Raw genomic sequence first — 144,179 nt, forward strand, 5'->3', positions numbered from 1 at the left:
CACTTATATCTTTTTGAGAGCCTTTTAGAACAGCATGGTATATGCTTTGGTTATAAAATTGGTCCTAGAATGGTAGGCATCCAAGTTGGGTATAATAAAAACTATGATAGGAAGTGAATTGGATGCTATGATCAATTTGATACTTGATAATTGTTTTGAGATATGGAGGTAGTGATATTAAAGTCATGCTAGTTGGGTGATTATGAATTTAAATAATGCTTGTGTTGAAGTTAGCAAGTCCCGTAGCATGCACGTATGGTTAAAGTTGCATAACAAATTTGAGACATGAAGTGTACCTGGCTTGTGCATCCTTATGAGTGGCGGTCGGGGACGAGCGATGGTCTTTCCTACCAATCTATCCCCCTAGGAGCATGCGCGTAGTGCTTGATTTTTGATGACTTCTAAATTTTTGCAATAAGTATATGAGTTCTTTTGACTAATGTTGAGTCCATGGATTATACGCACTTTCACCTTTCCGCCATTGCTAGCCTCTTCGGTACCGTGCATTGCCCTTTCTCACCTTGAGAGTTGGCGCAAACTTCGCCGGTGCATCCAAACCCCATGATACGATATTCTCTATCACACATAAACCTCCTTATATCTTCCTCAAAACAGCCACCATACCTACCTATTATGGCATTTCCATAGCCATTTTGAGATATATTGCCATGCAACTTTCCACCGTTCCGTTCATCATCATCATGACATACTTTACTTTTGTCATATTGCCATTGCATGATCATGTAGCTGACATCATATTTGTGGCAAAGCCACCATGCATAATTTTTCATACATGTCACTCTTGATTCATTGCACCATCCCGGTACACCACCAGAGGCATTCATTTAGAGTCATATCTTTTTCTAGTTTGGAGTTGTAATTCATATGTTGTAATCAATAGAAGTGTGATGATCATCATTATTAGAGCATTGCCCAAAAAGAAAAAAAAATAAAGGCCAAAAGAAAAAAAAGAAAAAAAAGAAAGGCCAAAAGAAAAAAAAAAAAAAAGAAAGGCCAAAAGAAAAAAAAAGAAAAAAAGAAAGGCCAAAGAAAAAAAAAGAAAAAAAATATAAATAAAAAGGGCAATGTTACTATCTCTTTTTCCACACTTGTGCTTCAAAGTAGCACCTTGTTCTTCATGTAGCGAGTCTCATATATTGTGCTTCAAAGTAGCACCATGTTTTTCATATAGTGAGTCTCATACGTTGTCTTTTTCATACTAGTGGGAATTTTTCATTATAGAACTTGGCTTGTATATTCCTACGATGGGCTTCCTCAAATGCCCTAGGTCTTCGTGAGCAAGCAAGTTGGATGCACACCGACTAGTTTTCTTTTGTTAAGCATTCATTTATAGCTCTAGTGCATCTGTTGCATGGCAATCCCTACTCCTCATGTTGACATCAATTGATGGGCATCTCCATAGCCCGTTGATTATCTTCATCACTGTGAGACTTTCTCCTTTTTTGTCTTCTCCACACAATCCCAATCATCATATTCTATTCCACCCATAGTGCTATATCCATGGCTCACGCTCATGTATTGCGTGAAGGTTGAAAAAGTTTGAGATTATTTAAGTATGAAACAATTGCTTGGCTTGTCATCGGGGGTATAGAAGTTGGAAACATCTTTGTCTGACGAAAATGAAGCATAGCCTATCTATATGATTTTGTAGGGACGAACTTTCTTTTGCCATGTTATTTTGAGAAGACATGATTACTTTGATTAGTATGCTTGAAGTGTTAATATTTCTTTTATCAATATGAACTTTTATTTTGAATCATTTGGATCTGAACATTCATGCCACAATAAAGAAAATTACATTGAGAATTATGCTAGGTAGCATTCCACATCAAAAATTTCTTTTTTATCATTTACCCACTCGAGGACGAGCAGGAATTAAGCTTGGAGATGCTTGATACGTCTCCAATGTATCTATAATTTTTGATTGTTCCATGCTATTATATTACCCCTTTTGGATGTTTATGGGCTTTATTTTATACATTTATATCATTTTTGGGACTAACCTACTAACCGGAGGCCCAGTCCGTATTGCTGTTTTTTTGCCTATTTCAGTATTTCGAAGAAAAGGAATATCAAACGGAGTGTCCAAACGGAATGAAACCTTCGAGAGCGTGATTTTTGGAACGAACGTGATCCAGAGGACTTGGAGTGCAAGTCAAGAAGCAGCCGAGGCGGCCATGAGAGGGTAGGGCGTGCCCCCTGTCTCGTGGGCCGCTCGGGCGGCCACCGACGTACTTCTTCCTCCTATATAAGCCTACGTACCATGAAAACATCCAGGGAGCCAACGAAACACAATTTCCACCGCCGTAACCTTCTGTATCCGCGAGATCCCATCTTGGAGCCTTCGTCGGTGTTCTATCGGAGGGGGAATCGACCACGGAGGGCTTCTACATCAACACCATAGCCCCTCCGATGAGTTGTGGTAGTTTACCACAGACCTTCTGGTCCATAGGTATTAGCTAGATGGCTTCTTCTCTCTTTTTGGATCTCAATACAATGTTCTCCTCCTCTCTTGTGGAGATCTATTCGATGTAAACTCTTTTTGCGGTGTGTTTGTCGATGTCCGATGAATTGTGGGTTTATGATCAAGTTTATCTATGAGAAATATTTGAATCTCCTCTGAATTCTTTTATGTATGATTGAGTTATCTTTGCAAGTCTCTTCGAATTATCAGTTTGGTTTGGCCTACTAGATTGATCTTTCTTGCCATGGGAGAAGTTCTTAGCTTTGGGTTCAATCTTGCGGTGTCCTTACCCAGTGACAACAGGGGTTGCAAGGCACGTATTGTATTGTTGCCATTGAGGATAAAAAGATGGGATTTATATCATATTGCATGAGTTTATCCCTCTACATCATGTCATCTTGCTTAATGCGTTACTCTGTTCTTATGAACTTAATACTCTAGATGCAGGCAGGATTCGGTCGATGTGTGGAGTAATAGTAGTAGATGGAGGCAGGAGTCGGTCTACTTGTTGCGGACGTGATGCCTATATACACGATCATGCCTAGATAATCTCATAATTATTTGCTTTTCTATCAATTGCTCGACAGTAATTTGTTCACCCATCGTAATACTTATGCTATCTTGAGAGAAGCCTCGAGTGAAACCTATGGCCCCCGGGTCTATCTCTTATCATATTTGCTTCCAATCTACTTTTATTTGCATCTTTACTTTTTGCATCTACATTATAAAATACCAAAAATATATTTATCTTATCATACTATCTATATCAGATCTCACTTTCGCAAGTGGCCGTGAAGGGATTGACAAGCCCTTTATTGCGTTGGTTGCGAGTTCTTTGTTTGTTTGTGTAGGTGCGTGGGACTTTTGAGGAGCCTCCTACTGGATTGATACCTTGGTTCTCAAAAACTGAGGGAAATACTTACGCTACTATTGCTGCATCACCCTTTCCTCTTCAAGGAAAACCAACGCAAGATCAAGACGTAGCACTTGGTGCTTCAGAAGAGGGCGAGGGAGTACGCTGCCGTGGACCGGTAAGTGCTCCGCCTTGATTTTTGTTCCTATCTTCGCTGCTGTTTCTTGATGCTTCTCCCTTGTACTGTCAGGCCAACGCTGGTGATAAAGAAGAAGAGGGAGATGACCACAACCCCTGTTCCCCAGCAGCCTGCCGTGGGCCGTGCCACCTCTGGTGCGGAAGGACGGTGGTGGTTCCCGCACCTCAGTGTCCGGGTCATCCTCACGAGATTTAGAGGCCCGACCTCTGGAGAAGGTGATCTCCATGGCCAAGCCAGCTCCAGAGGCACCTGCCCCAGCTCGCCTGCTGAGGCTTAGAAGGCTCAGGAGCCCCCGGCCTCTTCTACTGCCGCCAACCTGCAGGCCTTAGCGCTGGTGCTGCCTCCTCCTCTTCCCGTCATGCCGCTGGGCCGTGATCCTTCCGCCTCGCCTGACGCTCTGGAAGAGGCTCTTTCCACGCTCATCCAACTTCGGGATGACCTTCAAGGCGCCGACCGTCGCCTGGCGCAGGGCGCTTGGAGTTGATCTTGGGGTGGTGGCAATCCGACGCGTCTGTCCGGGACGCATTGAGCCAGGCCATAGCAGCCTCCAAGGAAGGTGAGCGGGCCACTGGCCTGGCCGTGGCTGCCCGTGACACGGTGCTGAGATGCCGAGGCTGCCAAAGAGCGCTGCCGGTTGGCGGGGGCCAAACTGGAGACCATGCACAATGAGAGCACCATCGAGGCTCGTCAGCGTGAGGCCTGGGAGGAGAAGATGAAGGCTCAAGAAGATGCGGTCACTGGTCGTGACACCGAGCTGGAGCAGTCGGCGCAGACGCAGGCCGCAGAGTGCAATTACCTAGAGGAACTGGAGATGAAGGTGGAAGCAGAGAAGGTTCAACTGGAATCCAAGGCAAAGGTTCTTGTTAAAGATCGTGCGGCCTTCAAATCCCTTGAGCTGAAGTCCCGCGAGGAACTGTGGGAGCTCTATGGGAAGGGCATGAAGAAGCCGTTGGTGACTGACGAGGAAGGCCCTGCCGAGCTACTCCCTCAGCTTGTCACAGCGCTCGAGGGCATTGTTAATGGGATGGACCCCATGGTGTTGGGGCAAGCCCGCGCGCTCTCTGCCTCGGCTCTGTGGCGCGTCTTCAGCCGTCTTCATCTTCGCGACACCAGCGTCGACCTTGATGCCCTGCTTGATCCTGTGGACGAGGAGCACTGCGCAGCTGCTGCCGACGCCGTGAAGGACCGGGTGGAGGCCCTGCTGGAGAAATTCCTCGCCATCGACCCCACGTCCCTAGTTGATGGTGCTGCCAACCCGGTGAAGGGCACGAGCGATGGCAACATTGTCGATGAAGGGGCACTCCTTGCGGGCGACGGTAGTGCCCAAGGCTGAAGAGAAGGCTTGCTGGTGGCGCTTCCCTCCACTTTTATTTCCTGCAACATGCACCGTGCCTCGTGGAGGCGTTAAAACTTGTGTTTGGTATTTGAAGAACAGTATGTCTTGTAATAATTTGCTAGGATTCAGCGATTTCCTTCCTGTTGCTTCAGTGTTCTGCGTCGGCAGGGCCCAGCCCCGCGCATGCCTCAGCCGCCGTTGGGCCGTCCGGATCACCAGGACGGGACCAAGGGGTGACGGTCCACGTGACCAGTTAGGCTCCTGAAGCGCGATGCTCAGGAGTCCCCCTTAACGTACAAACAGCCTTCAGGAAGGAAGCATGAAACTAGGCCTTAGCGTTCTGTGTCGGCAGGGGCCCGGCCCGCGCATGGCTCAGCCACTGTTGGGTTTTCCGGATCGCCAGGACACGACCAAGGGGTGAGGGGCTACATGACCAGTTAGGCTCCTGAGTCGCGATGCTCGGGAGTCCCCCTTGACGTACGAACGGACGTCCATATCTGTCCTCGCCGAGGTCCTGCTCGGGAGGGGCAACCGACGACCAGGTCCGAGGGACCTGACAGGGTGGTGTACACTAGGCGTGACCTGAGCATAGCCCCCGTGCCCAGCCCCGTCACGCGACTCTCCCGAGGGGAAAGTGTTGCGACGAGGCCGGACACCGAGCCTGGTGGCTCCCTGAGGTTCATACGACCATGGGGCTGTCCCTAGTTGTTTATCACCAGCGCGGAGCATAGCGCTTCCACACTTGCACAGTCATATCCGCTCCTCGACCATGTCGACTGCCAGCACGAAGCATGGTGCTTCCACTGGTGCATGGACGAGGGCTCCCTCTGTGGAGCCCCCGGGGCGTGTATAGCCCCGCCCTGACACGTGGCTTGCACGACAGAGCTAGATGAGGTGTGTCTGGGCACCCATGAGCTAGCGCGGGACTTGTGGGGCCCTACCTCAAGGCGGGTTGCACCTGAACTTGATTCTTGTCAGCTATGGTGGCCCTGCGAGATGGTTAGGCAACCTGCGCCGAATGAATCTCCTGAGGCGATCACATGAGAAGGCCAAACACCAACGACCCCAGGAGGTGACGTGAACGGGGCCAGCCCGCCAGACAGAGCTCAGTCATTGGTTTTATCAATGCTGCAGGGAGGGTCCCGAGCACAGATGTCGTGTCCAGACTTCTCATGCAAAAAATCCCGAAGAAAGACAACCGGCGCAGCTCCCGTGGTGGTGAGGCACCGGGTTGCACGCCCTGGCTCATCCGTCCATGATTAGCTCATGCGAGAACAAGGCACCAAGGGCCATGGGAGGTGATGTACACGAGAGCTGGCTTCGTGAGCCAGAGCTCAGCCTCTTGGGTTTAGCGACGCTGCGGGACAGACCTGAGCACAGATGCCGTGCCAGTTCTTAATCATGAGGCGGTTGTGGGCGGGCTTGCAAGGGCGCACGACCTTCATGGTATCGAAGTACCGGACTGACAAATAATAATCATGAAGCAATGCATGGAAGGGGACAAGCTAGTTCAGGTAAATGCAAGAACAATAGATGCCACAGGGACGAACCCAGCGGCCTGGGGATGATGCAGCCCGAGGGGCGCCCCCAACAGAGTAAGTTAAAGATGCAAAAGGATACATGTCGCAGGGACATGCCCGTGTGACCTGGGGATAATGCGGCCCCAGGGGTACCTGTAACGCCCCGGATTCGATGCGCCAGTTGTCCACCAGCTATTCGCCGTCATTGCCATGGCATCATCTGCATTTCATATCATGTCATCATGTGCATCGCATTTGCATACGTGTTCGTCTCATGCATCCGAGCATTTTCCCCGTTGTCCGTTGTGCAATCCGGCACTCCTATGTCCTCCGGCGTCCCCCTTTTGTCTCTCGTTGTGAGCGGGTGTTACACTTTCTCGGAATGGCCCGAGGTTTGCCAAGCGGCCTTGGTATAGCACCGGTAGACCGCCTGTCAAGTTTCGTGCCATTTGGAGGTCGTTTGATACTCCAACGGTTAACCGGGTAAACGTAAAAGCCTCTGTTGTCTTGCAGCCCAACACGCCTCCAAAATGGCCCAAAACCCAGCAAACTCCCCTCCATGCTCTCGGTCGTTCGATCACGATCGTGTGGGCGAAAACCGCTCCTCATTTGGACTCTCCTAGCTCCCTCTACCTATAAATATGCCTCTCCCCCCGATTTTTCGCGCAGTCCAAACCCTAGCCCACTTCTCCTCGCGCCGCCGGACGAAAACCCCGCCGCCGGACGTGTCCACGCCGCCGCCACGTCGCCTCCGCGCCTCTCCAGCCGCCGCAGCCCACCCGAGCCCGGGGCCGGCCCGCGAAGCCCATCGGGGGCCCGCCCCCGAGCCCGTGCGACCCAACCCTCGGCTTCTGCTCGCCGTCGCCGGAAGCGCGCCTCCGCCGCCGACCTCCGCCGCCTCTGCCGATGACCATTGCCGCCGGGCGCCGCCAGGTCGCCCTCCTCTGCCGCCGCCTTCGCCTCCTCCGCCGACGGGAGTCGCCCCCGCCGCGGGACCGCTCCTCTCGCGCCTCGCCCCGCCTCCCTCACCCACGCCGGCCACCGCGGGTCGCGCCACCCCGCGTCGACCGCGCGCCGCCCGCGCCTCTGCTCCGACCTCGCCGGTGCGCCCCTGCGCCGCCGCCGGTTACCTCCGCTCGCCGGAGCACCGCGTCCTCCACCCTCCGGTCGACCCGTCGTCGACCCCGCCGTCTCCGGCCACCCCTTCATCCAAACGCGCGGCTCTCCCCTGGATCTCCCCATCCCGCACGACCCCGTCCAGATTCCCCGAGGTCCAATTTTTCTCCAAGTCCCTGTTGCTCTACATTCTGGTGCTATGTTCATCCCATCATAACTCCATGCATGCTTCTCCGTTTCGTGCGTGTAATATGTCAAATTGTTCGGCTCAACAAGTACTTCATTCCATTCCATTGCATCATGTTCATTTGAGTCCATCTTGATGCATGAATCATCGTTCCAAGAGTGCATGTTGCTGTTAATCTGCTGAAACTGTTATAACTTGGTGATTTGTCATTTTTGTTGCATTTGATGTGTGCATCTATAAGCATGAGTCCTACATGTGTTTTGAAATATGTCATGCCATGTTTACAGTGGTGCCATCCATGTATTTTTGTGAGTCTTGAACTGAGTGCATCGAGCTTGTTAAGTAGGGTAATTGTTGTTGCTATTTTGCTAGACTGTTTCTGTTATATTTTGATGCTATGTAAACCTGCTGTTACAAGTCATTCTATGCATAATCTGGAGATGTTCACTAAGGATATTTTGTTATACATGTCTTGCTCTATAAATTCATGCCCCTGGTTGAATTTATAGCCTGATGTAGCTTGTTGTAATCTTGCTCCAAAGTTGCTAAATAATGTTGCAGTCAGCCTATTAACATCAAGTTCAATGTTGCCATGATTGTTGTTAGTGATCCATGCACCCTATGAACTTGCGCTCGCCATGCTTAGCTTCACAAACATGTCTTCTTACTGTTGGTTGCCTTGCCATGCCATGTATTGCTCTGTAGTGAGTGGTTCAAGCTCACCAACATGCCTACTTATTGTTGTTCCTGCCATGTTTGAATCTGTCATTTAATTTGCCATGTTTACATGGGTGCCATCATATCTTCTGTGCCTTTTTGGCTCATGATCAGTAAGGCATGTTTGGTCTATGCAGTTAGTAGATTCATTCCATGCCTTTGTTTGCCATGTTAAGTTCCTGGAACATGTTGTTTGATAGCTCTAAACATTGCAACCTGATGTTATTTCTGCAAAGTCTGAAACTGTTAATATATGCCATCTTGCGATATGTTTTTGAGCATGTTCTAGTGATTTCTGGAGATAGCTCAGTGTTGATGTTTTGTCATGCTTTACCTGTACTTCATGCCCATGCCTTTTGTTCTTATGTTGGGGTGCTGTAGCTTGTTGGTTTGATGCTTGCAAGATGACTAGTTGCTGTTATGGACAGATTGTTGTTATAGCTTGTATAGTGTATGTGTTGAACCGTTACTCCGTTTTGGGTGTGCTCTATATGAAACTTGCTTGATTTTGCATGTAGTTTCATATTATCATGTTGCATCCTTGTTTTGAGGTGTTTGCTTGATGTTTGTATGCATTTTGCATCAATGCCATGTTTAACTTGTTTTGCTCATATCTTCTAGGCCGTAGGTCCGAATTAAATGAACTTTATATGTAACTTGACTAGAATCTCGTGTAGATCATCTTGGTGCTCTTTAACTTGCTGTTTAACAACTTCAACTTAATGTCTGTTAAGATCTGGACCAACCTTGAAACTTGCATATGAGGACTTACCGGAATTGTTATATGTTGTTCCCGGCCTCATTTAAACTTGCTTTGATGTGTTGCTCTTGTTTGCATCATCTCTTGCCATGAGTAGCTTCATGTAGCTTTGTCATGCATCATGCTTGTGTGCATCATGTCATGTATGTATGTGGTGTGTTTACCATGTTGTGTGCTTCATCTCGATAGTTCCTGTTTCATTGCGATCGTGAGGATTCATTCGTCTACGCTTGGTTCGTCTTCGTGGCTTCATCTTCTTCATGGACTCGTTCTTCTTTCTAGCGGGATTTCAGGCAAGATGACCGCTACCCTGGATCTCACTACTATCATTGCTATGCTAGTTGCTTCGTTCTATCGCTATGCCGCGTTACCTATCATTTGCTCTTCAAGCCTCCCAAATTGCCATGAACCTCTAACCTTTGACACCCTTCCTAGCAAACCGTTGCTTGGCTATGTTACTGCTTTGCTTAGCCCCTCTTATAGCGTTGTTAGTTGCAGGTGAAGTTGAAGATTACTCCATGGTGGACAGGATTTTGTTGGGATATCACAATATCTCTTATTTAATTAATGCATCTATATATTTGGTAAAGGGTGGAAGGCTCGGCATTATGCCTGGTGTTTTGTTCCACTCTTGCCGCCCTAGTTTCCATCATACCGGTGTTATGTTCCCGGATTTTGCGTTCCTTACGCGGTCGGGTGATTTATGGGACCCCCTTGACAGTTCGCTTTGAATAAAACTCCTCCAGCAAGGCCCAACCTTGGTTTTACCATTTGCCTCACCACCACCTACCTTTCCCTTGGGAGTAATGAACCCAAGGGTCATCTTTATTTTAGCTCCCCCGGGCCAGTGCTTGTCTAAGTGTTGGTCCGAACCGGGCAGACTGCAGGGCCACCTCGAGGCAACTCGAGGTCTGGTTTTACTCATAGGCTGACCTATCCGGTGTTGCCCTGAGAACGAGATATGTGCAGCTCCTATCGGGATTGTCGGCGCATTGGGCGGCTTTGCTGGTCTTGTTTTATCATTGTCGAAATGTCTTGTAAACCGGGATTCCGAGACTGATCGGGTCTTCCTGGGAGAAGGTATATCCTTCGTTGATCGTGAGAGCTTATCATGGGCTAAGTTGGGACACCCCTGTAGGGTATAAACTTTCGAGAGCCGTGCCCACGGTTATGTGGCAGATGGGAATTTGTTAATGTCCGGTTGTAGATAACTTGACACCAGATCCGAATTAAAACGCATCAACCGCGTGTGTAGCCGTGATGGTCTCTTTTTGGCAGAGTCCGGGAAGTGAACACGGTTTATGTCTTATGTTTGATGTAAGTAGGAGTTCAGGATCACCTCTTGATCATTGCTAGTTGACGACCGTTCCTTTGCTTCTCTTCTCGCTCTCATTTGCGTATGTTAGCCACCATATCATGCTTAGTCGCCGCTGCAACCTCACCACTTTACCCCTTCCTTTCCCATTAAGCTTTGCTAGTCTTGATACCCATGGTAATGGGATTGTTGAGTCCTCATGGCTCACAGATTACTACAACAACAGTTGCAGGTACAGGTTATGCGATGATCTTGACGCGAGAGCGATGTTTGCCTGTTTTGGAGTTCTTCTTCTGCTTCTTCTTCGATCAGGGGATAGGTTCCAGGTCGGCAGCCTGGGCTAGCAGGGTGGATGTCGTTTGAGCTTCTGTTTGTGTTTATCCGTAGCCGGATGTTGGTCTTATGTATGATGTATTGTTGTATTCGTGTGGCATTGTATGCCTCTTGTATGTATCCCCATCTATTATGTAATGTTGATGTAATGATATCCACCTTGCAAAAGCGTTTCAATATGCGGTTCTATCCTTGGTGGGACCTTCGAGTCTCTTTAGGATAGTATCGCATATTGGGCGTGACAAGTTGGTATCAGAGCCTCGACCGACCCTAGGAGCCCCCTTGATTGATCGTGTAGTTTGGCCGTTGTCGAGTCTAGAAGAAAACTGTTTTTGGAGTCTAGTTATATTGGAGAGTAGGAATTCTTTTTACTCCTCTGCCCCTTCGTCGCTCTGGTAAGGAATCTTGACGTAGGTGTTTTGAATTACTTCTCTTCCCCTTCAAATTTTTCTTTAGGATCACGCAGTTGGTTTTCCGATCGTTGGTTCTCAGCTCCTTTCATCCGGTGCATTTCTCGTCAAGTTGACTCGAGCCTCTTCTTCTTTGCCAAGTTCAATCCTTAGTTGTTTTATTTTTTCACCCTCCCTCCCCTTCTTCTTCTCAGAACTGGAGTCCGTAATCGAGTATCCATCCTACTCGTGCGAAATCTTTGCTTTCTTTCCTCAATGATTTCAACTGGTGTTTTCTCTTCAAGATATTCGTCGGTTCCCCTTCCAAGTTGTCTTTGTTTTCCCGCCCTCCCACCCTCTTCTTCTCGGAGTCTGACTCTCTCTCGACCATCTATTTCATTCGTGCGGAACCTCTTCAGTCCTTCGTCAATTATTTCAACCGGTGAATTCTCGTCTCGTTCGTCATTCTTCATCCCTTTCTTTTTCCGGTGCACTCGATTCAAGTTTTCTGGGTTTGTCGGGGATATACCCCGCGGAATGACCCGGCCGGAGTCATAAACCGGCCGGGACTTGCTAAACCGGCGGATGTTAAACCGGCGGATAGTTAAGACAGTCAAGACAGATAGCTCAGACAGACGGTAAACCGGTTGATGATAAACCGGCAGGTGGTAAACCGGCAGACAATGTTAAACCGGCAGACAATGTTAAACCGGCAGACAGTGATAACTGGGTTGTCAGGGGTTATGAAGCCCGAGATGTTATGAAGCCCGAGATGTTAAGAAGCCCATGAAGATAAGTTAGAATAGTTAAGTCTTCAGTCCGAGTTGGACTCTACATGTAAGCCCGCCTCTTCAACATATATAAGGAGGGGTAGGGCTCCCCAAAGAGGGACAAGTTACAAGCAAGAAGAAACAATCTTAGGGCTAGACACAAAGAGGAGAGCCGATTTACGGCGACTCCCTCATGATAATGAGACCTAGCCTCAAACAGCATGTAGGGTTTTTACCAGATGATGTTTCCCGGGGCCCAAAGCTGTCTAAATCCTCGTCTTCTGTGTTGCGACTATCGATTCCGCTCAACCCCTCTCAAGCTATCACATAGATGCGTTGGCCTCGCGTTTAAGTCCTTACACTAGGACATCTGACGTGACAAATCCACGACAGTTGGCGCCCACCGTGGGGCACGCACACGGTGGTGATGAGTTCTTGAAGGGATCTCTCCTAGGGTTTTGAGAAGATCGCGACCCGTCGGATCAGCAAGTGCTCGTTTTAAAGGATTCATATCAATTACAAGTTCATATGTCAAGATCAAAGAAGTGTTTAGCGGTAGCATATACAAAATTCAGGTACAAGAGAAGTTAGGGTTCCATCTATGTACATTGCCGTCACGTCATCTTAATCCGCCGAGTCCAAGTATGAGCCGGTCCGGATCAAAGTCGGCAGATGATCAGATTAAAATTGCAAGTTGTGGCACTTTTGCTCACGAGAAGCATTGCCGTGGTTTGGGTTCGCTTGCCCCAAGAAAAAAGAAGGAAAAAAAGGAGCGGCCAAGCTAATCAGATGAGAAACAATTGGGGGCGAAAAGTGTCTTGCCTAGCATCACGGGAAAAGATAAATCTGCACGTGTACCAAGGCTGTCCGATCACATCAATCAACAAAAGATGCTACTCCTAGTACTACACGGAACCAGTATCCGGCATGTTTTCGGCGACCCGGTTACGACCACTATCAGCAAGCCGTAGCTCTGGCATGTTTTCTGCGACCATGTTTCACTGCTGAGCCGCCACCGGCTGCTGCTGTTCCGGTGCACCGTGGCAAGTCACCGCGCCGCTGCCGACCATCTTCAAAACGGACACGCCTGAGCCTGCGAGTCGCCCCGCTGTGACCTTGAACCGCCGCACCTTAACCGCCGTTACTGCTGCTCTGAACTTAGCCTGCCGCCTTCATCGCATGCTTGTCGGCGAGTCTCCGTTAACCAGCCCTGAGCTGCTCTGATCTTAACCCTGCAATCATCCTCGCTCCAAGTCAACATCTATGATTGTACTATAAACCGCCCCGGCGCATGCGGTTTGACCCGGTCCGGGTTGACCCGCCCGTTATTGTCAGCTGCGGGTTCGGTCGGCTTGGCCGCTCCTCCGTCTGCATCTCCACCGGGATCCGAACCGCCGCCAAGCCTCGCCGCGCTGTGCCCCATCCTTTAGCTCTACCGCGCCGGGCTGCCTCACGCGCTGCCGCCTCCCAAACCGTCTCTGGCCGGTGCCATAACCCGGACCCGCCTTCAAATCATCTGCCGCGAGCTGCCGCATCCGCACTTGACCCGACCCTGCACCGCTGGCCTGCCATCTTCTGCTCGAGCGCTTGATGCCTCCGCGACTGGAACAAGCAGCGCCACCGATTTACCGTGGTTTGCTTCAAGTTGGACTCACCTCATCTCGCGGGCCTTCCTCCGCATCGGCCTCGATGAACCGGCCACGGACGTGGCTCTCTAACCCGTCGTGGTTAGCTGCAGCGGCGGCGGGGACACGCTGAATCGCCGCACCTTCGTCACTGATCCGGCCTCCGCTGTCCGGGCTGCCTGGTCGGTTTACCGCCTTGCGATGGGAACATGTTGAATCGCCACACAGCAGGACGAATTTCACCGCGCCATAGCTCATGCTGTTCGCCGAGCCATCCGTGTCGGTGGTGGATGGGCTCCTCGCGCTGGCGGAGGAAGGTCGAGCGCCGTCGCGACTTCACCACCACCATCTCCTGCCTGGACTCGGTGCTCAGCCCGCCCCACGCCGCCTCGGTCCTCCCGCTCGCCGAGGCCTGCGCGAGGATGCGCCTCGCCGGCCTGCTGCTCGCCCGCTCCAGGGGCTCGCCAAATACGGCGTCCTGCGCGCCCGCGCATGCGTAGCGCTGGGCCTGGCTCCCGCGGCACTGCGTGTCCTCTTGGCCCCCGGCCGCGCCCACCTATGTACGCGTCCGCCTTCTCTCCATCGTCCTCGTGCGCTCCGTCCGTGTTACCTCCTCTGTCGAGTCGCTGGTCGCCCCTCAGCCGCGCTCGACCCTAGTGCCCCCGGCATGCCATGTCTGCTCTGCACTGATCGATGCTGTCCACGCCCGCCGCGCCGGGTCCGGCCCCGTCCACTGGCCGGATGCGGGCGAGGCCAGCAGGCAGCCGGGGCGGCTCACCGACTCCTGCTCCCCTGCAGCTTCATGGAGGGCCGCCATGGTTGAGTCGCCTCACTCTGCCCCTCGGCGTCCGCTTTATCTTCGCCCGTCTGGATCTTCCGGGCGCTTCACAGCTCTGCTGGCCTCGACCTTGAGCCGCCGTTGCGGGGTCGTCCCGGTCTCCCGCTGTCGGCCGCGCCGGTCTATCAGCGTCCTCAAACAGCCGCACTGTGAGTCACCGTTTTCACTGCAGGCCTACCGGCGTGCCTTTGTTGACCAGTCCTGAGCTGCTGCAGACCGCCGCCGGGTTATTGCTGCCGCCGCCCGGATTGTCGCCGCCCGAGTTCTCGCCGTCCCGCCCGGGTCAACCCGGCCGCTGCATCGCTTCGTTGTTAAAACCGCCGCCATGACACACTGGCCTTGCATCCTTGCCTCATCGCTCCGTGTTGCGTCGAGCTATCTTGCTCTGTCGCAAGGGCCTCCTTGAACAGCTGTTGACCGTGACCCGGCCTTGCCGTGTCACCTCTACTGCCGCAGAATGGCCTTACCGATGGCCTCCTCAACCGCCGTGATTCAAGTGATTCACGATGGACCGGTTTGCTGGTTCTGTTTCTGCTGGTGTTTAAGTTATCCGTCGCTGGTTATCCGCGGCGCTTGCCCTTGTTGTTCCTTCGCTGGCTCTCCGCGTCCCGTTTCTTTAGGATGCGTTCCGCGAATGAGTTGACTGGCCGACGGGGTGTAAACAATGTGGAAGCAGTAAGGTTCAGATCAGTTGGAAAACCAACGACATACATGACTGGCTCGACGTCCCAGGAAAAGATCAGGTGATATCCATCTACAATTTATTTTATTAAACACATATTATTTTTATCAAAGGATAAATTACTTTGATTTGTATATTTTTATATACAGGTAAAATTATTATCATACTGCGGGTATAGAGCACGCGCTAGCAACATTCTGCACTAGCGTTCGTCTTTGCCTTGCTATTCGATGGACATGTGTAAATGAGCCCCCCCCCCCCCCCCCCCCGCGGTCCAGTCTAAATCGACTCGCCGGGACCGCGCCCGTGGTTGACTCGCCCGTCTGCGTGGCTTACCGCGCCTGCGATTGATCCGCTCGTCCACACCGGTTTACAACGCCGCGGCCGACTCGGCCGTCATTAATTTCAGCTTTACCATGGTGATCATCAACTCCACGGTGAATAACCCCTGGCATGATATATCAGGTGAAATCCATCCAATATATTATATATTGTATATTGCCTTCTTTAAAAAAGCAATTACTTTGGCCTGCAAAGTTGTCTAATGCAGGACCCTAAACCGCCATATTGGTGCAAATTTAAAGGCCGTCAGAAAATTTCCGGCTTAAAAAGAGGGATTGCGGTTTAAAATCCGGTTCAAGGGGAAGATATCTCCCACAAAGCTTTGAAGCTCTCAAATCCGGTTCAAAATCCCGGTTCTAGAAGGATTTATCTCTTGCAAAAAGTTAAAGGGTGCCAAAGAGGACCCGCTGTCATGATGCGCGGTTCAAACATGGGTATCATGCCTTATTGGCTTATCATATTATTGATCACTTGGGGGCTTGGTCGTATCCGAACCATAGCTACACCTCTTGATCGGTGCAATGCCATAATATCACTTGGGGGCTTGGTCGTATCCGAACCAATGCAACACCTTTTGATAGGCGAAAGCCACTAGATCATTTGGGGACATGGTCAAGTCTGAACCAGTCACGCCTCTTGGTCGGCCTAAGGCCACAGAATCACTTGGGGGCTTTGGTCGAACCCGAACCATCGTCACCCCTCTTGATCGGCGTAATGCCAATGCATCACTTGGGGACTTGTGGTCACGTCTGAACCATAGTCACGCCTCTTGATCGGCCTAGTGCCACAGCATCACTTGGGGGCTTTGGTCGAACCCGAACCATCGCTACACCTCTTGATCGGCGTAATGCCAATGCATCATTTGGAACCTGGCTGACTCGAACCATAGCTACGCCTTTTTGGGGGCATGGTCTTGTCTGACCATGGTAATGCCACTTGATCGGCTCAAAGCCTCATTTGCAATGGTTTTATCTTTGCCTTTGCTTCTATTTTTTCTTTTGATAAAATATTTTTTTTCTGTTGCGTTTTCAACCAACATTATTAAATCCGGTTCAACTGTCAGTTACAGGTTGACGGAACATGATTAAATCATAATCCGGAGACTATCAGCCCGGATTGGAATCATGCGCTTATAAATCATTGGATATATTATTCAAATAGCCAACATGGCTGGATTTTTATTATGGTTATCAATAACCAGTATTATGATTAAGGTTTCCAAAGTCGCTTTTGCGCAATGGCTATCATATTATCAATAGATATGATTTTTATTCTACATTAAAGGAATAGTCCCGAGTTGCTACAAACTTACAACCCGGCACTTGGTGGCTACATTATTTAAGTCAAGATTACATCAAATATACAAGTATCATGTCGCTGCAAGCATGCACCATGACACTTGGGGGCTAATGTAAAGTCATTTTTTGCTTATCTTATTGAAGACCCGACTCATCACATTACAATGAGCCGGCCCTTGGGGGCTGCCAATTGCTCCTATCAACAATTCAAGGTACAAAAGCTTTTTATCCATTATATTGAAGGGTACATTGTTCAGTTGGTAAAGCACAAGGCTCTTAACTTTGTGGACGTGGATTCAAGCCCCATGATGGGGGTTATATCATATGATGTTATTTTCATGGAAGTATATATCAAAGTCCCAGCTCAATATTATCTTACTGAGCCGGCACTTGGGGGCTACACCGTTGCTATTCAAAGTTTACATGATTATATTTGGAAAGTCCCTGTTCATTATTGCATAATGACCCGACCCTTGGAGGCTACACTGGTTGAAGTTTTTATGAGCATCAGGAAATTACAACTCCCAGGTTGCTGCAAGCATGACAACCCGGCACTTGGGGGCTACATATGTGGAATACTCAATTCTGACTAGTGATTGAGATGAACAACCTGGATTTCTTCAAGATTGTGATATTTATATTGAAGCAAGTATTAAGCTGTTGCTATGCTACCTTCTTAAGGCTTGAGGGCTACAAGTGATAGTCGTATAAGAGGTATATTTTCAAGCTGGATGTTAACTACAAGTATGACCCAGTGCTATTAATATTTATAAATGACAAAGTTCTACATTCTTAAACCGGCTGAATATCAGATGAGGATTTCAAGGACCATTATTTTTGTTAAGTCATTGGGAGCTGAGTCAAAGAAGTTATTCTTCACAATATTTCTCTTTGACAAACCAATGTCAGCAAATTGATTATGAATCTAGCCTATTAAACCGGATTTTCTAGAAGAAGGAAGTGACAAGGACTTAAGGATGATCAGAGTCAGTTTAACATGGATAAATCCAAATTAAACTGGGGACTAATCTCGTGGATATACCCCGCGGAATGACCCGGTCGGAGTCATAAACCGGCCGGGACTTGGTAAACCGGCGGATGTTAAACCGGCGGACAGTTAAGACAGTCAAGACAGATAGCTCAGACAGACGGTAAACCGGCTGATGGTAAACCGGCAGGTGGTAAACCGGCAGACAATGTTAAACCGGCAGACAATGTTAAACCGGCAGACAATGTTAAACCGGCAAACAGTGATAACTGGGTTGTCAGGGGTTATGAAGCCCGAGATGTTATGAAGCCCAAGATGTTAAGGAGCCCATGAAGATAAGTTAGAATAGTTAAGTCTTAAGTCCGAGTTGGACTCTACATGTAAGCCCGCCTCTTCAACATATATAAGGAGGGGTAGGGCTCCCCAAAGAGGGACAAGTTACAAGCAAGAAGAAACAATCTTAGGGCTAGACACAAAGAGGAGAGCCGGTTTACGGCGACTCCCTCATGATAATGAGACCTAGCCTCAAACAGCATGTAGGGTTTTTATCGGATGATGTTTCCCGGGGCCCGAAGCTGTCTAAATCCTCGTCTTCTGTGTTGTGACTCTCAATTCCGCTCAAACCCTCTCAAGCTACCACATAGATGCGTTGGCCTCGCGACTAAGTCCTTACACTAGGACATCTGACGTGACAAATCCACGACAGGGTTGATCACATTCTTTTCCTTGGATCAAGTGTTCTCCTTACTCGTTTGCCTCTCGTCATTCAATCATTCCGGAGTTCGGAAGACATCTCAGGAGATTCGTCTGTATTCCAATTAATTCGAGGTTGACACCTCATTCAAATATTTCAAGTGTTCTGGTGCTTCTTTTATCTGTTCAACATCCCTTCCCAACGGTGTTTTCTCTTCAATGGGCCCTAACCCACAGGTCTTTTCCCAGGATCTTACCTGACTCTTCTAATTATTCCGGAGCTATTCCCAAATTCTTTTCAAAGTGTGACGTAAGAATGGATTCCATCAGTCACATGCCTTCTCCAAGATCGTTTTCAAACTCTTTTCATTGTTGGCTCAACCTTTTCGGTTTTCATTCTACCGGAGTATCTCAGTAATTTTGGTGGTGTTTCTCGTCATCATTTGAAGATTGAAGAAGAGTTTTTCCTCTAAATCTTGCTCGTTCTCTCGAAGTTTCGTGGTTCTAGCTTCATGTGATGCTCTTATATTATTCCGTTTGTCAGATATGCTTTCTTACCCATCCGGAGTATGTCAGAAGTTGTTTTTCCATTTCTTTTCATCGGAGGCCATCATTCCAGAAGAATTCTTCGTCCTCACAATTCAGCTAACGTTATCCAATTATCCCGGTGCTTTGTTCAAGTGTTCTTTAATCAGCTCATGATCTCTTTGTTCTTTTGCATCTAAATCCCCTCTAGCATAGTGGTTCTTCTAATTCTTCCCGGTGATTCATTCTCTTTCGTTAGTCTTTTCCAAATTTTTACAGTGGTTCAATCAAGATTCTTTCTCCTTGATTATCATATTAATTTATTCGATCTTTCCAATCCTACCGGTGGTTCAAGAAGACTTTCTCAAGTTTTGTGCTATACCCCTCAATTCTTTTTCAACAAGAATAAGTAGTATGCAAATCCATTGCTTGTCATCAATTTAATTTGATGAAGGATAAGCATACAATAAATCTTGTTCTTATTTCAACCAAGTGAGTAATTCCATCCTTCAGAGTTTGTTCTTGATGAATAAATTCTAGTTTCAAGTATTTTCATTTTTCTTTTCCGGAGATAAAATTTCGTCGGTCATTTCGTCGGAACCTCCACCTAAATCATGGCAAGGCTTAATCCTTATTATTTCCGTCCTTCAATTGTATCTCATCATCCTTTTGTTACCGGAGTTCTTCATGGTGGCTCGTCAAAATTTAATTCATTCTTCAAGAGCTCATCAAGATTTTGTTGATGGAGTTCAAGTATCTTTTCTTCTCGCGTCTCGAAGTTCAATTAATTCTCTGTATTTCTTTTGAAGTGGAGTTTTGTATTTCTTCGCTCTTCTCAGCTATTCAATCTTTTCCGATCGTGGTTGGAGATCACCTCATAATTTTGAGATGTTATCTATAAGTCCACAACAAGCTTATTCTTTCGTTGTTGATTATCTCAACAACTCCGTTCAATCTTTTCTTCTAAGGTTGCTTTCTATTTCATTCGTGGCACAAGTTGTCATTTTCTTCTCCGTTCTTTTCATTCAACTCTTTCAATTCTTTCCCGAGGTTTTTGTGTCATGTCTTCATCAAGTATCATTCCATCCTCTCAAGCTCATGTTCAATTCCTTTCATTTTTAGCCGGAGTGCTGCCTAAATCTTTTCAGTCTTATTCATTTCTTATCTCGTTCTAACCGGAGTGGTTTCATAGTCTATCTGATTCTGTGAGCTTTCGATTCTTGTCATTCTCGTCGTTCCTCTCTTCTTCTTGAGTGCTCTCGATTATTAGTTTCTTCTCTCGAGTTCTTGTTTCACCTCATCAATTTTCCCTTCCGTCTCGGTCCTAAGATCTCGGGACGAGATCTCTTGTTAGTGGAGGAGTGTTGTAACGCCCCGGATTTGATGCGCCAGGTGTCCGCCAGCTATTCGCCGTCATTACCATGTCATCATCTGCATTTCATATCATGTCATCATGTGCATCGCATTTGCAAATGTGTTCGTCTCATGCATCCGAGCATTTTCCCGTTGTCCGTTTTGCAATCCGGCACTCCTATGTCCTCCGGTGTCCCCCTTTTGTCTCTCGTTGTGAGCGGGTGTTACACTTTCTTGGAATGGCCCGCGGTTTGCCAAGCGGCCTTGGTATAGCACCAGTAGACCGCTTGTCAAGTTTCGTGCCATTTGGAGGTCGTTTGATACTCCAACGGTTAACCGGGTAACCGTAAAAGCCTTTGTTGTCTTGCAGCCCAACACCCCTCCAAAATGGCCCAAAACCCAGCAAACTCCCCTCCATGCTCTCGGTCGTTCGATCACGATTGTGTGGGCGAAAACCGCTCCTCATTTGGACTCTCCTAGCTCCCTCTACCTATAAATATGCCTCTCCTCCCGATTTTTCGCGCAGTCCAAACCCTAGCCCCCTTCTCCTCGCGCCGCCGGACAAAAACCCCGCCGCCGGACGTGTCCGCGCTGCCGTCCCCGATGAATCCGCCGCCGCCACGTCGCCTCCGCGCCTCTCCAGCCGCCGCAGCCCGCCCGAGCCCGGGGCCGGCCCGCGAAGCCCATCAGGGCCCGCCCCCGAGCCCGTGCGACCCGACCCTCGGCTCCCGCTCGTCGTTGCCGGAAGCGCGCCTCCACCGCCGACCTCCGCCGCCTCTGCCGACGACTATCGCTGCCGGGCGCCGCCAGGCCGCCCTCCTCCGCCGCCGCCTTCGCCTCATCCGCCGACGGGAGCCGCTCCTCCCGCGCCTCGCCCCGCCTCCCTCACCCGCGCCGGCCACCGCGGGTCGCGCCGCCCGCGCCTCTCCTCCGACCTCGCCGGTGCGCCCCTGCGCCGCCGCCGGTTACCTCCGCTCGCCGGAGCACCGCGTCCTCCACCCTCCGGTCGACCCGTCGTCGACCCCGCCGTCTCCGGCCACTGCGCCACTCGCCGGAGCATCTCGCCGCCGTCCTCGCCCGGATCTGGTCAACCGGGACCAGATCCACAGCTCCCTTCATCCAAACACGCGACCCTCCCCTGGATCTCCCCATCCCGCACGACCCCGTCCAGATTCCCTGAGGTCCAATTTTTCTCCAAGTCCCTGTTGCTCTACATTCTGGTGCCATGTTCATCGCATCATAACTCCATGCATGCCGCTCTGTTTCGTGCGTGTAATATGTCAAATTGTTCGTACCAACGAGTACTTCATTTCATTCCATTGCATAATGTTCATTTGAGTCCATCTTGACACCTGGATCATTGTTGCAAGAGTGCATGTTGCTGTTAATCTGCTGAAACTGTTATAAATTGGTGATTTGTCATTTTTGTTGCATTTGATGTGTGCATCCTATAAGCATGAGTCCTACATGTGTTTTGAACTATGTCATGCCATGTTTACAGTGGTGCCATCCATGTATTTTTGTGAGTCTTGTACTGAGTGTATCGAGCTTGTTAAGTAGGGTACTTGCTGTTGCTGTTTTGCTAGACTGTTTCTGTTATATTTTGATGCTATGTAAACCTGCTGCTACAAGTCATTCTATGCATAATCTGGAGATGTTCACTAAGGATATTTTGTTATACATGTCTTTCTCTATCCATTAATGCCCCTGGTTGCATTTATAGCCTGCTGTAGCTTGTTGTAATCTTGCTCCAAAGTTGCTAAATAATATTGCTGTCAGCGTGTTAACATTAAGTTCAATGTTGCCATGATTGTTGTTAGTGATCCATGCACCCTATGAACTTGCTCTTGCCATGCTTAGCTTCACAAACATGTCTTCTTACTGTTGGTTGCCTTGCCATGCCATGTATTACTCTGTAGTGAGTGGTTCAAGCTCATCAACATGCCTACTTATTGTTGTTCCTGCCATGTTTGAATCTGTCATTTAATTTGCCATATTTACATGGGTGCCATCATATCTTCTGTGCCTTTTTGGCTCATGATCTGTAAGGGATGTTTGGTCTATGCAATTAGTAGATTCATTCCATGCCTTTGTTTGCCATGTTAAGTTCCTGGAACATGTTGTTTGATAGCTCTAAACATTGCAACCTGATGTTATTTCTGCAAAGTCTGAAACTGTTAATATATGCCATCTTGCCATATGTTTTTGAGCATGTTCTAGTGATTTCTGGAGATAGCTTAGTGTTCATGTTTTGTCATGCTTTACCTGTACTTCATGCCCATGCCTTTTGTTCTTATGTTGTGGTGCTGTAGCTTGTTGGTTTGATGCTTGCAAGATGCCTAGTTGCTGTTATGGACAGATTGTTGTTATAACTTGTATAGAGTGTATGTGTTGAACCGTTGCTCCGTTTTGGGTGTGCTCTATATGAAACTTGCTTGATTTTGCATGTAGTTTCATGTTATCATGTTGCATCCTTGTTTTGAGGTGTTTGCTTGATGTTTGTATGCATTTTGCATCAATGCCATGTTTAACTTGTTTTGCTCATATCTTCTAGGCCGCAGCTCCGAATTAAATGAACTTTATATGTAACTTGACTAGAATCTCGTGTAGATCATCTTGGTGCTCTTTAAATTGCTGTTTAACAACTTCAACTTAATGTCTGTTAAGATCTGGACCAACCTTGAAACTTGCATATGAGGACTTACCGGAATTGTTATATGTTGTTCCCGGCCTCATTTAAAATTGCTTTGATGTGTTGCTCTTGTTTGCATCGTCTCTTGCCATGAGTAGCTTCATGTAGCTTTGTCATGCATCATGCTTGTGTGCATCACGTCATGTATGTATGTGGTGTGTTTACCATGTTGTGTGCTTCTTCTCGATAGTTCCTGTTTCGTTGCGATCATGAGGATTCGTTCATCTACGCTTGGTTCGTCTTCGTGGCTTCATCTTCTTCATGGACTCGTTCTTCTTCCTAGCGGGATTTCAGGCAAGATGACCGCTACCCTGGATCTCACTACTATCATTGCTATGCTAGTTCCTTCGTTCTATCGCTATGCTGCGTTACCTATCATTTGCTCTTCAAGCCTCCCAAATTGCCATGAACCTCTAACTTTTGACACCCTTCCTAGCAAACCGTTGCTTGGCTATGTTACCGCTTTGCTCAGCCCCTCTTATAGCGTTGTTAGTTGCAGGTGAAGTTGAAGATTGCTCCATGGTGGACAGGATTTTGTTGGGATATCACAATATCTCTTATTTAATTAATGCATCTATATATTTGGTAAAGGGTGAAAGGCTCGGCCTTATGCCTAGTGTTTTGTTCCACTCTTGCCGCCCTAGTTTCCGTCATACCGGTGTTATGTTCCCGGATTTTGCGTTCCTTACCCAGTCGGGTGATTTATGGGACCCCCTTGACAGTTCGCTTTGAATAAAACTCCTCCAGCAAGGCCCAACCTTGGTTTTACCATTTTCCTCACCACCACCTACCTTTCCCTTGGGAGTAATTAACCCAAGGGTCATCTTTATTTTAGCCCCCCCGGGCCAGTGCTTGTCTAAGTGTTGGTCCGAAGCGGGCAGACTGTGGGGCCACCTCGGGGCAACTCGAGGTCTGGTTTTACTCGTAGGCTGACCTATCCGGTGTTGCCCTGAGAACGAGATATGTCCAGCTCCTATCGGGATTGTCGGCGCATCGGGCGGCTTTGCTGGTCTTGTTTTATCATTGTCAAAATGTCTTGTAAACCGGGATTCCGAGACTGATCAGGTCTTCCTGGGAGAAGGTATATCCTTCGTTGATCGCGAGAGCTTATTGTCGGTGTCAAAACCGGCGGATCTCGGGTAGGGGGTCCCGAACTGTGCTCTAGGCGGATGGTAACAGGAGACGACGGACACAATGTTTTACCCAGGTTTGGGCCCTCTCGATGGAGGTAAAACCCTACGTCCTGCTTGATTAGTATTGATGATATGGGTAGTACAAGAGTGGATCTACCACGAGATCAAGGAGGCTAAACCCTAAAGCTAGCCTATGGTATGATTGTATTAATGTATGTTGTGTCCTACGGACTAAAGCCCTCCAGTTTATATAGACACCGGAGAGGGCTAGGGTTACACAGAGTCGGTTACAATGGTAGGAGATCTACATATCCGTATCGCCAAGCTTGCCTTCCACGCCAAGGAAAGTCCCATCCGGACACGGGACGGAGTCTTCAATATTGTATCTTTGTAGTCTTGGAGTCCGGCGGAGGATGATAGTCCGGCTGTCCGGACACCCCCTAGTCCAGGACTCCCTCAGTAGCCCCTGAACCAGGCTTCAATGACGATAAGTCCGGCGCGCATAATGTTCGGCATTGCAAGGCGGGTTCCTCCCTTGAATAATCCAGAGAAGATCATGAACACCAGGATAGTGTCCGGCTCTGCAAAATAAATTCCACATTCCACCGTAGAGAGAATAAAATGCACACAAGTCCAATCTGCTGACGTATTATGCGGCATGGCATCACACCGCTACCAGGCTTTTACTTGAATCGTTTTTTATTATACCACCTCAGCACGTTTAGCGAAGCGGTTTCCTTGGCACGTCTTGTCGAAGCAGAGATCGTGTTCCCCTTATTCCGGGATTCTCATCAATACGTGTGTGGGTAACCCAACCGTGCCCGTCGCCACGCCTCCTCTATCGAAGGTGAATCCCGAACGGTCACGGAGACGACTCTTGGTATTTTTCCCCTTTATAAGAGGGCCAAGGCTCGTTCCTTTTCTTCAATCTCGCATCGAATCTCCTCCTCGCTCCCAGTTCCAACACCCAGAGCCCCATATTCGAGCGCTTCGGATTCTCAACCATGTCCGGCTCCGACCTCCAGGGTCGGTGGATGCCCTCCTCCGTCACGAAGGAGGACGTGTTAAAGCTGCGTGAGGCCAAGTACCTGTCCTACGAGATTTCACACAGGTTGCCTGCCGAAGGGCAGGCCGTGCCCGCCCCCGAGCCCGGTGAGTACGTTGTCTTCGTATCCCACCTCCGTCGGGGTTTAGGCTTCCCGACGGACCCCTTCGTGAGAGGGCTCATGTTCTACTACGGGCTGGATTTTCACGACTTGGCTCCGGAGTCCATCCTCCATATCTCTGCATTCATTATCGTCTGCGAAGCCTTCCTCCGCGTCACTCCCCACTTCGGCCTATGGCTGAAGACCTTTAATGTGGAGCCGAAGATGATCGGGGGGCGTCAAGCGGAGTGCGGCGGGGCGGCGATAAGCAGAAGGGCCGATGCCCCGTGGCCCGAGGGTTCCTTCCAAGAGGAACTCGGACTGTGGCAGCAGGAGTGGTTCTATATCACTGCTCCGAAGGGCAGCAAGCAAAAGCCGCCGCCTTCATTCCGCCCGGGACCTCCACGCCGACTGATGTCGTGGGTCAACTAAGGGCTCAATTGGGGGCCGTCCGAAGACGTGCCCTCATTGCAGGGCCGGATTCGAGACCTCCAGGCGAGGGAGATCAATCTGGTCGTGGTGATGCAGGTTATGCTAATCAGGCGTCTTCTGCCCTACAAACGCCGTCCTCTCCGTCCATGGGAGTTCAATCCGGAGGTACCTCGAATTCTCCAACACTTCATGGGTGCGACACCCGTGGAGATGTACAAGTTGTTCTTCGGACCGCAGGTAGCGTGTCCGGAATTGACCGAGGACGCAGGCCTAAGCTGCAATCGCCCGGATACTCAGGTAAATAGCTCAGAGTCTGGACGTTCTGTTTATCTGCTTTTCTAGAGTTCACCTCCTGACCCATTACTCTTCACAGGAGTGGGTAGCGCGATTGAAGCTGATAAGGTGTCCGGCTCCCCTCCCAGAGACCGCACTGGAGCCCGTGCTGGTCAGAATGTTGGAGGTCGCGCTCCTAGAAGGGAGCGATGGGGAAAATAGAGGAGCTACTATTTCGCCCGAAGGGGCGTCTGAAGAGGGGGGAGTCAAAAACCCCTCCTTCCAGGGGGAGAAGAGGACCGCCTCCGAAGATCCGGAGGCCAAAGCCCCTAAACGGGGGAAGAGATCTTCACCGGGGGGTCCGGTGTCCGGGGAGAATCCGGACGTACAATCGTCGCTAAAGGATCAGCCCTCCAGCGAGCCGTGAGTAGGAAAAGGGGAGTTCATTAGTAAGAAAATACCTTCATTTGTGCTTCTGTGGGTAACCAAAATTTTTATCTTGCAGTTCGGATTTGCAGCCTTCTCAGATGAGTTCGTCTTCGGGGGACCTTCTTCCGGAGATGATGGAGAGCGAAACGCCTCCGTCTGCTGCGCCGTCAGATAGGGCAGACGAGCCTGAAGTATCGTCACGGAGGGTATCCCCGAGTCCGGAGGGGCCGGAGAGTTCGGCGCCCACTAGTATCCGGCCGGGAGAACTGAAGAATCTGCTTGAGAGGGCGTCCATCTCAGAAGATCACCGTGCTTTGATGCGTATGGTGATTGGAAGGATTTCGTCCGCCGAGAGCGGATTGCGTAATGCCGCTACGAGTTTGCTGGCGGGATTTGAGGTACGCAAGAATGACACACCTTTTTTTTGACAGTTTTGCACATAAAAGTGCGCCCTGTATAGATAGTAGCCCCTGAGACTCGGTAGGTTGTCGAAAACGGCAGCGTGGCGAGGATCAAAATCGCAAGTAATGAATGTCGCCGTTCCTATGCAGGTGGCGGATAGTCCGAGGGCTAGCCGGACTAGTGGAGTTGCCGAGTTAATGCGGCAACTTGACGTGGCGGATGCGGACATCGCACTTGTCAACCGGCGACTTGACGAGTCGCAAGGTAAATGAGTTCTCCACAGTCGCTTTATTAAGGGGGTCAAAGCCCTCCTCTGATAAATTATATGCTGTGATACAGACGGTGCTGCTGCTATGGAGAGCCTTCGGGCCGAACTTGCTCAAGCGAAGGAGCAAGCCCGAAGGAGTGAGCGGCTGCCTTGAGGGCGGCCGAGGAGTTGAAAGCCGAAAAGGCTGCACACTGCCTAAGCAGGGAAGAGATGGCCGAATTGGCTGTGAAATTAAAAGATGCTGCCGACCGCAATGAGGCTCTTAAAAAGGAGCGCTTATCGGAGCGGGAAGACCTGGGGAAGGCCACCGCCGAGGCCAAGGATGCCTGTTCTGCAATGCGGGCTATGAAGGAGGAGCTGCGCCAGGCCGGAGATATTGTGGCTGGCAAGCCTTTTCTGTTGCGTCGCCGGTTTACGGATCAAAAGTATGCTCAACTTGGCCAGCTGTGGGGTCCGGAGGATCCGTATATGGACTTAGCGGCAAGTGCGGCTGATGCCGTTGAGCACTTCCAGAGCCAGAAGGATCACAAGACGGAAGAGCTATTTTGGTCTCAATTCCATAGTCCGGATCGTTCACTTCCGTTGACCGATCGGTTGGCCGAATGGGCCGAGCTAAATAGATTGTCCGGACTTGCCATGACTGACATCGTGGCTCATGTCTGGCCAGAGAGGCCCAAGGCGACGAGCTATTTCGGCTTATTGCAGCAATTTCTTGGAGCGGTGCCGCATATCAAGGAGATGAAGCGGTCGGCCTGCATCGAAGGCGCGCGGATGGCTCTTGCCCGTGTGAAGACACATTGGACAGAGATGGATGCCACCGCTATTGCCGCCCAGGGTTCGGATGAAAGCCGGTTACCCGCCGAGCACTATTTTGGGGAAGTTATGCGTGGCGCTCGTGTAATAGAGTCGCAGTGCTCAAAAAATGTCACGTTCAAATGAACGTTTTAGCTTGTAAAACAATGATTATGCTATAACTGCTTTTTATACTTGTGCGTCCCAAGTAGTAAAATTTCTCCTATGCGGCCGTTTACGTATACATTTGTATAACCTGAAAGATTGCAGTCTTCGGCTTCAGCCCCCACGCACAAGGTGCGGGGGTGTTCGCAAAAATAGCGCGTTTTCACACTTAATCCGATGTCTCGATCCTGTTAAGGAGGTGGTAGCGTAGGAAACGAGGCAATCCGGACTATAATGCTTTATCACTTTCACTTAGCCAGTGGAGTTCGAGGGTGGGGCTACGATATAGCCCCTTGGGGCACCGCACTTCTCCGAGTTCGGGGCGCGTGTGTGCCTGACCGGGAAACGGTCCTTCGTCAAAGCGGGGAATTCTAAACATTCCGGTAGTCGATCGAGTGGTTGACCAGTCTCTCGCTATATCATGACAGTCAGTTTTCGGCTTTCTCTACTGAGGTGCTCGCCCAGCCGAACTGGGGCACAATCGCAGTAGTTCTCCTGGTGCCGCGTTAGCCGATGATACGGAACGTAAGGCAGCAAAACACAGGAGCCGGCAAACCCAACATTTGACCAAAGACATGATTCGGAGCTGATGCATATAATGCCTAACTCGAGACGCCGAACACTCCCTAAGGTGTTCGGTCTTTATAATAATGGGCAGAACAATGCCCTAAGCCCCTAGTGTCCAGGTACGGGCATGGTCCTCTGACGCGGCCGATGCCAAAACGTCAGGCTCCGCTTTGGTTATAGGAAGAAACCAAGGAAGAATAACAACAAGAGACAGTAAAAAAGGTTTACGCAGGGTCTTAATCTGAAAAGAATCCTCGCAACGGGTCCCTACTGCACGTCTGCGCCTGTGTCTCCGTTGTGCCGTTATCCTGGACGGGTGTGCACGTTGTTCATCTGTAAAAAGAGAGGAACTTTAGTTTGAAAACAACTCGTGCGAAAAAGGTATGTGTGAAAGAAGAAATATAAATAAGTAAAGCGGGGTTTGTATGAACTCGCGGTTGTTTGTGCGCGCAGCCCCTTGTGAAGGGGTGTGCGGCTAGGGAGCCCCTAGCCTACTGATGCCGGACTCGTCTATCCGTGTCCGGGGTCTTTAAGTGACCCTCGCACTGAAATGATGCCACGTGGACCGGGCATCTTGAGTGTAAGAGACGCGTAATGCGGTATGGCGTTGAAACGGACAAAAGCCTTTCGTCCCAAGAGTGCTTGATATCCACTTTTAAATGGGATGATATGAAAGATTAGTTTTTCACGTCGAAAGTTGTTCGGTGATCCGAACACAACTTCTAGTAATAGGGAGCCTGTGCACTTGGCGTAAGGGCCTGGCGTCACTCCTTTGAAGGAAGTGCGGCTGTATCGAATTTTAGTAGGGTCTATCCCCAACTTGCGGATTGTGTTTGAATACAGCAGGTTTAAGTCGCTGCCTCCGTCCATCAGGACTTTAGTAAATTGTAGTCCGTCGATTATGGGATCCAATATCAGGGCAGTCCGTCCTGCGTTTCAAACGCTTCTGGAATAATCCAGGTGGTCGAAAGTGATTGGTTTTGATATCCAATCTCTATGGTCTGCTGGGTTGGACCGTGCGAGGCTCTTTTTAGAAGGTGCCGCACTATTTTTCCGTATTATCACATGAAGTGAGTTTACTGCTTTGACCTCTTGTGGGAAAGTCTTTTGCTTTCCGGTGCTCTGCTGGTGGGGTTTATCGTCTTCGCTTGACGCGTCGAGCCCCTTGTGTTCGGCGTTTAGTCGGTCGGACTGTTTGAAAACCCAACAATCTCGATGGGTGTGGTTTGCAGGCCTTCCGGGGGTACTGTGGATTTGACATATCCGACCCAAAATCTTGTTTAAGTTGGACAGCTCATCGCTGTCATCCTTAAGAGGCGGTGTTTTGTTGTTTGGCCGCGAGCTTTTGAATCCGGCGTTGACTGCCGTGCTCTTTGGGCTTTTCTCTTTATTCCGGCGCTGCTCTTTTCTGCGCCGTGATTTTCCGTTTCCATCTCTTATCTCGGATGTACTTGGGTCGCTGGTGCTGCATCTTGCTAGCCAGCTATCCTCTCCCGCACAGAAGCGGGTCATGAGGCTTGTTAGCGCGGACATTGTCCTCGGTTTCTCTTGGCCGAGGTGTCTGGCAAGCCATTCGTCTCGGACGTTGTGTTTAAAAGCTGCTAAGGCTTCGGCGTCCGGACAGTCGACTATTTGGTTCTTTTTGGTGAGGAACCTGTTCCAGAACTTGCGCGCTGACTCTCCGGGCTGTTGAGTTATATGACTTAGATCATCTGCATCCGGAGGGCGGACATAAGTCCCTTGAAAATTTGCTCTAAACGCGTCCTCGAGCTCTTCCCAACTTCCCACAGTGTTTTCTGGGAGGCTTTTAAGCCAATGACGGGCTGGCCCTTTGAGCTTGAGGGGTAGGTATTTTATGGCGTGGAGATCATCTCCTCTGGCCATGTGTATATGTAGTATATAATCTTCTATCCAGACTCCAGGGTCTGTTGTTCCATCGTAGGCCTCTATGTTTATGGGTTTAAATCCTGCTGGGAATTCATGGTCCAGCACCTCATTGGTGAAACATAGTGGGTGTGCGGCGCCCCTGTATTTGGGTGTTCCACTATCTTCGGACACTTGACGTGTTGCCTTGCTTCCTGGGGCCTTCTTCTTTGGCCCGTAAATGGACCTGGCTGGGCCATCTGTCTTTCCAGGTTCATTAGTCGGTTTATGTGCGGCGCCGCTTTTAGAATTTGGCCTATCATCTGGCCGTCTATCCAACCAGGCAACTTTTTTATTTTTTGACTATGGGGGCTCTGTGGCCTCCTCGTCAAATTCTGGTAGCAGCTTGCGCTTCGGGTAGCTCTTTGATTTGTGGCCATTGTCGTATTTATCTGCGGTTTTGAGCACTTTGCTCCACCTCATTCTGAGTGTGTCTTCCGCTTATTTGAGCTTTCGCTTTTCCTTCTTCAAGCTTCTTGCAGTGTTGACGAGTCTTTTACGAAGGTTTTTACTCTCCGGCGGCGTGTCCGGCATGAGATCGTCCGGACTGTCGTTTTCGCCGGGCCTGGACTGATTATCTGACTCGTCCTGTTCGGACGGTTGCTTATCTGCATGTTCGTCGTCCACTTGTGTGCCCTGCTGTATTGCGGGGTCCTTAGGAGCGTTGTTGTTGTCGAGGCGGGACTTAGGGCGGCATCTGCGCCGCCGTTTTGGTTGTTTGTCGGCGGGGTTATCTTCTGCCGCGGCCCGTTGGTCCTCGTTATCGCTCTCTTTTGGGGTATCCACCATATATACGTCATATGACGAGGTGGTCCTCCCGTGCCCTGTAGGCGTTGGTTCTTGTTCGTCTCCGGCATCATCGTCTATACCGTCGATGTCTTCGGAGTCATAGTCTAGCATGTTGGTTAGATCGTCGACAGTGGCTACAAAGTGGGTGGTGGGTGGGCGCTGAATTTCTTCGTCGTCCGTATCCCAACCATCCTGGCCATAGTCCGGCCAGGACTCTTCCGATAACGAGAGATGCTTTAGTGAATTTAGGATGTTGCCAAAGGGCGAGTATTGGAAGATGTCCGCGGCGGTGAATTCCATAACCGGCGCCCAATCCGATTCGATTGATAGGGGCGTGGGAGGTCCGGAGTCCGGCAAGGAGTCCGGCACCTCGAAATCATGAGTTTCGCGAGGGACAAGATTAGCGTTTGGCTCCATCTCCGTGGAAGTTGAAGCCCCCGAGGTGGTGTCCATCCACCGATCCTCGATCTGGGCGATCGGCTCCGGACTAAGGGCCGAAGCGGATTCGTGTGCGGCCACCAAGGCACTGTTCGGCGGCAGAGCTAGATCATGCCCATCGTAACAGTGCGGTGCGCTTGGCTGTGGCTCGAGCCCGTCGAAGATCAAGTCTCCGCGGATGTCGGCCGTGAAGTTTAGACTTCCGAATCTGACCTGACGGCCAGGGGCGTAGCTTTCGATCTGCTCCAGATGGCCAAGCGAATTAGCCCGCAGTGCGAAGCCGCCGAATACGAAGATTTGTCCGGGGAGAAAAGTCTCACCCTGGACAGCGTTGTTGACTAAAGATGCCATCGAGCCTATTGTTGACGACACAGAGGAACTCTCAATGAAAGCAACAATGTCGGTGTCAAAACTGGCGGATCTCGGGTAGGGGGTCCCGAACTGTGCGTCTAGGCGGATGGTAACAGGAGACGAGGGACACGATGTTTTACCCAGGTTCGGGCCCTCTCGATGGAGGTAAAACCCTATGTCCTGCTTGATTAATATTGATGATATGGGTAGTACAAGAGTGGATCTACCACGAGATCAAGGAGGCTAAACCCTAAAGCTAGCCTATGGTATGATTGTTGTAATGTATGTTGTGTCCTACGGACTAAAGCCCTCCGGTTTATATAGACACCGGAGAGGGCTAGGGTTACACAGAGTCGGTTACAATGGTAGGAGATCTACATATCCATATCGCCAAGCTTGCCTTCCACGCCAAGGAAAGTCCCATACGGACACGTGACGGAGTCTTCAATCTTGTATCTTCGTAGTCTTGGAGTCCGGCGGACGATGATAGTCCGGCTGTCCGGACACCCCCTAGTCCAGGACTCCCTCACTTATCATGGGCTAAGTTGGGACACCCCTGCAGGGTATAAACTTTCGAGAGCCGTGCCCGCGGTTGCGTGGCAGATGGGAATTTGTTAATGTCCGGTTGTAGATAACTTGACACCAGATCCGAATTAAAACGCATCAACCGCGTGTGTAGCCGTGATGGTCTCTTTTCGGCAGAGTCCGGGAAGTGAACACGGTTTCTGTGTTATGTTTGACGTAAGTAGGAGTTCAGGATCACGTCTTGATCATTGCTAGTTGACGACCGTTCCTTTGCTTCTCTTCTCGCTCTCATTTGCGTATGTTAGCCACCATATCATGCTTAGTCGCCGCTGCAACCTCACCACTTTACCCCTTCCTTTCCCATTAAGCTTTGCTAGTCTTGATACCCATGGTAATGGGATTGCTGAGTCCTCGTGGCTCACAGATTACAACAACAACAGTTGCAGGTACAGGTTATGCGATGATCTTGACGCGAGAGCGATGTTTGCCTGTTTTGGAGTTCTTCTTCTGCTTCTTCTTCGATCAGGGGATAGGTTCCAGGTCGGCAGCCTGGGCTAGCAGGGTGGATGTCGTTTGAGCTTCTGTTTGTGTTTCATCCGTAGTCGGATGTTGTTCTTATGTATGATGTATTGTTGTATTCGTGTGGCATTGTATGCCCCTTGTATGTATCCCCATCTATTATGTAATGTTGATGTAATGATATCCACCTTGCAAAAGCGTTTCAATATGCGGTTCTATCTTTGGTTGGACCTTCGAGTCTCTTTAGGATAGTATCACATATTGGGCGTGACAAGTTGGTATCAGAGCCTCGACCGACCCTAGGAGCCCCCTTGATTGATTGTGTAGTTTGGCCGTTGTCGAGTCTAGAAGAAAACTGTTTTTTGAGTCTAGTTATACCGGAGAGTAGGAATTCTTTTTACTCCTCAGCCCCTTCGTCGCTCTGGTAAGGAATCTTGACGTAGGTGTTTTGAATTACTTCTCTTCCCCTTCAAATTTTTCTTTAGGATCACGCAGTTGGTTTTTCGATCGTTGGTTCTCAGCTCCTTTCATCCGGTGCATTTCTCGTCAGGTTGACTCGAGCCTCTTCTTCTTTGCCAAGTTCAATCCTCAGGTGTTTTATTGTCCCATCCTCCCTCCCCTTCTTCTTCTCAGAACCGGAGTCCGTAATTGAGTATCCATCCTACTCGTGCGAAATCTTTGCTTTCTTTCCTCAATCATTTCAACTGGTGTTTTCTCTTCAAGATATTCGTCGGTTCCCCTTCCAAGTTGCCTTTGTTTTCCCGCCCTCCCACCCTCTTCTTCCCGGAGTCTGACTCTCTCTCGACCATCTATTTCATTCGTGCGGAACCTCTTCAGTCCTTCGTCAATTATTTCAAGCGGTGAATTCTCGTCTCGTTCATCATTCTTCATCCTTTTCTTTTTTCGGTGCACTCGATTCAAGTTTTCTGGGTTGATCACATTCTTTTCCTTGGATCAAGTGTTCTCCTTACTCGTTTGCCTCTCGTCATTCAATCATTCCGGAGTTCGGAAGACATCTTAGGAGATTCGTCTGTATTCCAATTAATTCGAGGTTGACACCTCATTCAAATATTTCAAGTGTTCCGGTGCTTCTTTTATCTGTTCAACATCCCTTCCCAACGGTGTTTTCTCTTCAATGGTCCCTAACCCACGGGTCTTTTCCCAGGATCTTACCCGACTCTTCTAATTATTCCGGAGCTATTCCCAAATTCTTTTCAAAGTGTGACGTAAGAATGGATTCCATCAGTCACATGCCTTCTCCAAGATCGTTTTCAAACTCTTTTCATTGTTGGCTCAACCTTTTCGGTTTTCATTCTACCGGAGTATCTCAGTAATTTTGGTGGTGTTTCTCGTCATCATTTGAAGATTGAAGAAGAGTTTTTCCTCTAAATCTTGCCCGTTCTCTCGAAGTTTCGTGGTTCTAGCTTCATGTTATCCTCTTATATTATTCCGTTTGTTAGATATTCTTTCTTACCCATCCGGAGTATGTCAGGAGTTGTTTTTCCATATCTTTTCATCGGAGGCCATCGTTCTAGAAGAATTCTTCATCCTCACAATTCAGCTAACGTTATCCAATTATCCCGGTGCTTTGTTCAAGTGTTCTTTAATCAGCTCATGATCTCTTTGTTCTTTTGCATCTAAATCCCCTCTAGCATAGTGGTTCTTCTAATTCTTCCCGGCGATTCATTCTCTTTTGTCAGTCTTTTCCAAATTTTTACGGTGGTTCAATCAAGATTCTTTTTCCTTGATTATCATATTAATTTATTCGATCTTTCCAATCCTACCGGTGGTTCAAGAAGACTTTCTCAAGTTTTATGCTATACCCATCAATTCTTTTTCAACAAGAATAAGTAGTATGCAAATCCATTGCTTGTCATCAATTTAATTTGATGAAGGATAAGCATACAATAAATCTTGTTCTTATTTCAACCAAGTGAGTAATTCCATCCTTCGGAGTTTGTTCTTGATGTATAAATTCTAGTTTCAAGTATTTTCATTTTTCTTTTCCAGAGTTCAAATTTCCTCGGTCATTTCGTCGGAACCTCCACCTAAATCATGGCAAGGCTTAATCCTTATTATTTCCATCCTTCAATTGTATCTCATCATCCTTTTGTTACCGGAGTTCTTCACGGTGGCTCGTCAAAATTTAATTCATTCTTCAAGAGCTCATCAAGATTTTGTTGATGGAGTTCAAGTATCTTTTCTTCTCGCGTCTCGAAGTGCAATTAATTCTCCGTATTTCTTTTGAAGTGGAGTTTTGTATTTCTTCGCTCTTCTCAGCTATTCAATCTTTTCCGCTCGTGGTTGGTGATCACCTCATAATTTTGAGATGTTATCTATAAGTCCACAACAAGCTTATTCTTTCATTGTTGATTATCTCAACAACTCCGTTCAATCTTTTCTTCTAAGGTTGCTTTCTATTTCATTCGTGGCACAAGTTGTCATTTTCTTCTCCGTTCTTTTCATTCAACTCTTTCAATTCTTTTCGGAGGTTTTTGTGTCATGTCGTCATCAAGTATCATTCCATCCTCTCAAGCTCATGTTCTATTCCTTTCATTTTTAGCCGGAGTGCTGCCTAAATCTTTTCAGTCTTATTCGTTTCTTATCTCGTTCTAACTGGAGTGGTTTCATAGTCTATCTGATTCCGTAAGCTTTCGATTCTCGTCATTCTCGTCGTTCCTCTCTTCTTCTCGAGTGCTCTCGATTCTTAGTTTCTTCTCTTGAGTTCTTGTTTCACCTCATCAATTTTTCCCTTCCGTCTCGGTCCTAAGATCTCGGGACGAGATCTCTTGTTAGTGGAGGAGTGTTGTAATGCCCCGGATTTGATGCGCCAGGTGTCCACCAGCTATTCACCGTCATTGCCATGTCATCATCTGCATTTCATATCATGTCATCATGTGCATCGCATTTGCATACGTGTTCGTCTCACGCATCCGAGCATTTTCCCCGTTGTCCGTTTTGCAATCCGACACTCCTATGTCCTCCGGCGTCCCCCTTTTGTCTCTCGTTGTGAGCGGGTGTTACACTTTCTCGGAATGGCCTGAGGTTTGCCAAGCGGCCTTGGTATAGCACCGGTAGACCGCCTGTCAAGTTTCGTGCCATTTGGAGGTCGTTTGATACTCCAACGGTTAACCCGGTAACCGTAAAAGCCTCTGTTCTCTTGCAGCCCAACACCCCTCCAAAATGGCCCAAAACTCAGCAAACTCCCCTCCATGCTCTCGGTCGTTCGATCCCGATCGTGTGGGAGAAAACCGCTCCTCATTTGGACTCTCCTAAGCTCCCTCTACCTATAAATATGCCTCTCCCACCGATTTTTCGCGCAGTCCAAACCCTAGCCCCCTTCTCCTCGCGCCGCCGGACGAAAACCCTGGCGCCGGACATGTCCGCGCCACCGTCCCCGACGAATCAGCCGCCGCCACGTCACCTCCGCGCCTCTCCAGCTGCCTCAGCCCGCCCGAGCCCGGGGCCGGCCCGCGAAGCCCATCGGGGCCCGCCCCCGAGCCCGTGCGACCCGACCCTCGGCTCCCACTCGCCGTCGCCGGAAGCGCGCCTCCGCCGCCGACCTCCGCCGCCTCTGCCGACGACTGTCGCTGCCGGGTGCCGCCAGGCCGCCCTCCTCCGCCGCCGCCTTCGCCTCCTCCGCCAACGGGAGCCGCCCCCGCCGCGGGACCGGTCCTCCCGCGCCTCGCCCCGCCTCCATCACCCGCGCCTGCCACCGCGGGTCGCGCCGCCCCGCGTCGACCGTGCGCCGCCCGCGCCTCTCCTCCGACCTTGCCGGCGCGCCCCTGCGCCGCCGCCGGTTACCTCCGCTCGCCGGAGCACCGCGTCCTCCACCCTTCGGTCGACCCGTCGTCGACCCCGTCGTCTCCGGCCACCGTGCCGCTCGCCGGAGCATCTCGCCGCTGTCCTCGCCCGGATCTGGTCAACCGGGACTAGATCCATAGCTCCCTTCATCCAAACGCACGGCTCTCCCCTAGATCTCCCCATCCCGCACGACCCCGTCCAGATTCCCCGAGGTCCAATTTTTCTCTGTCCCTATTGCTCTACATTCTGGTGCCATGCATGCTGCTCCGTTTCGTGCGTGTAATATGTCAAATTGTTCACCTCAACGAGTACTTCATTTCTTTCCATTGCATCATGTTCATTTGGGTCTATATTGATGCCTGAATCATCATTGCAAGAGTGCATGTTGCTGTTAATCTGCTGAAACTGTTATAACTTGGTGATTTGTCATTTTTGTTGCATTTGATGTGTGCATCCTATAAGCATGAGTCCTACAGGTGTTTTGAACTATGTCATGCCATGTTTACAGTGGTTCCATCCATGTATTTTTGTGAGTCTTGTACTGAGTGCATCGAGCTTGTTAAGTAGGGTACTTGCTGTTGCTGTTTTGCTAGACTGTTTCTGTTATATTTTGATGCTATGTAAACCTGCTGCTACAAGTCATTCTATGCATAATCTGGAGATGTTCACTAAGGATATTTTGTTATACATGTCTTACTCTATCCATTCATGCCCCTGGTTGCATTTATAGCCTGCTGTAGCTTGTTGTAATGTTGCTCCAAATTTGCTAAATAATGTTGATGTCAGCCTGTTAACATTAAGTTCAATGTTGCCATGATTGTTGTTAGTGATCCATGCACCCTATGAACTTGCTCTTGCCATGCTTAGATTCACAAACATGTCTTCTTACTGTTGGTTGCCTTGCCATGCCATGTATTTCTCTGTAGTGAGTGGTTCAAGCTCACCAACATGCCTACTTATTGTTGTTCCTGCCATGTTTGAATCTGTCATTTAACTTGCCATGTTTACATGGGTGCCATCATATCTTCTGTGCCTTTTTGGCTCATGATATGTAAGGGACGTTTGGTCTATGCAATTAGTAGATTCATTCCATGCCTTTGTTTGCCATGTTAAGTTCCTGGAACATGTTGTTTGATAGCCCTAAACATTGCAACCTGATGTTATTTCTGCAAAGTCTGAAACTGTTAATATATGCCATCTTGCCATACGTTTTTGAGCATGTTCTAGTGATTTCTGGAGATAGCTCAGTGTTCATGTTTTGTCATGCTTTATCTGTACTTCATGCCCATGCCTTTTTCTTTCACGTTGAGATGCTGTAGCATATTTTTTTGATGCTTGTAATATGCCTAGTTGCTGTTTTGGACAGCTTGCCCTTTAAACTTGTATAGAGTGTATGTGTTGAACCATTGCTCCGTTTTGAGTGTGCTCTATATGAAACTTGCTTAGAATTGCATGAAGTTTCTTATTATCATGTTGCATCCTTGTTTTGAGGTGTTTGCTTCATGTTTGAATGCCTTTTGCATTAATGCCATGTTTAACTCGTTTTGCTCATATCTTCTAGGCCGTAGCTCCGAATTAAATGAACTTTATATGTAACTTGACTAGAATCTCATGTAGATCACCTTGGTGCATCTTAACTTGCTGTTTAACAACTCGAACATAAGGTTTATTCAGTTCTGGACCAATTTTGAAATTTGCATATGAGGAGTTACCGGAATTGTTATATGTTGTTTCCGGCCTCATTTAAACTTGCATCGATGTGTTTTTCTTGTTTGCATCATCTCTTGCCATGAGTAGGTTATGCGATGATCTTGACGCGAGAGGGATGTTTGCCTGTTTTGGAGTTCTTCTTCTGCTTCTTCTTTGATCAGGGGATAGGTTCCAGGTCGGCAGCCTGGGCTAGCAGGGTGGATGTCTTTTGAGCTTCTGTTTGTGTTTCATCCATAGTCGGATGTTGGTCTTATGTATGATATATTGTTGTATTCGTGTGGCATTGTATGCCTCTTGTATGTATCCCCATCTATTATGTAATGTTGATGTAATGATATCCACCTTGCAAAAGCGTTTCAATATGCGGTTCTATCCTTGGTGGGACCTTCAAGTCTCTTTAGGATAGTATCGCATATAGGGCGTGACAGTGCCCCCGACTGAGTAAACCGAAAGGAGTCACCTTGCACTGTTGCTGAAGAGGTGTTGAAGTAGCTGAAGGCGCATGCTGAAGAAGTTGCTCCTCATGTGTCGTCCGGTGGCCGGTTGCCGGGGGACCCCAGAGGTTCTGGCTCCTCCTCCCTCAGGATTTCCTGGCGTCTGGCCTCACGAGCCGCCAGGGCGCCCTGCATGAGCTGATGGAAGGTGACAACCGCGTTCGGTAGGCCAAACGGCATGCAAACATAGCTGTGAGGGGGCCCTCACACCGATCAGTGTGAGACGGCCAGAAGTGCTCCCGGGATGCGGCCCTGTTGAGCACTGGAACATCGATGCAGACGCGCAGCTCATTGTCCTTGCTAGGATGAGGAGTTATGCTAGGTGGTGGGCGGCGGTCGCCTCGCATGGCTCTTGCCTCTTTAAGCTCCTCGGTTGCCTTGGTGATAAACTGCTGAGCACCAGGCACTCCATGCCTTCTGCCCTCATGAGGGAAGCATGCGGTGAAGCATGCCTCCACGTGGTGCCCGAGCGCCTCCCTCGTGACATTGGCTAGGTCGGAGGCCCTCCAGGGGAGAGCCCCCGAGCCCAACCTGAGAGGGGCGTCGGGCACGCCTTCCTATGCTAGAGAGGGAGGCGCCCCCTCCATGGGCGCAGGTCCTGAGGAGGTGCGGCTGGAGATGCCGTTCTCCTAAGGATCTTGGCGGAGCAGCTGCTTCTTCTTCTTGGGGACAGCCCCAGGAGGGTAGATGGCACCTTCGTTGTCTGGGTCCTCGACTGCTGTGGCCTGGTAGGAGCACTCAAGGGAGCACATCACGTCCTTCTCCTCGCTTGCGATAGTGATGATGTCGCGGTTCCCTGGCATCTTGAGGATGTTGTAACCATGATGGGTCACCGCCATGAACTTGGCCAGGGCGGATACCCAAGGATGGCGTTGTATGGAAGGCGAATGTGGGCGACGTCAAAGTCGATGAGCCGGGTGCGATAGTTGTCGCGCTGGCCAAAGGTGACTGGGAGGCAGATCTGCCCTATTGGGGTGGTGGGACTGTCAGTCACTCCTGAGAAAGGCTTGGTGTGCTGCAGCTGATCCTATGGTACTTGGAGGTGGTCAAATGTCTCAACGGAGAGAACATTTAGCCCAGCGCCATCGTCGATGATGGTTTTGGTGACTTGGACATTGCTGATGATGGGCGAGTAGAGCATCGGGAGTGCGCCGACGGTTGCCGTGCACTTGAGCTGGTCCGCCGAGCTGAAGGTGATAGTGCACTTGGACCACCTGAGCGGCTACGTGGCCTCGATCCTGGGGAGAGCCGCGTTCACCTCTAGGGAAAACTGCTTGAAAATGCGCTGAGAGGCTGGGGCTTGCGCACCATCCAAGATGCAGTCAATGGCGCAAGGATCCTGGAAGCCCCCAGCCTCCTCGTCCTGGTGGTGGTCGTCATTCCTTCTTGGTGGTGGTGGCAGCGAAGCGAGGCCGACGTTGCCCTGAGGACAGTCCTCGTGAGGCTGTCCACGCCATGTGCCCTCACGAGGCTGGCCATGCTAGCGGTCCTCACGAGGCTGGTCGCGTCACTCCTGGCGGGGGCCGCGATCGTCCCATCGTCCTCCAGTTCAGCCTCCTCCACGGCCATAGCCTCGATCATTGCGCTCGGGGCGTCGACCATGCCGCCCTTCATGGATGGCCCTGAGCTCATGACAAGCTTTGGTGTTGTGGCTGTGTACGTTGTGGAAGACACAGAACGGACGGTTGCCCTTGGATGACTCTAGGTGGTCGCAGTCGTGCTTCATCTCCGGTTCAGCCGTGAGCACGGCCGCCCCCTTGCGCTTCACGTCATTGGCCTTGGCCTTCTTGTCTTCTGGGTCGGCCGCTGGGAGCTCGACGAGGGAAAGGCGCCCTTCCTCATCTCTCGCGCACCTGGTCGCTATGTTGAATAGCTCCAGGGCCGTGCATAGGTCCTCGTGGATGGCGAGCTCCTCCTTCATCATGACATCATGAATGTCGTCAGAGAATGCTGAGATTATGGCCTTGTCGAAAACCTTGGGGATCTTGAGGCGCACGTTGTTGAAGCGCTGGATGTACTTCTGCAGGGTCTCCCCTGGCTGCTGCTTGATGCGCCATAGGTCACCCATGGCGGGTGGGCGGTCGTGAGTGGCTTAGAAGTTGGTGACGAAATGCTCGCGCATCTCGCCCTAGGAGGAGATCGATCCCGGGGGCAGGTTTAGGAGGCACGAGCGCGCGCCATCCTTGAGGGCCATGGGGAACCAGTTCGCCATGACCTTCTCGTCGCAGCTGGCCACCTCGATGCTCAGCTCGGAATGCAGTAGGAACTCAGCAGGGTCGGGGGTGCCGTCGTATTGTGGAGGCAGGTTGGGCTTGAACTTTTCGGGCCAGACAATGCTGCAAAGCTCGGGAGTGAAGGCGCGGCAGCCTGTGGTGGTCACCGGAGCCCGTCGTGGAGGTGGTGCTTGGTCTTGGAGCTCACGCGCTACCGCAACAGGCAAAGCGCGGTCTTGGCGTGGCAATGCTGGAAGCGCACGTGCCTCCACTTGCGGCCGCTGGATCTCCTGGCAGCTTCCTTCTTCATGCATGGGCACCCTGCACGGCGGGTCACGCCGCGGGGCTGCGCACCTTGGTGCGAGGGGCGATGTCCTGACGAGGCGGCGGTGGTGGAGGCGCTCCGTGAGCTACATCACCCGCTGTGGACGGTGGGCGAGGCAGCGAGAGGGACGGTGCAGGAGAGCCCCCAGCGGCACTGACGAGCTCGGCGGTGCAGTCCAGCCGGTCCTCGTAGAGGTCGTCGACGGGGCGGTAGCGCAGGAACTCGCGTGCCATGAGCAGTGCAACCTGCGCGTCCGCGGGCCCACAGCGAGCGTGGGACGACAAACCAGCCGGAGTCAGCGATGGGGTGGCCGTGCGCCCGTCACGCCGCACAGAGGGGTGCAGCGACGAGGCTTGCTACTCATGCCCTACCGGGACGATGGCGGAAGGTGATGGAGAACAGCGGGAAGGCCCGCCGGCGGGAGCCGTCTGGGAAAATCGGGCGGTGAGGGCGGCCCGTCGCTCAACATGAGCTCGGCGAGCGTCAGCCATGGAAGCGGTGGAGCGGTGGCGAGTCGATCGGCGGAAGAGAAGCTTCGACGCACCCCTACCTGGTGCGCCAAATGTCAGATTACGGGTTTCGCAAACCCTTGAGAGGTTCGAACTCTGGGGTGCATGCAAAGAACTCTCTCTCCTCAGTCTTCCAACCCCACGATTCCACGGCCTAGCTCGACGAACCCAAGAACCAGAGACATAGAGATTTATACTGGTTCGGGCCACCCTGCGGTGTAATACCCTACTCTAGTGTTGTGGTGGATTGCCTCGAGGGGCCGAGGATGAACTAGTACAGTGGATGAACAACCTTAGGAGGTGAGGTGTTCTTGAGCTCTATGAGCTGGTGAGTGAGAGGATGATCTGAGGGATCCGTCCCTTGCTACGGTGGTGGCTAGGTCCTATTTATAGTGGCCTTGGTCCTCTTCCCAAATGTAGGTCGGAAGGGATCCCACAACGGCCAAATTTGAAGGGAGACAACTAGTACAAGCTATCCTGACAAAAGTAGTCTTTGCCTGCCAAAGGCTCTAGTGGTGACGCTGCAATGGGCTCCACGATGACCTCCGTCCTTCCATCCTGCTAGTCTTGGTCTTGTGGCACCGACAAGGAAACCTTTGCCTGATTCCTTAGGACTCCGCGCCTGCGCTTGCACCCTTAGCGCCAAAGGGGAAACTAGTACACTGCGCCCGATGGTGCCTGCCTGGCCTTCGTCGTCATGGCTCACGTCACGTGAACCTCATGAGGTGCACCTTGCATAGATATCTCCGCTCCTCGGGAGCCAGCTTAGTGAGGCTGCCCCCAGGAAGGTGATGTAGGGTAGGACCCTAGAGGCTGATCTTTCACGATTGGAGCAGGATCGCTCGAAGAACACGAAGAACACGGGGAAGAATGGGGAGAAATCACAAGGGGAAACACTCAAGAACAAGTCCAATCACACATCCACTAGACAATCAAACACACAAGATCCACAATGGTACATGGACAACAAAAGGAAAGATACAAGGAAGAGTTCATCTCCAAGAGGAGGTCTTGATGGTATCCTAGACGGATCTTCCCACAAGGGGGTCTTGATTATATCCCGCAGGATCTTCTCACATGGAGGTCTTGAACTCCATGGGAGTGGTTGTTGGAAATATTCCTTAGAGAGGGCTCCGGCTGGAGGACGGAGTCAGCGGCACCAGTTGGGGCGGCGGGCGGCTGGACAGCAGAGTCGGTGGCGTCCGTTGGGGGAACGGGCGGCTGGTCGGTCTCCGCCTGGCTGCCTCCAGCAGCGGTCCGCGCCTTGGAGCGCGGATCATTGCTTGAGGCTCGGTCAGGTTGAGGCTGACCATCCGCTCCAACCTCCGGCACGTCGTCCTCGCTCTCCTCCTCCTCTTCCTCCTCCCCCTCATCGCTGGAGTCGATGACTTCAGCCGAATCCTCGCTGTCCTCCGGGTTCAGCCTGAGCCACTCCAGCGGCACTTCGGCGCCTTCTTCGACCACCTCCGGGATGAAGACGCTGGTGTTGGTGTAGTCGGCGATCGCCGCCGACCTGCTGATGAGTTCGGCTTCCACCGCCACCAGCTCCTCCTGCGCTTCCAGCCGAAACATGGTCAACTGGGCTAGATCTAGCCCAGGGTACGACGCCTTGACGAACTCTAGGGCTCGGCGCGCTCCTGCAGAGCCCTTCCAAGCCTCCAGGCGGCCGGCTGCCACCTCCGGCCACTCGGAGAGTCCGGCTGGGGGTGCACGGAGCTTGCACGCCTGGCCAGAGGGCGGAGATCGCCTGGGCCCCGGCGCGCTGAAGGCGGCGTAGCATCTGATGGGCAGGACGAAGGCGGGCCTCAATGCTAAGGAGCTGCTCGTTGAGGGTCCGGGGGGCATCAGCAGCAATCTGCACGCCTTCTGCCCTCCGCTCCTCGCGCTGGGCCTCGATGATCTGGTTCGCAACAACAAATGGCCCGGGAAGAAGTCTGCTCAGACAGAAGGCAAGAAAAGCCAAAAGTCAGAAACTAGTAGTCGGCCTAGATAAGGCCGATAGCTCAAAACAAGAAAGAAAAGAAAATGAAGCTCACCATCGACCAAGTATTCGATGCTGCTGAAGCAGGTAGTCATCTGCGCCTCCTTGTCGGCCCAGGCGGAGCGCTCGATCTCGAACTCGGCAAGGAGGTAGGTCTCCTTCTCCTTTGCCTCCCTCTGAGCCGTCTTGAGGGCCTCTGCCTGCTCCGCGAGCTGAGTGACCATCCGGTCACGCTCCTCGGCCAGCTTGCTGCACTCCGCCTCCTTGCCGCACAGGGCGGTGTTGGCTTCACCCAGCTGCTGCTGCAAGGCGGCGTTGGCCTCTGTAAAAAGAGAAGAAGGAAAAATGTTAGTCAAACAACAAAGAAGGGATGTAGTTGCCGGGGAGATCCGGCCCGACTGCTCAGCAGTCGGCTCGAATCTCGGGGACTACAGCCCGCGGGTGTGCTATCGCGCCCCCGCAGAGAAGAAGTCATCAACAGATATAAAATCACTGGAAAGATTCGGCCCGACTGCTCACTAGTCGGCCTGAACCTCGGGGACTACAGCCCGCGGGTGCGCCAGCACGCCCCCGCGAAGAAAGGAAGTCAAAACTTACTTCGGCTCTTGGACAAATTAGCGGTCTGCTTCTCCAGCTCCCGAACTCCGGAGTTGAAGGTGACCGCGCGAAGGTTGTGGTAGTCCTGCAAGAGGGATATCAGATGAAGTCAGCATTTGGCACTTGCAAGTTAAAGTTCCGGACCGCCTGCTCAGCAGCCGTCCCAAAACTTGGGGACTACATCCAGTGGGTGCGCTTGCGCGCTCCCATGAAGGAAGCAAGAAGATCAAAATAAAAAGAAATAAAGAAACTTACGCGGATGGCTGCCCGCGACTCCAGGAACGCCTCGTTGCATCGCCTGAGGGCTTCGGCTTCGGCTTCGGCCCGGAGTTTGGCCTGGACCTCAAGAGATGCCTGGGTCAGGGCGCCCGTCCCACCCCCGCGTACCCAGACAGCGAGCGCGGCGCTAGTCGCCTCGGTGTCGGGGACCGATGAGCTCGCAACACCAGCCTCCTGCGGCCACGGTGCCGAGGCCGCCTTCGTAAGACGGCAGCGCTACCTCCGGAGTCAGGTTCATCACCACCACGTCACCGGCTGGTGGCACCGGTGGAGCGGCCGGCTGCTCGTCCTGCGTTCCGCCGGTTGGTGGTGGCGGCGGCACGATGACGTCCAGCATGGCCACGTCGCCGCCCTCCCTCTCCATGACCGGCTACTCGCCACCGGCTCCCCCGGTCATCGCCACAAACTCCGGCGAAGGTGGCGCAGAGTTCAGAGGAGTCACGAGCAGCCGCTCCTAGCGGCGTGCGGCCTCCGTGAGCCGCTCCTTCTCTGCGGCGTCGGCCTCCGCCTGCGCTAGCTTCCTCGCTGCAGATGCGGCGGCCTTGTCCACCTCTGCCTTCGCCAGGCGGTTGACCTCCTGTTCCTCACACGCCTCCCGCGCGTTCCGCTCCTGTGCCTCTCGGAGGTCGGCGGCCGGGTCGATACGCCGGCTGGTGGTGGAGGTCTCCGCCAACCTGATGACCGAGGCAGCGGCCGACTTCTCGAGGGTGAGCGGGGCCCTAAGATAAAAAGGCAAGACAAAAAAGTTTTTAGGCCAGATTGGCAAAGAGGTGGAAGCGTGAGAAGGGTACTTACGCTGACACCATGGGAGGCACTTCGGTTGCCTCTGGAACTTGGCCACCTTGGCCGCGACTTCTTTCCGCCTGGTCGCCACGGCCGGGTTCTTGGGCTTCTTCAGCGCGCTGCCGAACAGGGCGGCGCCCTGCTTCTGCTTGCGCTTGCCACCTCGAGCAGGCGGCCCGGTAGAGGGGCCTGCGCCGGTATTGGCGGTGCTCCGGGAGGGGCGCGGCTCGTATTCGTCGTCATCATCATCGGGCCAGGTCTCCACGCCGTCGCCCTCCTTGGAGCCGCCTGCTCCGTCGCCGCCGCCTGCTACGTCGTCCTCCAAGGTGGCCGCCTCCAAGTCGGGGTCGTCCACATCGCTTACTGCCCGGTCTGGCAGGTAGTCACCACCTGGCCCCATGATGGAGGCCGTCGCCGCAGACATATAAATCTGCAGTCCAGAAAAGGAGTTGCATCACACCATGAACAAGACTAAAAGACAGAACTAAAAGAAGAAATCAAGGGACTTACAGCAGGCGGCGGGTCATTGCAGGAATACAGCCGCTTCCCGAACCGCCAGTCTCCCTCCGACACCTTGAGGTCGGAGATCTCGTTCACAATCCTCGCAACCTCGGTAGTTGACATCTCCCTCGTGCACAACCTGCTCGGGTCGCGGTGCCCGCTCATCCGACAGATCAGATGAGGGTGGCCCTGAACCGGGAGGACCTGGCGCTCGATGAAGGCAATGTGGAGGTCGGAGGCCACGAGGACCTCCGACTCCTGGAGCACCCGGAGTCGGCCGATGGCGGCTACCGCGTCCGCCGACACCGGCTTTGGATTGTAGCCCCAGTTAGGCCGAAGCCCGACAGGGGGGCCGGCCTCGTAGGCCGGCAGGTTGATGAAATCGACAGCCGGGTCGACATTCTCAACATAGAAATAAGACTGCTGCCACAGTTTTACCGACTATGACAGCTTGATGACGGGGAAGGCATTCCTCTTCGCTGGACGGCGCACGGCGACGAATCCGCCGCACTTTGCCGCTGTGTCCTTGGAGGAGGTGCCCTGCTTGCCGTAGAAGAACGCTCCCCACAACTCGAGTGTGGGGAGGATGCTGAGGTAGCCCTCGCACGCCGTGACGAAGGTGGAGAGCAGGGTCATGGTGTTGGGCGTCAGATGATGCGGCTGGAGGTGGTTGAAATCCATGAACGAGTAGAGGAAGCCGCTCGCCGGGAGGCCGAAGCCGCGGAGGAAGTGCAAGCGGAAGACGACCCGCTCGTTCCCCTTCGGCGCCGGTGAAATCTCCTCCGCCGGCGGCACCCGCGCCTTGACGAATGCCGTGTTGGGCATCCGACGCGTGTCCCAGAGGAAGGAGATGTGGTCTTCGATCACCATCGAGCCGTCCGAGTTGCCTCCCTTCTCGCGCGCCATGGCCTTGGGTGGAGCTGTGAGGGGGGAGGAGAACGACAGCAGCGAAGCTGAGGCAGCACCACGGCAAGCGCTAAAGAACCGGCAGCAGCAGTGGCGGAGAGAGCAAGAGGAAGAAGAGAGTGTGGGGAGGAGGGCACGCATACTCTGCCGCTCCCCCTCTTCCCCCTACTTATAGCCCTCAGGCTATGAAGCCGAGGGGGCGGGGCATGGGATCATGGGATTAACTACGCCCACGACCCCCCGGTTACTGCCAAAGTTACTGCGCCTTGAACGCTCGCGGGAATCGCAACCGCCCGCCTCGGCCGCAGCGGATCCGCCCGCGTGCCAAGGCCCGGTAGTGGTGGGCCCGGCCCACTGTCACGTCCCATCAGGAGCATGGGGTGGCAGGCTGGCCGGGCTGACCTGCGCTGCATGGCGTGCTTGTGGCGGGCGGCTGGCCTGGGAAGCTTAGCAGGCACGCCACCTGTTTCCTGCCTTGGTGTTCAAAATTGGCCGACGCTCCCGCCTTGTCAAAGTCAACTCTGGCAATCGACGCACCGCAAGGTGGATCGAACATTCTCCCAGAGCTCGGTGAGGGGGGGGGGGAAGCCATTGAGACTTGGTGACCCCTCGACCGCAACGCCTCATCGGCTTCGGGGACTACTGTCAGAGTAATGGACCATGGGTAGCCTCACCCGACTCCCTGAACTTGTCAAAACTTCGGGCCAGCTTCGCCCTGCAATACCCCAAACTGAAGCTCCGCCCTCCGGAGGCCGGCTGGCTCAACAGTCAGCCACCGGAGGAAGACCAATCACCAGCAGACGGCGCCAATAGCGGCCGACTCCAGTCAGCCGGCCTCTAGAGAGAACGGCATCGTGAAGGCGGCCACGTGGCGCCCTCAGAGTCTGCACCCCCGTCAAGAGGACAAGACCGGGCGTGGCTACAGTGAAGTCCCTCACCCCCGAATCTTGGGCTTGGCGTGGCCACAGTGCCCCGTATAGGCGGAGATCTCCGCACGGCGCGGCACTGTTGCCACTCCCCCCTTGACGTCACTCCGGACAGGCGGAGCCCTATTCCCCATGACGGCTTGTCGGTACGGCCTGCAGGCTGCGGGCCCTATCAGTTAGTGACATCCCGGAACGCGGCGGATGCCGAACCAGTCGGACTTGGGGGAGGCCGACCTCCAGCAGGCGGCCGCTCGTTCCCTCGAAGTAAGCGCGCCATTAACCTGAAGAGACAAGGTGTGGCTACAGTGATCTCCCACTAGGCAGAGGGACTGTAGCCACACTGAGCTGACCAAGCCCGCGTCATTAGCAGCACGGCTACAGTGAACAGCCACCAACCAGACCTCCCAGCGGCGGGAGCGGCCTGTCGGCTCCGTACCGAACCGGTCGGCGCGGCCCACCAGGCGGCGGGCCCTAGTAGTCGGCGGAGAAGCCGGAGGCCGGAGACACTGACAGCCGAGCCCAGCACCTAGCCAGATTACCATTGTAGCCCTGGGGGTTAGGCCTATATAAACCCCCGGGGCACCCATGCAAAGGGTTCCCACTCCATTAGAACTAGCCACCACCCTAGAGCAGGAAGAGAGCTAGCCTTGCCTCCTTCTGCCTCTAGAACACAGCTCAAGGAGCACCATTGTATCACTTGTGCCGTAGTGATCATGCAGAGACTCCGCAGAGCAGGACTAGGGTGTTATCTCCTAGGAGAGCCCCGGACCTAGGTAAAGTACACCGGCATTCGTGTCTATGCCTTATCCCGCTTCCAGGCACCGGCGACGTTCTACTTGCTCCCACCATGATAAGCCATCCTTTGGCGTATGTCGCACCCAACCCCCGACACCCGTGATCAGAATGGTGATGTGTGTGTGTGTGTGTGTGTGTGTATTATGAATTCCATTTTCTATCTGTTTGTGTATACTAATTTGAATCTAGCTGTTATCATCCACATATACAGAATGGAAAGCGTATATACACACATTGAAACAGAACATATAAGAACGGAAAACAGAGTACACACATTGAAAGAGAGGAATAAACAGAGCAATGCTATGATTGCTGTGAATACATAGCTATCCACGTCGAAACGACTCAACAAAATAAAACGCGTCCATGAGACCATGACCAGCAGCCCATGCCTACGGTAGCTCTTGGCTCTGCCTGAACTCGTACAGGTGTTCGTCCAAGCGGTCGACACGCTCGCGGTACATCTAGAGCACGATCTCGATCTCCAAGTTGGCTATTTCATCGGAGATCACCAGCTCGAGGATGCGATAGCCATGTTCCACTACTACGCCCAGGTGGACACCTAGGCCAAGGAGGTGGTCGAGCCTACGGACCAGCGTGTTGGCGTCCAGCGGGCCGCGGACAAGGCGAACGGCGCCACCCATGCGAATGACGCCACCCATGCGAATAGCATGGCGGACGTCTGGTGCAAGTACAGCGCGGACTGCCTCTGGTGCAAGTACGGCGCTGAGGGCCTCTGCCCACTCCTTGCGAGGAATGGGGGTACTGAAGGGACGTGTACCCAGCTGCGACGCCCTGTCGACAGCAGGCAAGCGCCGATGGATCTGCTCTTGCTGTGCGGCGTGCCACGCCTCTCGCTCTGCGGCGATCCAATGGTCTTGCCATGCGACGAGCCGCAACTTATCAGCGTGGACACGCCTAGCTTGCTCTGTGGCGCTCCATCGATCATGTTGTGCGGCGAGCTGCAGCCTATCGGTGCTGACATGCCTATCTTGATCTGCGGCACTCAAGCGCCATGCACCAAAGGTCTGCTCAACCCTAGTGATGATGTGAATCATGGCATAATCCATCGCATTGCCGGGCAGCTCCTCGGCCTCGACGGGCCGTGGCGCCAGCTTGTTTTCCTCGTCGACGAGGTTGATGGCACAGGCAGTGCTTTGGTGGGTTGGCATGCTTGGAAAAGATGGATGTGCTACAGGTGGTGCTTGTCGCCTCCGTGCGTCGCGTGCCACCTAGGTTTATGCGAAATATTGCTAGGTGGCGGGAAACATGTGAGGAAATGCCGGAAAATGGTGGCATGTTCATAAAAGACCATCAATTAATGGAAACTTAGCATAGAAGGAACATCGAGCTAGCACAAGAAGTAGATGATGATCATATGAACACGTACCACACTAGGGAACCCGTCGGTGATGAATTCATCAATCGCAAACGGTTGAATACTAGCAAGCGTTTTGCTATGTTGTAGGACCTTGAAGTATGTCTAGAGGGGGGGTGATTAGACTACTTGACCAATAAAAACTTAACCTTTTCCCAATTTTAGAGTTTGGCAGCTTTTAGCTACTTTAGGACAAGTCAAGCAATCATCACACTATTCAAGCAAGCATGCAAAGAGTATATAGGCAGCGGAAATTAAAGCATGCAACTTGCAAGAAAGTAAAGGGAAGGGTTTGGAGGATTCAAACGCAATTGGAGACACGGATGTTTTTGGCGTGGTTCCGACAGGTGGTGCTATCGTACATCCACGTTGATGGAGACTTCAACCCATGAAGGGTAATGGTTGCGCGAGTCCACGGAGGGCTCCACCCACGAAGGGTCCACGAAGAAGCAACCTTGTCTATCCCACCATGGCCGTCGCCCATGAAGGACTTGCCTCACTAGCGGTAGATCTTCACGAAGTAGGCGATCTCCTTGCCCTTACAAACTCCTTGGTTCAACTCCACAATCTTGTCGGAGGCTCCCAAGTGACACCTAGCCAATCTAGGAGACACCACTCTCCAAGAAGTAACAAATGATGCGTTGATGATGAACTCCTTGCTCTTGTGCTTCAAATGATAGTCTCCACAACACTCAACTCTCTCTCATAGGTTTTGGATCTGGTGGAAAGAAGATTTGAGTGGAAAGCAACTTGGGGAAGGCTAGAGATCAAGATTCATATGGTAGGAATGGAATATCTTGGCCTCAACACATGAGTAGGTGGTTCTCTCTCAGAAATGGTAAGTTGGAAGTGTAGGTTTGTTCTGATGGCTCTCTCCATGAATGAAGAGGAGGTGGAGGGGTATATATAGCCTCCACACAAAATCTGACCGTTACACACAATTTACCAAACTCGGTGGGACCAATTCAACAGACTCGGTCGGACCAATTTAGTAAACCTAGTGACCGTTAGTGATTTTCGGTGGGACTGACATGCATCTCGGTGAGACCGATTCGGTTAGGGTTAGGGCATAATGTAATCTCGGTAAGACCGATTACACAAACTCGGTGAGACCGATTTGGTAATAAGGTTTCCAGAGAGTTGGTCAGGTAAACTCGGTGGGACCGATTTGCTCTTTTCGGTGAGACCGAAATGTTCTAAAATGGAAACAGAGAGTTTACATTGCAATCTCGGTGGGACCGATCGCTCACTTCGGTTAGACCAAAATGTTATGAAGGGAAACAGAGAGATTACAATCCCATCTCGGTGAGACCGAGATCCCTATCGATAAGACCGATTTGCTTAGGGTTTGTGGCAGTGGCTATGACTTTTGGAATCGGTGGCGCCGGATAGGAAGAATCGGTGTGACCGATTTTGGCTTTGGGTTTAGGTCATTTGTGGATGTGGGAAAGTAGCTGAGGGTTTTGGAGCATATCACAAAGCACATGAAGCAAGAGGCTCATTAAGCAACACCTCATCCCTCCTTGATAGTATTGGCTTTTCCTATAGACTCAATGTGATCTTGGATCACTAAAATATAAAATGAAGAGTCTTGAGCTTTTGATCTTGAGCCAATCCTTTGTCCTTAGTATTTTGAGGGATCCACTTTCATCATCCATGCCATGCCATTCATTGAGCTTTCCTGAAATAATAGTCTTGGAATAGCATTAGCTCAATGAGCTATATGTTGTTATGAATTACCAAAACCACCTAGGGATAGTTGCACTTTCATACGTCTTGAGCTTGCGTTGGTTTTCCTCGAAGAGGAGAGGGCGATGCAACAAAGTGTAGCGTAAGTACTTCCCTCTGTTTTCAGAACCAAGGTATCAATCCAGTAGGAGGCTCCTCAAAAGTCCCACGCACCTACACAAACAAACTGAGAACTCGCAACCAACGCAATAAAGGGGTTGTCAATCCCTTCACGGCCACTTACGAAAGTGAGATCTAATAAAGATAGTATGATAAGATAAATATATTTTTGGTATTTTAGGATATAGATGCAAAAAGTAAAGATCCAAATAAAGGTAGATTGAAAGAAAATATGATAAGAGATAGACCCGGGGGCCATAGGTTTCACTAGAGGCTTCTCTCAAGATAGCATAAGAATTACGGTGGGTGAACAAATTACTGTCGAGCAATTGATAGAAAAGCGCATAGTTATGAGATTATCTAGGCATGATCATGTATGTAGGCATCACGTCCATAACAAGTAGACCGACTCCTGCCTGCATCTACTACTATTACTCCACACATCGACCGACTCCTGCCTGCATCTAGAGTATTAAGTTCATAAGAACAGAGTAATGCATTAAGCAAGATGACATGATGTAGAGGGATAAACACATGCAATATGATATAAACCCCATCTTGTTATCCTCGATGGCAACAATACAATACGTGTCTTGCAACCCTTTCCGTCACTGGGTAAGAACACCGCAAGATTGAACCCAAAGCTAAGCACTTCTCCCATGGCAAGAAAGACCAATCTAGTAGGCCAAACCAAACTGATAATTCGAAGAGACTTGCAAAGATAACTCAATCATACGTAAAAGAGTTCAGAGAAGATTCAAATACTTTTCATAGATAAACTTGATCATAAACCCACAATGCACAATGCACAATGAATTAGGCTCATGGGTTACTCTTCCATGTCACATACATCTTGGTGGAGCGCTCAAAATAATAACAATTGAATACATGCACTCATCACCAAGCAAAGTGAATGATCACATAAGATAGATAGGATAATATCATCAAACATGCATACGTGTAGCTTATGATCAAACACATGATCATCAATGTCTCACAAGCATAGTATCACAAGCAATCAAAAGCAAACAAGTTTAACCATCAAATAAAGCAAGAGAGTACAAAATCAACACACTCTCTCTCTCTCTCGAAGCCTATGATCTATACATTTTCTCTCCCTTTGGCAACAAGTTACCAAAAAGTTCATAGAAAATGCATAGTGCTAGATCGACTCTCAGGCTTGATCTTCAGGTGGTGGTGTCCGGATAACTCCAAGGACGAAGGCTTCAGTTGAAGTAGAGGGTGCTGGAGTTGATGCTGGAGCTGGTTGCATTGGAGCTGAAGGGGCAGTAGATGGTGCTGAAGATGTTGTTCTAGTGTCTGTCACAGGCACTGCAACTGACCTCTGGGCTCTGGGCACTCTGGCAAACACATTTGTGGCAGTCTTGCCCTGCCTCTCCTGCATATCATCCTGCAGCTGCTCCACAACTGACTGAATCTCAGTTACTTTGACATCAAGGTCATGGAATTTGAGTTCCATGATTCTTTCCAGGCTCTCCTGATTCTGAGTGAGGGTGGCCAGTCCCTTCTCAATACTCAGTGTTGATGCTATGAAGTAACCAAGCTGCTCCTGCTTGTTCTTCAAGAAATATTCAGATGCCTCCTCTTGAGTTGGCATCCTGGCAGCCTTCTCCTTCTTTGCCTTCTCCTTCTTCTCTTGAGCTTGAGCTGATGATGGGTCATTTTCATTCATGACAACCTCATTGTCCTCAAAGTCTGGATAAAGTGGAAAATGTTCCTTATCCAATTGATATTTTCCTGTGCCCATCTTTGATTTGATCAATTCCTGAATCTGAGGGGCATATCCACAGCTCCTCTTCTGATCTGCTGCAGTCCTCTTAATGGTTTCAATCATAAGGCTCATGACTTTAAACTTTTGTGGCACATCAAACACATGCAACATGTTGATGGCATGCCCTCTGATCATGTTATGGTCACCAGACTTGGGCAACAAAGTGTGCCTCAGAATCCAGTTGATAGTGGGCAGCCCTGACAGCAGAAAATGGACTGATCCAAACTTGTGTGTCTCAACTGCCTTGTCTGGGATCTCCTTGTACATGTAAGCCATGAAATTGTGATCCATCTTCTTCTTTGCATAGATATCCAGGTCATCCTCATTTTCCTTTGGGGCATTTATCAGACTTGCCCATTCTTCAACAGTTGACTGGTACCTTGTACCTTCAGACATCCAAACAATTCTTCCATTTGGATAAAAGTGTGCTGTGGAGTAGAATTGCATGATAAGCTCATCATTCCAGTGGGTGAACTTTTGCCCACCAAAATCAGCAACTCCACAAGCAACAAAGCTGTCTTGCACTCCAGGATAGTGCTCTTCATTGTCCTTGATGTAGGTCCAGTCGACCCACCTCATGTCACAAACTATAGGCTTCTTATCCAACAGAATTGTCTCATGGAAGTCCTGCTGTTCCTTTGTATGGAACCTGTAATCAACATCAGTTCTTCTCCTTGAAGCATATGGATCTTCCATCCTCCACAGCCTCAGCCCTGAATCCTTCCTGATCCTCATGTCCTCAGCCACAGGATGGGCATCATTGTGGTCTGGTATCTTGGGCTTGAGCTTCCTTAGGACCTGTCCTTCTTCATCTTCTTCTTCAACAACATTTGGCACTGGGGCCTTGTTCTTCTTAGCAGTTGGAATACTCCTAGTATTCCTCTTTGGTACTTGCTTGGCCTTGGAGGCAGCTCTGGGTGCTTCCTTGGGCTTAGATGTTGCAGCCCCTGTCCTTATAGCATCACCCATAAGCTTGGGTGCCTTAGGTGCTGGTGCAGCAATCTCTTCCTCTTCTTCAGAATCTCTTCTCGTAGAGGGCTTTCCAAGAACCTGGGCAGTTGTGGTTCTTTCTCTCTTCTTCTTCTTGTCCTGAGCACCTTCATCCTCTGATTCTATGGTGAACTTCATAGTCTATCCAGTGGGAACTTTCTGAGATTTGGAAGATGTGACTTTCTTTGCAGGCGCCTCTTTGGGTTCTGTCTGAGCTGGCACTTGAGTGGACTTTCTGGCCTTGGGCATTGGTGTCCTTTTGGCAGGAACTTTCTTTTTCAGTCCAGGCTTTGTGCTATGTGCAGAGCCATATTCCTTCTTGAGCACCACTTTCTTGGAAGTAGCCTCATCTTCTTCAGCTTTATAGTCCTCATCCTCTGAGTCTGAAGTTCTCTTCCTCCTTTGCCTGGTAGCAGCCTTGGGCAGGTTGCTAGGAGTGCTTCTGCTCCCTTCATCTGTAGAGCTTGAGGGACTAGTGCCCTTGCTCATGTCAGTCTGCTCTTCTGACCTGTTCTGGCTGTCACTCTGGTCTGACATGCTGCTAACACTGACTGCTGACCCTATGAAGAGTTATAGATGAGATAGAATGGATGAGCATCACAAAATGCAGAGATTTTTGCAAAAGAATGATTCAAAAATTCAGTTTTAGTTTTCCACAGCAAGCATTTCGGATCAACCAATTTTCAAACTCGGTGATACCGAAGCAGTTTTGGAACCTAAACTCATGATCTCGGTTGGACCGAGTCACAGTTTGGTGGCACCGAGACTGCTAGGGTTTCACAGAATCCTAAAATTGGTCGCACCGATTAGTAATTCTCGGTCAGACCGAGAGTCACTAGTGCAATGGCATAAGCCAAATCAGTGAGACCGAGTTTTTCAACTCGGTGGGTCCGGGATGGTTTCGGCGGAAACCTAACCCTAAAAATTTGAATCTAATCTAATCTACAGACTACTTTGGCTAGATAGAAGTGTTTCAATCGTGGCAAGAATCAATAAGAATACAATGTGCTAGGAATCAGACGTGGATAGCACAAAGATCGAGTCCATACCCTAGCTTGGCGGTGGACTCACTACGGCGGCAACGGCGGGGGCGAAATCCGTTGACGGCGGCGGAGACCAGCTACAGGAGGCTGTTGGCGATGAGGAGACGATCCGGAGACCTTCGATGGCAGAGCGAGCTATTGCGCGGGCGAAGGGTTTCGGAGAAATTTCCAAAATTTTGCCCGTGACTATATATAGCCCGACCTTGTCGGTGTGACCGAGTGGGACAACTCGGTGGCATCGAGATGCATAACTGTGTACAGTAACAGCAAATCGGTGTGACCGAAAAGTTCAAATCGGTTGCACCGAGATTGAAAACTCAGATCAACTTAATGATCTCAGTAGGACCGAAATGGAGGAATCGGTCAGACCGAGAATCACAAAGAGGTTTTGGAAGTTTAAGTCTATGACGAATCGGGGACTCCGAGTGCTCCTCACACAGAGTGGTTTGAATCTGACTTGATCAAATTTTGTGATGTAGCATGAATAGAGTTTGAGATGAGGAAATCATAGATAGCTAAAGAAGGTTCTTAGGCATTCTTGTCCATCCAGTTGGCAAAAAGAAAAGAACCCAAACAATCAAAACAACAAGTGGATGTCCTCGATTGAATAAAATATGCACCAACATGCTCACACATTAAGATGGCAAATGAAATATGTGGCAAAGCATGCACAACCAATTCTAGCATCTATCAAACAATCGGCGATGACTAGGTCATCTATATATGAGTATATTGACTTAGGAGTCAAATGAGAACATTTGATCATAGGTCATACTCATCGTTTAAGCTCAAGTGGGGTTACCACTTTTACATAATGCATTGATGTGTTCACACCATTAGAGTTGCTTTGACTCAATTCTTAGAGTTAAGCTCCCCCTAGATGTGAGATCCCCCCTTAGAGGGATGAACTAACCTTGGGTTTTGTCGATGATGACTTCATGTAGGTGTTGAAGATGTGGATGCTCAATGTTGATGTAGATCATTTGGAGAAATCCTTTGGAGTGAGTTGCACTTTCAACTTACCTACATGGGTTAGTCCCACAAGGAACAAACAAGGATATCCATAGACATAGAGTGAAGCACACACAAGATGATGTCCATGAAATCATTAGGTTACCTTGTCCCTTGCCTTACCAACATGAGGGTTTGTGATTCCTTGAACTAGTGCAAGATGTGGAAGTTGATTGCACTTGTTCTTTCCATAATGATATGAGTGAAGAATGTTGGCGGAGTCACCCTCAAGAACTCTCTAGTTCTTCTTCTTCGGGATCCACATCATCTTGATGGGAATCCTTGGAGTTGTAGTTGTACTTGATGAAGTAGAACTTGACGTAGTCTTGGGAACCCACTTGAACGAGGCTTTAGGTGCTTCTTCAAATGCATCAATCTCTTCTTGAAGCTTGTCCTTGCCTTTGTTCTTGTGGTCTTGTGGTGGAAGATCTTCTTCCCACTCAACTCCATTGGCATTGAACTTTCGTTCAAAACCAACACCTTGATTCTTCCGGTGCCTTCCTTGCTTGCGTACAATTTCCTCGAATTGCTTACTCCTGACAAGGCTCTTGTAAACACCTTTCTCTATAATTCCCTTCAATAAGATATTTTCTTGCTCAAGTGTAACTTGGCTAAGAGAATCATTAGTGGAATCAAGAGAACTACTAGAAGCAACAATATTGGATTTGACATTATTATTGTTACCACTAGAGGAAGTATCTTTCTTGTACTTGTTACTAGACTTGACTTGAGGCATGTAAGTAGATAAGAGTAAACGCTTGGCAATGTAAGAAGAACTTTTCTTGCAAAGATCATCATTGATTGCCTTTAAGAACTCATGCTCTTGCTCAAGATAGAGCTTTTCAAAGCGTAACTTCTCATGAGCCCTTAAAAGTTCTCGATGATCTTCGAAGATAGTTTCATGAGCCAACTTAAGAGTGTTTAGTTCTTTAGTTAGAAGCTCAATCTTCTCCTTATCATTGTCATTCGTTTTATCTTGATTAGCATGATTAATTGATGTTTCATCATAGTATTCATCACTAGAGTTGTCAACAAGTAAATCATCATCCACAAGCAAGTCATCTTCATCACTATTGAAATCAACATACTCAGGATGTGTTACCTTTGGACCTTTGGCCATGAAGCATCTTCCAATTCCTTCATTTGGTGAATCAAATATGTCGTAGGAGTTGGTTGACACAAGTGCTAGACCGGCAACACCTTCATCTTGAGTATATTCGGAGTCGGAGTGATAGCTTCTCTCGGAGAGATTGTCGGAGTCAGAGCCGGATACCCATTCACCAACATGAGCTTGATGTCTTCGTTTTTTGTAGCTCCTTGATGACTTGTCCTTCCTTTCCAAATCCTTGCTTCTCCGTGAGGGTCTTCATTCATAATGATCATCTCTACTCCTCTCTCTTGGTGGTGATTCTTCTCTTTTGCTTCTTCTTCTTGGAGAATCTTCTCTTCTTTTGTAGGGTGCCGTACACTCATTGGAATAGTGTCCGGGTCTCCCACAATTGTAGCAATTGTGCTCTTGACTAGAAGATCTTTTGTCATTGTAAGACCTTGACTTGGAGCTTCTTTCTTTGCTTCTACTCTTGTAGAATTTGTTGAAGTTCTTCACCATTAAGCTCAATTCTTCATTGAAGGTTTGTTTCTCACTTGATGATGTGGGGGCTTCACTTGAGGCTTTGTAAGCACCACTTAACTTGTTGTGAACTTCCTCCTTATCCTTGAGTGACATCTCATGAGCAACAATTCTTCCAATGACTTCTGTTGGCTTGAGATTTTTGTAGTTTGCCTTCATTTGGATCAATGTGCACACGGTATCATGCTTTCCATCCAATGCTCTTAGGATCTTCTTGATGATGAATTTGTTGGTCATCTCTTCACTCCCTAAGCCGGCAATCTCATTTGTGATAAGTGCAAGCCTAGAGTACATTTCAGCGACACCTTCACCATCCTTCATTTTGAACTTGTCAAGCTGACTTTCGAGCACATCCAACTTGGATTCCTTGATGGATTCAGTACCTTCATGCATATCAATCAAAGTATGCCAAATTTCCTTGGCATTCTCAAGACGGCTGATTTTGTTGAATTCTTTGGGGCACAATCCGTTGAAGATGATATCACAAGCTTGAGCGTTGTATTGCAGCATCTTCAATTCTTCCGCATTAGCTTCACGATTCGGTTCTCTCCCATCAAAGAATTCACCTTGCAAGCCAATACAAATAATTGCCCAAACGGCGGGGTTATGTCTGAGAATATGCATTTTCATCTTATGCTTCCAACTAGCAAAATTAGTACCATCAAAGTAAGGACCTCTACGGTGATAATTTCCCTCGCTAGACACCATACTCTCCTAGGTTGTGAAACCAAGGCTATGACCACCAAAAGCTATGGAAATCAAAGCAAATGGAGACCAAAGCTCTAATACCACTTGTAGGACCTTGAAGTATTTCTAGAGGGGGGTGATTAGACTACTTGACCAATAAAAACTTAACCTTTTCCCAATTTTAGAGTTTGGCAGATTTTAGCTACTTTAGTACAAGTCAAGCAATCATCACACTATTCAAGCAAGCATGCAAAGAGTATATAGGCAGCGGAAATCAAAGCATGCAACTTGCAAGGAAGTAAAGGGAAGGGTTTGGAGGATTCAAACACAATTGGAGACATAGATGTTTTTGGCGTGGTTCCGATAGGTGGTGCTATCGTACATCCACGTTGATGGAGACTTCAACCCACGAAGGGTAACGGTTGTGTGAGTCCACGGAGGGCTCCACCCACGAAGGGTCCATGAAGAAGCAACCTTGTCTATCCCACCATGGCCGTCGCCCATGAAGGACTTGCCTCACTAGCGGTAGATCTTCACGAAGTAGGCGATCTCCTTGCCCTTACAAACTCCTTGGTTCAACTCCACAATCTTGTCGGAGGCTCCCAAGTGACACCTAGCCAATCTAGGAGACACCACTCTCCAAGAAGTAACAAATGGTGCGTTGATGATGAACTCCTTGCTCTTGTGCTTCAAATGATAGTCTCCCCAACACTCAACTCTCTCTCATAGGTTTTGGATCTGGTGGAAAGAAGATTTGAGTGGAAAGCAACTTGGGGAAGGCTAGAGATCAAGATTCATATGGTAGGAATGGAATATCTTGGCCTGAACACATGAGTAGGTGGTTCTCTCTCAGAAATGGTAAGTTGGAAGTGTAGGTTTGTTCTGATGGCTCTCTCCATGAATGAAGAGGAGTTGGAGGGGTATATATAGCCTCCACACATAATCTAACCGTTGCACACAATTTACCAAACTCGGTGGGACCGATTCAACAGACTCGGTCAGACCGATTTAGTAAACCTAGTGACCGTTAGTGATTTTCGGTGGGACTGACATGCATCTCGGTGAGACCGATTCGGTTAGGGTTAGGGCATAACGTAATCTCGATAAGACCGATTACACAAACTCGGTGAGACCGATTTGGTAATAAGCTTTCCAGAGAGTTGGTCAGGTAAACTCGGTGGGACCGATTTGCTCTTTTCGGTGAGACCGAAATGTTACAAAAAGGAAACAGAGAGTTTACATTGCAATCTCGGTGGGACCGATCGCTCACTTCGGTTAGACCAAAACGTTACGAAGGGAAACAGAGAGATTACAATCCCATCTCGGTGAGACCGAGATCCCTATCGGTAAGACCGGTTTGCTTAGGGTTTGTGGCAGTGGCTATGACTTTTGGAATCGGTGGCGCCGGATAGGAAGAATCGGTGTGACCCATTTTGGCTTTGGGTTTAGGTCATTTGTGGATGTGGGAAAGTAGCTGAGGGTTTTGGAGCATATCACAAAGCACATGAAGCAAGAGGGATAAACACATGCAATATGATATAAACCCCATCTTGTTATCCTCGATGGCAACAATACAATACGTGTCTTGCAACCCTTTCCGTCACTGGGTAAGAACACCGCAAGATTGAACCCAAAGCTAAGCACTTCTCCCATGGCAAGAAAGACCAACCTTGTAGGCCAAACCAAACTGATAATTCGAAGAGACTTGGAAAGATAACTCAATCATACGTAAAAGAATTCAGAGAAGATTCAAATACTTTTCATAGATAAACTTGATCATAAACCCACAATTCATCGTGTCTCGACAAACACACCGCAAAAAGAGATTACATCGAATAGATCTCCACAAGAGAGGGGGAGAACATTGTATTGAGATCCAAAAATAGAGAAGAAGCCATCTAGCTAATAACTATGGACCGTAGGTCTGTGGTAAACTATTCACAACTCATCGAAGGGGTAAGGATGTTGATGTAGAGGCCCTCCGTGGTTGCTTCCCCCTCCAGCAGAGTGCCGGCAAGGGCTCCAAGATGGGATCTCGCGGATACATAAGGTTACGGCGGTGGAAATTCTATTTCGTGGTGCTCCTGGATGTTTTCGGGGTACGTAGGTATATATAGGAGGAAGAAGTACGTCGCAGGCCGCCCGAGGGGCCCACGAGACAGGGGGCGCGCCCTATAGGGGGGGCGCCCTCCTATCTCATGGGGCCCTCGGAGGCTTCTTGACTTGCACTCCAAGCTCTCCGGGTCAGATTTATTCCAAAAATAACGCTCCCGAAGGTTTCATTCCGTTTGGACTCCGTTTGATATTCCTTTTTCTTCGAAATACTGAAATAGGCAAAACAACAACAATATGGGCTGGGCCTCCGATTAGTAGGTGAGACCCAAAAATGATATAAATGTGTAAAATAAAGCCCATAAACATCCAAAAGGGGTAATATAATAGCATGGAACAATCAAAAATTATAGATACATTGGAGACGTATCAAGCATCCCCAAGCTTAATTCCTGCTCGTCGTCGAGTAGGTAAATGATAAAAAGAGAATTTTTGATGTGGAATGCTACCTAGCATAATTCATAATGTAATTTTCTTTATTGTGGCATGAATGTTCAGATCCAAATGAATACAAAATAAAAGTTCATATTGACATAAGAAATAGTAATACTTCAAGCATACTAATCAAAGTAATCATGTCTTCTCAAAATAACATGGCTAAAGAAAGTTATCCCTACAAAATCATATAGTCTGGCTATGCTCTATCTTCATCACACAAAGTATTTAATCATGCACAACCCCGATGACAAGCCAAGCAATTGTTTCATACTTTAATAATCTCAAACTTTTTCAACTTTCATGCAATACATGAGCGTGAGCCATGGACATAGCACTATATGTGGAATAGAAGGGTGGTTGTGGAGAAGACAAAAAAGAGAAGATAGTCTCACATCAACTAGGCATATCAACGGGCTATGGAGATGCCCATTAATAGATATCAATGTGAGTGAGTAGGTATTGCCATGCAACGGATGCACTAGAGCTGTAAATATATGAAAGCTCAACAAAAGAAACTAAGTGGGGTGCATCCAACTTGCTTGCTCACGAAGACCTAGGGCACTTTTGAGGAAGCCCATCATTGGAATATACAAGACAAGTTCTATAATGAAAAATTCCCACTAGTATATGAAAGTGACAACATATGAGACTCTCTATCATGAAGATCATGGTGCTATTTTGAAGCACAAGTGTGGAAAAAGAGATAGTAGCATTGTCCCTTCTCTCTTTTTCTCTCATTTTTTTTCTTTTTTTTCTTTTTTCCCCTTTTTTTTCTTTGGCCTTCTTTTTTTCTTTTTGGCCTTTCTCTTTTTTTTTGCTCTTTTTTTTCTTTTTGTAAAGTTCGAAGTCTCATCCCGACTTGTGGGGGAATCATAATCTTCATCATCCTTTCCTCACTAGGACAATGCTCTAATAATGAAGATCATCACACTTTTATGGATTTACAACTCAAAGCTTGAACAAGATATGACTCTATATGAATGCCTCCGGCAGTGTACCGGGATATGCAATGAATCAAGAGCGACATGTATGAAAGTTATGAAAGTAGCCTTGCCACAAATACAATGTCAACTACATGATCATGCAAAAAGCAATATGACAAAAGTAATGTGTGTCATATGAATGGAACCGTGGAAAGTTGCATGGCAATATATCTCAGAATGGCTATGGAAATGCCATAATAGGTAGGTATGGTGGCTGTTTTGAGGAAGGAGTATGCTGGGTGTATGGTACCGGCGGAAATTGCACGGTACAAGAGAGGCTAGCAATGGTGGAAGGGTGAAAGAGTGCGTATAATCCATGGACTCAACATTAATCAAAAGAACTCATATACTTGTTGCAAAAATTTAGAAGTCATCAAAAACCAAAGTACTACGCGCATGCTCCTAGGGGGATAGATTGGTAGGAAAAGACCATTGCTCGTCCCCGACCGCCACTCATAAGGAAGAAAATCAATAAATAAAATTGTGCTCCAACTTCATCACAAAGCGGTTCACCATACGTGCATGCTACGGGAATCACAAGCTTCAACACAAGCATTATTTAAATTCATAATCACCCAACTAGCATGACTTTAATATCACTACCTCCATATCTCAAAACAATTATCAAGCATCAAATTTATCATAGCATCCAATTCACTTTCTATGATAGTTTTTATTATACCCAATTTGGATGCTCATCATTCTAGGACCAACTTTATGATCATAGCAAATACCATGCTGTTCTAAAAGACTCTCAAAATAATATAAGTGAAGCATGAGAGACTAGCAATTTCTTCAAAATTAAGACACCACCGTGCTCTAAAAGATATAAGTGAAGCACTAGAGCAAAAACTATCAAGCTCAAAAGATATAAGTGAAGCACATAGAGTATTCTAGCAAATTGTAATCAAATAGGCTTCTCACAAAAGCTGTGTACAGCAAGGATGATTGTGGTAAACTAAAAAGCAAAGACTAATATAATACACTACGCTCCAAGCAAAACACATATCATGTAGCGAATAAAAATATAGCTCCAAGTAAAGTTACCAATGAACGAAGACGAAAGAGGGGATGCCTTCCCGGGGCATCCCCAAGCTTAGGCTTTTGAATATTCTTGAATATCTTGGGGTTCCATGGGCATCCCCAAGCTTAGGCTATTTCCACTCCTTATTCCATAGTCCATAAAGGCTTTACCCAAAACTTGAAAACTTCACAACACAAAACTCAATAGGAAATCTTATAAGCTCCGTTAGTGAAAGAAAACAAAACCACCAGATAAGGTACTGCAATGAACTCATTATTTATTTAATTTGGTGTTAAACCTACTGTATTCCAATTTCTTTATGGTTTATAAACTAATTTACTAGCCATAGATGCATTGAAATAAGCAAACAACACACGAAAAACAGAATCTGTCAAAAACAGAACAGTCTGTAGCAATCTGTAACTAACGCAAACTTCTTGAACTCTAAAAATCCTACCAAAATAGAAAGTCCTGGAAAATTTGTTTATTGAACAGAAGAAAGAAGAATGAACGCAAAATCACGTTCCTGTGATTTAACAAAATTGTATTCGTGCGCGCAAAGTTTCTGTTTTTCAGCAGAATCAAATCAACTATCATCGTAGGTTATCCTATAGGTTCTACTTGGCACAAACACTAATTAAAAGATAAAAACACATCTAAACAGAAGGTAGATGCAAGATTTATTACTAAACAGGGGCAAAAACTAAAAACATAAAGAAAATTGGATTGCCTCCCAACTAGCGCTATTGTTTAACGCCCTAGCTAGGCATAAAAACAACGATAGATCTAACGAGTGCCATCTTTGGCACTCAACTCATAAGTAGCACCCATGATAGATTCATAAGTTAATTTAACTTTCTTTATTGGAAAGTGCTCCATGCCTTTCTTTAATGGAAATTGGAATCTTATATTCCCTTCCTTAATATCAATAATCGCACCAATCGTTCTAAGGAAAGGTCTACCAAGAATAATAGGGCAAGAAAGATTGCAATCTATATCAAGAACGATAAAATCTACGGGCACCAAATTTCTATTTGCAACAATGAGAACATCATTGATCCTTCCAATAGGATTTTTAATTGTGGAATCCGCAAGGTGCAAATTTAAAGAGCAATCATCAAGATCATGGAAACCTAGAATATCACATAAAGTTTTCGGAATCGTGGAAACACTAGGACCCAAATCACACAAAGCAAAACACTCATAATATTTAATTTTAATATTTATAGTAGGTTCCCAGTCATCATTAAGTTTTCTAGGTATAGAAACTTCCAAACTAAGTTTTTCATCATAAGATTGCATCAAGGCATCAACAATATGTTTGGTAAAAGCTTTGTTTTGACTATAAGCATGAGGAGAATTAATAACAGATTGCAACAAGGAAATACATCCTTTTAAAGAGCAATTATCATAATCAAATTCCTTGAAATCCGAGGTAGTAAGTTCAATATTATTAGAAGTTGAGGATTCTCCAATCTCACTTTTACCAAATTTAGAATCAAGATCTAAAGACTCTGAATTTTTGGGACGCCTTCTAGGCAAAGTTGATTCATCATCAGTCCCATAATTATCAAGATTAATATTGCAAAACATAGATCTAATAGGAGACGCATCAATAACTTTAAGATCCACATCATTATTTTCATGAAGACTAGAAGAACACGCTTTTATAAAGCTTTCTTTTTTAGCACGCAATCTAGCGGTTCTTTCCTTGCACTCATCAATGGAAATTCTCATTACTTTGAGAGACTCATTGATATCATGCTTAGGATAAGAAGATCCAAGTTTAAGAGAATTAACATCAAGCAAAAGTCTATCAACGTTCCTAGCCAAATCATCAACTTTGAGCAATTTTTCTTCAAGCAAGGCATTAAAATTCTTTTGAGAAATCATAAATTATTTCACATTATTCTCAAAATCAGAGGGCATCTTATTAAAATTACCATAAGAATTATTGTAGGAATTTCCATAATTATTAGAGGGATTACTAGGGAACGGTCTAGCATTAAAATTTCCTCTATAAGCATTATTTCCAAAAATATTCCTACCAACAAATTTCACATCCATAGATTGATTATTATTCCCAATCAAGGAAGACAAAGGCATATCATTAGGATCAAGTCGAGTATTTTTAGTAGCAAACATCTTCATAAGTTCATCCATCTTTCCACTCAAAACATTGATTTCTTCTATAGCCTGCACTTTTTTACTAGAAGATCTTTCGGTGTGCCATTGAGAATAATTAGCCATAATATTATCAAGAAATTTAGTAGCATCTCCTAACGTAATTTCCATAAACATGCCTCCCGCGGCCGAATCTAAGAGATTTCTAGAAGCAAAGTTCAAACCGGCATAAATTTTTTGTATGATCATCCATAAATTCTAACCATGAGTAGGGCAATTGTGAAGCATCAATTTCATTCTTTCCCAAGATTGGGCAACATGCTCATGATCAAGTTGTTTAAAATTCATAATATCGTTCCTAAGAGTGATGATCTTAGCGGGAGGAAAATACTTAGAGATAAAAGCATCTTTGCACTTGTTCCAAGAATCAATACTATTTTTAGGCAAAGACGAAAACCAAACTTTAGCACGATCTCTAATTGAAAATGGAAATAACTTCAATTTGACAATATCATTATCCGTATCTTTCTTCTTTTGCATGTCACACAAATCAAGAAAATTGTTTAGATGAGTAGCGGAATCTTCACTAGGAAGGCCGGCGAATTGATCTTTCATAACAAGATTCAACAAAGTGGTATTGATTTCACAAGACTCAACATCATTAAGAGGAGCAATCGGAGTACTAAGGAAATCATTATTATTGGTATTCGAGAAGTCACACAACTTGGTATTATCTTGTGCCATGGCAACAAGTAATCCAACACACAAGCAAACAGAAAAATGGCAAGCGAAAACAGAGGAGGATATTGGGAAAGAGAGGGCGAATAAAACGGCAAGGGTGAAGTGGGGGATAGGAAAACGAGAGGCAAATGTCAAATAATGTAAATGCGAGGGAGATGGGTTTGTGATGGGTACTTGGTATGTCTTGACTTGAGCGAAGACCTCCCCGGCAACGGCGCCATAAATCCTTCTTGCTACGTCTTGAGCTTGCGTTGGTTTTCCTCGAAGAGGAGAGGGTGATGCAGCAAAGTGTAACGTAAGTATTTCCCTCGGTTTTGAGAACCAAGGTATCAATCCAGTAGGAGGCTCCTCAAAAGTCCCACGCACCTACACAAACAAACTGAGAACTCGCAACCAACGCAATAAAGGGGTTGTCAATCCCTTCACGGCCACTTGCGAAAATGAGATCTAATAAAGATAGTATGATAAGATAAATATATTTTTGGTATTTTAGGATATAGATGCAAAAAGTAAAGATGCAAATAAAGGTAGATTGAAAGAAAATATGATAAGAGATAGACCCGGGGGCCGTAGGTTTCACTAGAGGCTTCTCTCAAGATAGCATAAGAATTACGGTGGGTGAACAAATTACTGTCAGGCAATTGATAGAAAAGCGCATAGGTATGAGATTATCTAGGCATGATCATGTATACAGGCATCACGTCCATAACAAGTAGACCGACTCCTGCCTGCATCTACTACTATTACTCCACACATCGACCGACTCCTGCCTGCATCTAGAGTATTAAGTTCATAAGAACAGAGTAACACATTAAGCAAGATGAAATGATGTAGAGGGATAAACACATGCAATATGATATAAACCCCATCTTGTTATCCTCGATGGCAACAATACAATACGTGTGTTGCAACACTTTCTGTCATTGGGTAAGAACACCGCAAGATTGAACCCAAAGCTAAGCACTTCTCCCATGGCAAGAAAGACCAATCTAGTAGGCCAAACCAAACTGATAATTCGAAGAGACTTGCAAAGATAACTCAATCATACATAAAAGAATTCAGAGAAGATTCAAATATTATTCATAGATAAACTTGATCATAAACCCACAATTCATCGGATCTCGACAAACATACCGCAAAAAGAGATTACATCGAATAGATCTCCACAAGAGAGGGGGAGAACATTGTATTGAGATCCAAAAAGAGAGAAGAAGCCATCTAGCTAATAACTATGGACCCGTAGGTCTGTGGTAAACTACTCACAACTCATCGGAGGGGCAAGGATGTTGATGTAGAGGCCCTCCGTGGTTGCTTCCCCCTCCGGCAGAGTGTCGCCAAGGGCTCCAAGATGGGATCTCGTGGATACAGAAGGTTATGGCGGTGGAAATTGTGTTTTGTGGTGCTGCTAGATGTTTTCGGGGTACGTAGGTATATGTAGGAGGAAGAAGTACGTCGGTGGCCGCCCGAGGGGCCCACGAGATAGGGGGCGCGCCCTACAGGGGGGTGCGCCCTCCTATCTCGTGGGGCCCTCGGAGGCTTCTTGACTTGCACTCCAAGCTCTCCGGATCAGATTTGTTCCAGAAATAACGCTCCCGGAGGTTTCATTCCGTTTGGACTCCGTTTGATATTCCTTTTCTTCGAAATACTGAAATAGGCAAAAAAACAACAATATGGTTGGGCCTCCGGTTAGTAGGTTAGTCCCAAAAATGATATAAATGTGTAAAATAAAGCCCATAAACATCCAAAAGGGGTAATATAATAGCATGGAACAATCAAAAATTTTAGATATGTTGGAGACGTATCACGTTTGCCCACAACACACACGGCTTATTCCATCACAAACAGGTCGGATGGATCAACTGTATGCCACTTATCGCACATTGTCAAAAAGTAGTGCAGTAGACCTTCTTTAACATGTGTTAAAAAATAAAAAACAAGGACCTCGAGTTTAAATTAACTCATGGGATGGGTCATATCGGTCATTTAATTTGGTGGATATGACCCATCCTATCAGTTAATTTAACATCAACACAACTTCCCATCCAGTCACCCATCTGATGGCTGCTCCAGCCTGAGCACACTTAACTTGAGAGTTCTCTTACATGAGCTACTGGTGGAACAACTAGTCCTTGCTGATATAGGATGCCTCTTCACATCTTTATGGCGTATCCAGCTGACCACCCGTCCCCCAATGACTAATAGATGTTGTGTAGACAGAGCATGTCGTCTATATTATTATCGGTCTTTGCAAACATTTCACACACATCTTGTTATATTGAACCATTTCTGTTCTCTTGTCTCAACGCAAACAGTTCATTCGAGTGAACTGCATGCCGTATATCGCACACACCTTGATCTAGCTGACCGTTTCTTTTGTGTTGCCTAATCACAAACGGTTCATCCGAGTGAAGCGTATACTGCATATTGCACACACCTTCATCTGGCAGCCCGTTTCTTTTGTTCCTCCTCATCGCAAACAGTTAATTTTACTGAACCGTATGCCCTGCATCGCACATGCAACTATAATCTGAACCGCGTTTGATGGCTCCGCCATCGCAAATGTTGTTCACCTTTTTTGACGGTTCTTTTACACCACCATTTGCGATTATTGCATCGCAAACAGTTTCATTGAAGGGTCTCTGATCGTAGTGTCGCATTAGCAGCATCCTACAGTAATCATGGTTTATTGAATCTTGATCATAGTGATACACATATTCATAATATTGATGCCAAAAGATGCAAAGTTGATAATGATAGTGCAACATATTTGTGGCACTGCGGTTTAGGTCATATTGGTGTAAAGGCACGAAGAAACTCCATGCAGATGGACTTTTGGAATCACTAGATTATGAATCATATGATACTTGCAAACCATGCCTCATGGGCAAGATGACTATAAGTTCGTTCTCCAGAACAATGCAGCAAGCCAATGAATTATTTGAAATAACACATACCGATGTATGCGGTCCGATGAGTGTTGAGGCTCGTGGCGTGTATCGTTATGTTCTAACCTTCATAGATTATTAGAGCAGATATGGGTATATCTACTTAATGAAATATAAGTCTAAAACCTTTGAAAAGTTCAAAGAATTTCAAAGTGAAGTGGAGAACCATTGTAACAAGAACATAAAGTTTCTATGATCTGATCGTGGAGGCGAATATTTGAGTTACGAAGTTGGTCTTCATTTAAAACAATGTGGATAGTTTCACAACTCACGCCACCTGGAACACCACAGCGTAATGGTGTGTCCGAACGTCGTAACCATACTTTATTAGATATGGTATGATTTATTATGTCTCTTACCGATTTACCACTACAGTTTTGGGGTTATGCATTCGAGACAACTGCATTGACATTAAATAGCATCTTTACACTTATTCCATGAATCAATACTATTTTTAAGCATAGATGAAAACCAATTTTTAGCACGATCTCGTAGAGCGAACGGAAATAGCTTCAGTTTAACAATATCATTATCCACATCTTTTTTCTTTTGCATATCACATAATTCAACGAAGGTGTTTAGATGGGAGGCTGCATCTTCACTAGGAAGGCTAGAACATTGATCTTTCATAACAAGATTCAACAAAGCGGCATTAATTTCACAAGATTCCGCACTAGTGGCAGGAGCAATCGGAGTACTAATAGAATCATTATTATTAGTGTTGGAAAAGTCACACAACTTGGTATTCTCTTGAGTCATTGTGACAAAGCAAGCAATCTAGCACAGAAGCAAACGAAAATACGAATGGAAGAAGGGCGAATAAAAAGGCAAATCTTTTGTATTTGTCTGAAAATCGTTTTAGAAGTGGGGGAGAGGAAAACGAAAGGCAAATGGTGAATAATCTAATGCAAGAGATGAGAGTTTATGGTGGGTACTTGGTAGGCTTGATGTAGAACCTCCCCGGCAACGGCGCCAGAAATTCCTTCTATTTGAAGAAAGGGTGATGCAGCAAAGTAGAGATAAGTATTTCCCTCTGTTTGAGAACCAAGGTATCAATCTAGTAGGAGGTACAAGCAAGTCTCAAATCTATGCACCTGCACAAACAATCAAACAGTTGCACCCAACGCGATAAAGGGGTTTTCAATCCCTTCACGGCCACTTGCAAGGATGAGATCTGATAGAGATAGATATAAAAGATAACTAAAACGTCAAACAAAGTAAAAACAAATAAATTTCAGCAAGGTATTTTTGGGTTTTTTGGTTTATAGATCTGAAAATATATGATGGAGAATAGACCCGGGGGCCATAGGTTTCAGTACATGCTTCTCTCTTGAAAGAAAACATACGGTGGGTGAACAAATTACTGTGGAGCAATTGATAGAAAAGTGCGAAGTTATGATGATATCCAAGGCAATGATTATGAATATAGGCATCACGTCCGTGTCAAGTAGACAGTCGGGAGAATGAACCCCGGGCAGGCAACATAACCTAGATCCTTTTCAAAAACATCAGGGACAACATCACCCCTCAACCCGTCTTGTCCTTGGCCGGGTTCCTCAACCCGGCCAATTCCCGCAGCCCGGCCAGGCCCGCTGGCGCATGCCGGCCAACCCCGCCAAACCAAGACTTCTTCAACAAGCCAGCACCACCACGGTGCGCCCCTTAACCCGGCCATAGGTCAGTTCCCATCCCATCCTGGGTGTACGACGGAACAAGTCCCCGTAAAGGGGAGGAGCATGGCTACAGTGGCCGAATAACGCCGCTGACCGGCAGGAACATGGCAACAGTGGCCCACCTACTCCGCTGACAGGGCCCAGCATGGCTATAGTGCATCCCTCATCCTGTTGACGCAAGCCGATGGTGATCAGGCGACGTACCACTCTAGCGGAGCCGGCTCAACCACTCTGTGACACACGACAAGACGGAGAACAGTGCCTCCTAGCGCACGGCGCCCACGCCCGGAGAACTTGGCGTATCCTGGTACCCGCCGGGCCCCAGCACCGGCTTCCCAAACGCTGACATCCCAGCCCGGTGCCCATGTAACTTTACCTTTGTAACCTTGGGGGCTTGACCTATAAAAACCCCCAGGAGGCCTCCATGCACGGGGGAGCACAGTCAACCATTAGTAGAATACACACACACACACACACACTAGGAGAAGGAGCAACTTATGCTCTGGCCTGCCTTCCTTCCTCCCCAAAACAGCTCTAGGAGCAAGCTTGCAACATCCGCATATGAACCACACTTGGCAGGACTAGGGGTGTTATCTCTATGGAGAGGCCCTAAGCTGGGTATGTCTTGCGTCCCTCGCTCGCTCATGCCGACCTCGCCTCTAGATCCCACCAATGCCCTCGAGCCTGTCCCTCTCTTTAGCCATCCTATGGCATCTACCATGCGCCCACCATGACAGTTGGCACCCACGGTGGGACAACTCAAGGTCCCGGCCGAAGACATGTTCCAGACGGGGCCCTTCATCGATTCAAGTGAGCACATCGCACACTGCACGTTCCCCATGGCCGGCGCACTGACGGCCGACATCATCGACGCTCTCACCGCCTCCTTCGCTGTGCACATCTCCGACGCGCCCGCGGCCGATGAGTACCCCAGCAGGGTGCTCGACGTCTCCGACTCGCCCGTCCCCCTTGGTGACGACATCTCCGCTGGGGCAGTGGATCTCTGCGTCCGGGTGGAGGTGTTCGCCACGGACTCTGGCTCCACTTCGTCCAGTGCCACAAAGAAGGCCGCCGCTGCCAGGGCCGTAGCGGAGTGCACCAGCATGCCTGACCTGCTGTGCACCATGATGCAGAACCTTAGCGTCCCCATCGGCATCAACGCCAATGCCACCAATGCTGCAGAGGCCCTGGCCCAGCTCGAGGAGGGCCGCAAGTGCCTGCTGGACGACGCCACGACTCTCGCTGCTATGCAACGGTGGGTTGAGTCCACCCTGCAGGAGCACGATGCCTCGTACGGCTGCACGCCGGCCGCCGCTGAGCCCAGCCGGGTTGCCAAGGTGCGGATCTGTGGCGGCGCCATCGATCTCGTGCTGGTTGTGATCCTGTCTGTCTATGACACCCCTGTCAAGAACATGCACGCCGTGCAGGCGGCCGCCGACTGCAGGGTGAGGAGCTACAGGAGCGCCTGCAGCGCATGAACGAGCTTCTCGGCACTGCGAACACGCAGCAAGACCGCCTCGACTACCCTGCGGGATCCGACTCGCGCCACACCAATGACCCCGAGCAGTCGAACATGGCGTCCTCACCGCCTCCCACTGAGGCTCATTCCGGCCGCACCCGAACTCGGCACAACTGCGCCCTGACAAGCGAAGGTGGCCTGGGCAATGAGCCGGCCCCGGAGGACCGTCGCCGGCAAGATCTCCCGCCGCAATCCGGCCGACGCGCCCGTCCGGCTTCGGTTGACCCGGCCCCCATGGCCCGACCGTAAGCCGGCTAGGCCCGCGTGCCATCGACGCCACCGACAGTCGTCATCGCCTCGACTAGCTCGCCCTCTCCTTCGAGCTAGAGGAAGACAACACCGTTGGGCCGGCTTGTTTCGGCCCGCGCATCCGGGATAAGCCCTTCCACAAATGGTTCACGCTGCCCCGCGACACCCCAAAGTACAACAGCACCGTCAAGCTGGAGGACTGGCTCATCGGCTACATAACCGCCATCAGCATCCCGGGCAACAACCGCCACCTTGTCGTGCACTACGCCCCGCTCATGCTCCTGGGTTCGGTCCGGACATTGCTCAATAGTCTGCCAGCCGGCAGCATCAACGCGTGGGTCGACTTTGAGCAAGCCTTCGTGCACAACTTCACTAGCACCTACAAGCGTCCCGGCCGTCCCAGCCAGCTGGCTATGTGCGTGCAGGGGCCGTCTGAAACCGGCCGCGAGTACCTCGCCACTACAAAAAAAATACACTTCCGTGATGATATGTGTTTGTCACAGTAGGTCACGTTTTCTGTCATGCATGTACATCCATGACAATTTTATGACAGAATCAAGATAGTCATACCTGTGCTGTCGTAGAAGTGTTCCATGACATTACCAAAATTATCATCACGGAAGTGTCCACTTCCATGACGATAAATCGCGCGTCATAGAAGTGCTTTCGTCAAGGGTGATCGACATGTGGCATCCATCGTAACGGCTCACCATTAAGCTATAGGGTCCGGTTTTGGATCCGATAACCCATTAATAGCCCCGACCAATGGTGATTTTCCACATGTAAAATCATCATTGGCTGGAGGAAACACATGTCGGCTCACCGTTGGGACAGATGTCATCCACTCGTTGGACCGAAGGCGCCTATGATACGTTGACATATGGCATGACCCAATAGAGGCCCATTCTTGTAAAAAGGCCGGCCCGTTTGACTTGGTCAAAAGGTGGCGGGCCGGCCCACGGAAAGCCTGTTAACGGCATGTTCACATATAGCCCATTTACAGCCCGCTTACCCAGGGCCCGTTACGACCTATCCGAATTAGGCCCAGTAGCATCATCTGGGCCGTCCAATATGATTCCAGCCTATTTTAACTTCCGGCCCATGTATGGCCCATGACGTCTTTTGGCCCATATGAGGCCCTATGTAACTCTTGGCCCATTGACGGCTCATGGTGAAACTTGCCCGTAATGAACAGTGTATCACTTTATACCCATTAACAGCCTGTGGTGAAACTGGCCTGTAATGAATAGTGTATCACTTTATACCCATTAACGGCCCATTATTCCATTGGGCTGTTTCCATCCCATGTTATCTTTCGGCCTTCTCAGGGCCCATTTATTCTTGGGCTCATTTCTAGCATTCGGTTACTTATGACTCATTACTGTAATTTTCTGCTTGTGGGCCAAATTCAGCCCGTGGCTACAGTCGGCCCGTTTGTGGCCCGTTAATACGTTGGGCCGTTTTCATAGCATCATCAAATACGGCCGATTAACGACGGCCTAATATGGTCGGCCCATGAACGGACGATTCGAACTCTAGCTCGTTTACGACCATAATGCGGTCCGTTATTGGCCCATGTTTGGCCAATCGATCATACGGCCCGTAGAAGGCCCATTGATGATACGGCCCGTAGGAGGCCCATTGTGTCTACGGCCCGTAGAAGGACCATTGTTTCTACGGCCCGTAGAAGGCCCATTGTTTCTATGGCCCGTAGAAGGCCCATTGTTTCTACGGCTCGTAGGAGGCCCAATGTCACTACAGTAAACATGTAGCCCATGGTTATTGTGGCCTAGTTATAAAAAATAGGTTATTGCGTCCACTAGGAAACCGCGGAAAAAGAACTGCACTCACTACAAGCAACCAAATAAACAAGACAATAAGGAAATAAATAAGCAAGCAACTTACGCTAGGCTATCACGGCTATTACACATATTACATCCACTGGGTATCAAAGTTCGCCACCAGTGCAAATATAGGGAACAAAGCAGCATATCATATACACTGGTTGTCAAAGTTGGCGACCAGTGCAAATAAACGCCGGAGCAAAACAAGTCCAGAACTGAAACCACTTCAGAAGATCTCAAGAAACAATATCCTGGGTACCCATAATGCTGGCAAGATGCTTAGCAAGCTTATTAACTTTCTCTTGTTTGGCGCTTAAATCCTCCAGCGCTTGTTGTTGCACCAGAAAGTATGCATCTGAATTCTGCAGGGACTTCCTCAGTCCTTGAACTTCCTGTCGCAACACATCTGATTGATGTCTTTCAACTTGAAGTTGAGACTCAAGAAGACGAACAAATTCAGGCAGCGAGTTCGAAAAGCTTGTGCCAACAGTAGTGGCCAGTAACTCGAACACTACATCAAGACATGATTTTTGGGTTCTCTCACTGTCGTCAAGATAGTTTTTATCAGCTTTCTTGGAGACCACTAGAGATGTCTCACTATCTTGAACCTTATCTGCATTTCTTCCTTTACCATTGCATAACGGGGTACTGTTCTCCAATATTTTGTCCACATTCTAAAAGAGAAACAAGCAGACACATCACAGATTTAGAATGTTGTATATGAAACTCATTTTGGTACATCAGTTTAGTAGTAAAGTGGACAGGATAACCGCATGAAACAAACATATATCTATGTACCATGGTCACTTTATGGTCTATATCATTCTAGTTTTTGTTGCCAAATCAAGATAGAGACACAAATCAAATAATATTTGTTCAAGAAAAAGCAGAATAGACAGAATATAAGTGTGGGAAACTATAGAGCAATAGCAACACTTGTAATGTGCATGACATGATAACATAACTGTTTATTCAATTGAAACTGAAATCAACATAGAGCAAGTTACAACAGCAAACCAGTTAAAGAAACAGCTTTAAAACATACCTGTTGCACCATTGGAGTTTCAATTCCAACCTTCAAATTTGAAAATAGTTGGTATGAGTAAATACAATGATGCAAGAGCAAAGGAGTATGAACCATAGCTACAGAACCTGACCTAAGAACAAATCGTCTTCTCCTTTAAGCGTTGGGTTGGGATTCAGAGTGGTGGTCCTCGTGCTTTGGGCACTGCAGTTCCCTTACTAACTTCTCGTGTTTGGGTGCTTTGTGGTGCAGATGGTGCTGTGTCAACTGGAACTGGATTACTATCTGCTGGGCTTGGGGTTAGAAGGGGGTAGCTGGTTCTTTGTCCAACTAGGTAGGGGTACAATCTGTGAGAGTCTGGGTTATGTGTGGTGGGGTTGGTTATTTGGCAAGTACAACCGTGGTTCTATCTGCATCAACTAGTAGCACTATCTTTTCTGAAGACCATGTTGTTACTCCTTTAGATACTTCCATCACCCTCTCCAATTCAAATGGCTGATAAACAAGAAAAGTAATTGAAAGTACAGACATTGTATGATAGACAGGTGCAATGGATAGTGGGGAATAAAAGAGGGCATGAAATAATTCACATATGTTGCCTAACCAAACAGGATAACATGACACAATTTCACATATATGATGGCTAACTAAAGAGGATAGCATGACACAATTTCACATTATGATGGCTAACTAAAAAAGTTGGAAAGACATAGTTAAAAATATGATGACTATGTAAACAGGATGACATGATATAACTATATAATGTGTTTATTAAATAGGTTGGCATGCCATAATTCACATACATGCCGTCTATGGAAACATGATAGCATGATATAATTCACGGATAGAATGATATAATTCAAAACATGATGACTGTAAACACTAAACAGGATGAGATGATATAACTATATGGTATCTTTATTAAATGGGTTACCATGCAATAATTCAGATAGATGTTGTGTATGTAAACATGATGGCATGATATAATTCAAATATATGATTTATATAGTAAGCAAGTAAGCAGATGGCAATCCATATATGATGTAAAAACTAAGCAATGCAAGACAACATGCATGACATGGGTAATATAACACTGCCAAGTTTGAGCATAGACCTCAGGGGGGAAATAGGATTGGTCATCAGTCTCTGAATCCTCCTCTAAGGAGCTCTTTGTAACCGGCAAGATGTCTGCTTCAGCAGGTAGCATTGTCTGCTCTGAATACCTTGTTTTCACTCCAGATACTTCCATCACCGCTTCAAATGGCTGATGCACAGGTAGAGTAGTTGAATATACAAACATTGTCGATAAACGGAACACGTAATACAAAAAATGATAGCATTATATAATTCACATACATGATGATTTGCTAAAAAGCATGGCATTGCATAATTCACATATATAATGCCTTTGCAACAAGACAGCATTGCATAATTCACATATATAATGTCTTGCAACAAGATCAATGCATAATTCACATATATGGTAATTAGACACTAAACATGTGGCATTCACACAAAGCATGTCTAAACTAATCAAATGACATAGCAATGCAAGACACCATACGCACGATATGAGCAACATAACCCTGCCAAGTTAGAGCATACACCTCGGGGGGAAATAGGACTGGTCATCTGTCTCTGAATCCTCCTCTGAGGAGCTATCTGTAAACAGCAAGATATGCGCTTCGTGAGATAGCATAGTCTGCTCTGAAGACCTTGTTTTCACTCCAGAATTTTCCATCACCATGTCAAATGGCTGATGCACACGAAGAGTAGTTGAATGTACTAACATTGTTGACAAATGTAATACGTAACAGAAAAAAGGATGGCCTCATATAATTCACATATAAGATGACTGGCTAAGCAGGATGGCATTGCAAAATTCACATATATGATGCCTAGCTAAACAAGATGGTGTTGCATAATTCACATAAACGATGAATAAACTAAACAGATGGCATTCACACAAAGCATGTCTATACTAAGCAGATGACATATTTGATGTATAAAATAAGCAATGCAAGGCACCATATGCATGATATAACCAACATCAGCATGCCAAGTTAGAGGGAAGACCTCAAGGGGTAAATAGGAGTGGTATTCTCCTTCTGAATCCCCCTCAGAATAGGTATCTTTCTCTCGATTACAATCCGGAATGGGTGGAGGGGGGCTGGCTTTCGCCTACCATGGAGCGACGTCTGCATGAAATTTTATTGCCACGCAAGGCTCATCTCTTTTGCTCTACATGTTCAGTTCCATTGTGTACAATAACTGACATACATAGGAATAGAACATAGTGAGATTATGTAAGGAGTGCATGCAGAAATCCAGAGTGATGGTAGCAACCTGTGGATAGACTCAAAACCAGTGATAGCAGATAGATAATGGCTTCAGTTAAAACATACAGGTAATGGCATCTTTACTATTTTCCCACCCAACATGAAACTCCTAGTAGACACCAGAGATTAACCAGATAGTAGATAGATACTATTGATTGCGGCCCCAATATGTACCCCACAACCATTTAAAAACTCAAGTTCGACCATTAGTTTGGAGCTGACTCAGAGTCCAATCGGTGGACAGGACGATAAAGTAGCATGTAATATTAAGCGATGCATAACGTAAGCAAACACGAAAGAGTGCGACCTCTTGCAGACTCGTGTAGTCCTCGAGGTCATCTGCTTGGTTGATGATGCTAATGCAGTTTTCATGGCTGTCGGCAGCGGGGAAGAAGATCTGAGGCGGTGGAAGACAGTCTGGAGGCCGGATCCCTGTTGTACTAGACCCTTCTGTCGTTGGAGCAGCTGAGTTGGGGTGGACGATGGTGCAACAGGAGCGGGACAAACCACACAAGGTTTTCTTTGACAACTATCTGTAAGAGAAGTAATTCTGTAAGGGCTCGTTTGAATTGGAGGATTCTAACAACGTAGGGATAGGAAATACACAGTTATAGGATAGGAATGCACGTGCAAAACAGAGAATTTAAAAACATAGGATTTCTGCCAATCTGGGTGTTTGGTTCACAAGAATTGGAAGATCACAGGATGCAAAGAAGCATGGTGAGATTAAGTCAAACCACAAGAAAATGTACGGTTATAATGCTATTATGCCACTATCTGTTAGTCTTGTGTTTCATGAATATGAATTTGAAAAGGAGGACAAGTGGGTATTAAAATTCCTAAGGTTTTTCTTTCAAGGAGACACTAAAGGAACAAATCCTATAGTTTTCCTTTGCTCCATTCCTTTGAACCAAATGCATGAATAGTAGTACCATAGGAAACTTTCCAATTCCTATGTTTTTCCTTCACTTTTCCTTTCAAGCACTGGCAATTCTAGTAGGCAGGCTTGAGCAACGAAAAGCCTACACTCAAAAAACGTTTTTGTGCTACTTATACTACTTTGGACCCAGACCACTGCCCTACTAGGTCAACTCCGAGGCCCATCGACAAATGCACAGCTTAAACGTACAGAGATAAATAATGATGGCATTCAAGAGAGTCCATCACGGATAGCTAAGTTGCCTGGTACCTCACTGCTTTTCATGTAGTAGGAGAAACTAATCGTACTTCATGTTACTGCGTGTGCTCAGTGGACAATATATATAACATGTAGAGTAAAAAAGAGATGCAACAAGTGTACAACCTCTTTGGCGAAGCCATGTCGATCTCAGCATGATTGGGTTGGTTGGTGAGGATGATCCGGCTGAATTGGCTGTCGGAGGAGGGGAAGAAGATCTTAGGCATCTTGAGATGGAGCCTGGGGTACTGCTCTGCTATGATGGAGGGTTTCATTGTTGGAGCAGCTCCGGTGAGTTGTACGACGTCGAGGCTGAAGCAGGACATGAGATACAACGTTAACCCGACTGGAATTCTATTAGCATCTCCAATAGATGACGTAAAATACATAACCACAGAGTGCTAGATGTAAAATACATCAGCCGCTCATCTCTGAACTTAACTGTCGAAACTGAATTTAACTGTCGAAACTGAACTTAACTGTCGAAACTGAATTTTATTGTCAAAACTGAACGCACTAGAGGTGAGGCTACATATCAGTCAACTGACTTTTTCATCTCTAGTCAGTCGATTTTCCAGCCGTTGGATACGAAATCAAGGGCATGTAGTTCATCTTCAACCTCCACCCCCCTGAGCCGCCAGCAACCACCGGCCAAACAGCTGCCTCCCGCCGCCCGCCCCCCGAAAACACTCCCCACCGCCGGTTCGCCGCCGCCCTGGCCATCCCTCTAGCCCCCCCCCCGTGCCGGTCTTTTTCTCCGGCGATCCCCACGCCACCGCCCCACCACCGCTGGCAACCACCGCCCCCGCCCTATACTCTAAGATAGATAGTTGGGTACCACTCTGGAGAGCCTTCCTCCCCACTGCGGCTGGTTCTTCCTTAACTCCGGCAAGCCCCCCACCCCCTGAAAATTGGCTAACCCAAAAGTTGATTCAGTGGACTATAGTGTAGCTAAATCGGAGCAGCATCACAAGCAAGAGCAAGAGCAAGAGCAATAGCAAGAGCAGACCAGGCAGGGGACGGAGAGCAAGAGCAGAGCAGCAGCGTGAGCGAGAGCTAAAGCAGCAGCATATCCTACTGATGTGGATGTCGCCGCCGAGGGAGCGACGCCATGGAGGAAGTGGCCGATGACGCCACCGTGGATGGAGCCGCACCGTGTCGGCTCGGGACCGAGCGCCGGCAGCACCGTGATATCGAATCGAGAAGAAAATGCGGCGATTAGTGTACAACCTCTTTGGTGGCGCCGATTAGGCCGCAGCTTCATCCTAGGAAACGGTGATGATGCTGCTCTTCCAGTGGTGCAGGTGAAGACGGTGGTGTGGGAATGGAGGTGTCATGAAAGACGTGGGGAACATCGGGGCAGCTCCTTGGAGGTGGAGGACGGGGTGGCTGAATAGGCGGGACGACGAGATCGACGATGGATCCTCATCCAGTATGGTAGATGAGGGACGTCGAGGTGTTGCTGTGGACGACATCGTCGGGGAACAGGCTCCGGCTGGGTGGCGGACAGAGGAGGGTGTGGGGCTTCATGGGTTTTCGCGGCCTCGGTGTACGAATGGTTGGCCGGTTGGGATGGGAGTGGGGAACCATGGCTTAGGGACGCGCTTGTCCGAAATGTGGGGTAAGTTATGAAAGTACCCCCACCGATTTGAGGCGGTTCTTTCGGTTCAGGGGTATCATGGGCATTTCGCATGTCGGGATTTCATAGGAGGTGGGAGTTTTCGTGCGCGTTGTAATTTTGGAATAGCAAGGCGCGGGTTGAGATGGAGGGAGTTGTCGGAGCACAACAAGACAAAGATATATCTTAAATATTTCAGGCTAACAAGGCGCGGGTTGAAATTTCCGGACAAGCCTAACGTGTACTGTACCAAATCAATTCGCACTTCCATCGATGAAAAAGCAAAAAGAAATCAATTCACAGCACACAAGAGAGTCTAGTCCCGTGTGCTGTACCAAATCAATTCGCACTACAAATGTCATTCAAAACTTTGAATTCATGTTATGTTCAATTAAAATATTTTGCTACGTGTATAATGCAAGCAACCAACTACTCAAATGAACGTTTTAGTGCATTCCAAATGTATATACTACTGCTTCAATATGAACTAAATTTGAATTCGTTTCTCTATTTGAATAAGATCTACAATAATGATTGTTGTGAATTCTAATCATTTGAATTCGTTTCTCTATTTTAATAAGATCTACAATCATCATTACTGTCAAGTTAAACCATCATTTGTGTATTATCTTCACAGCACACCACATGATTACCCTCGAGTTAGATATGACCTATGTGTACTATATGAACTCGAACTCGGTTTTTTGAATCCACTTAATGTTGATTCCAAATCATAGTACATTTCAAGCTCTAGCTAGATCTTCATAATCTAAACCATGTCTCATATGTATAATGTGTTTATCACATAATGTATGGTGCCCCGCCCCTATGCCTACAAGTATTTAGATGTGAGTTGCAAACACCACACATTACAACAAATTCAAATAAATTGTGAGATTGTTCGATATATAGTATTGTTTAGATTGTTCGATATTTAGTTGTAAACTGCAAATGCCACACATTATCACAAATTCAAATAAAATGTGAGATTGTTCAATGTATAGTATGGTTTAGATTGTTCGACATTTAGGTGTGAGTTGAAAATGCCATGCATTATCACATTATGGTATAACATGTGCAAAACCACAGCACGCGTATCACCGCTATATTCATGCACGCATATGTTTATAACATTATGATCTCTAATTCAAATATATGAATCCACTTTCATATCAAATTATGATCTTTGTTAGTCTCTTACAACCACACAATCCTCTAACCATTGTAGCTAGCACTAACTTTCTCTCATGCATGCACACGCCCTCCTCGCCCTCCCCCTCCCTCAGCATTCTATCCATCACGCACATTCATTTTTAACTTTAGGTCATTCTCCCACAGTCTTCACAACTCCTTTCCGACACACACCGCTCGATAAACCTCTGCAGCGATGTCTGCCTACAACATACACACACACCTCTTCCATCTCCTCCTTTCTGTTTCCATGCCTCATGTCTCTCATACGGTCCCACACACGTGTAAACTCTCGCCCCTCTTTTCATCGATCTCACAACCGCACACTCCTCCCCCTATTTAGCTAGTAGCTCGGCCTCTCGCACAACCTCCTAGCTCCATTCTCTCTGTCTATCCGTCTCGCTGGGACTTATTTACCTCTAACAAATGGATGTACACCGATCGATCTCCCACTATACATATAGCTATCTAGGTCCTTATAACTCATTTTCCCCACGCACCGATCGATCTACCTCATTAGTTATGTCTTTCCCTTCCTCCGACAAACAACAATTGATCTACCGATCTAGTTAGGTTTGCTTACCAAACACATGGTTCCCCTTCATCATCCATGCATGCGCCCCAACAGATCTATCACGCACAGGAACACACAGAAACACATCCCCACTCTTATTGATAATATTGCAGTTCTACCCTCAGTTTGTCTAGTAGGCATCTCCCACCATCTTCGGGAAGCAACTCCATCAGCCATTCAGCACTCTACCCCTCTCCCTCCATCTCTCTCTCCTCTCTCTCTCTGCCCCATCCTATTTCCCGTCCTTCAGTTATGTATGGATGTCGACCGATCTCCCTCAACGCATACCTGGGTCTCTCCTCAACACATATACGAGTCATTCTACCTCTCTAGTTAGGCCTCTGCCTCCCCCTCCCCACCCCCACACACACAACGATACATCGAGCGCTCTAGTCATGTCTCCCTACCACACACAAACTTGACCTGTGCCCTCAGACGTTCCGGTAGGTTAGTCGCCCTATATCTTTGACTTGCACACACACACAATTTGGATGGCTCTCTTCATCGATCTCGCACCCACTCACTTGATCCTCTCTTTGACTATATTAATATCTTTGACCCCTCCCTCTCTTCTCGTGGATCGCCCGGCCCTCTATATATGATATGGATAGGCCTCCATTTCACACACATTGCATGCAAAATTTTGTTTGAGATGTCATCGACACATATTCCCACAAATACATTCACCCCCCAAACAAAAAACACTCATGAATGCACACGCCATATGTCTAGGTTTGTATCTCTCTCACACACACCCACGTAGGTGTCGGATGTGCATGAAGAGAAGAGGTGCACGCATGGTGCACATACTCCCGTCTCTTTCCCAACCACACCCACGCGGGTACACGGTGGAGCTCATTTCTGTAAAAAAAGGCAGCCACGTGGTAATTTGACACGTGTACTGGTTGTCCACTTGATGGAGGGAGGATCGTCTACCACGGGTGAACAAACAAATTGCAACTTGACACGTTATGTTAAAAAAGAGGCAAACCATGTAGGGCCTACCTTAGAGGCAAGGATCTATACACTAGAGTACTTTTGATGTGTCTCGTCAACTCGCAGAACGAGGAGAAGCTTGCTTAGTATACCGTCTCCCCCGCCCATGGGCGCGATGGCTCGCAGGATGAGGTGAATCTTGCTTACTAGTAGTATTGTACGCCTTATGCCTGCTCCCTCGGCCACGCGCGGGGTGGCCCGCAGGATGAGGAGAAATTTTTACTACTGCCTCCGTTTACTCCTCGTCCCTACCTTGGTTAGAGAGATTATCATATTGTTTGGAATATATGTCCTTTAGTACTCCCAACATTTACTTATACAAGGCCACTATAAAAAAATATATTTTGCATATAGACGTATATAGATGTATTTTAGAGTGTAGATTCACTCATTTTGCTCCGTATGTAGTCCATATTGAAACGGACATAATATTACGCACTCTCGCTCGCCCCTCGACCCTCGACCACATGGTGGACGTGCAACAATTCATTCAGTCTCATATAGCCAGAACGATATATGATGCAGTACCAGTATTGCTCGACTTCCCGAAGAGGCGAAGAGCCAATCGCAAGGTTAATATTTTGGAGATGCCAAGCGCAAGGTTTATAGGAGAACGAGTAGTAGGTGCCGCGTCATTTATAAATAAATTTTTTTCTTCAGTGGCACGTACGCAATATAAATAGGTTCATATGGAGAGAAAAGGAAACCTCTCCACTATATACATAGTCAGGACGAGCCTACACGGTTGCTTGCTGGGGTTGCTCTCTTCAAACTCCCTCGCACAAAATGACAGTGGCCACATCTCTAACATCCCAGCAGATCACGTCCGCCGGGGGAAGGGGTGGATGCTTAGTGTGTAGATGTGTCACCGTCGCTGACGGCTAAAACCCACTATCAGCACGCCTCGATCAGGGGTCCCCACCGTTCTCTCTCACAAAGCCGGTGAGGCCGCCTTCTTCCCTTGCTCACTGCCGCGACATGGGCAGTTGCCGCCTCCCGCCGCCCTCCTCTGGGTTGAGCTATGTCCCGACATCCCTCAGGTACCACTCCCTTTACAGCCGGCTTGCACCACTCCTCCAGCTGCCCACATCAATCCATGTGGATATTTCTCTACTTCTTTGCCCCTCACATACCTCTACTGGCTTCTACGTACTGTATTTGTGATGAGTTTATGTATCATCAACTAGTCCCAGTAATCTTATTCTAAATACACTTCTTCAATTTCTTTACCACAGGGATGCTCATCTCGATTTTGGTGAAACTGCACAAAATGATCCGATGGTCAAAGGGTTGCAAACTTCATTCCTTGGGAAGCTCCAACGTTGCCAGCAAATTAAAGCCTGGTTAGGGTTTATAGTTCAAGGGCTAGGGACTGCATGGATCATTTTTTTTCTTTAGCTGTCTCTGTTCCAAAATAAGTGTCAACTTTAGTAGTAGTACAACTTTGTACTAAAGTTTTCATAAAGTTGAGACACTTATTTTGGAATGGAGGGAGTACATATGGCTATGATCTGTCAATCGTTGAGATGAAATAGCATGCATGTTAGTCTCCTTTGTATTTGATGAAATGTTGCAACGGGCAACCTTGGACGCAAGATACATGAAACAGAAGCTGGAAGCTTCATAGCATTGTACAAATTTATCTCGCTGATAAATTATAGTACGTACTATACTAGTACTATGTAAAGAGTTAGGTGTCACACGGTGTGCAGAAAATATGGTGATAGTGTGAGGTGGGCCATGTAATCACTGAGCCCGCGTGTTTTCACTGCTCTCGCACTCCTCCGTTGTTTGGAGAAAATTGTAATCTGGTAGTACCTCCTTTCGCCGAAAGCGTGGGACATCCAGCAGTCCTACCACCTCAATAATAATGACCAATGAGCCGTCAAATCACAGAGACCCAACGGTAAGTTGGACGAATGAAGCAACCATCACTCTTGAATCCGCTTCTCCCTTCAACGCAGGCACCAGTGAGAGGTCGCGTCCGCTCTGCTCGGGCATGAATGCGACACCGATTCTTTGGAGCGGTGTTAACCGTTTCGGGCGGGAAGCGCACGCGGATGATGGAGGGGCTTTGGGTGGGCCAGGCTGGTCAGGAGTAGGCGTGGCAGCTGTCCACCTGTCCTGACCAGACACCCGGAAACGAGAGAATGCACCGACTCTTGCAGCTAAATCGTACACTACACACCATCTCCCTGTAGGGTCTCTCTAACAAACACATGGTGTTAAACACACAAACACACACACACACACGCACATGCACACACACATGCTGTTAAACACACAAACACGGACTCGCACACGCACACACAGGTTCATAGAATAGAGTAGGTCGATGTGTGGTGTTACCACCTATGTTACTCCCACCGTGGATAGTCTTACCACCAAAGCCACATGACACGATTATGATTTAAATCCCAATGACTCCCACGCAAAAAAAAACATGGAATGCTTGTCACACAAATGCAGGAATGCATAAAAGGTTATTTTCCTCTCATTGAACATAACGGGAGGGTGGTGTAGCTTACACCGGTTAGCCTGTTCTCTCATCAAACTTGAGGTCTCGGGTCCGATAACTACACTTGAGCATAATTTTGTTTTTGTTCGACTTCTTTCTTCCACCCAATGACAGGTAGGCTCCGCATGACAAGGAGAGAAAGTGATCTGGGGCAGTGCCAGGAGGATTCTTTGAATGGTCAAAATGGATGGATACGGAACTATACGATCTCGTAGTGATTGTATAATCACCTCATCACGTATACACTGCAGCCTCGGCGCTTGTTTGCTAGGGTTTTCACTCTTCACACTCTCTTCCACTATATATGTACACGCTGGAGCCTCAGCGCTTGTAGTTGCTCTTTTCACAATTTCTCACCCTCTGCAGATCTAAACAAGACTTCGTTAGCCTCTCTCTCCCCTCGCTGCTGGTCAAAGAGCCGGCAGGATCCGTCCACCGGGAAGGGAAGGAGGCTTAACACTGTCGCCGTCGGTGAAGGAGGGAATCCACTACCGCGCAACTGTTCTCTTTCACCCAGCGGCGGCGTGGGAGGGCTTCTGACCCCTTCTTCTTCACCGTCATACATAGTGTGGGCCGAACGGCCTCTGGTCGCCCACCGAACCACACCCCAAGAACCTTAAGGTATAATTTACTTATTCCACATGCATTGCTCTGACTGCATGTGGGCTTTTTTCTGCTTCTGCACTCGAATCTAGTTGTTGGATCAAACAGGAAAGTAGTGGGGAAAGTTGTATAGCATGAACCTAGGACGTGGTTCAAAGAGGAAAGAAATGGGGGAAAGTAGTGGGGAAAGTTGTATAGCATGAATCTAGGACGTGGTTCAAAAAGGAAAGGAAGGGGGAAAGTAGTGGGGAAAGTTGTATAGCAGAATCTAATACGTGGTTCAAAGAGGAAAGGAATGGGTGAAAGTAGTGGGGAAAGTTGTATATCATGAATCTAGGACGTGGTTCAAATAGGAAAGGAAGGGGGGAAAGTACTAGTACAAACTGGCTATCCAGCACCTATGTTGGTCGAAAAGGGAAAACAATGACAAACGTTGTACGTACATCTGTAATGAACTGTTCTTTTGTTTTGGGGGATAAGGCTATAGAGTTTGAGCAGGACTAGATTTGTTGCGCTCACATAGGGAAAGGTGTCTAAAGATACCAAAATTGGGACCAACACAAATATGCTCCTTGGTTGTTTGTTCTTTGTTGCAACAGACTGTGCATCACCCCTTCATACATCAATAGATGCACATGGTACTGGTGCGTCCACTGTCCCGTGCAACTCTTTAGATGTTGTTAATCTAAGGCCCTGTTTGGTTAAAAACTCCTTCATCCCTACCTGCTTGGTTCTAGGGACTAAACATGCACTAGAGGTTATTAAATGACATGCTAAAAGACCATGTTACCCCCTAGTAATGTACTAATAGAGACAAGGTGCGATGCGGGGCAGGGGCAACTGTTGGAAAAAGTCCCAAAAAGAGTCTCCCTCAGGGTCTTCTTTCTTTAGTCCCAAATGCCCACTTTTAGTCCCTAAAAGTCCCTCCTGTTTTGTTTAGATGGGACTGACGCGGAGGTTTTTTAGTCCCTACACCAAAATGTCCATGTAAACAAACACCCTCTAATAATGCGGCTGGAAAATTGATGCAATGCCACAGTTAAAAGCAAATTACATCTTTAATGAATTTTATTTTTAATATAATCTCTCTATTAATATTAATAAATTCCACCATTTCAGAAATGCTACTGTCTTGCTTTCTTTCCCATTTAGATAAGTTAGATGCCTCTTTTTGTTGGCTTCTGTTTCATCCACCATTATTGACCACTAGTTGTTTCCTTTGCACCTCTGTGTAAACAGGCTTATCTACTTCACCTCGTTGCTATTGTGATCTTTTGTTGCACTACACAAAACACTTTTGTTTTAAGAGTGTTTTGTAGTTCAACCAAAATGTCACACCAACAACATTGCTTGATTGCTTGATCTTAGTGGAACTGCACAAGAGGAGATCTTACTTCGTATCCGTGTTGGCAAATTTGGTTCAGATCTTCTTCTTGTGAGTTGTTTGAATTCCGCGTCATGAGAGGTCAGTACTAGCCTTCTTTCACATGATTGTGTAGTGTGCTTTCATATGTTGTGCTACTTGTATGGTAATGTTGCTTGATTTTAGTGAACTACGCAAATGGAGACAAGACTTCCAATCTGTATGTGCACCGTAATATCCCATTGAGGTAAGATAAGGATATTTGACACCCGTTGGCCTGTATTTTGCCACTTTCATCAGAAAATTAATGTCGTTGTTTAGTGCTATACTTGTGCTACCTAATTGACATGCCAAATCTTACATTGAAGGTGAAGCTTGTCTGTTATTGAACCAAGTGATGAAGGGGAGAACAAGCGGAAGAAGAAAAAATCAACTTCCGGTGCTGTAATGAAGCACTGGAACTATGATGACACAAGTAATGATATAGTTTTGCATCTCAATTTATTGCTATGGCTGGAACGAGCAATTGTTTTGCCACTGATTTGATGCCACTCTTAATGTAATATGTAATTATCTCTACTTGTGCAAATAGGGATCTTCTTTGAAGATACCATATATTTTAGTGGAACTGCACAAGATGTTGGAAACATTAAACTAATCGAGGAGTATATAGTAAGCATGGCAACCACAGTAGATAGCAACAGATGGTTCTGGAGAAGTGGCTGATCTGTATGCTCTACACAATAAGCCTCCTGACAAAGGTTGGTACTCGCCCACGGATTTCATCCATATGATTGATCTTTGTCATCTCTATTGGTGTTGTGCTACTGTTTAGATACTGTCATTAGAAAGTGGTATTGTCCTTGAGAAGTGCTTCATCTGTGTTGTTTTAAATATTTCCTTTCCTTTTTTCGAGCAAACAGGGATGCTAGCATTTAGTTCTCCTCTTGTCTTTGCACAACAGGATCATCCTCCTCTAAAGAAGAATATGGAGTACGTGAAGTGACTAGTTCTGATTATGTCAAGATGAAGAAGCCTTGTCTATCTTCTCATCAGAAGGAGCAGTTGAAGGATGGTTACATTACTCCCCACAAGACCAAACTAACTTCAGCTCAGGAGGACTGACAGATTCTCCATTTTGTTGCTGTGATGCGCAAGTACAATGTTGTTCTAGGATTCTTTCCGGTGAGTTCCATTTTTTTTAAAGTGTGCTCTACATGGACTTTGTAGGTGCCTGTTTAAACTGTCAATTCATAATACAGTTTGCTTTATACTAATCACTTTTTTTGTATTTGTGCAAACAGGGGTGCTCAACTTGATTTCAGTGGGAACTACACGAAATGTTCATGAATACATCAAATCATTCATTTCCACCACAAGAAAGGAGGTGCCGATAAGTTCAAGGCGTTGCAACATATAAGGGCAAAATCATACAAGCTACGCGCGAATTTGGCTGATTTTGGTGGAACTGGACAAAAAGAACAGCTGGTTTACTTAGCACTAGGTGCCATGTCAATGTCCAAACTGATGGCAAACCCTTCCCATTCCACAATCGTAGGCATTTGATAATTTGGAATGGGACAATGATGTCTACTACACGACCTTCTTCTTGTAGACATTTGTTGGGCCTGCAAGTGCACAGGTTTGTAGGACAGTAGCAAATTTCCCTCAAGTGGATGACCTAAGGTTTATCAATCCGTACGAGGCGTAGGATGAAAATGGTCTCTCTCAAACAACCCTACAACCAAATAACAAAGATTCTCTTGTGTCCCCAACACACCCAATACAATGGTAAATTGTATAGGTGCACTAGTTCGGCGAAGAGATGGTGATACAAGTGCAATATGGATAGTAGATATAGGTTTTTGTAATCTGAAAATATAAAAACAGCAAGGTAACTAATGATAACAGTGAGCGTAAATGGTATTGCAATGATAGGAAACAAGGCCTAGGGTTCATACTTTCACTAATGCAAGTTATCTCAACAATAATAACATAGATAGATCATATAACAATCCCTCAACATGCAACAAAGAGTCACTCCAAAGCTACTAATAGAGGAGAACAAACGAAGAAATTATGGTAGGGTACGAAACCACCTCAAAGTTATTCTTTCGGATCGATCTATTCAAGAGTTCGTACTAGAATAACACCTTAAGACACAAATCAACCAAAACCCTAATGTCACCTAGATACTCCATTGTCACCTCAAGTATCCGCGGGCATGATTATATGATATGCATCACACAATCTCAGATTCATCTATTGAACCAACACAAAGTACTTCAAAGAGTGCCCCAAAGTTTCTACCGGAGAGTCAAGACGAAAACCTTCAGCATTCATGCTATATTATTATCTGTTTGATGAACTACTAGAGAGTCAAGATGAACTACTGTTATGACATATAATCATGCTAGAAAAGTGTATAATAAAGCCCGTAATCATTCAAAACAGATAATAATATAGCATGAATGCTTCATAAATTATAGATACATTGGAGACATATCAGCATCTAATGCCCCGGATTCGATGCGCCAGGTGTCTGCCAGTTATTCACCGTAGTTGCCATGTCATTTGCTTGCGTGTTGCATTTTGCCATGTCGTCATCTGCATTTCATATCATGTCATCATGTGCATCTCATTTTGCATACGTGTTCGTTTCATGCATCCGAGCATTTTCCCCTTTGTCCGTTTTGCAATCCGGCGCTCCTATCTCACCCGGCGTCCCCTTCTTGTCTCTTTTCGTGTGCAGGTGTTAAACTTTCTCGGAATGGCCCGAGGTTTGTCAAGCGGCCTTGGTATAGCACCGGTAGACCGCCTGTCAAGTTTCGTGCCATTTGCAGTCCGTTTGATACTCCAACGGTTAACCGGGTAACCGCAAAGCCCTCTTTGTTGGCAGCCCAACACCCCCTCCAAAGTGGCCCAAAACCCAGCAAACTCCCCTCCATGCTCTCGGTCGTTCGATCACGATCTTGTGGGCGAAAACCGTGCCTCATTTGGACTCTCCTAGCTCCCTCTACCTATAAATATGTGCTCCTCCCGGATTTTCGCGTAGTCCAAACCCTAGCGTTTTCCCTCTCGGCCGCCGGACGCGTCCGCCCCCGAGCCGGACAAAGTCGCCGCCGCCCCCTCGCCCAACCAGGGAGTGCCACGTGGCCTCTCGCGCGGTCCCCGCCGCCGCGGCCCGCCGGGCCCAGGCGCGGCCCGCCCAGGCCCGCGCGGCCGCCCGTCCGCCCTGCGCCGCCGTCCGCCGCCGCCTTCGCCGCCGGTGGCCGGACCCGGCCGCCCGCTCCCCGCCGGATTGCCTCCGCGCCGCCGCCGGCGAGCGCCCCGCCTCCAATGCCGGTGCCACCTCGCCGCCCGGTCGCCCCTCGGACCCCCCCGGCTGCTAGCCTCCGTCGGAGCCGCCCCGGACCGGCGTCGCGCCGCCCCGCGCACCGCCCGACGCAGCCGGCCCCGGATCCGGCCGGAGCCCTCCGCCGGCCGCGGATCCCGCCGCCTCCCGCCTTCCCCGTTGTCAGCCGGCCGGCCCCCTTACGGGAGCTCCTCCTCCAACCTCGCCGGACCTCAACCGCACCTGGATCCACCTCGCCGGACCCGATCCACTCAGCCGTTGACTTTTCCGCGAGGTGAAAATCGCAAGTCCCGAAATATTTTGCATAATCATGCCACGTTCATCGCGTCATAACTTGATGCATACTGCTCCGTTTCGTGCGCGTAATATGTCAAATTGTTCGTCTCGACGAGTACTTTATTTCACATCATTGCACCATTTTCATTTGAGCTCATCTTGATGCCCGAAATGTTGTTGGAAGAGTGCATGTTGATGTTAATCTGCTGAAACTGTTATAACTTGCTCATTTGTCATTTTTGCCATGTTTGATGTGTGCATCCTATGAGGTTGATGTCTACATGTGTTTTGATCTATGCTATGCCATATTTCCAGTGGTGCCATCCATGTATTTTTGTGAGTTGTGTGATGAGTGCATCGAGCTTGTTAAGTGGGGTACTTGCTGTTGCTGTTTTCCTGACTGATTCTGTTATATTTGTTGCTATGTAAACCTGCTGCTACAAGTCATTCTGTGCATAATCTGGAGATGTTCACTAAGGATGTTTTGTTATAAATGTCATGCTCTATTCATTAATACCCCTGGTTGCATTTATAGCCTGATGTATCATGTTGCTATCTTGCTCCAAACTTGCTAAATAATGTTGCTGTCAACCTGTTAACATGAAGTTCAGTTTTGGCCATGTGCTTTTCTAGTGATCCATGTACCCTATGAACTTGCTCTTGCCATGCTTAGCTTCATAAACATGCCTTCTTACTGTTGGTTGCCTTGCCATGCCATGTATTGCTCTGTGGTGAGTGGTTCAAGCTCACCAACATGCCTACTTATCGTTGTTCCTGCCATGTATGAATCTGTCATATCTTTTACCATGTTTGCATGGGTGCCATCATATTTTCTGTGCCCTTTTGGCTCATGGCCAGTAAGGGACTTTTGTTCTATGCATTTAGTAGTATCATGCCATGCTTTTGTTTTCCATGATAAGTTCCTGTAACATGTTGTTTGATAGCTCTAAACATTGCAACCTGATGTTATTTCTGCAAAGTCTGAAACTGTTATTATTTGCAATCTTTCCATGTCTTTTCGAGCATGTTCTAGTTGTTTCTGGAGTTAGCTCAGTGTTCATGTTTTGTTATGCTTTACCTGTACATCATGACCATGCCTTTTTTTCATATTGTGGTACTGTAGCATGTTTTTTTGGTGCTTGCAATATGCCTAGTTGCTGTTTTGGACAGCTTGTCCTTTGAACTTGTATAGAGTGTATGTGTTGAACCGATGCTCCGTTTTGAGTGTGCTCTATATGAAACTTGCTTGATTTTGCATGTAGTTTCATATTATCATGTTGCATCCTTGTTTTGAGGTGTTTGCTTGATGTTTGTATGCATTTTGCATCAATGCCATGTTTAACTTGTTTTGCTCATATCTTCTAGGCCGTAGCTCCGAATCTAATGAACTTTATATGTAACTTGACTAGAATTTTGTGTAGATCATCTTGGTGCATCTTAACTTGCTGTTTAACTACTTGAACTTAAGGTTTATTCAGATCTGGACCAATTTCGAAATTTGCATATGAGGAGTTACCGGAATTGTTACATGTTGTTTCCGGCCTCATTTAAACTTGCCTTGATGTGTTGTTCTTGTTTGCATCATCTCTTGCCATGAGTAGCTCCATATAGCTTTGTCATGCATCATGCTTGTTGTGCATCATGTCTTGTCATGTGTGGTGTGTTTACCATGTTGTGTGCTTCTTCTCGATAGTTCTCGTTTCGTTGCGATCGTGAGGATGCGTTCGTCTACGTGTGGTTCGTCTTCGTGGCTTCGTCTTCTTCATGGACTCGTTCTTCTTCCTTGCGGGATTTCAGGCAAGATGACCGCTACCCTGGATCTCACTACTATCATTGCTATGCTAGTTGCTTCGTTCTATCGCTATGCTGCGTTACCTATCATTTTCTCTTCAAGCCTCCCCAAATTGCCATGAACCTCTAACCTTTGACACCCTTCCTAGCAAACCGTTGTTTGGCTATGTTACCGCTTTGCTCAGCCCCTCTTATAGCATTGTTAGTTGTAGGTGAAGTTGAAGATTGCTCCATGGTGGACATGATTTTGTTGGGATATCACAATATCTCTTATTTAATTAATGCATCTATATACTTGGTAAAGGATGGAAGGCTCGGCCTTATGCCTGGTGTTTTGTTCCACTCTTGCCGCCCTAGTTTCCGTCATACCGGTGTTATGTTCCTGGATTTTGCGTTCCTAACGCGGTCGGGTGATTTATGGGACCCCCTTGACAGTTCACTTTGAATAAAACTTGTCCAGCAAGGCCCAACCTTGGTTTTACCATTTGCCTCACCACCACCTATACCCTTCCCTTGGGTCGGCCAACCCAAGGGTCATCTTTATTTTAGCCCCCCCCCCGGGCCAGTGCTTGTCTAAGTGCTGGTCTGAACCGAGCAGCCTGCGGGGCCCCCTCGGGGAAACTCGAGGTCTGGTTTTACTCGTAGCTTGACTTATCCGGTGTTGCCCTGAGAACGAGATATGTGCAGCTCCTATCGGGATTGTCGGCGCATCGGGCGGCTTTGCTGGTCTTGTTTTACCATTGTCGAAATGTCTTGTAAACCGGGATCCAAGACTGATCGGGTCTTCCTGGGAGAAGGTATATCCTTCGTTGATCGCGAGAGCTTATCATGGGCTAAGTTGGGACACCCCTGCACAGTATAAACTTTCGAGAGTCGTGCCCGCGGTTATGTGGCAGATGGGAATTTGTTAATGTCCGGTTGTAGATAACTTGACACCAGATCCGAATTTAAAATGCATCAACCGCGTGTGTAGCCGTGATGGTCTCTTCTCGGCGGAGTCCGGGAAGTGAACACGGTTTCTGTGTTATGTTTGACGTAAGTAGGTGTTCAAGATCACCTCTTGATCATTGCTAGCTTCACGACCGTTCCTTTGCTTCTCTTCTCGCTCTCATTTGCGTATGTTAGCCACCATACTTGCTTAGTCACTGCTGCAACCTCACCACTTTACCCCTTCCTTTCCCATTGAGCTTTGCTAGTCTTGATACCCATGGTAATGGGATTGCTGAGTCCTCGTGGCTCACAGATTACTACAACAACAGTTGCAGGTACAGGTTATGCGATGATCTTGACGCGAGAGCGATGCTTGCTTGTTTTGGAGTCCTCCTTCTGCTTCTTCTTCGATCAGGGGATAGGTTCCAGGTCGGCAACCTGGGCTAGCAGGGTGGATGTCGTTTGAGCTTCTGTTTGTGTTTTCATCCGTAGTCGGATGTTTCTCTTATGTATGATGTATTGTTGTATTCGTGTGGCATTGTATGCCTTTTGTATGTATCCCTATCTATTATGTAATGTTGATGTAATGATATCCACCTTGCAAAAGTGTTTCAATATGCAGATCTATCTTTGGTGGGACCTTCGAGTTCCTTTTGGATAGGGTCCCATATTGGGCGTGACACAGCATCCCCAAGCTTAATTCCTGCTCGTCCTCGAGTAGGTAAATGATAAAAGAAAGAATTTATGAAGTGTGAATGCTAGAAGGTGCATGAGTTTGATCAATGATAATTTCAATCACCTTTTCTAGCATCATTATATGTCATAATAGTAGTTCATCTCATAAAACTTCTCAAGATCAAGTAACAATCTATTCACATGTTAAAGCATAGACCATAAACTTTCTTGAAAACTAGCAAACTTCATTCTCAGTCATCAAACAACTACAATTCATCTTATTTTCAGGAAGGATCTATGTCAGAGCTTTGATTTAGCAAACTCCACATACTCAACTATCATATAGTCTTCTACAATTGCTAACACTCACGCAATACTAATGGTTATGGAGTTTTGATCGGACACTTAGAAAGATAGGGGCTTCTAATTTCGCCTCCCAACGTATTCACCTTTGGGTGATGTCAACAACAATAGCTCATGCTAACTTACATCCAATTGGATATATATATCAGGATCTTTCCAACACGAGGTGCTTGCCAAAGGATAAAATGAAAAAGGGAAAGGTGAAGATCACCTTGGCTCTTGCATAAAGTAAAAACATAAACTAAAAGATATGCCTTTCGCAGAGGGAAGCAGAGATTGTCATGCGCTTTTATGGTTGGATGCACAAAATCTTAATGCAAAAGAACGTCACTTTATATTGCCACTTGTATATGGACCTTTATTATGCAGTCAGTCGCTTTTATTGCTTCCATAACAAGATTGTATAAAGTTTATTTTCTTCACACTAATAGATCATACATATTTAGAGAGCAATTTTTATTGCTTGCACCGATGACAACTTACTTGAAGGATCTTACTCAATCCATAGGTAGGTATGGTGGACTCTCATGGCAAAACTGGGTTTAAGGATATTTGGAAGCACAAGTAGTATCTCTACTTGGTGCAAGGAATTTGGCTAGCAAGAGTGAAAGGCAAGCTCAGCATGTTTGAATGATCCATGACAATATACTTTAACTGAGATGTGAGAAAACATAACCCATTATGTTGTCTTCCTTGTCCAACATCAACTCTTTAGCATGTCATACTTAATGAGTGCTCACAATTATAAAAGATGTCTAAGATAGTATATTTATATGTGAAATCTCTCTTCCTTCAATATTCTTTCATGAATTTGTTCAAATGACCAATACAATGCTTGCTAACCTTCAATAAATTTACAACCTCTACTTTTTAGATGTGAAGTCATTACTCCCCATGGGATAAGAAAATGAGACATATATAATTTCAGATTTATGACAATCAACTCATTCAACAATTTACTCATAGGATATAAGTGAAGCACACGAGTAAATGACAAACTACTCCAAAAAGATATGAGTGAAGATCAATGAGTAGCTAAATAATTATGTAACTATGTGAAGACTCTCTCTCATTTAAGAATTTAAGATCTTGGTACTCTAATCAAACAGCAAGCAAAACAAAATAAAATGACATTGCAAGGATAGCACAACTCATGTGAAGAAGCAAAAACTTAGGCTCAGCCGATACTAACCGATAGTTGTTGAAGAAGAAAGGTGGGATGCCTACCGGGGTATGCCCAAGCTTAGATGCTTGAGACTTATTGAAAAATTATCTTGGGGTGCCTTGGGCATCCCCAAGCTTGAACTTTTGTGTCTCCTTAATTCCTCTCATATCATGGTTTCTCTTTTTATCAAAAACTTCCTCCACAACAAACTCAACAAGAACTCGTGAGATAGGTTAGTATAAACCAATGCAAAACCTTATCATTTTCTACTGTAACAAATCACTAAAATTATTATTAAACATTGCATGCTAAATGCCTCTGCATATTTAATACTCCTACCCTCAAATAGAATCATTAAACAAGCAAACATATGCAAACAATGCAACCATAACAGCAATCTGCCAAAACAGTATAGTCTGTAAAGAATGCAAGAGTCATCATACTTCCCTAACTCCAAAAATTATGAGAAAAATACTACGCTGTAGAAGACTTATCAGAGCTCAGTATTCAAAAAGTTTCAACATTATATCGTTCTCTGACTTTTCTAGGGAATTTTTGCAACAGCGGTAAACTTTCTGTTTTCAAACAGCAACATCTATACTAGCAAAATAAGCATGGTAAAGGCTATCCTTGACATTTTCATTGAAACTAAAGATGAAAAACATTATTCTAGATAAAAGAAAGGAAATACTAACAAAAGAAAATGACGCGCCAAGCAAAACACATATCATGTGGTGAATAAAAATATAGCTCCAAGTAAAGTTACCGATGAACGAAGACGAAAGAGGGGATGCCATCCGGGGCATCCCCAACCTTAGGCTCTTGGTTGTCCTTGAATATTACCTTGGAGTGCCTTGGGCATCCCCAAGCTTAGGCTCTTGCCACTCCTTATTCCATGGTCCATCGAATCCTTACCCAAAACATGAAAACTTCACAACAGAAAACTCAACAGATAACTCATAAGCTCTGTTAGTATAAGAAAATAAATCACCACTTAGGTACTGTAATGAACTAATTCTAAATACATATTGGTGTAATATCTACCATATTCCTACTTATCTATGGTTCATACCTTCCGATACTACTCATAGATTCATCAAAATAAGCAAACAACACATAGAAAACAGAATATGTCATAAACAGAACGGTCTGTAGTAATCTCTATCAAACGTATACTTATGTAACTCCAAAAATCCTACCAAATTTGGAATACCTGAGCAATTTGTGTACAAATCCAGAGCAAAAAGAATCAGATTATAAGCATGTTTCTGTGAATTAACAAAACTAATTTACTGGGTGCAAAAGTTTCTGATTTTCAGCAGGATCAACACAACTATCATCGTAAGCTATCCTAAAGGTCTTACTTGGCACTTTCTTGAAACAAAAGCTATAAAAAATGGTTACTACAGTAGCATAATCATGTGAACACACAAAAACAATAGGGATAAATATTGGGTTGTCTCCCAACAAGCGCTTTTCTTTAATGCCTTTCTAGCTAGGCATGATGATGACAATGATGCTCACAAAAAGGATAAGAATTGAAACATCACGGGAGCATCATGAAGCATATGACTAGCACATTTAAGTCTAAACCACTTCCTATGAATAGGGATTTTGTGAGCAAACAAATTATGGGAACAATAATCAACTAGCATAGGAAGGTAAAACAAGCATAGCTTCAAGATTTTAAGCACATAGAGAGGGAACTTGATACTATTGCAATTCCTACAAGCATATGTTCCTCCCTCATAATAATTTTCAGTAGCATCATGAATGAATTCAACAATATAACCAGCACCTAAAGCATTCTTTTCATGATCTACAAGCATAGAAAATTTACTACTCTCCACATAAGCAAATTTCTTCTCACGAATAGTAGTGGGAGCAAACTCAACAAAACAATTATCATGTGAGGCATAATCCTATTGAAAACTAAAATCATGATGACAAGTTTCATGGTTATAATTATTCCTAATAGCATACAAGTCATCACAATAATCATCATAGATAGCAAGTTTGTTCTCATAATCAATTGGAACCTCTTCCAAAATAGTGGAATCATCACTAAATAAAGTTGACACTCTTGCAAATCCACTTTCATGTTCATCACAATAAGATTCAACATCCTCCAAAATAATGGGATCACTACTTCCTAAAGTTGACACTCTTCCAAACCCACTTTCATCAATATAATCATCATAAATAGGAGGCATGCTTTCATCATAATAAATTTGCTCATCAAAACTTGGGGGACAAAAAATATCATCTTCATCAAACATAGCATCCCCAAGCTTGTGGCTTTGCATATCATTAGCATCATGGATATTCAAGGGATTCATACTAACAACATTGCAATAATGCTCATCATTCACATATTTCATGCCAAGCATTCTATGTAATTCTTCTTCTAGCACTTGAGCACAATTTTCCTTTTCATCATACTCACGAAAAATATTAAAAAGACGAAGCGTATGAGACAAACTCAATTCCATTTTTTTGTAGTTTTCTTTTATAAACTAAACTAGTGATAAAACAAGAAACAAAAAGATTCGATTGCAAGATCTAAAGATATACCTTCAAGCACTCACCTCCCCGGCAACGGCGCCAGAAAAGAGTTTGATGTCTACTACACGACCTTCTTCTTGTAGACATTTGTTGGGCCTGCAAGTGCACAGGTTTGTAGGACAGTAGCAAATTTCCCTCAAGTGGATGACCTAAGGTTTATCAATCTGTAGGAGGCGTAGGATGGAGATGGTCTCTCTCAAACAACCCTACAACCAAATAACCAAGAGTCTCTTGTGTCCCCAACACACCCAATACAATGGTAAATTGTATAGGTGCACTAGTTCAGCGAAGAGATGGTGATACAAGTGCAATATTGATAGTAGATATAGGTTTTTGTAATCTGAAAATATAAAAACGACAAGGTAACTAATGATAAAAGTGAGCGTAAACGGTATTGCAATGATAGGAAACAAGGCCTAGGGTTCATAATTTCACTAATGCAAGTTCTCTCAACAATAATAACATAGATAGGTAATATAACAATCCCTCAACATGCAACAAAGAGTCACTCCAAAGCCACTAATAGTGGAGAACAAATGAAGAAATTATGGTAGGGTACAAAACCACCTCAAAGTTATTCTTTCGGATCGATCTATTCAAGAGTCATACTAGAATAACACCTTAAGACACAAATCAACCAAAACCCTAATGTCACCTAGATACTCCATTGTCACCTCAAGTATCCGCGGGCATGATTATACGATATGCATCACACAATCTCAGATTCATCCATTCAACCAACACAAAGTACTTCAATGAGTGCCCCAAAGTTTCTACCGGATAGTCAAGATGAAAACGTGCGCCAACCCCGATGCATAGGTTCATGGGCGGAACCCGCAAGTTGATCACCAAAACATACATCAAGTGGATCACATGATATCCCATTGTCACCACAGATAAGCATGGCAAGACATACATCAAGTGTTCTCTCCTTAAGACTCAATCCGACAAGATAACTTCAAAGGGAAAACTCAATTCATCACAAGAGAGTAGAGGGGGGAGAACATCATAAGATCCAACTATAATAGCAAAGCTCGCGATACATCAAGATCGTGCCATAGAGAGAACATGAGAGAGAGAGATCAAACACATAGCTACTGGTACATACCCTCAGCCCCAAGGGTGAACTACTCCCTCCTCGTCATGGATAGCGCCGGGATGAAGAAGATGGCCATCGGTGAGGGATCCCCCCCTCCGGCAGGGTGCCGGAACGGGCTCCCGAGAGGTTTTTGGTGGCTACAGAGGCTTGTGGCAGCGGAACTCCCGATCTATCTTCTGTATCGATGTTTTTAGGGTACGTAGGCTTATATAGGCGAAAGAAGTTGGTTGGGGGAGCCTCGAGGGGCCCACAAGAGTGGAGGGCGCGCCTAGGGGGATGGGCGCGCCCCCCCTCTCTCGTGGCTTCCTCGATGCTCCCCTGGCTTGCACTCCAAGTTTCCTGGGTCACGTTCGTTCCAAAAAATCACGCTGCCGAAAGTTTCATTCCGTTTGGACTCCGTTTGATATTCCTTTTCTTTGAAACACTGAAACAGGCAATAAAACAGCAATATGGGCTGGGCCTTCGGTTAATAGGTGAGTCCCAAAAGTAATATAAAAGTGTATAATAAAGCACGTAATCATTCAAAACAAATAATAATATAGCATGAATGCTTCATAAATTATAGATATGTTGGAGACGTATCAGACAACCTTGTCAACATTTTGCTCATTGATGTTAGCAAGAAGACATGCGTTTGATATTTTAGAATGGGACACCCTTTGCTGTCAGCAGCGTCGATCGATTTTTCTTTATTGTTTAGTTGTGAAGTAAGTAATGGCTCTGAAATGTGAATCGCTGACATGCATAATCATCGATTATTTTGAATGTTCTCTATGAATTGCCAGGCCTATGTGTTTGATTGCAAAGTACAGGAACACTCAAAAGCTGTTCAAACTCTTTGTACTCCCTCTGTTCCTTTTTACTTCACACATTGTGAAAGTTCATACTTTTTTCTATAATATTGGTCAAAATAGAGATACTTTGACTGCAGACAAAACTTGTATGCAGACTAAAAAGGACTGGAGGGAGTACATGTGAAACAGCTGCAAACGAGGTGATCACCCTGGGAATAATGCTAGTACATATTGTTTTGCATGTTCATCCAATGCCAGTGATACAAGAATTCGAACTAATAGAACTAAATTCATTCATACACGGTCGGATTTCATATAAACATGCCGGATTTCATTACATTTCATACATTCTTCAACTAAAAAGGGGTGCGCTTGAGGTATAATTAATTAACCGAAGCTACCCACCTGTGTCCGGCTGAGCCGAACAAAAGCTTCTTCTCCAGCGGACTGAGCTTCAGTGACTTGACTGCAGGTGTAGTTGCATAACTGACATGTGGCCCAGATGCCTGTTGGGCCCACGTGTCAGTCAGCCAACTGTACCAATAGTTAAGTAGAAGCAGCGTCCTTCTCCAACATAGCTCTTTGAATCCACGATGCTGCCAAGAAGCTAATCGGCCGTCAATGGTCAACCCGCCTAGCTTGGCTTCAACCAGAGGGTAGCAGCGGTGGCCTTACTTGGACCCGAGCGGCGCGACCTACCATGTTCTACTCTTCCTCATTTTCTGTGTGGCGCGGCCTCGTTGGCAGCGGGGCGGGGCTTCGACAGAGCTGGAAATGTCCTTTGTCTCCTTGCTAGCGGGGCGGCGCCTCGACGGAGCGGAGGAAATCCTCCCTCTCGTTGCCGGTAGGGTGGGGCCTCGGCTGAGCCGGCGATGTCCTCTGCCTTGTTGTTGGCGGGGCGAGGCCTCGGTGGAGTAGGGCCTCCGCCTCGGTGTCGGTGGGGTGGGGCCTCAGCGGAGCCGATGATGTCCTCTGTCTCGTTGCTGGCGGGGCGGAGCCAGCGATGTCCTCTGTCTCGTTGCCAGCGGGGCGAAGTAGGCGATGTCCTTTGTATCATTGCCGGTGGGGCGGCGCCTAGGCGGAGCGGGGAAATCCTCCCCCTCGTTGCCGGTAGGGTGGGGCCTCGGCTAAGCCAGCGACGTCCTCTGCCTCGTTGTTGGCGGGGCGGGGCCTCGGTGGAGCTGGCGGTGTCCTCTGCCTCGTTGTTGGCGCCACGGGGCCTTGGCGGAGCAGGGCCTCGTTGACTTCAGTGGAGGGGGGACTGCTCGGAGCCGGCATTGTCCTCTGACTCATCCTCGGTCTCGCCAAATAGCGCCTCACCAGCTTCATCGCCCTCTTTGTAGGCGGCCGCAGCCTCCGCCACCTGCATGCAGTACCGCCAATGCTCGAGGAGGCCCTCACGGGCGGAGCGGTACGAGTCGAGCAGTGCCTCCTACTCCGCCCGCTCCGCGGCGATTTTCTCCTCCGCCTGCAGGTGCTCCTGGAGGAGATGGTGGTTGTAGGCGGCGTCGGCCTGCGCCTCCCGGAACTGCTCCTCACACTTCTGCCTCACTGTGTCCATGTATTGGGCACGGGCCTCACAGATGGTCATGGTGCAATGCACCAGCAAGGATGGCACGGAGGAGGGGGTTGGCATCGGATTGTCGACTACCATGTTCTCCATTGGGACGTCATCGTCCTCCGCCTGCCTGCCGGCCAGCCCGTCGGTAGCAATGGCTGCCATCTCCTTGTTGTCCGTCATCCGCCCATTCCGAAGAGCGCTGGAGCGCGAGGAAGCCATGGTGGGCAGTAGTGCTTTTTACAGGAGAAAGGGAACAGAGGCGGATGACTGCGGCTATGGCAGGCGCAACAGTTTATATAGCAATGGTGGGCGGCGATGGGACGGATGTGTGGCGCCGGAGTAGCTGCCTCGGCAACCGCATCTCATTAATGTGGGCAGCAGATGCACGGATAGACGGCACTTGTGCCGTTTGAAGGCCGAGCAATCGCCAGCACCGGGAAGCGGGGCGGGCGGCGCTGACCGTTTCGGGCAGAAAGCGCACGCGGGCGAGGGAGGTGGTCTGGGTGGGCTAGGGTAGTCAGACTCGTGCTTTGACAGTGGGTCGGTCCAGCAGTAGGACATGCTGGCTCGCCAGCGAGCTCGCCGAGCTGAGCGACGACAATCAGACGATTGACGTAGCTTCCGACCAGGAGCCGGTGCCACTATCCAAGCCGGTTCATGTTGTTTTCACCATAGAGCAGGTGCGGCTGCACTTTGACGCCCTAAGGGCAGGTCATCCCCACTCCCGAACCCAACGAGAGTGTCGTATTTGTTTCCCACTTCCTCCGAGGGCTAGGCATTAGTCTTGATCCCTTTGTTAGAGGGCTCCTGTTCTATTATGGGCTTGATTTCCATGATCTATCTCCAGATTCCATCCTTCACATCTCGTTGTTTCTCGTCGTGTGTGAGGCCTTCCTTCGCATCACCCCACACTTCAGCTTATGGCTCAAGACCTTCAATGTGAAGCTGAAGATGATCGACGGGCGGCACGCGGAGTGCGGAGGCGGTATAATAAGCAAAGGCGCCCACGCCCTATGCCAAAGGGTTCCTTCCCGGAGCTTTCCGACTTATGGCAACGGGAGTGGTTTTACATCACAGCTCCCCTAGGTACAAAGTGGGCGGCCACCCCCGCCTTCCGCTCGGGCCCTCTGCCCAACTGGCGTCATGGGTCAACAAGGGGCTGGACTGGGGGCCAGTTAATGACGTGCTGACATTGCAAAGCCGCATCCGAGATCTCCTCAAGAGGGATGTCAGTCTTGTCAAGGTAATGCAAGTAATGCTAGTTCGCCGGGTCCTGCCATGCCAACGTCGATCTCTCTGTATGTGGGAGTTCAACCCGGGAGGACCGCGAACTATTCAACAATTCTTCGGCGTGACGCTCGAAGGGATGTATGGATTGTTCTTCGGATCACGAATAAAGTGTCTGGACACCACTGAGGACGCGGGTCTCAACTGCAACCGTCTAGATACCCAAGTAAGTAATTCCACGACCGAACATGCTGTCTTTATATTTGTCACGACATCATTCTGAAAAATTGCTCTCGGCCAGGACTGGATAAGAAAAGCGGAGAGGATCAGGTGTTCGTCCCCCCTTCCCGAAGGCTCGCCGAATCCTGTACTAACCAGGATGCTTGAGCGCGCACCCTATCAAGTGCCATCAGGAGAAGATGAAGGGAGGAATAGAGAAGCCGAAAGCGGGCTTCATACATTACACATCCAAACTGGGGAATTAGTGTCTCCACGAAGGAGGATAATCGGGGAGGTGAATCTAGAATCCCCTCTCCCCATGGTAAGAAAAGGGCCGCCTCTGAAGACTTGGAAACGGAGGTTTCCAAACGAGGGAAGAAACCTTCGCCAGGGGGACCTGCCCCGGAGGGCGTCCTTACCGCACAGCGCCCGCAAGGGGGCCAACCATCAACCGAGCTGTAATTGAACAAAAGTACTTTGGTAAATATATCCTGCTTTATCTCTGAGAACAATAACCGAGACATATATTTTGCAGTCTGGCTCGTAGCCCTTCTCGACAAAGTTCGTCTTCGGGGGATCTTCTTCCGGAGATGATGGAAAGCGAAACGCCTCCTCCTGCCTCCTTGCCTTATGGGGCGGATGACCCCGAGGTGTCGTCACAGAGGATTTCTCCTGATCCGCAAAGGCCAGAAGGTAACTCTTCGGCCACCCGAAGTTCGGAGTATTCGGCTCCCAAGGAGAGCAACATAAAGAGTCCGGTATTGTCCGGTGCACAACCGGACACACTGATGGGTCTTCTGGACCAAGCGGCTATCTCAGAGGCGCATCGTACCTTAATGGGTACAATGGTTGAGAGGATTTCATCCACCAAAAGCGGGTTGAATGAAGCTTTTACGAGCCTGCTAAGAAGCTTTGAGGTACGCAAAGTAATATGTATTTTTGACGGTACCGCACACGCTAGGTGTGCTCTGTATAGATAGTAGCCCCTGAGACTCTCGTTGCCATCCAGAGGCGGCAAACAGAGGATCATAGTCCGTAATGATCGTGCTGCTTTCATGTGCAGGCGGCTGAGGGTCCGGCGGCTGGCCGGACTGCTGATTTTGCCAAACTGAAGCGGCAGCTTGACGTGGCGGATGCCGACATCGCGCTTGTGAACAAGCGGCTTGACGAGGCACAGGGTATGCATTTTTGGGTGGCCAGCAAATATTAAGATGAGCATGATGCTAGTATCTATAATATGTTGTGATTGTAGATGGGGTTGCCGCCATGGAGACCCTTCGGGCGGAACTTGACCGAGCCAAGGAACAAGCCAGGAGAAGCGATGCGGCTGCCCTAAAGGCGGCTGAAGAGTTAAGAGCCGAACAGGCTGCTCATCGCCAGAGCGAAGATAAATTAGCCAAGATGGCTGTTGAGCTGAAAGATGCTGCCGGCCGATATGAGCTCCTCGAAAAGGAAAGCCAAGCGAAAGCGACTGACCTAAAGAAGGCCTTGGAAGCAGCCAAGGAAACTCGCACTAAAATCAGAGCGGCAAGGGAGGAGCTTCGTCAAGCTGGAGATATCACGGCTGGGAAGCCCTTTTTGTTGTGGACGGAGTTCGTAGATCTGAACTATGCCCCTCTGAATCAATTATGGAGTGCTGCAGACACATACTTGGACTTGGCAAAGAGTGCTGCTGATGCGACTGAGTATTTTGAAGATCGGAAAGATCATGAGGTGGAAAGGTTGTTTTGGTCGCAGTTCAGTGCTCTAAATCTTCCGCTGCTGTTAAAAGAACAAATGGCCGAGTGGGCCGAGCTCCATAAGTTGTCCGGGCTTGCCATGAGGTCTGTAGTGGATCATCTTTGGCCGAAGGGACCAAGGCCGGATAGTTATTTTGGTTTAGTGTAACGATTCCTTCGTGTTGTGTCGCATATCGACGTTGTAAAGAGGTCGGCATGCATAGAGGGTGCGCGGATGGCTCTTGCCCGTGTTAAGACATATTGTGCAGGGATGGAGGCCACCGCTATTGCAACCCGGGGTCCGGCCGGAGGCCAGGGCTTGCCCAAGCACTATTTTGAAGAAGTCCTAGAAGGCGCCCGTTTAATAGAGGCTCAGTGCTCGAAGAGTACCATGTTCGAGTGACATGTATCTGAATTCTAAAAACAATGCTATTTTGATTATAAAGGCTGTGTTTATACTTTTGCCTGAAAGTATTATAGTGCATCCTGTGCGGCCGTTTATGTATGTATATAACCTGAAAGTTTGCAGTCGTCGGCTTCAGCCACCACACATGTAATGCGGGGGTGTTCGGAAAAGCGCGTAATCACACTTGATCCAACGTCTTGGTCCATTAAGGAGGTGATAGCGCGGCGAACAAGGCAATCGGACTATATAGCTTTAACACTTTCACTTAGCCATAGGAGTTTGACGGTGGGGCTACTATATAGCCCCTGGTACTTCCGCATTCATCCGAATACGGTGCACGTACGTACATGACCGGGAAACCGGTCCTTCGTTAATGCGGAGGAATCGCGAAGATTCCGCTGAGTCATCAAGTGGTTGACCAGTCTCGCGCTTTATCATGACAGTCAGTTTTCGGCTTTCTCTACTGATTTTCTCATCCAGATGAACCAGGGCACAATCGCAGTAGTTCTCCCGGTGCCACCTTAGCCGATAGAGCGGAACGTAAGGTAGCAAAACATGGGAGCCGGACAAACCCAAGTATTGACCAAAGACATGATTCGGAGCTGATGCATATAAGGCCAAACTTGCGACGCCGAACACTCCCTAAGGTATTCGGACTTTACAACATATACTGGGCTGAGTAACATCCTCAATAATGAGCCCTGAATTTCTAGGTACATGCATTAGTTTGGCGTGACGAAATGCCAATAACGCCAGCATCCCTCTCGGTTGTGTTGAGTGCCCGGAGGGTGTGAAGCAACAAAATACATTAAAAAAGGTTTACACAGGGTCTTAATCTAAAAAGAAACCTTTGAGCGGGGCCCTGCTGCACGTCTGCGCCTTTATCTCCATTGTGCCGTATCCTGGAAGGGTGTAGCACGATGATCATCTGTAAAAAAAGGAAAACCCAAGTGAAAGACTTCATGCGAAAAGTTGGTTATTCTTAATGAACCATGAAAATGCAATCTATTATTGTATTAATAGGGTCAAGCCGAACTATGGGCCTTTTTACATGCGGGCAGCCCCTAGCACCACCTATGGGGGCATATCCATCAACCCAAGCTCAAGTTTATCTGGGCTGCTACAACTAGATGTGCACCGGACTCATCTAACCGTGTCCGCGGTCTTGACGACCGATCATTTATTCTGGTTGGAGAGGCCGTTCAGTGTTCGGCTGCTAGAGCCGCCACATATTCTTCCGCGTGTAAGGAACGCTCTGTATTTCCGCCAAATGTGATGACGCGTCGTGGACCGGGCATCTTAAGTTTAGGATAAGCGTAATGCGGTACTGCATTGAAATGAACGAAGGCCGTTCTTCCGAGTAGTGCGTGATAGCCACTTCGGAATGGAGCGATGTCGAAGATTAATTCTTTGCTTCGGAAGTTGTCGGGAGAACTGAATACAACCTCTAGTACTAGAGAGCCCGTGCAGCGGGCCTCTACGCCTGGTATTACTCCTTTAAAGGTAGTATTGCTTTGGCTGGTTCTTGACGGGTCTATCCCCATTTTGCAGACAGTGTCCTGATATATTAGATTAAGACTACTGCCGCCGTCCATAAGGACTCAGGTGAGATGGTATCCATCAATTATTGGGTCGAGCACCAAGGCAGCCGATCCTCCATGCCGGATACTAGTCGGATGATCCCTGCGATCAAAAGTGATCGGGCAGGCCGACCAGGGGTTGAACTTGGGGGCGACGGGCTCTACAGCGTATACATCGCAGAGTGCATGTTAGCGCCTCCTCTTTGGTATGTGAGTTGCGTAAATCATGTTCACTGTTTTGACCTCGGGTGGAAATTTTTTCTATCCCCAAGTGTTCGGCTGGCGAGGCTCATCCTCGTCTTCACTTGGTGTCTCCCTCCCCTTGTGTTCGGCGTTTAGTTTGCCGGCCTGCTTGAAGACCCAACCTTCTTTGTTGGTGTGATTTGCAGGTTTTTCGGGGGTGCCATGAATCTGACATAATCTGTCTAGAATTTTGTTTAGGTTGGACGGTCCATCTCTGCTACCTTTAAATGGCTTTTTCCGTTGACCGGGTCGAGAGCCCCTAAATCCGGCATTGACCGCCGTGTTGTCTGGGCTGTCTTCATTGTTTCGACGCTTGTTTTTATTGCGTCGCAGCTTCCCATTGTCGTCCCTGGTTTCGGAAGTGCCTGGGTTGCTGGTGCCCTTACGGGCCAACCAGCTATCCTCACCCATCTAGAAGTGGGTCATAAGGCTTATTAGGGCTGCCATTATCCTCGGCTTTCCCTGGCCGAGGTGTCTGGTGAGCCATTTGTCCCGGACACTATGCTTGAAAGCCGCTAAGGCTTCGGCATCCGGGCAGTCGACAATTTGAATCTTCTTAGTGAGAAATCTGTTCCAAAGCTTTCAGGCGACTCTCTGGGTTGTTGAATTATGTGACTTAAATCGTCTGCATCCGGAGGTCGGACATAGGTCCCTTGAAATTAGCCCTAAAAGCATCCTTAAGTTCTTCCCAACTTCCAATTGAGTTTTCGGGGAGGCTTTTCAACCAGTGCCGAGCTGGTCCTTTCAACTTGAGGGGCAAGTATTTGGTGTCGTGGAGATAATCTCCGCGAGCCATGTGGATGTGAAGGATAAAGTCCTCAATCCAGACCCTAGGGTCTGTCGTTCCGTCGTATGCCTCTATGTTCACGGGTTTGAATCCCTCTGGAAATTCATGATCCAGCACCTCATCGGTGAAGCATAGGGGGTGCGTTGCACCCCTGTATTTGGATGTGTCATGGCATTCTTCTGACGGTTGTAGTGTTTGGTTTTGATTCCGAGCTGTTATTTGGTCAGTATAGTCATTTGGGCGGCCATGATCCTGTGTTAGAGCACGCTTCCAAGATCCATGGATGGACCTGGCCATACCGGCTTTTTTGTCCAGGTGCTCACGTAAATCGTGCGCTGACTTATGTGCGGCGTCATTAGCCGCCCTGTCGCGGCCACGTGGTGGTCGGTCCGACTGATCGACTATTTTATTTTTCGGCTGAATGGGTTCTATAGCCTCGTCGTCGAATTCGGGCAGCAGCTTGCGCTTTGGGTAGCTCTTTGTGTGGCGATCACCACCATATTTTTCTTTCGTGTCGAGCACTTTATTCCATCTGCGGTTGAGCGTATCCTGCGCGTCGTTGAGCCTTTGCTTCTGCTTCTTCAAGCTCCTCACAGTGGCGATGAGCCTTCTATGGAGGTTCTCTTGTTCCAAGTGTCTTTCCGGGATGATGAGTGCATCGTCGTCCGGACTGTTCTCCTCTCCGGATACAGGTTTATGAGTTTTGTCTCCGCCATCACTATGATCGGATAGCGGCCCCGGACTATGTTCGTCGTCCCTTGGCTCATCCTTCTCCATCGCTGGGTTCATGGGGTCGTTGTTGCCTTTGAATTCAACTGAGGTGTTATTCTTTCTTGCGCTGTTATCATTGTTTTTACTGTGGCGGGATTTAGAGCGGCGCCGACGTCGTTGCTTTGGTTGCTTCTCAAGAGGATTATCCTCCGTTGCATCCTTCCGTTCCTCGCTGTTGTTTTCTTTGGGTGTGTCCACCATGTATATATCATATGATGAGGTGGCTATCCAGCGCCCTGTGGGCGGTGGTTCCTGTTCTTCTCTAGCATCGTCGTCCAGACCGTCGATGTCTTCGGAGTCGAAATCAAGCATGTCGGTTAAGTCGTCGACAGTGGCTATTAAGTGGGTGGTGGGTGGGGAATGAATTTCTTCGTCGTCCGCTTCCCACTCAAGGCGGACATAGTTCGGCCAAGAGTCTCCTGACAGGGAGAGAGATTTCAGTGAATTTAGCACGTCGCCCAAGGGTGAGTGCTGAAAGATATCAGCAGAGGTAAGCTCCATGATCGGTGCCCAATCAAATTCGATAGGCACGGATGCGAGTGGTTCAGAACCTATGATCGGAGACGAGTCTGAGGGTCCGATGACACAGATCTCTTTGGAGGTGATGTCTGTGTTCGGCTCTAGCGCCGATGAGTGTGCGGCCTCCATGGCGGGGTCTATCCACCCGTCCTCGGATGGCGCGATCTGCTCCGGATCTAAGGCCAGGGCAGCTGCAGGTGCGTTCTCCTGAACACCGTCTGATGGCATATCTAAGTCATGCTCATCGTGACTGTACGGCGCACCTGTCATGGGCTCGAATCCGTCGAAGATCAAGTTTCCACGGATGTTGGCTGTATAGTTCAAGCTTCCAAACCTGACCTGATGGCCAGGGGTGTAGCTATCGATCTTCTCGAGATGGCCAAGCGAGTTGGCCCGCAGTACGAAGCCGCCAAATACGAAGATTTGTCCGAGGAGGAAAACCTCACCCTGGATCGCATCGTTGCAGATGATTGAAGGAGCCATCAAGCCTTATCGTGACGGTACAGTGGAACTCTCAATGAAAGCACCAATGTCGGTGTCAAAACCGGCGGATCTCGGGTAGGGGGTCCCGAACTGTGCGTCTAAGGCTAATGGTAAGAGGAGGTGGGGGACACAATGTTTACCCAGGTTCGGGCACTCTCGATGGGGGTAATACCCTACTTCCTGCTTGATTGATCTTGATGATATGAGTATTACAAGAGTTGATCTACCACGAGATCGTAAAGGCTAAACCCTAGAAGCTAGCCTATGATTATAATTGTTGTTCTTGGTCCTACGGACTAAACCCTCCTGTTTATATAGACACTGGAGGGGGCTAGGGTTACACAGAGTCGGTTACAGAGAAGGAGATCTACATATCCGAATTGCTAAGCTTGCCTTCCATGTAAAGGAGAGTCCCACCCAGACACGGGACGAAGTCTTCAATCTTGCATCTTCATAGTCCAAAAGTCCGGCCAAAGTATATAGTCCGGCTGTCCGAGGACCCCCTAATCCAGGATTCCCATAATGATCATCTTACCTATGAATATTATTTGAATCTTCTCTGAATTCTTATATGCATGATTTGATATCTTTGCAAGTCTCTTCGAACTATCGATTTGGTTTGGCCAACTAGATTGGTTTTTCTTGCAATGGGAGAAGTGCTTAGCTTTGGGTTCAATCTTGCGTTGCTCGATCCTAGTGACAGAAGGGGAACTGACATGTATTGTATTGTTGCCATCGAGGATAAAAATATGGGGTTTCATCATATTGTTTGAGTTAATTCTTCTACATCATGTCATCTTGCCTAATGCATTACTCTGTTTTTATGAACTTAATACTCTAGATGCATGCTGGATAGCGGCCGATGTGTGGAGTAATAGTAGTAGATGCAGAATCGTTTTGGTCTACTTGATACGGACGTGATGCCTATATTCATGATCATTGCCTTAGATATCGTAATAACTTTGTGCTTTTCTATCAATTGCTCGACAGTAATTTGTTCACCCGCCATAATAATTTCTATCTCGGGAGAAGCCTCTAGTGAAACCTATGGTCTCCGGGTCTATTTTCCATCATATAATCTTCTATTTTCCATCATACAAGTTTCCAATCTACAATCTTAGTTTCCTGTTTACTTTCTTTGCAGTCTTTTACTTTCCGTTCCATAAACCAAAAAATACCAAAAATATTACTTTACCGTTTATCCATCGCTCTCAGATCTCACGTTGCAAATAACCATGAAGGGCATTGAAAACCCCTTTATCACATTGGGTGCAAGCTGGTGTTTGTTTGTGCAGATATTCAGTGGCTTGTCGCATTGTCTCCTACTGGATTGATACCTTAGTTCTCAAAAGCTGAGGGAAGTATTTACTCTACTTTGCTGCATCACCCTTTCCTCTTCAATGGAAAAACAACGCAAGCTCAAGAGGTAGCAGGAAGAATTTCTGGCGCCGTTGTCGGGGAGATCTACGCCAAGCCGAGGACATACCAAGTACCCATCATAAACTCTCATCCCTCGCATTACATTATTCGCCATTCGCCTCTTGTTCTCCTCTCCCCCACTTCTAAAATGATTTTCGAAAAGATTCGCCTTTTCTTCGACCTCTTCCGTTCGTCTTCTTCGTTTGCTTTTTGTGTGCTCGTGTGTTGGATTGCTTGCTTTGTCACGATGGCTCAAGATAATACCAAATTGTGTGACTTTTCCAATACCAACAACAATTATTTTATTAGTACACCGATTGCTCCCGATGCTAATGTTGAATCTTGTGAGATCAATATTGCTTTGTTGAATCTTGTTATGAAAGATTCAATTTTCCGGCAGTCCCAATGAAGATGCCGCATCCCATCTTAATAATTTCATTGATTTATGTGATATGCAAAATAAAGAAATATGTGGATAATGATATTTTTAAATTGAAGCTATTTCCGTTCTCGCTTAGGGATCGCGCTAAAACAAATGTAAAGATGCTTTTATTTCCAAGTATTTACCTCCCGCAAAGATCATCTCCCTTAGGAACGATATTATGAATTTTAAGCAACTTGATCATGAACATGTTTCACAATCTTGGGAAAGGATGAAATTAATGATTAGAAATTGCCCTACTCATGGGTTTAATTTGTGAATGATTATACAAAATTTTTATGCCGTATTGAATTTTGCTTATAGAAATCTTTTAGATTCGTCCGCGGGAGGTACTTTTATGGAAATTACCTTAGGAGAAGCTACTAAACTCCTAGATAATATTATGGTTAATTATTCTCAATGGCATACTGAAAGATTTTCCACTAGTAAAAAAGTGCATGCTATTGAAGAAATTGTGGGGACCCCGACTCATAAGTCGTGATCACCGAATGCACGTGTACAGTGATCCCAGAGATCAATGCTCACTGAACACACAGAAGCTGAATAACAAGAGTCTTACATCCATACATACCGTATTACACAAGTAGGACCATTATGGTCGAGTCTTGAGTATAACATCGCAGCGGAAATCTTCGTCGATAACTTGGACCCATGCCATCTGCCTTAACCCTACAGGCATTCTGACTGGGAAGCGTCCTAGCTCGCATGTTCGTCACCAAAGTATTCTTCATCACATCCAGTTCTTTCATGCCTGGTCAATAAAATAACCAGTGGCAAGCCAATGAGTACTTTGAATGTACTCGCAAGCAACCCATGTTTTGGTTCAAGGTACAACATTGCATGATATAGGTAAATTTTTGCAGAATGCTAGTTTTGAGTGCAATGACATGTTCAACAACTTGGCAAGACATGCATCAAGATAATTCAAGTAACCATGAGGACAAGTTACAGATATCAACATAAATAGACTGGGCACCAACCCATCTAACATAAATAGAGTGGGCACCAACCCATCTCAATCATGTCAAGTCCCTTGACTTGACCCAAGTCATTTTTATCAACACACACACTTGGTTTGTAAACAAGTGGACGTAGCCCAAGAGCGGTTACCCAACTGTCCTTGACCGTGGACATGGCTATTTGAATAGTTTTACACTCTGCAGAGGTTGCACACTGTACCCACAAGATCCGGGGAACTTCCGTGTCAGCCACGACCCGCGGTACCTCAAGTACCCGGGGTAAGCACCCGATCACTACCTTTCCCTAGACGACACTAACATGGAGTCCACTTGATTGGCAGTAACCCCCGTTCCCAACATTTCACATAACACTTTCATGGAGCCTCGCTCCCATAATTATCACATACCACTGGCATGGGGTACCAACGGTGTGTCTGGTGCCCCATAAAAATGGTCATGGCCGCCCTACCTGGCACGACCCCGTCCCGAGAGAGCGCACCAACAACTCTCCCGTCACTAGTAATGCAGGCTCCAAGCTAGTATCGGTCTAGGTACTCAATAATGCCCTTTCCCATATAAGGGTAGAGTGGTTGCGCATGTAAGGTTGGAATAACGGTCGCAACTTAAACCAATCCATTTTGAAAACAACACACACACTTGCCTCGGTACACCACTTCGTCATCAAGTGGTTACCCATCTCATCATCTCCCTCGGGCATAAGTGGCACCCGACGGGGTTTTCGAAAAGTCCTTTGAAAATACTTTGTCTCCATCACCATGCATATTCCCGTCCCTTTTTGCGTAGCACTACTTTAGCATCCTATCTACTCCCACCGGCATAACCCTCATAAGAAGCTAGGGTCATGCACAATGCAAGTATCAACGAGGAAGTACGGTGGCAAACTATCAAGGTTGTTACCACCTCATCATGATTCCATTGCAACAATAATATGGTGCTATATGACATGCATAAAAAGGGTTCCATAGATATGGTCAAAGGGCTGCTTGCCTGGTTCTTCAGAGTCTTCGAGTCTTCTGGTCCTTCTCCAAGTACTCCGTCTACTTCGTTAACTAACGTCGAAAACAATCATAATAAGCAACACAACAAGGCAAAAATAAAAGTGCTCTAAAAATGTGAGTTGGACTTTTCTAGGATATCTCTGGTTATATGAAAAATAACCAGAGTGGTTTCATTGGAATTGGATCAATGGATATCACTGAACATTTTGATATGATGGAATCAAGGGGTTTATGGATTTGCAAGAAGTGTACAGAAACATTATATTCAAAAATGAGCAGAGGCACCCATTTGACAAAGCATGATTTTAGAAGCATCTAGGAGTTGGTTTCACTGGATTTGGAGTTCAAATGAATTTCCTATGAATTTGCAAAGTTGGCTATACATGAAGAAAGAGACCATTATTTGAGGTGATATAGAAAGTATTAGTAAAAATGTTCAAACACTAAGTTTTGAACTTATAGACATTAGGATTTTGAATCATGGAATTTGGATCACAAATGGGCTCTCTGTGATTTTCTAAAGTTTATGGCAGAAATGGAAATATGGGATTTGATAATTGTTTGTGAAGAAAATCTTTATGGAAAAATGTGCAAATTGCACCATGTGATAGATCAGGAATTTATGAAATTATAGAATTTAGAATCATCAAATTTGGACTTAGAATAAATAATCTATGGATTTTACAAGTTATCTGGGAAAAGAAAATAAGAAAAGGGCTATACCCTTATTCTCCGCACTGGGCGAGAGATAGGCATTGGGCCGGCCCAGCTGCTCGGCTGCGCGGGGGCTGTCGACGCAGGAAGCGTACTCCGTGCGATTACGCCTTCCCCGAGCGAAGGCGGCAGTAGCAGAGCCCGTGTCCACTTAACTCATGGGCCCGCCCCGCTGTGCCGCTGACGCGCGGGGCCCATATGTCGGGTTCGTCTTTGTCTTCCTCCCGCGCGCTCGCCTGGCCGAGGGAGCAGAGAGCCCCTACGACGACTGCCGGCGCTACGGAGCACCTCCGGCGACGCTCTGGCTATGGATGAGCTCGGCGTCGAGCGCCGCATCCACTCGTGTATGCCACGGCTACCGGGGATGGTCGAGGCGACGGCGGCTTGGATGCCGGCGGACGGTGGCGTCGGGCGAGATTGGGCACGGCGATACAGTGCGTCCCTGAACGAGGGAAAGAGCGGGGGAGCTCCGCCTTGCTTAGGGGAGCCTGCTGGTGGAGAGAGGAGAGGGAGAAGAGCTCGGGCTGGGCTGAATTTAGGTGGAGGCCGGCGGCGGCTCTCCGGCCATGGAGGGCTATGGAGGGCACGAGAGCAGGAGTGAGTTGATCCAGGGGGTCTCTGGGAGGGAGAGAGAGGAAAGGAGTAGAGAGGAGGCTCGGGGGTGGCCTTAAATAGGCAGGCCGAGGTCCACCGTGGGCGCGGCCTACGGGTGCCCGCGGGATCGGCTCTGGTGGCCGTTGGAGAGGGAAGGAAAGACCCGGGGGTACTCGTGGGGGTGGTCTAGGGTGCCAGGGAGAGAGAGAAGGAGCGGGGACGGGTCAGAGGCATCGCGCGTGTGAGGCTGCCCATTGGAGCCCTCGGGCGGCCGGTGCGCGTGCGAGAGGAGGCAGTAGGAGGAAGAGAGAGGAGGGGGCCAGCTCGGTGGCGTGTTGCGGACGTTGAGGCACCTCGACTGGCGCGAGGGGGATGCTCGAGGTGGTCGGGGGATGATGCGTCAATGGTCGGGAGCACGCTGACGTGCTCCAGAGCGCGTCTTTGGCCGGCATGACATGTCTTTTTGCGGAATGGGCGCGGCCACTTGTGTCTGAAAGCTGCAGGGGGGAGTAAACAATGGGAAAGTGGCATTGGATGGCCTGGAACATGCCAGGAGTGAGAGAGATGAGAAAGGGAGGGGGAAGTGGCTGCCCAGAGAGGAAAAATGGGTCTCTGCCCCCCTTCATCATTGCCTCTCGGGCAGGGAAGAACACCAGAGGTAAAGGGGGGCTAGGAGGGGATGTGGTAAAAAGTATAGTCCATGGAGATTAGTGGAAGAGGCCAAAAATGGGATTTTGGTAAAGTGGCAGAAGGTGTTTGATGATGGTTTTGGCAAGAAAATGATTTCCAATAGCCATGTGACTCCACAGGGTGAAATTACACATATAAATAGGGACTTCCACCCATTTTGAGCTCATTTGGGCAAAGTTGCCAATGCAACTTTTGTAAACCCTAGAAATCAACAGAAATGGGCTTTCCATGATTTAGTCATGCAAATCTGTTCTCCTTGATGCACCACTTGGTGTGGTGGCCCCATTTGGTCATGTGATCATGCTCACAAAAGTTGGAATCAAGGAGATAAAGTTGGTAATGTAGAGTTGTTCAAATTTGGTTCTGGACAGGAAGGGTTTTGGGGCACTTTGATCAAGTTAACTTGTTCTCCAACTTGTGCCACTTGGTCTAGATGAATAATTAGGCCATTTGAGCATGGTCACCAGGTTTGAGAACATTTGGACATGTTTGGCAATGTAAAGTTGCTCAAACTTCAAAATGGACAGAAATGGTTTTGAGGGGATTTCATGGAGTTATACTATTCTCCATGACATGATACTTTCCAAGATCATCAAACATGTCATATGTGACATGCTAGAATTTTCTTGGAATTTTTGGAGAATGTTTCCTTTGTAAATATTTCAAAAGCTTGAAATATCCAGAAAGGGTTTTTGAGGGATTTGACCAATATTTTGAACATGAACATGTGTTGAAACTCTTATATATGGAAAATATATGTCCACTAAGTTTCCCTGATTTTTTTCAAATATTTTTAAAACAATAAAATAATTTTTCCCTATTAAAGACCATTTCTAGCCTTAAGAAAAGGCTATTAAATAAAATAGGAAAATAACTTTAAAAATTATATTTTTATGGTTTATGGGTATCCTATATCTAATAGGAGTCAAATATATTTTTGGAAAGATTTTTACTGCCCTTAATTAAGTACTTGCAGTGCAAATCTCAATTCAGGGGTTTTTGAAAAACTAAATTTAGAAAATACTTTTTGGCCAAATTAATTTTACAAGAAATTATTTTTATGTCCTATACACATGGCATGATCATTGGGAAAGGTTTTTGGAGCAAGGAGATGAAGTATAGAAGTTGGAGGATTTATTTGATTTTTAGAGCACTTGCAAACAGCAGTCAAACATTCCATCAAAGCAAAGACAAAACACTCAAAAGTTTTTGTCAAACCTCATTTTAGCATGATTTATTGACTTAAGTGTTGTGGCATGAAAATCAGGGTGTGACAGACCTACCCCCTTACAAGAATCTCGTCCCCGAGATTCCTAGACTAGGCGCGGAAAGGGATACAAAACTTAGATGCGGGGAAGTCTTCACGTCCTTATAATGCTTCTGCTTCCATGTAGTGCTCCATTGAGATTGAAGTACTTGATGGTGTGGCTTCGTGTATGACGCTCTTCTTGATCCAGGTTGCTAATGTGTAGCTCGCGGTAGGTTAGATTGGGCTAGGGGTTGATGGCTCGGTGGTTAATGTCCTTATTAGTGCTCGGGCTAGCTAGGAAGTTGGAAACACTTCCGGAGTGGTGTCGTGTGGAAAAACATTGTGCACAGTAGGTAACTCGGGTGGTAACTCTAGCTGGTAGCCGTCTACTCTTCATCTTGAAGTGATCTCGGAGGGGGTTGTTAAATCTTGGAGAGATCTCGGAGGGGGCCGATGAATCTTGGTGTGGGTATCCTTGTCATGGAAATGCTTGGTTCGTTTGAGAGAAGTGGCTTGCAGATATGCCTGGTCTTCGATGTGGAGGTTTACTTCATGTCGATGGTGGTTGGTGTAGTTCTTCCTCCTTGGCATGGCGGTCTTCAAATGTCCCTTGACTAGCTGAATGGCTCTTCTTCCGTCTTTGGGTGGACAGGTAGGTCACCAAATGATGATGACAACTATCTTGTCTAAGCACTCCATGAAGTCTATGGGGTACGTAAAGTGGGCTGAGGCATTGGTGATGGTCACAGTTGAGTATTGGCCAAGGTCTTATCGATCTAGAGCCAAGACCCCAAGATCATGATCCAATCGGGTTGTGGCTTGGTAGGGCTTAAGGGTTTCAAGGATTCTAGTGTGCGAGTGAACATTTATCATCTTATCTTTAAGGACGGTTTCTGAGATGCCAATTGTCTATCTAGTCCTTTAAACAAATCACATCATATCACCGATAGCATCATTTGCATAAGTCAACTCCAATCATCACTCATGTGATTCATATCCTCATGGCTCCCGTGAGGAGGTCTAACAAAATCATATATGTCCACAATCCCCAAATTCATATGTATGTCTACCCCTAAAAATCCATGGGTAGAACATATAAGCTGCTAAGCTTGAACGTGAAAATCCAAGTGCTCAGCCTGTTCTTCCAAGGTCTAAGATAAAGCACCTCTATCTAAGGAAACACGCCGTATGCCACTCCAAGATCTTGTTTCCTTCCTATGAATCAACCCCAATAGTCCATTAACTTCCATCACCAACTACCTAACCCATTAATTCTACAAATCCAATGTCCATGGTGTTCCATACGATCTTCTAATGTCTTATAATCCCCAAGTACTTGAAAAAGCTATATTTACTATAGTCAGTCCACCAATTCCCATCTTTGGGGTCAAGTAACTTCCAACCTCGGGCTTATATAGATCCCTAAATCAACTCTGACAATTAATCCAATCTCTTAGTTTATTATCCACCGAGAACATGGTATCGTGATCGAGATCATCAGTCTAAATCCAATTTACTCCGAACCATGTAAAATTACTCTGCATCCATATTCCACTAGGGCAACCTATTTAATACAAATCTCATGTCCCGCGAGAATTTCCACACTTTTCCCTCAAGTCATTATCGTAATATCAACTATCACCTATCAATGTCCCCTGCCTAAGACAAATCCAAATACTTCCAAGAATTCCAGCTTGCGAACACAATTATCCTACTAAATCCAATTTACTCAGGGGTAATGAAAGCTATGCTACTCTATAATCATGATCCCACCAAGTTCATCTACCAACATTGTAGCCTTATAATCCACCAAAGAGTCTCGGATAATTCCTCAAAGTCATTGATATAAACTCATCAAGTCATTTGTCCTCTATTCCTATATCCTCAGATTTGTCCTCCCTATGGCATCGTTAGTTCTGGTGCTATCTTAGGAAGATAATGTGCTCGTTCACTATGTCCACTAGTTCCCTAATGAACCCAGTGATAGCAAGGTTACGGAGGCTTAACATGTTCTCTTGGAATTCTGTGGGTTAAGCACATGGTTAAGGATTCGAGCTGGGGTATCTTATGAAGTCTCGAAGGGTCTAGGAATGGGTTTCTAGTCTTGAGGTGTAAACATACGGGGTTGTACTTGGTCGAGGAGGTTGTAGCAAAAGTCTTCAGTGCTTGTTGGTCGCCGAGGTGGAATCCTTGGTGCATATTGTCTTGCTTGTCTTCAGTTGAGGAGAGAGATGAGACGGAAAAGTAGCATAGAGGAGGGGAATGCCTAAAGGGGGTTCTATAGTGCAAGTGCAAACAAACAGGTGCAAAAAGGGCCAAACAGAAAAAGCAAGGTAAGGAAGGTGATATAGTCGCATACTTGTCGCTTAGGGGAAAAGTGCGACCTATATCAAAACACAAACAAATAAAAACAAGAAACACTCAACATGGTTCTATTCGAACTACCATACGGACTCGACTGCGCATAGGGGGTACACGACTCATCCTACCCTAGGGGTTCTCGGACTCAGTAGTCGTGCCTTGTGCCTCATGCAGTCTTCTGAGTTTTCCTCAGGTGTCGCTATGTCTCCTGTAGTTGTTTGACGGAATGATCCAGGTTGAGCCTGAAGATTCTTCAACAACTTCTCGCACGTTGGAGTGATGGGGTGAAGGTGGCTCCTCGTAACTGGCATTGACTTGGTCTTCCATTGTCTTCTTAATCACGACGATCCCTTTTTGTCTTCTAAGCCGCCGATGGTACCAGGTAGGTAATCCTTTATGCAATGACATTATCAAGGCATAATAGAGGTCCATCATGTCGGTTACGTTGATGACAACATCGACACCAAGAGCGGGGGATGAGGAGAACCGTTTTCCTGCTCACTATGGTGAGGCGGACCAAATGGCTAGGTTCTCATCCATCGGTGGTTGCCGATACAACAACGGTAGTGACAGGGTTACTCTATTAGCGATGTATATCATGATCTTGCATATCCTATGCCCTGATCATCATAGGCTAAGGTTGCATCATCTTGGGGCAGTGTCAAGGATGTCACCATCTCCTGGGTCTTCAGGTCCTCATTCCTCAAGGATGTATCTTCTGTTGGTATCGTCTTGTTGTGATGTCGCCAATCTTGTGTTCAGGAGATGTGGGTGAATGTCTGGCAAGGCGTCTTCCTTGTAGATTATCCACGAGGATTACAAGGAATCTAGTGGTCAGGGGCATAAGGGTTCTAGCGACCAAAGGTTTTGAAGGGGAAGAGATCAATAAGGAAAGTATACCTTAGTTTTCGAAAAACTGGGAAGGGAAGAGAAGTATAGATAGTTTTGGAAAACTAGTAGTAGTTTTGGAAATAGTTTTACCCTAACTAACGACCATGCTAACTAAGGCTTCCTACAGTCAGGATGGCTCTGATACCAGCTCTGTGGGGACCCCGACTCATAAGTCGTGATCACCGAATGCACGTGTACAGTGATCCCAGAGATCAATGCTCACTGAACACACAGAAGCTGAATAACAAGAGTCTTACATCCATACATACCGTATTACACAAGTAGGACCATTATGGTCGACTCTTGAGTATAACATCGTAGCGGAAATCTTCGTCGATAACTTGGACCCATGCCATCTGCCTTAACCCTACATGCATTCTGACTGGGAAGCGTCCTAGCTCGCATGTTCGTCACCGAAGTATTCTTCATCACATCTTGTTCTTTCATGCCTGGTCAATAAAATAACCAGTGGCAAGCCAATGAGTACTTTGAATGTACTCGCAAGCAACCCATGTTTTGGTTCAAGATACAACAATGCATGATATAGGTAAATTTTTGCAGAAAGCTAGTTTTGAGTGCAATGACATGTTCAACAACTTGGCAAGACATGCATCAAGAGAATTCAAGTAACCATGAGGACAAGTTACAGATATCAACATAAATAGAGTGGGAACCAACCCATCTCAATCATGTCAAGTCCCTTGACTTGACCCAAGTCATTTTTATCAACACACACACTTGGTTCGTAAACAAGTGGACGTAGCCCAAGAGCGGTTACCCAACTGTCCTTGACCATGGACACGGCTATTCGAATAGTTTTACACTCTGCAGAGGTTGCACACTGTACCCACAAGATCCGGGGAATTTCCGTGTCAGCCACGACCCGCGGTACCTCAAGTACCCGGGGTAAGCACCGATCACTACCTTTCCCTAGATGACACTAACATGGAGTCCACTCGATTGGCAGTAACCCCCGTGCCCAACATTTCACATAACACTTTCATGGAGCCTCGCTCCCATAATTATCACATACCACTGGCACGGGGTACCAACGGTGTGTCCGGTGCCCCATAAAAATGGTCATGGCCGCCCTACCTGGCACGACCCCGTCCCGAGAGAGCGCACCAACAACTCTCCCGTCACTAGTAATGCAGGCTCCAAGCTAGTAGCGGTCTAGGTACTCAATAATGCCCTTTCCCATATAAGGGTAGAGTGGTTGCGCATGTAAGGTTGGAATAACGGTCGCAACTTAAACCAATCCGTTTTGAAAACAACACACACACTTGCCTCGGTACACCACTTCGTCATCAAGTGGTTACCCATCTCATCATCTCCCTCGGGCATAAGTGGCACCCGACGGGGTTTTCGAAAAGTCTTTGAAAATACTTTGTCTCCATCACCATGCATATTCCCGTCCCTTTTTGCGTAGCACTACTTTAGCATCCTATCTACTCCCACCGGCATAACCCTCATAAGAAGGTAAGGTCATGCACAATGCAAGTATCAACGAGGAAGTACGGTGGCAAACCATCAAGGTTGGTTACCACCTCATCATGATTCCATTGCAACAACAATATGGTGCTATATGACATGCATAAAAAGGGTTTCATAGACATGGTCAAAGGGCTGCTTGCCTGGTTCTTCAGAGTCTTCGAGTCTTCTGGTCCTTCTCCAAGTACTCCGTCTACTTCGTTAACTAACGTTGAAAACAATCATAATAAGCAACACAACAAGGCAAAAATAAAAGTGCTCTAAAAATGTGAGTTGGACTTTTCTAGGATATCTCTGGTTATATGAAAAATAACCAGAGTGGTTTCATTGCAATTGGATCAATGGATATCACTGAACATTTTGATATGATGGAATCAAGGGGTTTATGGATTTGCAAGAAGTGTACAGAAACATTATTTTCAAAAATGAGCAGAGGCACCCATTTGACAAAGCATGATTTTAGAAGCATCTAGGAGTTGGTTTCACTGGATTTGGAGTTCAAATGAATTTCCTATGAATTTGCAAAGTTGGCCATACATGAAGAAAGAGACCATTATTTGAGGTGATACAGAAAGTATTAGTAAAAATGTTCAAACACTAAGTTTTGAACTTATAGACATCTAGGATTTTGAATCATGGAATTTGGATCACAAATGGGCTCTCTGTGATTTTCTAAAGTTTACGACAAAAATGGAAATATGGGATTTGATAATTGTTTGTGAAGAAAATCTTTATGGAAAAATGTGCAAATTGCACCATGTGATAGATCAGGAATTTATGAACTTATAGAAATTACAATCATCAAATTTGGACTTAGAATAAATAATCTATGGATTTTACAAGTTATCTGGGAAAAGAAAATAAGAAAAGGGTTATACCCTTATTCTCCGCACTGGGCGAGAGATAGGCATTGGGCCGGCCCAGCTGCTCGGCTGCGCGGGGGCTGTCGACGCAGGAGGCGTACTCCGTGCGATTATGCCTTCCCCGAGCGAAGGCGGCAATAGCAGAGCCCGTGTCCACTTAACTCATGGGCCCGCCCCGCTGTGCCGCTGACGCGCGGGGCCCAAATGTCGGGTTCGTCTTCGTCTTCCTCCCGCGCGCTCGCCTGGCCGAGGGAGCAGAGAGCCCCGACGACGACTGCCGGCGCTATGGAGCACCTCCGGTGATGCTCTGGCTATGGATGAGCTCGGCGTCGAGCACCGCATCCATTCGTGTATGCCACGGCTGCCGGTGATGGTCGAGGTGACGACGACTTGGATACCGGTGGACGGTGTCGTCGGGCGAGATTGGGCACGGCGCTACAGTGCGTCCCCGAACGAGGGAAAGAGCGGGGGAGCTCCGCCTTGCTTAGGGGAGCCTGCTGGTGGAGAGAGGAGAGGGAGAAGAGCTCGGGCTGGGCTGAATTTAGGTGGAGGCCGGCGGTGGCTCTCCGGCCATGGAGGGCTATGGAGGGCGCGAGAGGAGGAGTGAGTTGATCCAGGGGGTCTCTGGGAGGGAGAGAGAGGCAAAGGAGTAGGGAGGAGGCTCGGGGGTGGCCTTAAATAGGCAGGCCGAGGTCCACCATGGGCGCGGCCTATGGGTGCCCGCGGGATCGGCTCTGGTGGCCGTTGGAGAGGGAAGGAAAGACTCGGGGGTACTCGTGGGGGTGGTCTAGGGTGCCAGGGAGAGAGAGAAGGAGCGGGGATGGGTCAGAGGCATCGCGCGTGTGAGGCTGCCCATTGGAGCCCTCGGGCGGCCGGTGTGCGTGCGAGAGGAGGCAGCAGGAGGAAGAGAGAGGAGGGGGCCAGCTCGGTGGCGTGTTGCGGACGTCGAGGCACCTCGACTGGCGCGAGGGGGAGGCTCGAGGTGGTCGGGGGACAATGCGTCAATGGTCGGGAGCACGCGGACGTGCTCCAGAGCGCGTCTTTGGCCGGCATGACATGTCTTTTGCAGAATGGGCGCGGCCACTTGTGTCTGAAAGCTGCAGGGGGGAGTAAACAATGGGAAAGTGGCATTGGATTCCCTGGAACATGCCAGGAGTGAGAGAGAGATGAGAAAGGGAGGGGGAAGTGGCTGCCCAGAGAGGAAAAATGGGTCTCTGCCCCCCTTCATCATTGCCTCTCGGGCAGGGAAGAACACCAGAGGTAAAGGGGGACTAGGAGGGGATGTGGTAAAAAGTATAGTCCATGGAGATTAGTGGAAGAGGCCAAAAATGGGATTTTGGTAAAGTGGCAGAAGGTGTTTGATGATGGTTTTGGCAAGCAAATGATTTCCAATAGCCATGTGACTCCACAGGGTGAAATTACACATATAAATAGGGCCTTCCACCCATTTTGAGCTCATTTGGGCAAAGTTTCCAATGCAACTTTTGTAAACCCTAGAAATCAGCAGAAATGGGCTTTCCAAGATTTAGTCATGCAAATCTGTTCTCCTTGATGCACCACTTGGTGTGGTGGCCTTATTTGGTCATGTGATCATGCTCACAAAAGTTGGAATCAAGGAGAGAAAGTTGGTAATGTAGAATTGTTCAAATTTGGTTCTGGACAGGAAGGGTTTTAGGGCACTTTGATCAAGTTAGCTTGTTCCCCAACTTGTGCCACTTGGTCTAGATGAATAATTAGGCCATTTGAGCATGTTCACCAGGTTCGAGAACATTTGGACATGTTTGGCAATGTAAAGTTGCTCAAACTTTAAAATGGACAGAAATGGTTTTGAGGGGATTTCATGGAGTTATACTATTCTCCATGACATGATACTTTCCAAGATCATCAAACATGTCATATGTGACACGCTAGAATTTTCTTGGAATTTTTGGAGAATGTTTCCTTTGTAAATATTTCAAAAGCTTGAAATATCCAGAAAGGGTTTTTGAAGGATTTGACCAATATTTTGAACATGACCATGTGTTGAAACTCTTATATATGGACAATATATGTCCACTGAGTTTCCCTGATTTTTTTCAAATATTTTTAAAACAATGAAATAATTTTTCCCTATTAAAGACCATTTCTAGCCTTAAGAAAATGCTTTTAAATAAAATAGGAAAATAACTTTCAAAATTATATTTTTATGGTTTATGGGTATCCTATATCTAATAGGAGTCAAATATATTTTTGGAAAGATTTTTACTACCCTTAATTAAGTACTTGCAGTGCAAATCTCAATTCAGGGTTTTTTGAAAAACTAAATTTAGAAAATACTTTTTGGCCAAATTAATTTTACAAGAAATTATTTTTATGTCCTATACACATGTCATGATCATTGGGAAAGGTTTTTGGAGCAAGGAGATGAAGTATATAAGTTGGAGGATTTATTTGATTTTTAGAGCACTTGCAAACAGCAGTCAAACATTCCATCAAAGCAAAGACAAAACACTCAAAAGTTTTTCTCAAACCTCATTTTAGCATGATTTATTGACTTAAGTGTTGTGGCATGAAAATCAGGGTGTGACAGAAATAAATGTTTTGAGTGGAAGATGGATGAGCTTATGAAATTATTTGCTAGCAAGAGTGCTCCTATTGAAAACAATAATGAATCTATGGATATGAATTTTTGTTGGTAGGAACAATTTTGGTAATAACGCGTATAGAGGTAATTTTCCTAAGATGCTCCCTAGTAATTCCTTTAATAATTATGGTAATTCCTACAACAGTTCTTATGGAAATTATAATAACATGCCCTCTTATTTTTAGAATAGTGTTAAAGAATTTATAAGTTCGCAAAAGAATTTGACTGCTTTGATTGAATAAAAATTGCTTAAGATTGATGATTTGGCTAGAAACGAGGATATAATTTCTCTTGATGTTGATCCTTTGAAACTTAGATCTATTCCACCTAAGCATGATATCAATGAGTCTCTCAAAGCCATGAGAATTTCCATTGATGAGTGCAAAGAAAGAACCGCTAAGATACATGCTAAAAAAGATTGGTTTGTGAAAACATGTTCTTGTAGTTTCCATGAAAATAATGATGAAGATCTTAAGGTGATTGATGTGACTCCTATTGAATCTTTGTTTTCCAATGTAAATCTTAATAAGGATGGGACTGGAGATGTGTCAACTTTAGTTAGAAGGTGTCCCAGTGATTCGGAGTTTTTAGATCTTGATGCAAAAATTGATAAAAGTGGGATTGGAGAGGTCAAAACTTAGGTAGCAATGAACCCACTCTTTTGGATTCCAAGGAATTTAATTATGATAATTGTTCTTTAATAGATTGTATTTCCTTGTTGCAATCCATGTTGAATTCTCCTCATGATTATAATCAAACAAAGCTTTTACTAAACATATCGTTGATGCTATGATGCAATCTTTTGAAGAAAAGCTTGAACTGGAAGTTTCTATCCCTAGAAAACTTTATGATGAGTGGGAACCTACTATTAAGATTAAGATTAAAGATTATTAGTGTTATGCTTTGTGTGATTTTGGTGCTAGTGTTTCCACGATTCCAAAAACTTTATGTGATGTGTTAGGTTCTCGTGAATTTAATGATTGCTCTTTATATTTGCATCTTGCGGATTCCACTATTAAGAAACTATGGGAAGAATTAATGATGTTCTTATTGTTTAAAATAGGAATTATATGCCTCTAGATTTAATTGTTCTTGATATAGATTGCAATCCTACATGTCCTATTATTCTTGGTAGATCTTTCCTTAGAACGATTGGTGCAATTATTGATATGAAAGAAGGAAACATTAGATTTCAATTTCCGTTAAGGAAAGGCATGGAACACTTCCCTGGAAAGAAAATTAAATTGCCTTATGAATCTATTATGAGAGCCATGTATTGATTGCGTGCCAAAGATGATAATACTTAGATCTATTCGTGTTTTATGCCTAGCTAAGGGCGTTAAACAATAGCGCTTATTGGGAGGCAACCCAATTTTATTTTTGTTTTTGCTTTTTAGGTCCTGTTTAGCAATAATTTTTCTTCTAGCCTCTGGTTATATGTGGTTTTGTGTTTTAATTCGTGTTTGTGCCAAGTAAGACCTTTGGGATAGCCTACAGTGATAATTGATTTGATCTTGCTGAAAAACAGAAACTTCTGCGTGCACGCAAATAATTTTCGTAAATCACAGAAATGCGCTTTTTAGTTTATTCTTTTTGAAGAAGTTTGATAAAAAAGTTATTAGGACTTCCTAATTTATCAGGATTTTTGGTGTTGCAGAAGTATTCGAAATATCCAGATTGCTACAGACTGTTCTGTTTTTGACAGATTCTGTTTTCCGCGTGTTGTTTGCTTATTTTGATGAATCTATGGCTAGTATCGGGGGGGGGGGTATGAACCATGGAAAAGTTGGAATACATTAGATACTACACCAATATAAATAAAGAATGAGTTCACAATAGTAAGAAAAGTGGTGATTTATTTTCTTATACTAATGTAGCTTACGAGATTTTCTATTGGAGTTTTGTGTTGTGAAGTTTTCAAGTTTTGGGTAAGGATTTGATGGACTATGGAATAAGGAGTGGCAAGAGCCTAAGCTTGGGGATGCCCAAGGCACCCCAAGTTAATATTCAAGGATGTCAAAGGCCTAAGCTTGGGGATGCCCCGGGAAGGCATCCCCTCTTCCGTCTTCGTCTATCGGTAACTTTACTTGAGGTTATATTTTTATTCGCCACATGATATATGTTTTGCTTGGAGCGTCTTGTATGATTTGAGTCTTTGTTTTTTGTTTGCCACAATCATCCTTGCTGTACACACCTTTTCGGAGAGACACGCATGAATCTTGATTTATTAGAATACTCTATGTGCTTCACTTATATCTTTTGAGCTAGGCAAATTTGCTCTATATGCTTCACTTATATTTTTAGAGCACGGTGGTGGTTTTATTTTGTATAAATTGATGAACTCTTGTACTTCACTTATATTATTTTGAGAGTCCTTAGAACAGCATGGTAATTTGCTTTGGTTATAAATTTAGTCCTAATATGATAGGCATCCAAGAGGGATATAATAAAAACTTTCATATAAAGTGCATTGAATATGAGAAGTTTGATTCCTTATGATTGTTTTGAGATATGAAGATGGTAATATTAGATTCATGCTAGTGAGTAGGTGTGAATTTGAGAAATACTTGTGTTGAAGTTTGTGAGTCCCGTAGCATGCACGTATGGTGAACCGTTATGTAACGAAGTTGGAGCATGAGATTTTTTGATTGTCTTCCTTATGAGTGGCGGTCGGGGACGAGCGATGGTCTTTTCCTACCAATCTATCCCCTAGGAGCTTGCGCGTAGTACTTTGTTTCGATGGCTAATAGATTTTTGCAATAAGTATGTGAGGTCTTTATGACTAATGTTGAGTCCATGGATTATACGCACTCTCATCTTTCCGCCATTGCTAGCCTCTCTTGTACCATGCAACTTTCGCCGGTGCCATAAACCCACCATATACCTTCCTCAAAACAGCCACCATACCTACCTATTATGGCATTTCCATAGCCATTCCGAGATATATTGCCATGCAACTTTCCACCATTCCATTTATTATGACACGCTTCATCATTGTCATATTGCTATGCATGATCATGTAGTTGACATCGTATTTGTGGCAAAGCCACCGTTCATCATTTTTATACATGTTGCTCTTGATTCATTGCACATCCCAGTACACTGCCGGAGGCATTCACATAGGGTTATATTTTTTGTTCTAGTATCGAGTTGTAATTTTTGAGTTGTAAGTAAATAGAAGTGTGATGATCTTCATTATTAGAGCATTGTCCCATGTGAGGAGATAAAAAAGGAGAGAAAGGCCAAATAAAAAAAAGAGAAGGCCCAAAAAAGAAGAAAATGAGAGAAAATGAGAGAAGGGACAATGTTACTATCCTTTTTCCACACTTGTGCTTCAAAGGAGCACCATGATCTTCATGATAAAGAGTCTCCTATATTGTCATTTTTATATACTAGTGGGAATTTTTCATTATAGAACTTGGCTTGTATATTCCAACGATAGGCTTCCTCAAATTACCCTAGGTCTTCATGAGCAAGCAAGTTGGATGCACACCCACATAGTTTTCTTTTTGAGCTTTCATAAACTTATAGCTCTAGTGCATCCATTGCATGGCAATCCCTACTCACTCACATTGATATCTATTGATGGGCATCTCCATACCCCGTTGATACGCCTAGTTGATGCGAGACTATCTCCTTCTTTTTGTCTTCTCCACAACCACCGTATATTCCACCTATAGTGCTATGTCCATGGCTCACGCTCATGTATTGTGTGAAAGTTGAATTGGTTTGAGAACATCAAAAGTATGAAACAATTTCTTGGCTTGTCATTGGGGTTGTGCATGATTTGATTTTTTGTGTGATGAAGATGGAGCATAGCCAGACTATATGATTTTGTAGGGATAAGCTTTCTTTGGCCATGTAATTTCTAGAAGAAATAATTATCTTGTTAGTATGCTTGAAGTATTGTTGTTTTTATGTCAATATTAAACTTTTGTTTTGAATCGTACGGATGTGAACATTCATGCCACAATAAAGAGAATTACATGGATAAATATGTTAGGTAGCATTCCATATCAAAAATTCTGTTTTTATCATTTACCTACTCGAGGACGAGCAGGAACTAAGCTTGGGGATGCTTGATACGTCTCAAACGTATCTATAATTTTTGATTGTTCCATTCTATTATATTATCTATTTTGGATGTTTTATATGCATATATGTGCTATTTTATATGATTTTTGGGACAAGCCTATTAGCCTAGAGCCCAGTGCGAATGTCTGTTTATTTCCTTGTCTTAGAGTTTCGCAGAAAAGGAATACCAAACGGAGTCCAAACAGAATAAAACTTCGCGATGATTTTTCTTGGACCAGAAGACACCCATGAGACTTGGAGTGCAAGTCAGAAGAGCCACGAGGTGGCAACAAGGGTGGAGGGCGCGCCCCCGACCTTGTGGGCCCCTCGGTGACCCCCTGACCTAGATCTTCCTCCTATATATACTCAAATACCCCAAAAACTCCCAGGGGAGCCACGAAACCACATTTCCACCGTGGCAACCTTCTGTACATGTGAGATCCCATCTTGGGGCCTTTTCCGGCATCCTGCCGGAGGGGGATTCGATCATGGAGGGCTTCTACATCAACACCATTGCCTCTCTGATGAAGCATGAGTAGTTTACCACAGACCTACAGGTCCATAGCTAGTAGCTAGATGGCTTCTTCTCTCTCTTTGATTCTCAATACAAAGTTCTCCTCGATGTTCTTGGAGATCTATTTGATGTAATACTCTTTTGCGGTGTTTTTGCCAAGATCCGATGAATTGTGGTTTTATGATCAGCTTATCTATGAATATTATTTGAATCTTCTCTGAATTCTTATATGCATGATTTGATATCTTTGCAAGTTTCTTCAAACTATTGATTTGGTCCGACCAACTAGATTGGTTTTTCTTGCAATGGGAGAAGTGCTTAGCTTTGGGTTCAATCTTGTGGTGCTCGATCCTATTGACAGAAGGGGAACCGACACGTATTATATTGTTGCCATCGAGGATAAAAAGATGGGGTTTTCATCATATTGTTTGAGTTAATTCTTCTACATCATGTCGTCTTGCCTAATGCATTACTATGTTCTTATGAACTTAATACTCTAGATGCATGTTGGATAGCGGTCGATGTGTGGAGTAATAGTAGTAGATGCAGAATCATTTCGGTCTACTTGATACGGACATGATGCCTATATTCATGATCATTGCCTTAGATATCGTCATAACTTTGCACTTTTCTATCAATTGCTCGGCAGTAATTTGTTCACCCACCGTAATAATTTCTATCTCAAGAGAAGCCTCTAGTGAAACCTATGGCCCCCGAGTCTATTTTCCATCATACAATCTTCTAGTTTCGACCATACAAGTTTTCGATCTAGAATCTTAGTTTTCTATTTACTTTCTTTGTAATCTTTTACTTTTCGTTCCGTAAACCAAAAAATACCAAAAATATTACTTTACCGTTTATCCATCTCTATCAGATCTCACGTTGCAAATAACCGTGAAGGGATTGACAATCCCTTTATCGCGTTGGGTGCAAGTTGGTGTTTGTTTGTGCAGGTATTCAGTGGCTTGTCGCGTTGTCTCCTACTGGATTGATACCTTGGTTCTCAAAAGATGAGGGAAATACTTACTCTACTATGCTGCATCACCCTTTCCTCTTCAAGGGAAAAACCAAGGCAAGCTCAAGAGGTAGCATACACCATCCTGAACAAGGCTTACCCCAAGGATCCTTTCGCCCTCCCACAGATAGATCAAGTCATCGACTCCACCACCGGCTGTGAGCCCCTATCCTTCCTGGATGCTTACTCCGGCTATCATCAGATCAAGCTGGACCCGGCTGACACCCTGAAAATGTCCTTCATCATGCCCTTCGGGGTGTACTGCTACATCACCATGTCGTTTGACCTGAAGAATGTCGGTGCCACCTTCCAGCGTTGCATGAAGAAATGCCATCTGAAGCAACTCGACCGCAACATTCACGTCTACGTCGACGACATCGGGGTGAATACCAAGCAGCACCTCACGCTCCTTGACGACCTGAGGGATACCTTTGCCAATCTACGTGAGTACGAGATCAAGCTCAACACGGAGAAGTGCGTCTTCGGCATGCCGAACGGGAAGCTGCTCGGCTTCCTCGTCTCGGAGCACGGCATTGAGGCAAACCCAGAAAAGATCAAGGCCATCGAGTGCATGCGCAAGCCAACCCGACTGCGAGATGTCTAGAAGTTCACCGGCTGCTTGGCCTAGGTCAGCCAGTTTCTCAGCCGGCTGGGCGATAGGGCCTTGCCCCTATATTAGCTGATGAAGAAGACGTCGCCATTCGAGTGGAACGACTAGGCGGACGAAGCGTTCCGGGATCTCAAGCACATGCTCTCCACCTCACCCATCCTGGCCACACCAACTCACAAGGAGCCGCTGTTGCTATACATTGCCGCCACCTCGCGGTTGGTTAGCATAGTGCTAGTGGTCGAGCGACCAGAGAAGGGCAAGATCCAGTCTGTCCAGCGCTCGGTCTACTACCTAAGCGAGGTGCTTTCCGCCTCCAAGAAGAACTACCTGCACTACCAGAACTTGTGTTACGACGTGTACTTTACTGCCAAGAAGCTGAAGCAGTACTTTCAAGAGCATGTCATTACCGTGGTCAGCACGACCCGCATCCGTGCAATCATAGGCTGCCGGGATGCCTCTAGTCGGGTTTCCAAACGGGCCATCGAGCTGGCCGGCCACACCATCCTCTACAAGCCACGCGCCACGATCAAGTCCCAGGCCCTGGCCGACTTCCTAGTCGACTAGACGGAGACCCAGTAGCTGCCACCGCTGCCAGATTCAACGCATTGGCACTTGCAGTTTGACGGCTCCAAGATGCGCTCCGGCTTGGAGCCGGGATCGTGCTATCTTCCCTGAAGGGCGACCGACTGCGGTACGCACTCCAGATCCACTTCGCCACCTCCAACAATGTTGCCTTGTACGAAGCCCTTGTGCACGGCCTCCGGCTTGCCAAGGAACTCGGCATCCAGCGCATTCTATGCTATGGCGACTCGGACCTGGTGGTGCAGCAGTCTTCCGGCGAATGGGACGCCTAGGATGCCAACATGGCCAGCTACCGTTTCCTGGTCCAGCAACTCTCCGGCACCTTCAACGGTTGCGAGTTCCTGCACGTCTCATGCGCGGAAAATGAAGCCGCCGACACGCTAGCCAAGATTGGCTCACCCCAACAGGCCATACCATGCAGCGTCTCCCTCGAGCACTTCCACAAGTCGTCTCTGGATTCCGAGTCCATCTTCATCCCGGACGACCATGAAGCGCCCCTCCCCAACCTGGACCCGGGGGCAGCCGATCCAAGCTTGGGGGCTGCCGTCCCCAAACCAGTCCTAAGGGCTCCGGAACCCCGCCTAGGGACTGCTGATCCCGGCCCGAGGGCTGCCGCGCTTAACCCGACCGCCATCATCCCCAATTTGGGGGCTACCGCCCCATAACCCTCCTTGGTGATCGTCTTCACCATGGTGACGGCCCCGTCATGGGCCAAGCCAATCTTAGTGTTCCTAGAGAATGGAGTACTCCACATGGACGAGACCAGGGCCCGGCAAGTGCAACACCGGGCGTCCGCCTACAACATCATCAACAACAAGCTCATCAAGCGCAGCGCGACAGGCGTGTTCCAGCGCTGCGTCGAGAAAGGCAAGGGCATAGAGATCCTCCTCGACATACACCAGGGCAAGTGCGGGCACCATGCCGCCTCCAGGTCCCTGGTGGCCAAGGATTTTTGCCATGGTTTCTACTAGCCCACAGCCATCAAAGACGCCGAGTCGCTCGTCCTCAAGTGCGAGGGTTGCCAATGCTTCAGCAAGCATAGCCACCAGCTGGCTTCGGCCCTGCAAACCATCCCAATCACCTGTCCCTCTTCGGTTTGGGGGCTCGACATGGTAGGCCCCTTCAAGACCGCTCAGGATGGTATGACGCACCTGCTGGTGGTGGTAGACAAGTTCACCAATTGGATTGAGGCGCGACTGATCAAGAAGCTGGACGGGACAACAGATGTCCGGTTCGTCAAAGACATCGCGGTGTGCTACGGCGTCCCGCACAACATCATCACGGACAATGGAACCAACTTTGCCTAGGGTGCTCTGGCGCAATATTGCTCTGTCTCCGGCATCCGGCTTGACCCGGCCTCCGTGGCTCATCCTCAATCCAACGGCCAGGTTGAGCGTGCCAACGGCCTCATCCTATCTGGCATCAAGCCACGGCTCGTCGAGTCCCTCATCCGTTCCCCCGACAGCTGGCTTGATGAGCTGCAGGCCGTCCTCTGGAGTCTTCGGACGACGCCAAACCGGTCGACCGGGTTCACCCCGTTCTTCCTCGTCTACGGAGCAGAAGCCATCATCCCAACCGACATCGAGTTCGACTCACCGCGAGTCACAGTGTACACATAAGCCCAAGCCAAGGAAGCCCGTGAAAACGGCGTCGACCTACTCAAAGAAGCACGCCGTTTGGCCCTAGTCGATCCTCCATCTATCAGCAAGGCATGGGGCATTACCCAGCAAAAAGATCAAGCCCCTCGCATTTCGTGAAGGAGACTTCGTCCTCCGGCTTGTCCAACAGCAAGCCGGCCAGCACAAGTTGGTCTCCCCATGGGAGGGCCCCTTCATTGTCAGCAAAGCCCTATGTGACGACAATGCTTACTACCTCATCGACGCCCGCAAGCCAAACAAGGACAAGAGAGATACCACCGACAAAGAGACAAGCCGACCCTAGAATGCAGAGCTCCTCCGCCCGTTTTACAGTTAGCTATATGCACGTACGTATCGCTGCCTTTTGTAATTCTATGAAAAACAATGGAACCCCCGAACGACACTCGGGGGCTACCTTTTCCTACCAAGTTATTGTGTTTTACACATCCTTGTAAATTTTGTTAAACTTCCACCACCGGGTTGGCGTGACCAACCCGGGGGCTCGGGGGCTGGCCGTCTTGGCCACAATCCGCCATCCTCCTTAGCACATCCCGGCGTGTTCGGGTAGCCAAGGCCCTCCACTTCGCCCAACACCAAAGTTCGGCTTCGGCTGTTGGCCGGCAAGAACTATGGGCCAAAGCACCTACATGTCGCGAAACACTATGTTGGATCTGCCGGATTTGCCAACCCGGCCTTACCGCACTAAATTGCCACACGACTGGTTGCTTGCCAGCCGGCTTCGTCGGTTGCCGCCAGCCGACCCAGTGGGTGTTTCGCTCGCACTCAATGTTTGAAGGGCCTAAGTACTGCAGGCTCTTTCCAAGGACAGAACTCCTTGTCACAGACTAGAACCCAGCTGTTCGACTTGCGGGGGTGAGGCCCAAAGAAGGAGCAAGCAAGAAAAAAGGTTAGAGAGAAAACAGCAAAGGCAAAAACATTCGCGAAAATATTTACATTACAGCAATACGGCCCCAAGCCCAGAGTTCATTACATTCACTAACACACCCCAGTGGGTGGGTGGACCTGCTACTTAACAAAAAGTGTGAAAAAGATAAGCAGGACGGCTTCAGATGGCTCCCACATCGAGTTGTGCAACCGCCAGCTCCACCTCAGCGGCCTCCGAGTTCCTCGAGGTGCCGGTATTAGTCAATCCGGTGTCCTCGTAGCTACGCAACAGGTCGTCCAGCAGCAAGCCGAGGTTGTCAGGCAGCACCACAACGCCGTCTTTGGTCTGCTCTACCTAGAACTTGTCATGTAGCGCAAACAACGCCAGGTAACTCGCCCGGGCGGTGATCCGACCCATCTTCTCTTGCAGCTGCGGCTCCGCGCCGGCTCGCTGGTCCACCAGCTGGTCTAGCGCCAGGTCTGGATACCAGGACATGACAAACCTCGGTGCCAAGTCTGCGTTGGCATGGGCGGTAGAGACGCTCTATGCATGAAGCCGCGCCGGTCCGCCCTCCAGACACCGCGCCAGCCGCGTGAAGCTATTGTGCGCAACGGCGCCAGGCCAGAGGGCCACCATCATCCCCACGCCGGCTTCTCACGCCCGCGCCATCTACTCGCCCAGGACCTGCAAACATGCCTCAACATTATGCATGATCTTTGAGAAACATCACGCGACGTTCGGGTCAAGCCTAGCACCCACGTTCTGAAAGTGCAACTATCCCTGGGTGGTTTTGGTAATGATTAACAAAATATAGCTCATTGAACTAATGCCACTACAAGATAAATATTTCAGGAAAGTTCAATGATTGGCATGGCATGGATAAGGAATGTTGACCCCTCAAATGCTAAGGACAAAAGATTGGAGCAAGCTTCAAAGTCTAAGACTCTACGTTTTCTATTTTAGTGATCCAAGATCACATTGAGTTAATAGGAAAGCCAATACTATTAAAAGGGGATGAGGTGTTGCTTAATGGCTTGCTTGCTCAAAATGCTTAGTGATATGCTCCAAAAGCCCTCAACCACTTTCTCATATCCACAAATGTCCCAAACTAAAAGTCAAACTCGGCCCCATCGATTTGATTCAGCCGGCGCCACCGAGTTCATTTGACATAGCCACTACCAGAAACCCTAGTATTTTTGGTCTCACCGATAGGGATCTCGGTCTCACCGAGATGGGGTTGCAAACTCTCTGTTTCCCTTTGTAACATTTTGGTCTAACCGAGATGAGCGATCGGTCCCACCGAGTCTGCAATGCAAACTCTCTATTTCCTTTTTGTAACGCTTCGGTCCCACTGAGACGAGCGAATCGGTCCCACCGAGTTTGCCTGACCAACTCTATGTTAGCTTATTACCAAAGTCGGTCCAACCGAGTTTGAGTAATCGGTCCAACCGAGATTATGTTATGCCCTAACCCTAATGATATCGGTCTCACCGAGATGACATGTCGGTCCCACCAAAATTGCCTAATGGTCACATATGCACCGAATCGGTCTGACCGAGTTTTCTGATTCGGTCCCACCGAGTTTGGTATAATGCGTATAACGGTTAGATTTTGTGTGGAGGCTATATATAACCCTCCACCCTCTCCTCATTCGTTAGGGAAGCCATCAGAACGTGCCTACACTTCCACTACTCATTTTCTAAGAGAGAGCCACCTACTCATGTGTTGAGACCAAGATATTCCAATCCAACCATATGAATCTTGATCTCTAGCCTTCCCCAAGTTGCTTTCCACTCAAATCATATTTCCACCAAATCCAATCCTATGAGAGTAAGTTGAGTGTTGGGGAGACTATCATTTGAAGCACAAGAGCAAGGAGTTCATCATCAACACACCATCTTTTACCTTTTGGAGAGTGGTGTCTCCTAGATTGGTCAGGTGTCACTTGGGAGCCTCCGACAAGATTGTGGAGTGAACCAAGGAGTTTGTAAGGGCAAGGAGATCGCCTACTTTGTGAAGATATACCCTAGTGAGGCAAGTCCTTCGTGGGCGATGGCCATGGTGGGATAGACAAGGTTGCTTCTTCGTGGACCCTTCGTGGGTGGAGCCCTCCATGGACTCGCACAGCCGTTACCCTTCGTGGGTTGAAGTCTCCATCAATGTGGATGTACGATAGCACCACCTATTGGAACCACGACAAAGACATTCGTGTCTCCTACTGTGTTTGCACTCTCCAGACCCTTCGCTTTACATTCTTGCAAGTTGCATGCTTTACTTTCCGCTGCTCATATACTCTTTGCATGCTTGCTTGAATTGTGTTAAGATTGCTTGACTTATGCTAAGTTGTTAAACTCTACCAAGAACTAAAATTTGGAAAAGGTTAAGTTTTTATTTGGTCAAGTAGTCTGATCACCCCCTCTAGACATACTTTCAATCCTACAATTGGTATCAGAGCTTTGGTCTCCAATTGCCTTGATTTCCATAGATTTTGGTGATCATAGCCTTGGTTTCACAACCTAGGAGAGTATGGCATCTAGCAAGGGAAATTACCACTGTAGAGGTCCTTACTTTGATGGTAAAAATTTTGCTAGTTGGAAGCATAAGATGAAAATGCATATTCTTGGACATAACCCCGCCATTTGGGTTATTGTATGTATTGGTTTGCAAGGTGAATTTTTCGATGGGAGATAACTGAACCGTGAACCTACCGCGGAAGAGTTGAAGATGCTGCAATACAACGCTCAAGCTTGTGAAATCCTCTTCAACGGATTGTGCCTAGAAGAATTAAACAAAATTAGTCGCCTTGAGAATGCAAAGGAAATTTGGGCTACTTTGATTGACATGGACGAAGGTACCGACTCAGTCAAGGAATCCAAATTGGATGTGCTTCAAAGTCAACTTGACATGTTCAAAATGAAGGATTGTGAAGGTGTCGCTGAAATGTACTCTAGGCTTGCTCTCATCACAAATGAGATTGCTGGCTTAGGAAGTGAAGAGATGACCGACAAATACATCATCAAGAAGATCCTAAGAGCCTTGGATGGAAAATATGATACCGTGTGCACATTGATCCAAATGATGCCCAATTACAAAGATCTCAAGCCAACGGAAGTCATTGGAAGAATTGTTGCTCATGAGATGTCACTCAAGGATAAGGAGGAGCTTCACAACAAGTCAAGTGGTTCTTACAAAGCCTCATGTGATGCTCCCACATCATCAAGTGAGAAACAAACCTTCAATGAGGAATTGAGCTTAATGGTGAAAAACTTCAACAAGTTCTACAAGAGTAGAAGCAAAGAAAGAAGTTCCAAGTCAAGGTCCTACAATGACAAAAGATCTTTGAGCCGTGAACGTAATTGCTACAATTGTGGAAGACCCGAACACTATTCCAATGAGTGTACGGCTCCTTACAAAAGGAGAGAAGATTCACCCAAAAGAAGAAGTAGAAGAGAAGAATCACCACCAAGAGAGAGGAAGAGTAGAGATGATCGTTATGAACGAAGAACATCCCGGATAAGAAAGGATTCGGAAAGGAGGGACAAATCATCAAAGAGCTACACAAAACGAAGACATCAAGCTCATGTTGGTGAACGGGTATCTGGCTCTGACTCCGACAATCACTCTGAGAGAAGCTATCACTCCAACTCCGAATATACTCAAGATGAAGGTGTTGCCGGTCTAGCACTTGTGTCAACCAACTCCAACGACATATTTGACTCACCAAATGAAGGACTTGGAAGATGCTTCATGGCTAAAGGCCCAAAGGTATCCCACCCCGAGTCTGTTGATTTCAATAGTGATGAAGATGACTTGTTAGGTGATGATGATTTACTTGTTGACAACTCTAGTGATGAATACTATGATGATACGTCAATTAATCATGATAATCAAGATAAAACAAATGACAATGATAAGGAGAAGATTGAGTGCCTAACTAAAGAACTAAACACTCTTAAGTTAGCTCTTCAAACTATCTTGGAAGATCATCGAGAACTTTTAAAGATTCATGAGAAGTTATGCTTTGAAAAGCTCAACCTTGAGCAAGAGCATGAGTTTTTAAAGGCAATCAATGATGATCTTCGTAAGAAAAGTTCTTCTTACATTGCCAAGTGTTTACTATTATCTACTTACATTCCACAAGTCAAGTCTAGTAACAAGAGCAAGAAAGATTCTTCTTCTAGTAGTAACAACAATCATGCTAAATCCAATGTTGTTGCTTCTAGTAGTTCTCTTGATTCCACTAATGATTCCCTTAGCCAAGTTACACTTGAGCAAGAAAATAGCTTATTGAAGGGAATTATAGAGAAGGGTGTCTACAAGAGCCTTGCCGGGAGTAAGCAATTTGAGGAAATTGTACGCAAGCAAAGAAGGCACCGGAAGAATCAAGGTGTTGGTTTTGAATGAAAGTTCAATGCCAATTGAGTTGAGTGGGAAGAAGATCAATACCCCAAAACAAAGTTTGTTCCCCAACAAGATAAGTATGATCCTACTTCTTTCCAAGGGACACAAGCTCAACATGATCTTCCACCATAAGACCACACGCAAAAAGGGAAGGACAAGCTTCAAGAGGAGATTGATGCATTTGAAGAAGCTCCCAAGGCCTTGGTCAAGTGGGTTCCCAAGACTACATCAAGCTCTACTTCATCAAGTTCCACTACTACCCCAAGGATTCCCATCAAGTTGATGTGGATCCCAAAGAAGAAGAACTAGAGAGTTCTTGAGGGTGACTCCGCCAATATACTTCACTCATATCATTTTGGCAAGGACAAGTGCAATCAACTTCCACATCTTTCACTAGTTCAAGGATTCACAAACCCTCTTGTTGGTAAGACAAGGGACAAGGAAACCTAATGCTTTCATGGACATCATCTTGTGTGTGCATCACTCTATGTCTATGGATATCCTTGTTTGTTCCTTGTGGGACTAACCCATGTAGGTATTGAAAGTGCAACTCACTCCAATGGATAGCTCCGAAAGATCTACATCAACATTGAGCATCCACATCTTCAACACCTACATGAAGTCATCATCGATAAAACCCAAGGTTAGTTCATCCCTCTTAGGGGGGATATCACATCTAGGAAGAGCTTTACTCTAAGAATCTTCAACACCCACTTGTGCTTAAACGATGAGTATGACCTATGATCAAATGTTCTCATTTGACTCCTAAGTCAATATACTCATATATAGATGACCTAGTCACCGCCAATTGTTTGATTGATGCTAGAATTGGTTGTGCATGCTTTCCCACATATTTCATTTGCCATTCTATTATGTGAGCATGTTGGTTGCATATTTTACTCATTCGAGGACATCCACTTGTTGCTTTGATTGTTTGGCTGTTTTTCTTTTGCCAAGTGGCTGGACAAGAATGCCTAAGAACCTTCTCTAGCTATCTATGCTTTTCTTGTCTCAAACTCTATTCATGCTACATCACAAAGTTTGATCAAGTCAGATTCGAACCACTCTGTGTGAGGAGCACTCGGAGTCCCCGATTCGTCATAGACTTAAACTTCCAAAACCTCCTTGTGCATTTTGGTCTGACCGAGAAAGCCTTTTTGGTCACACCGAGTTCACTAAGTTGATCTAGGTTTTCATCTCAATGCAATCGATTTGAACACTTCGGTCACACTGAGTTGCAACAACCGCTTGCAATTCTGCAATCTCGGTGCCACCGAGTTGTTCCACTCGGTCACACCGACAGGGTCGGGATATATATACCCACGGGTGAGATTTTGAAATTACTTCAAAACTTCTCAGCCCGCGCGTGTCCTGCTCTGCCCCCTCGGGTCTCCGGATCGTCTCCTCGCCGCCAATGACCTCCCGCCGTTGGACTCTGTCGCCGTTGACGGATTCTGCTTCGCCGTCGTCGCCGTAGCGAACAATCGCCGCTCTAGGGTATGTGTTCTACACCGTGTGCTTTCTTTTTCACTCTGATTCCTAGCACAAGGACAATGCCTTACTTCTTGCCACAAATGAGATTAATCTATTCGGCCAAATCTTCCTTAGGTCTAGATTGATTTGAAAATTTTAGGGTTAGCCCTCCGCAGAACTCATCTCGGACCGACTGAAATGTAGAAATCGGTCTAACCGATTCGGCTTAGGCCATTGCACTTGCGCTTTTCGGTTTGACCGAAACGTGCAAATCGGTGTGACCGAGTTCAGGATTCTGTGAAACCCTAGCAATCTTGGTGCCACCAAACTGTGACTCGACCCAACCGAGTTCACTAGTTTAAGTTCCAAGTGTTGCTTCAGTATCACCGAGTTTGTCAATTCAGTAGCTCCGGGATCACTTCTATAGAGAACTTAAACTAATCTTTTTGACTCAATTTGTTTTGCAAAACCTCTGTGCTTTGTGATGCTCATCTACTCTACCTCATCTACAACCTATTCACAGGGTCTGCTGACAGTTTGCCTGCAAGATGTCTGACCAGAGTGACAGCTAGAACAGGTCTGAGCAACAAGGACAGTTGAGTGAGGGCACTAGTCCCTCCAGTAGCTATGATGAGGGCAGCAGGAGCACACCTAGTAACTTGCCCAAGGCAGCTACTAGAACAAGGAAGAAGAGAACTTCTAATTCAGAGGATGAAGACTGTTGCAGCTGATGATGAGGCCACTTCCAAGAAGAAGGTGGTGAAGAAAGAATTTGGCACTACTGCATCAACTAGGCCAGGCATGAACAAGAAGGCACCTGCCAGGAGAGTGCCTACATCTAAGCCAAGGAAGGTTGCCACAGGTGAAACTATGAAGTTCACCATTGAATCTGAAGAAGTGGCAGCTGGTGAGGACAATAAGAAGAAGAGGGCAAGAACAACAACTGCCAAAGTGCTTGGAAAGTCCACAATGGTAAGATTAGATGATGAAGAGGAAGAGGATGCTGCTCCAGCACCTAAGGCACAGAAGCTAATGGAAGATGCTATAAAGTCAGGGGCTGCTGCTAAGCCCAAAACTGCTCCCAAAGCTGCTGCTCCAGTTCCCAAGACTGCACCCAAGAGGAGTACCAGGAACATACCTGCTGAGGAGAAGAACAAGGCCCCAATGCCTGAAGCTGAAGAAGAGGAAGCTGAAGCCCAAGTGCTAAGAAAGCTAAAGCCCAAGATCCCAGATCATAATGATGCACATCCTGTTGCAGAAGATATGAGGATCAGGAAGGATGCAGTATTGAGACACTGGAGAAAGGCTGATCCATATGCTGTCAAGAGGAGAACTGCTATGGTTACAGGTTCCACACAAAGGAACAACAATATTTCTATGAGACAATCCTGCTTGACAAGAAGCCCATAGTGTGTGACATGAGATGGGTGGACTGGACCTACATAACAGAGAATGAAGAGCACTTCCCAGGTGTCTATGACAGCTTCAAGGCATGTGAGGTTGACAAGTTTGTTGGCCAAAAGCTCACTAAGTGGAATGATGAGCTGATCATGCAATTCTATTCAACTACTCATTTCTATCCAGATGGCAAAATTGTGTGGATGTCATAGGGTACAAGGTACCAATCTACAGTTGATGAGTGGGCTAGATTGATCAATGCCCTAGAGGCTCATGAAGATGACTTGGGTGTCTATGGCAAGAAGAAGGATCACAACTCAATGGCCAGCATGTACAAGGAGATACCTGATGCAGACATGGAGACTCACAAGTTTGGCTTTGTGAAGCACTTGCTGTCAGGGCTGCCAACAATCAATACCGTTCTGAGGCACACTATGTTGCCAAAATCAGGAGATCACAGAATGATCAGAGGACACTCCATCAACTTGCTGCATATATTTGATGTCCCTCAAAAGTTCAAAGTGATGAGTCTGATTGTGGAAACAATAAAGAGGACAGCTGCAGATCATAAGAGATCTTGTGGGTATGCTCGACAAATTCAGGTGCTCATCAACTCCAAGATGGGCACAGGCACATATTTGTTGGACAAGGAGCATTTACCCCTCAAGCCAGACTTTGAGAACAACATTGTTGTTATGAATGAATAAGATCCATCATCTGTGCAAGCACATGAGGCAAGGGCAGAGAAAGCTGCAAAGATGCCAACAGCTGAAGAGGCATCTCAAGTATTCTTGAAGAGCAAGCAAGATCAGCTTGGATATTTGATCGCCTCCACCTTGAGGATTGAGAAGGGCTTGGCCACCCTGACTCAAAACCAGGAGAGCTTGGAGAGGATCATTGACCAGAAATTCTATGATCTTGATGTCAAGGTAACTGAGATCCAGTCAGTAGTTGAGCAACTTCAGGAGGAAGTGGAGGAGAAGAAGGGCAAGTCTACTACAGATACTTTCACTAGATTGCCCAGGAGTCAGAGGTCTGCTGCAGTGCCTGTCCCAGACACAAGAGCTACCACATCTGCACCAGCAGCCACAGCTTCAGTGCCACCAGCTCAAGCAGCCACTCCACCAGCTCCAACCACATCTACATACGCTTTCGTCCTTGGAGTCATCTCTACACTACCTCATGAAGACCAAGCCTGAGAGATGCATAGCACTATGCATATTTTTAACTTTTTGGTACTTGTTGCCAAAGGGGGAGAAATATGTATAGATTATAGTCTGAGAGAGAGAGAGTGTGTGTTGTTTTGTCTCTCTTCGCATTTTA

Source organism: Triticum aestivum, chromosome 2B (genome assembly GCF_018294505.1).
Source record: "Triticum aestivum cultivar Chinese Spring chromosome 2B, IWGSC CS RefSeq v2.1, whole genome shotgun sequence".
Classification (NCBI taxonomy): domain Eukaryota; kingdom Viridiplantae; phylum Streptophyta; class Magnoliopsida; order Poales; family Poaceae; genus Triticum; species Triticum aestivum.